The 117,808-nt window shown below is 38.6% G+C and overlaps 2 protein-coding genes across 5 annotated transcripts; one reads left to right on the forward strand and one right to left on the reverse strand.

The window, feature by feature from the left end:
• Positions 1-38,046: 38,046 nt before the first annotated feature.
• HMGCLL1 (3-hydroxymethyl-3-methylglutaryl-CoA lyase like 1) lies at positions 38,047-89,990 on the forward strand. Of its 4 annotated transcripts, none has more exons than XM_039320342.1 (10): positions 38,047-38,542; positions 54,667-54,744; positions 56,807-56,914; positions 61,508-61,603; positions 65,663-65,811; positions 71,942-72,005; positions 73,785-73,973; positions 74,965-75,015; positions 86,897-87,022; positions 89,773-89,990. In XM_039320342.1, the coding sequence occupies exons 1-10, from the start codon at positions 38,285-38,287 to the stop codon at positions 89,872-89,874; spliced, it is 1,221 nt and encodes a 406-aa protein (XP_039176276.1). In that variant the 5' UTR covers positions 38,047-38,284; the 3' UTR covers positions 89,875-89,990. The 4 variants fall into 4 exon arrangements, with proteins under 4 accessions (XP_039176276.1, XP_039176277.1, XP_039176278.1 ...); XM_039320344.1 differs by having other exon boundaries at positions 38,294-38,546; XM_039320343.1 differs by lacking the exon at positions 74,965-75,015 and having other exon boundaries at positions 38,054-38,542.
• An 8,879-nt stretch (positions 89,991-98,869) lies between these two features.
• On the reverse strand, positions 98,870-116,640 carry GFRAL (GDNF family receptor alpha like). The gene is made up of 10 exons (XM_039320347.1): positions 116,526-116,640; positions 110,675-110,815; positions 109,572-109,721; positions 106,523-106,936; positions 104,991-105,041; positions 103,838-104,168; positions 102,525-102,775; positions 100,536-100,631; positions 99,800-99,881; positions 98,870-99,089 (listed from the first exon to the last, which is right to left on the reverse strand). Exons 1-10 carry the CDS (start codon positions 116,548-116,550, stop codon positions 98,957-98,959), a joined length of 1,674 nt encoding a protein of 557 aa, XP_039176281.1. The 5' UTR covers positions 116,551-116,640; the 3' UTR covers positions 98,870-98,956.
• Positions 116,641-117,808: the final 1,168 nt, after the last annotated feature.

Here is a 117,808-nt window from a genome sequence, read left to right on the forward strand (position 1 = left end):
CAACCATTCCAATCATAAGGAAATAAAAAGAGAAAGGGAAAGGAAAGAAAGAAAAACACCAAAAAGCCTGCCGGTCAGCATTCTAACTTCCAGAAAAAAAAAACACCGAGGAGTTTGCCGATCGCCATTTTACTTTCCCTTTCAACAAAGAAAAAAAATAAAAAGAGAGAATAAAAATAGAAACAAATCTTAAAACTTAAAATCCAAATAAGTCAAAGAAAGCAAAAACTAAATCCTCTACTCAGCTCTGTCCATTTAAAAAAAAAAAAACTAACCAGTTCTCTTTAAGCACGGAGGTGTTTGCGGCGGCTCGTTTTGTCCCTGAGGACAAAAACAGCTGGGAAGCGGAGACAAGTCTGAACTCCGTGGGAGCACTCCTTTCACCCCCCCCAAAAAAAAAACTTGGGGGGTGCGAAAGAGGCTCTACCACTATTCAGACACTCTCTACCCCCCCCCCCTTTGCCCGGGAGGGGGATTTTGAACCGCTGAACAGCTGGTGTCTGCTGTTCATAGCGGTTCTTACACTTACCCAGGAGGACGGCTACAAAGTAGCCGCCATCACGCACGCAAAATCCACCGGAAGTTCCCCCACTGCCCCTTTTAACTGCTTGATCCATTAGGCCGATCCTTACTAAGTTTCTTTCTTTGACCATTAAGCCACTGGAGACTCCTGCCTCTCTTATCTCATTCCTAGGCAGCGTCTCTTCCCCCTTTTCCAGTGTCATTCACACATTCTATTACATGCTTTAGGAAATATTTAAAATTAATTTTGGGAAATGTTTAGAAAGAAAATGAATTTGTTTAGGACTTAAATAGGAGATAATGGTATTTGGAGCTGAATTTATGTTAAATAAAGGTTGAAGTGTATTTTGGGTACATTAAATAATATATTTTGGAATAAAGGTGTACCATTTTAAGTACATGAAATGAAAGATTATATTATGTTCTGTTGAAATATAAGTCTATATTTTATAACCTAATAAACCTGAAATACTAGCTGGTTTGTTATGCCTTTTCTCAAGGATTACATTATCTTGATTAGAAATATTGTGTTCACTTGAAACAACCCTTTATTAAAAATATGGAGTTGTAGCCTAAGATTTGCTTCCTGTCATAAAAGGAGCATTGCATTGAAGAAAGCTTGCTCAGAAAAAATACAGATATGCTATATACCTACATGCACTGAAATTTAGATTTAAACATAAAAAAATATTGACAATTGTTCTATTGCAAAGGAGAGAACATTGACACAGATATTTTTACATGCTCCACTGTGGAGAGTGGAGTTGCATGCTGCATGGGTCTAGGTATGCTTCTTACAGTAACTGATATAACATGCTTCATGGGTCTTTCCATTCTGAGAAAAAAAATACATCGTAAAAAAACTCTGTTGCGAGTCAATGCCTAAGATCAATGCACTGAGTCCAGTTTTAATCAGTTTAAACTTTCCAATTCCTCATTAACCACTGGAGCTACTTAATATACTCCCCAAAGAGCTAACTAAGCATGTAGCAAATTAAGGGAAAGCATGTAGCACTATTTCAAAGCTAATTGTTTTTAAGGAGTAACTTCCAATTGATTTGAGCCGTTTAGACTGCCAACTTATTTGGGGGAATGAGAGACCATTAGAAAAATATTGGATACAATGGAAGGGGAGGGGAGAGGAGACTATATAGTTGTACAGTTTTGGTCCCACCCATAATTATTGTGACATTGGACTTAGAAAATGGGGTATTTTTCCAGGATCTTAAGTGGAGGAAAAATCCAGTTCAGAATTTCCTGTCCCCAAAATCCTGGACTTTTTTTAGTATTCTCCTCAGTTCTTAGACTACATTTCTTAGTATATAAGGGATAAAAAGATTTCCTATTTTTTAATTCTTAGGTTTCTTGGATAAATTGCTAAATTAGGCAAGTACTAGTTAGTAAAATATTTTTCATAGATGAAAGAACACCTGAATGTACTATTTCATCTATAAACTCTATCCTATGAAGCAGAATGAAATGTCAGGAAAGTTTTAACTTTTTTCTTTTCTTGTTTTATCTCTCTCTCTGTTTCCGCAAAGTCATTATTTCTTGAAATTCACAGAATATATCATGCATTTACAGAGCAACATATGGAAGCTGATAAACTCACAACAAGGGTGATATAAATAACAGTACAAGTCTCTCTAGAGTTTAGCAATGGAGACATGAACATCTGTCTCCAGCTGTGCAGTTATTTCTGAATTACATAGATCAAGCCAGGTTGGACAGAAATGGTAATTATTTTTGTTACTGACTAGAAGATCAAAGATTAGTCTCAAAAAGTAAGGACAAGGGGACTGGTATCTAATGGAAAGATTTATACAATATGTAATTTAATGTACCATTTTCACATGAACCTCGTGCTAATGCATATAAATGACAGTGAAAACAAACACTTTGATACAAGATTAATTATCACTAGTGAAAAGTACATTTTGACTCTCTCAATAATCCTCAGCAGCTGTAATACTCCAATATTATCCTTGAAAAGAATCTAGTTGTAGAGAGACTAGATGTTCTGGTTGTATCATTGAACAAATTATTCCATTCTAAAAATAAAATTAATATATCTGTTTCATTGAAATTAGCAGTTGGGGCACACACAATTTTGTATGATGATCTGTGCATTTTAATGCAAAAGCTGGTATTCTGTAGGGATAATTAATCCCTTTTTCTAATAAACCTCAGCATCAGTAGAAAGGTAGAGTTTAGGTATTTTCTGAACCAACTGGGATTCGATCAAATGTTTCCTTTATATTGTCAGACTCTTGTTTTATTTAAAAAAATAGCATTAAATTTCTTTAATATGAGATTAAAGCATTTTGGGGAAACAGCAAAATAATATCATCATGAAAGAAGAATCGTAATACTAATGATTTAGGTGCTGAAATATAAGACAAAATAGTCAGGCCTCTCCTGCCCAAAAATTAGTGAGAATAAACTTGCTCTCATTTTAATCTTTAGCCGATGAAATGGCAAGCAAGGCTGACAATGTGTCCAGTGCTATCCACAGAAATAAAGGAAGAAGGATTTTCCTTGAGAATTCTGATTTTTGTGTACTCTGCTGTTTATTCATGCTTCTAAGGCATTTTTCCTTCATATGTGAAGAAGTCTATTAATGAATGTTGCCTACATAAATTAATGGATTGGCAGGCTAATGGAGAATCCAGGAAAAAACAAAGCAGTTCCATAGTGCTGAATAAATCTTGCATCCTCATCTTATTCAACAGGTGGCCAAGCAGCTTGGATAAACTGCCACTCACTTCCTTTGATTTTGTGACAACTGGTCGACATACCAACCTGCTGCTCTTTTGAGCTGGTATTCATTTCATATATACATGAAGTAGATCCCACTGAGACAATTTAACAGAATTGTCATATTGAAGAAGTGCACCCTTTCCAAACCAAACGGGTGGGGTGGGGGAAACATGGCTGTTATCACTCAGCTAAATGTGTTTCGGTTTTGGAGCATCCTTTGCTGGATATGAATTATTAAGTTATGTGGATGTACCAAGTGCAGAATCCAATTAATCTACCAACAAACTTTATTTTTCCGTTCCCTGTAACTATGCAAAAACTTCAAGTTTTGAAATATGTTTCCTCATGCAGCTGTCAAGGGGGGTTCTGTTAATGAAGACTATCATTATTTAGGAATGTTTATGGTCACTGGCCTTTAAGAAAGGTTCCTCAAAGGGCAGGATGTGAATGGTTTGGGGGGAAAGAAAACACAACTCACCCACCCGCACATGCAGATCCCCCCCCCAATTTACAGTTACGAATTTTCTGGGTTTTATCATTTAAACTTTAACCGGTAGTGTTAGCTAGTCATTGATTTCTATACTTATTAAATTCCATCGGATGGAAGCATTTGAAACTGAAATTTGTTTCCATTTATTTTAACAGGACTGAGATACAGTCTTTCCGTATTTTCTCTATTTATGACATGCTTAGCACATCAGACCTTTCCTAAGAGGTGAACTCAGGCATCCAGTTAAATTTAATAATAATAATAATGATGATGATGATGATGATGATGATGATGATGATTACCAAGGCAAATAGGTGGGCGTGGAATGCTACAAGCACATCAGATGGTTGAAGAAGAAAAAATGGCTTTGGAAGAATATCTGAAGAACAATGATGAAGACGCACTGAAATTAGTATATCAGGAAGGCTTACTGACTACTGGAGAGACCAAACTGGCCTACAAGAAAGACCAAATGAAGAACAGAATAGAGGCATGGGAAGACAAAGCACTACATGGCCAATACATGAAAAAAATAGCTGGGAAAGCAGATAATAATAAAACCTGGCAATGGATAAGAGCAGGAAAATTGAAGAAAGAGACCGAGGGACTAATTCTGGCTGCACAAGACCAAGCTTAAGGACAAATGCATACAAAGTCAAAATTGAGAAGACAGCAACAGACAGTAAGTGCCGCCTATGCAAAGAAGCTGAAGAAACAGTGGACCACTTGGTAAGCTGTTGCAAGAAGATTGCACAAACTGATTACAAGCAGCGGCATGACAAAGTAGCACCAATGGTGCATTGGAAGATCTGCAAAAAATATCATTTGCCTGTAAGCAAAAACTGGTGGGATCATAAATAGAGAAAGTCATAGAAAATGATAAAATTAAACTGCTCTGGGACTTCAGAATTCAAACAGACAAGCACCTGCAACATAACACCCCAGACTTAACAATTGTCGATAAGAAAGACAAAAAAGTCTGGATAGTGGACGTGGCAGTGCCTGGAGATAGCAGAATAAAAGAGAAAGAACTGGAGAAGATAACAAAATACAAAGACCTACAAATAGAAATAGAAAGACTGTGGCAAAAGCAAGCAAGGGTAGTACCAATAGTCATAGGCGCCTTGGGTGCAATCCCAAAACAACTGGAGCACCACTTGAACACCATTGGCATTGACAAATTCGCTATTAGTCAATTGCAAAAGGCGGCCTTATTAGGAACTGCTTCCATCCTGCGACGATATCTGTAATAACATCAAACATCCACATCTGCCTATCCCAGGTCCTGGGTAAGGACTCGATAGGTAGACAAAATGCCAAATCCAGTCTGAACATCTGGCTGACTGTGCGATGATCGATAATAATGATGATGATGATGATGATGATGATGATGTTTGTCATTTCGTATTGATCTTGTCTTATATGCTCCTTGATGCAGCAGGAGCACAATTGTTTGTCTTTTAACATTACTTCAAAATCATTTGAAATTTACACAGGAAAAACACATCTTCCTGCTTTGCCTAGTTGAAGCATTGGTCCAAAATGCATTGTGCCCAGGTTTTGATTTATTTCTAATGATGGTTGTGAATATTGAAGGTCTTTGTCTATTTCCCTTGTTCTGTAGACCTCAGCCTTACAGAAATCCTGTAATCTCTCTCTCCATCCCATTTCAGCTTTCTGTTTCATAATTTGAAGACTCCAAGGCAGCAAACAACATGTGAAAATAAACTTGAACTACATATTAGGGCAGGTGTAGGCAACCTAGGCTCTTTTATGACTCGTGGACTTCAACTCCCAGAATTCCTGAGCCAGCCATGCTGGCTCAGGAATTCTGGGAGTTGAAGTCCACGGATATAAAAGAGCCAAGGTTGCCTACCCCTGTATTAGGGGTTGAAAAAGATCTAATCATTCTTTGAACAGAACCTCTGAAATGAATAGGTATTTACTTACTATAAATGCCTATTGATTTCAATGACTCTATTTTAAACATGACTAAATTTTGTTCTCAATATAATAATATTATAGCATCAAAAAGGGCAGAGGGCGGGTATAATGAAATACAAGCAGATCGTTTTAATCTGAAGGCAGCAAGCAGTAACTTCGAATCAAAAGTCTACATGCAGCCTTGAGGTCGTATAAACCCTTTCATTGTTCAGTTAGCACTAATTTTTGATACGTTAATTCAGCTTAGGACTTTTTAAATCAACGGGTGAGGTGGGAGCAGAGGAAAGTATGGAAGAAGAAAAAGTTTTTTTTAAAAAAAATAAATAAATCCAAAAAATTTGGGAAAATATTTGCCATGTACTCCAGATGCATTCACTATTTGCTTTCGTTTCATTTACTTGTCTCACTTACATACAACCACCTTACACACCCAGCACAGTTGTGTGGCTAGATCTTTTCATAACACTGATCTTCCATCTGTTTCAAGTAACACTTTCCACTCACGCAACTGGAAGAAACCCAGTGTACATCTAGAATGCTGCATGTCTAGCAGAATCAGAAAGACTTTTTTCTTAAAAAAAAAAAAAAAATCTGCCATGTGCACTTATATATGTGGCTCTGTGATGCTGAGCTCAAATTGCCCTTCCTGGATCCAGATCAAACACAATTGGGTAACGTCTACTGGTATTTCTGTTTATTGCCACATGGCCACGTGATGATGTCATTTTATGTTTCTTCCTTCTATGAGAAACCAGTTCCAGGACTTTCTTTGAACCGAACAGACCCTTCCCCAACAGGGCCCAAGAAGCTCATTGCAGATCTTTACAATTAATAAAGTCATGGAACTTTATTAATCCCATTCTCACCCTGGTCTCATGTGTTTATCCTGGGTGGGTGGGCAAGCATTAAACATCATGGGATATTTTTCCCTGGCAGGAAAAGAACAATCCCATTTATGATGCTAGGATATAAGCACAGAGCCACCACACTTTGAAAGCATATATCCCAAAGTCTTCTCCCCATTTTAATCGGACTTCCTAATATGATTAAGTACCAGTGAATAGCAAGAATTATGGCTGCCATGTTGACTTTCGGTGTACATCCTTCCTTGTTTCCAAAATGATAAATGGACAAATGACATAAAGCAAGATTGGTGATGTAGATGATACACTGAAATGATTGAATCCCTGGAACCTAGGAGAGATTTGCAAAACTTACAGTTGTCTCTGTTTTCAGAGAAAACAACCCCCTTTTTTCCCCTTGTAACTCTCATGGCTGTGGGGAAAGATTTGACAAACAGAGCCCCCCGTTTATTTTTAATGCACGCTTAGAGTATCTTGTATTGCAAAGAAAACAAATGATGCGGTTTTATATGAGGCACAGCTAGATGGTTTATGAGTACGATAAGAAAGGGGCAATTGTAATTTGTCAGGCGCACAACCAGGGAAGGGAAACAGAAGGCCGGAGAGTTTGCAGAAGGTAAAAGGGAGCATGTTTAAACAATCATCTTTTGAAAGTTACGTTGATATACAAAGAGCTGGGGGTAAGCTAGGAACCAGTTCATGACTCCGAATGACAAATCAGACTCTCTTCCAGGCATAAAGAGTCTTGTACATCCAGGATCCAAAATTGTGTGGACTTTCAACCCCTTCTTTTAGTGGCTTCAGAACCACTCAGCATAAGTACTGTGGAGAAAGATGTACACACACACAAAAAAATACAGAATATAGAATAATGTTGGAAGGGATCTTGGAGGTCTTCTAGTCCAACCCCCTGCTCAAGCAGGAGACCCTATACCAGTTCAGACAAATAGCTGTCCAATCTCTTCTTAAAAACAGCTTCTGGAGGCAAACCATGCCACTGATTGTTTGTTCTCACTGACAGTTGCACTGATTAATTATCGAATTCAATTAAATGAAATCAATCATTCAATTAAGTGTTGTAAAGGAAGCAAAATAGAAAAAATGAAATACTAAAGTGAAAAAATGTCCCTAAACTTTCACTAAAAATGGAGGAAAAGAAGTCCCTGTCTGCTTCACATCATTATCATCACATCTGTGGCCTTTGTTTCTTTATTATTAAATGTGAGCCTGTCATGGAATTTAGAGAAGATTTAGGAATGACAGAGCTATTAAGGAAGAACTTGGAGAACTGCTTGGATAGACTAGTGGTGGAAGCAAATGTGAGAAAGAAACTCAAAAGAAACCCACCTTGACTTTGTTAATGCAGCAGGGGGAAGAGAGACACAGACTTACAAAAGTCTGTTATAAAGCAGCATTCCTGCAATCCCTGGAAAGTCTGTCTCTTGCCCACCCTGTAGTCATCAAAAGTTTCTGCATACTTTGTCTACTGTCTCAAAATAGATGTGATTTAGAGCACAATATGGATTCAACAGAGAGTTGTTTACAAAAGATGTACAAAAGAGCCCATCAGGTTACAGGTAGCCTTTGACATACGACCAATCACAGATTAAAATTTAGAAGGACTTCCCCAGGGGTTCCAAAGTCCTGATGGCCACCCTGCGGTCACATAACTGCCTTTCAAGCACTCAAACCTGCAGTTATGACCATTTTCACTATCCCACAGTCACAGGACCACGTGTTACAACAATCTTGCTGAAAACCAGAATTAATTTTCAGTTTTCAGCAAAATCAGCTCATGGTGAATCATTAGTTTGCTTAACAACCACAGTGTTCACTTAACAACCGCTGCAAAAAAAGGTCATAAAATCAGCTTGGTCATATAGGTGATCTAACTGAGACCATGAAAAGCAGGCTCCATTGCAGTTGTAAGTTGAGGATTACCTGTACAGCATTTTGAATGCTCTGCCCCATAGAACCCAGCCTCTGAAATGTCCAAAACTAGGAACAAAACAGGCCAACTGAGCAGGGTTATGTACAGAGTTGAGCAATTCTGGCCAAAATGGTTTTAAAATGGCCACTCAGTGTCTTGCCATTTGGAGGTGGGCAATATAGGGAACTGCAGTGTAAGCCCTAAATTTGGTTTCACATTAACTAAAGTGAAATCTCAAATTACAATCACAACTGAGCACAAACATCTGTTGCTAAGCAAGACAGTTGTTAAGTGAGTTTTGTCCCATTTATGATTTTCGTTGCCTCGGTTGTTAAGTGAACCACTGCAATTGTTAGGTTATCAACACGGTTGTTAAGTGAATCTGGCTTCCCCATTGACTTTGCTTGTCAGACGTTTGCAAAAGGTGGTCACATGACCCAGGGACATGGCAATCATCATAAATATGAGCCAATTGCCAAGTGTCCGCGTTTTGTTCAGGTGACCATGGGGATGCTGCAATGGTCATATGTGTGAAAAATGGTCATAAGTCACATTTTTCAGTGCTGTTGTAACTTTGGTCATTAAACAAATGCCTGTAAGTTGAGGACCACCTGTATTAAGATCATCCTCAAACTGTCTTCCAAGCCAGGAAATTCTGGCCTTGCCAGCAAATCTTCCCTTAGGATTTTCCACTAGGCATCCCTGCCTTTTGCTCTTGCCCTCCCTCCCAAATTCTGGCGGTTTCTCCAGCCTTCCAATGATTGTTCCTTCTTCTTTGTTCTGAGCTTGAGAAGTTTCCTTTAGCAAGGGGATGCAGAGAAAGGTGCCATTCATTCTGGAGGGCTGGTGGGCCATGTGCTCCTTCTCTCTGGAAAGTGAAGAGAGTTCAAAGGAAATCTGAAAGAGGTGGCACAAGGCCCTCCTGTTCAAAGAGAAGGAAAACAGCCCACATTCCCTAGACAAACACCACCCCTGTGAAAACCTACAAGTATTTGGACTTTGGCCAACATCTCTTTTGAACAGCGGCCCTGGTGGAGCGTTTCTGTGAGAAACAATCCCACCGAGTGATGCCTCCCAACCCTGCCTCTGGTGGCAACATGTCAGTGATGCCATTTCTAACACCACCTATTTCCCATGTGTGATCAATTCCTTCTGTTTGCTTACATGAATCTCAAAATGTTCCCTTCAGCTCTCGGGGGGTTTCTCACGGCAGAAGCAAGTTTAGTATCATGTTATGCATCTCCTAAAACCCAGAGTTAGATACTGGAAAGTAAAAACTAGAAAGCACTCTAGCTCAGTGATGGTGAACCTTTTAGAGTGCCCAAAAGCTGGCCCCGTCCCCACCCCCTGCCCCGCCCCCACCCCACCTGCCCACAGGGCCACTCACCACCTCCAGGGCCTGCTGCAGATTGCCCAGGCAGCCCAATAGTGCCATTGTGGCCACGCCCTCTGCCCGCGCCCTACAGCATCAACTGTGCGCGATGGGGCATGAGGGCAGAGTCTTGTCTATATGCTGCCTGGCTGCCTTGTCCTTGGCTGCGCTGCTCCACATGGGCCACACTTGGGGGCGACTCTCCTCCAGGGGGGGCTGCTGATGAGGACGGGGTCGCGGGGGAGGCAAGGCTGGGGCAACGGCATGTGTGCCCACAGAGAGGGCTCCGAGTGCCACCTCTGGCACGCGTGCCATATGTTTGCCACCACTGCTCTAGCTATTCATAAAAAAGGGGGTGGCAATGGAAACAAACAAAACATTACAATGCATGTCACACTGAAGCACTAGTAAAGATAAGATGAGAAATATAATATCAAGTCCAATTTCCTGGGATAAAGAGTTCCACAGCCTATGTGCCTCCACTGAAGTTTGGTAGCCTCATTTCTCCGTTCTCTTCACCAGCACCACAACAGCCCAGCAATTGATCTTCCAGTGACTATCAGAGTGGATTGGTAGATTTAGGCAGTCTGAATTCATAACTTTTCTTCAGTGGGGATTTTCCCTACAGAATTTGTGACACGTTCTAACCTCCTTCTAAGTCATCGTCTTCAATGTATTGAGGTTGAGAAATGCATCCTGCAATCTTCCATTCATACATACATTTGTACATTCACTCTTAGACCTAAGACAAGTTAACTGTAATTCATTTACATTTTAGATATTATTACTTTGTCGATACTAATAGTTTTAGATACTATTACTTTGTTGTAATTTTAGATGTTGTCATATTTAATATTATTTTACTGTGTACATTTTAATTTAATATAGGCTATATCCTGGAACTTACTTTTAGATTTTGGAGAGATTGTATTTTAATTCTCTCTTTTAATTCTCTTTATTTTGTTTCTCATCCATACTGGCCTATGATCACAATAAATTGACCCAGGACAGGTCTGTACAGGTAGTCCTTGATTTACAACCACAACTGAGCCCAAAATTTCTGTTGCTAAGCCGGACAGTTGTTAAGTGAGTTTTGCCCCATTTTGCAACTTTTCTTGCCACAGCTGTTAAGGGAATCACTGCAGTTGTTAGGTTAGTAACATGATTGTTAAGTGAACCTGGCTTCCCCATTGACTTTGCTTACCAGAAGGTCACAAGGGGTGATCACATGACTCCAGGACACTGCAAATGTCATAAATACAGGCCAGTTGCCAATCATGTGACCAGGGGGACGTTGCGACAGCTGGAAAATGGTCGTAAGTCGCTTTTTTTCAATGTCATTGTAACTTTGAATAATCACTAAACACATGGTTGTAAGTCGAGGACTACCTGTAGTTCACTGGCCAACTTTATTTTGACTTTGCTTCAATTGCTAGTTTGTGCACACTTTTTTTTTGCTGCTAAAATGATAGGATAGGCTTGGGGTTTTTGCTTTGTTTTGTTTTTTGCTTCTTTTTTCTTTGCTCCTACCAACCCCCTTGGATCAAATGTTGAGAATGGCACTTAATAAATGTGGCGATTGCCTCTGAAAAGAAGTCTTCCTGGAGGGCTGACCGTTGACAAGCTTTCTCAGCTTCTGCCTTTCAGCTCTTAAAAGGCAGCGCTGAGTGTTCCCTTAAAACCTACAAAGGCGGTGCTGACAGGCAGCAAAGAGGGCATTGCCAGGGAGCCAACTCTAATTTCATGGTATTAATTAGACCAAAAGGAAAATTAGTTCAAGTTCGCTGATTGCTTATTGCAATTTGTAAAAAAAGCTCCCTGCCGCAGAGATATGTAAAACAATGCCTCTGCCAGGCATTCAGTGGAACACAAAGGTTCCTCAGTGGGCTAATTTTACCTCAATTTCAGTCCATTCTTGCTAGCTGCCCTCCCACTTGCCTTTCCTTCACCACCTCTGATCGACAGATAGAGGGTTCCAGTTACAGCTTTTTGTTTCTGGCCCCTTAGATCTCGTTATCTTCTTGAAATTATGCACTTTCCTTCATTGTGTACCGTTCAAGGTTGGAGAGGCCTTCCTTTAAAGCAAGCTTTTGTGTTCCTCAAGTTGCTTCCTCTTTGTAGCAAATTTGATCAACTTTGGGCTGAAGGTTTGTCCTCAATGGCAAATCACCACATACCTGCAAAAGACATGGATAGGCACTTTATCTGTCTTCAAGGTCCAGAATCAGATGGACAGAAACTTTCTTCTGCTTTACCTCCACTAATATTTCTCACTTGGTTGATTCGAAGAATTTGGTTGAAGACGTTTTCAGAGGAGAAACTTCCAGGAAAAGTCTTGTGGGTGAACTTAACAGGAAAATGTGCAAAAACTGTATAGGGAGTCTTCGACCTATGACCACAATTGAGCCCAAACTTTTTGTTACTAAGCAAAACATTTGTTACATGAGTTTTGTCCCATTTTATGATGATTCTTGCTACATTCCTGAATCGCACAGTTGTTAAGTTAGTAACATGGTTGTTAAGTGAATCTGGCTTTCCCATTAACTTTGCTTGTCGGAAGGTCGCAAAAGGTGATCACATGACCTGGAACACCACAGTCATCATAAATACATGCCAGTTGCCAAGTATCTTAATTTTGATCTGCAATGGTCATAAATGTGAAAAATGGTCATGTCACTTTTTCAATGCCATTGTAACTTTGAACGGTCACTAAATGAATGGTCATAAGTTGAGGATTATCTGTATAGCTTAGATCTCCCTGGGCCCCCTCAGCATTCCTTTGATGGAGCCCCATCAGAGTAGGTGGGCCTAAAAATTGAGCCTTTTATATATTTTTGGGTGGTGGAGTTACCACCCAAAAGGCAAATGATTTTAAAGGCATGTTATTTATCTTTAAATCTTGCAGATATCCTTAATATGTCCTTTTCATGTCATAAAACATTGGACAACTCCTCTTAAAATGACTCTCAATCTTTTCATACCATTTAAACTTTGACTTTCATGCCATAATTAAACGACACCTCAGAATTATAAGGTGGCCCCAAAGTGGGTATATATCTTCATTTTTTTATTATGTAATAAAGGTCTACTGCTTTCCTGTTATCCACATTGCTGTCAAATCCTAGGCAAATATTATGAAGGAAGCCCTTTCACTGGACATTTTTAAGAACAGGGTGAATCGTTGTCCTTCATAAATGACTGAGGTTTTTTTCTCTTCAGAAGAAATTCAGAAAAAAATTATTTTATTTTACTCAAACACTTGCTAAAGAATATTTATAAAATTGGTTTGGCTTAGTTCAAAGATGAATCAAGGTTTTGACAAAACAATACACAAGAAAATGTAACATGACACAATCACACCAAAAGTACATACAATTGCTTCCAGGCATTCAGCACCCATATAGAAGTGGACTCGCCTTGTTCAGGTCCTTTCTCTTTAAAGAACATCTGTCAATAGTCTTGAATTCATTAGATTTAAATATAACTGAATGACCTAATACAAGAGTAATGCAAAAACTTTCACTTAGATATCAAATGCTAGGGGCTAGTCCTTGTGAAGGGGCTAGTCCTTGTGAAAACAGATTTTGAAATAATAACTGAAAATGTACCAATGGAAGAAAATAACTGTAGCTCAGGCTTGAACTTGGTGCTCTCTGAGTTTAGTAGTTTGCAGAAATTTCATTACCAAGCTGGATAATGTTTGCTCAGAGACCGTGGTGGGATTCAGCCAGTTTGCACCAGTTCAGTAGAACTGGTAGCTAATTTTTGTTGCCCAGGCCCAGAATGGACTTCTGGAAGCGGCATCCATGCAGAGAACCGGTTGTTCACATATTTGAATCCCACCACTGCTCAGAGAGCACCACGGTCCCGCAAACCAAATCTGATTCAATGGTATGAAATGATTTTGAAAAAGGGAAATGTGATATTAGTCTTCTTTAAAGAAGGGAAAATAATGATTCACTTTGTTCTGCATTCATCAGTTTTGGCACTACGTATTAAGAATGAAAACACATTCATCGGAGGCGAGCAAAAGTGATCTGGACTCTTGAAAGTTGAAAGCCACGGGACACCTCAGCCTTAGGGAGGAAAGACTGACGTGGGGAAAGAAACACAACATAATAGCATTCCTCACATATTGGAAAGAATCTCATATAGAAGACAGTCAAGCCTAATTATCATTCCACACTATAAGACACAGTACTGTATAGCAGATTTAAATTATAGGAAGGCAGGTGCTGATTGATTTTTTTTTTAAAGAAAAGGCCTAGGAAAAAAACAGTGGAAGCAGTTAGGTGGGTTATTTTTCACTCAAAGCATTTGGGAGGACGCTAGATGGCCCTCTATCTAGGACAGGGGAGTCCAACCTTGGAAACTTTAAGACTTGTGGACTTCATCTCCTATAATTCTGGGAGTTGGAGTCCACAGATCTTAAAGTTGCCGAAGTTGGACACACCTGTTCTAGGATGATTTGCTCTGGAGACTGGCATGGAGCAAGAGAATGGACTTAGTGGCTTAAATGACACCTTCCATCTCTAGTATTTTATCATTAAACAAAAGCCTCCCATTTCCTCCACCCCTCCTGTCACTGTAATGCATCCTGTCAAGCCATAAATACTGTGTTCCTCATTCTTGTGATGTCTCTGCTAGCAAGGTTTTATCAAAGGAATAACATGAAAACAATTCACAGCAGTGTTAGAGAAATAACCTATAAGACAGCCAGTTTGGTGTAGTGCTTGAGGCTGCAGGCTAAAAACCGGGACGTCATGAGTTCTAATCCTGCCTCAACCACAAAGTCAGCTGAGAGATGCTCTCTCTCAACCCTAGGAAGGAGTCAGTGGCAAACTACCTCCGAAAACCCTTTCAAGAAAAGGGCAAGGATTAGTCATTAGAATCAAAATCTGACTTTTAGCCACGTACACACACAAGCAGTATTTCACATTCCTCTTTCCTGCTCCTAGTTTGCCCCTAGATGTAGTATATTGCTGCAAGGGGGTGGGAGGCTGCATGCTTTTTAGCCCTGCCATATAATCAAAGTAAAGAGAGAGTGTTGATGCAAACAATAATTAAAAACATCATTAGGTTGGTATTCGCCTTGGGCTTAGTCTTAAAGAGCTGTGCAAAAGAGACTTGCCGGTTTTTAAGATGGCCACTTGTCCTAATATTCGAAGAGCTATTCCAGCCGAATTCATTTTTGAAAAGCACAAACAGAGCATGAGAAAAAAAAGGAAATTACTTACCAACAGTAAGAACCTGAACCGCAGACCATGCAAATGCACTAGTTAGTTGGTGGCACCTCTTCTTTGCCAGGGGGAGATTGTGTTACAGTCAGAGTCAGAAATGAAGGAGCTTCTTGAAGGAGAAGTGAAACATTTTCAAGGTAAAAACCAAGAAAAACCAAGTTGCCTTTTGATAAGCACCTTTGGGACAATCATGACCTGGACAACAGAGAACCTCCATAGACATTGTGTTACAATATTACAATTCAAATTATGAAATTTCTCAGTGTGCATCATTATCTATAAATTAGCACATGATCTTATGGAACACAGTAAAATTTAGGTTTCCCCCCCCCCCAGTAAGGTTAATTCCTTCCACTTAGGGGCCAGAAGCCAGATATGTGAGTGGAAGGTAGGCTACTATTTCTTCTTTTTTGAGTGAATATAGTGGCCCTTGAGAGGACCCCTTTCTTTCTTAGGGGGAAAGGAGGAGAGGCACAGCCAAGAGGGAAAATGAGCATGAGCTCTACAAAGTTTAAGAGATTGGGGAAAACAGTTTTTGGAGAGAAGAGGAACTAAAGCTAAGCTATAAACAGATATGTATATTTATAGTGGGCTTGTAACACTGCCCAGGTCACTATGATTTATTGAAATAGCACAATTCTGCTTCAGGCCTTGGTTAAAATAATTTTTCTCTGTGTGTCAATTCCTGTTGGTTTTCTGGTCAGAGTGGGTGTCTGGCCCAAGGTCACCCAACTGGTTTTGTGCCTAAGGTAGGACTAGAACTCACAGTCTCCCAGTTTCTAGCCTGATGCCTGAAGCACTACACCAAACTGGCTCTCTATGAGACAGAATAACAAATTTGAATTGTGTTTTGGGGCAGCTGGATATGATATGACTTTTGGGAGCTATGGGCCAGCAGACTTTGGATAGTATGCCAGATATGGCCTGTGGGCTGTAGGTTGCCAACCTTGACTTAAAAGCCACTTTGTTGGCTCTTCTCATCTCACATTCGAGGATGCTAGATTAGACTTTCTTAATTCTAGCCTCTTCCTCTAGAAAACCAAGAGGTTTTCTTGTTCTAGAATCTAGACCAGGAGTTCCCAACCAGGGGTGCTCGCACACCCTGGGGGTACGAGGTGATATACCAGGGGGTGCAAAAACTTGGGTTTTCAAAATTATAGTATATATGCATCATTCATTGCTATTATTTCAAACTTTTATAAGGGGTGCAAGAATATATCAGACGCGTTCTATGGGTGCGTATAGAAAAGGTTGGGAGCCACTGATCTAGACCATTCCTTAACCTCCAGCATATAGGGCATATAACTGTAGAATAATTTGTTGGGCTGTTCTATCTCCTTTTTAAAAAAATGGGCACTATAATTGCTAGCCTCCAGTTCCTTTATCTTTTTATAATTGTAAACAGGCCAATGGGATTTCACCAAAATGCCTTATATTTAATTAGCCGGGGGAATTAAATAACTGACAGGCCTTTGCTGATATTAACGGATTGATTAAATCTTTGCTCTCTACAATTGTTATTAGTGAATAGGCATATGAAGGGTCTTTGGCTGTGGACTGCAAACCCCTGTTTCATTTTTATTCCATTTCTTTCCTTAAGTGCTTTTCTCAAATCTTTGATGGCATACAACTATCCAGCCACATCCGCAGCTACCCATTAAAATACTCTACTGTAATAGAGTACAGCCAGAAGCAGCGGCGTTTTTAGTTCATATTCTTGACTAAGGCATAATGAAGATTCTTTCACGGTGATTTTTCTCTTGTGTTGAACAAATTACTTCTACAGTAATGCTTGTTTTGATCTATATATTAAGGGTTACATAGTAAAACTCCATGATTACAGTTTGAGTAGCTGTTTGACCTCAAGTTGTTTTTCTTTAAGTAAAAATTGGCTCTCTAATCTTAGTTCCATTCATTATGTGCTGCTATTGTGGTACAGACAAGTTTTGGGGCACTCTTGGTTTTTGACTGGCATGGCAGAAGAGATTATTCCAAGAAGTCAAGACAGGGTAATTAGTTTAAATATTGTTTAATGTTTTATTTTATTATTTATGTATTATTTATTAAATTAAATTCCATAAGGTGACTCTGGGCAGCTTACAAATTATAAAAAGATAAATAGAAAAGTAATTAAAATATTAAAACTATGCTGAAACCAGAACTAAGAGATGGACAACATGGGAATGAAATCTTCTTACCCCATCAGTCAGCTCCAGCAGTGAGCGCCCTCCTCGGGGCCCAAGCCAACTAGCAGAGCCAAGTTTTAATACCCTTCCGGAAGGCAAAACGGTGGGAGCAGTTGTCATCTCCAGTGGTAGAGAGCTTCACAGGGATGGGGCCACAGTGGAAAAAGCTCTTCACCTTGACCTCACCTATTGTTATTCCTTAGCAAACTGGATTCATAGCAGGCTTCTTCAGCTGGCATGAGTGGAGCTGGCTAGTCCCATTGGGGTGAGAAGGCTCCCTATATACTGTAGATATGATTAGTCTTCAGTCTTCTCCTTTTTATTACAATGCAGTAATTGTAACAGCTTCTTTGATACAGATCTCTGAAGGCAGCATCTAAAGATCTTCAAGACTTCGTGCAGTCTACTTTGCCAGTTGTACTGTTTTTTTTTGCTAAATGAGTTGTGTAGCTTCCTGGCTCTCTAAATAATATACTTACTATATTATATCACATTTGCCCATCTCAGTAGGGTGTTCTTTATAAAAATGTTACACACATTTTTATATAGAATGTTATGTGTGCTTTTTTGTGTGTGGCGATTTTCCCACAAAATGTCTCAGGGAAGGACAACCCATTTGGAAGTACCCATCAGTGTGATAAACATTCCTCACTGAATTGTTGTTTTCATCATGGTCTTCCCATGGTCTCTGAACAAGTCAATTTTCCCATTCCTTAAAGCTACTGCTGCAGTTATTGCACATGCTTCTGGCCAAAAAAGCTTAGCTTGGATTCAACGTGTCAGTCTAACAGTAATTAGTTTCTGAGTTAAATAGCATGAGCAATACGCTGCATTGTAATAACCCACCCGACTTCTTTGTGTAAATATTTATCATTAACTGTATGATGAATTCGCTTCTTGTCTTTGAGTGTTTTCATTAGAGCAGAGTCTGAAATGCCGACATTCGATGGCTTGGGTTTGTTTGCACAGCCTACCTGCACAGGAAATGTCTTACATGTAATGATTTCCCTCGTTCAGTGTATTTTAGTTAGCTGAAAATGTAGATGTTGTGATAAGGGGGCAGGAGTGTCTGTAGGAGGTTAATAATTAGTTTGGAAATGTTTATAATTATGTCACCCGTTGAACTCAAGCTTGGCTTGTTAATGACTTAAAGTTGATCCGAGAGCATGGCTGAGCTGCTCTATTAAAAACATGCTATTAGAACAGCATTCCCCCCCCCCCCCGGATTCGCACAGGCAGCCCATTTGGATGAAATGCTCTACAATAGACAACGGTTTATAGAAAAGCAGCCATATTGGTTCCTTGAAGTAAGATATCAGTAGCAAACCTAAATCGACAATTTATTTTTGTAAATAGAGTGGATCACAATGGTCAATAAGAGCCTGTCCTTAAGAGACATCCCATATGATGTATAGCAGAGGGGTCCAACTTTGGCAACTTTAAGATTTGTGGACGAACTCCCAGAATTCCTCAGATGGCCATTTATATCAACATTTCTACTGGGGTCTATTAGAATTTTGCTCAGCAAGTTGGCCCTGAGCAACAATCCTATTGCTCCTCTTCTTTAGCTTAGGAGCCATCCCAAAGCATCAGAGGGACGTCAACAGGGTAGTTTGGCATTTGAAATGATAAGATAGATAATTAGTTTTTGTTCAAAACCATAAAACTGATCAGTTAAAATATGATTCAAAATTTATTTCCTTCTTTGGCTTTTTCTAACCTAATTCTATTTATTGAATCTTTGATATAGGCTAGAATGATTCAAAAGTGGTAGGAGGGCTCAAATGGACAGACTTTCTCTCTTAAGAATACCTCTGCCTACATTAACAAAACTTTCTCTGCATAAGATTAAACTTGTTATTTACTAATACTTCAAATACTGAACAGGTAGTATTTTTTTTCTCTCTTTTTTATTTTTAACCAACAAAACAAAACAAAGCAAAACATAACACACATACACACACAGTATATACTCCTCCCCCCTTTTTTAACAGGGATTACATAACGGTAAACTTCTATTATTTACATTTCCCCCCTTATTCTTCTTTAGAATATTTGTCCTTATTGCCCCGTTGTTTCTGAACAGGTAGTATTGATTGTGGACTGTGTACCCTCTAAAAGCGTTATTCCTCTAGGCTGTTTGCCTGTTTCCCTTTATGGACTTCTGAGAGCTTGAATTAGTTCAGTTACTACAAGTATCTTATATGTCTGGGTTGATGCAATACTGTGTCAGAGTTAGATACTGGAGAGAAAGATTGTGCCATCTTTTCTACTCCTAGCTTACAGTTCATAGCTTATAAGGCTAAAATAAACCAAAACACGCAACTTTAAGTGCTGTCGATATATTATTTAAGGTAGGGATGGGGAGGAGAAAGAGTTACTAGGAATCTGAGGGACAAATGAAGGGATAAGGGACATTTCTGGTGGGAGTGCTGAGTAGAAGAGGGGGAGAGACAGAGAAGCCAAGAGGCCTGAATCAACATTTCCAGAAATGTAATAAAGGAGCCCTGTTGTAATAACATGTAGGGCTTTGTTTATTTCTCAGAGCTTTGTCCTCTCCTAACAGTCTCCATTTTGTTGCCACGTCAGCTTAGGAAAAAGTCTGAGGGGCACATTTGCCAAGGAATTAACATTTTCCCTTACTCTGAGTAAGCACCCCAAAGAAAGATGATTCGATGCATTCCAATTCTAGCTAACCCATGCAGAAATTTGACTTTGGTTATTTGTTTTACCAATGGCTTTTCGTTAAGACATAATGTTCCACATTTCTTGTGTAACTTTAGACTAACAAGAGGCCCAGGGCCACTGTTTTGGATTGTAAATGGCTCTTCAGTTTTTGCCTCAGGATATGTTAGAAATAAGGCTTGCAGCCCAAGCCAATGGACTTGTAATCCGAAGTTAATTTCATGTAGTTCATGAATGCAAAAAACCACAATGGAGGGAAACTAATCAAGGAGAGAAGCAATCTAGAATGAAGGAGAAATGTCCTGACTGTTAGAACCATTAATCAGTGGAACAACCTGCCTCCAGAAGCTGTAAATGCTCCAACACTAGAAGTTTTTAAGAAGAGATTGGACAGCCATTTATCTGAAATGGTATAGAGTTTCCTGCCTGAGCAGGGGGTTGGACTAGATGACCTCCAAGGTCCCTTCCAACATTATTATTATTATTATTTTGGATCATCGCACAGTCAGCCAAATGTTCCGACTGGATTTGGCATTTTGTCTACCTATCAAGTCCTTACCCAGGACCTGGGATAGGCACATGTGGATGTTTGATGGTATTACAGGTATCGTCGCAGGATGGAAGCAGTTCCTAGTAAGGCCACCTTTTGTAATTGACTAATAGCAAAGTTGTCAATGCCAATGGTGTTCAAGTGGTGCTCCAGTTGTTTTGAGATTGCACCCAAGGAGCCTATTACTATTGGTACTACCCTTGCTTGCTTTTGCCACAGTCTTTCTATTTCTGTTTGTAGGTCTTTGTATTTTGTTATCTTCTCCAGTTCTTTCTCGTCTGTTCTGCTGTCTCCAGGCACTGCCACGTCCACTATCCAGACTTTTTTGTTTTTCTTATCAACAATTGTTAAGTCTGGGGTATTATGTTGCAGGTGCTTGTTTGTTTGAATTCTGAAGTCCCAGAGCAGTTTAATTTTATCATTTTCTATGACTTTCTCTATTTTATGATCCCACCAGTTTTTGCTTACAGGCAAATGATATTTTTTGCAGATCTTCCAATGCACCATTGTTGCTACTTTGTCATGCCGCTGCTTGTAATCAGTCTGTGCAATCTTCTTGCAACAGCTTACCAAGTGGTCCACTGTTTCTTCAGCTTCTTTGCATAGGCGGCACTTACTGTCTGTTGCTGTCTTCTCAATTTTGACTTTGTATGCATTTGTCCTTAAGGCTTGGTCTTGTGCAGCCAGAATTAGTCCCTCGGTCTCTTTCTTCAATTTTCCTGCTCTTAGCCATTGCCAGGTCTTATTATTATCTGCTTTCCCAGCTATTTTTTTCATGTATTGACCATGTAGTGCTTTGTCTTCCCATGCCTCTATTCTGTTCTTCATTTGGTCTTTCTTGTAGGCCAGTTTGGTCTCTCCAGTAGTCAGTAAGCCTTCCTCATATACTTATTATTATTATTATTATTATTATTATTATTATTATTATTATTATTATCATCATCATCATCATCATTATCATCTCTTCCTCTCCCCTCCCCCTCCCTTCCCCTTCCCTTCCTCTCCCCCCTTCCTCCTCTTTCTTCTTTTTAAGAGAAACTATCACTGCACTATTCCCATCCCAGTACAACCTCAACTGTTAAGGCTCTTGAGATGTGTTGTTAAGGCTCTCCTTGCAAACAGCAACTTTCTTTAAGAACAATTGCAAGCCTTCTTTGCAAAGTTCACACATCAGATAAGAAATGGCTGGGATTCAAGGGAACCAGTAAGAATCATCTCCTTTTCTTTTCTCAGGGATAGGATAAAGCCATGCCACACTTGATATTCTCCCTATAGTTATAGAAGAGTTACATATCGAACTCTGTGGATTATTTCCCTGAGACATTATGTCTTTCTCATCTACACTATCACACAGTTCTGCCATCTTCCTCCCAGAATGATTTTTGAAAGGTCTACAACCTCGAATAATGAGAAAAAAAAATAGTAGGACTGTGCAAAACATTTAGAAGATATTTAGAAAAGTTACTTTGGCATGGTAGGATGAGCACAGCATTTCTTCTCAGGTTGCTGTAGCTTAGGGAAAATATTCAAAACTGAATTTCATATTTTTACTTCTGAATTTGATATACGTTCGACCTAGCACTACTATCAGCAACTGACATCCAGAAATGAAGCAGATAAGCATGGGTCAAGAGCTTTATTTATTCAAAAGCCTAGGAGATTCAAAATAAAAGATTACAGCAGTTTGTATGACATTTTCTAACATGAGTTCTTTTGCTCAATCCATTTCCCAAAGCTTAGTTTATTAGTTTATTATGAAGGCAAGTAAGGAGAGGTTATTGCCTAAGATCTCGAAAATTATTTTCAGTCCTGGTTTCTGGCTAAGATTATGAACGTCTTCAATATTTAAAAAAAGTTTCTGCGTTTGTTAAAACACATTTTCTCCCATCTGAGCTTGGCTGTTCTCTAGGAGTATTAGAGAAGGCCATCTTTCTCCTCTCCATCCCCATCTGGTTGGGATAAGGGAAAGATGCTTTTTTTCCAGGATTGGTCTTAAATTCCAGAACTAAGTGCCTGAGAAAATTTGCCTTTCTTTTCTCCTCTCTGGACAGCTTTCCATGGCTGTTCTTTTTTTTAATGAAAGGCATTTGGCCAGCAGGCATGTTGACTTTAATTTTCTCTGGCATGCTCAAGGCTTCAATTAGCTTGCATTAATTGATTGTATCTGCTTTTGTGTTTCTGCTGTTATCACTTGACTGAGTTCATTCTTTTAGTTCTGCTTGGATAAGCTGTGCTGAACTTTGCTGGGGAAAGGCAGAATATAATATTTTGTTGAAGTAACGGAGATAATGCCTGCCCTGGGTTGCAAACTGAAGGACATGACATCAAAGAAAAAAAGAAATAGGAGGGAGAATTCATTTCACAAGTTCTATTAGTTATACGAGACTCATGAAAGTTTTTTTTTCACCCTCAAAGATAAATTGAAGCCAGTATCTGGAGATGCTCCTTTATAGCTAATGCATGAGGTTGAGTTTATCGTGAAAGGAGCAGCCTCACCTCCCCCATTTCTCCTTGAATTCCAGTTGATAACAGAGACCATAATCTGACATCCTTTCGCTCAGCAATTGTAGGACAACTGATTGTTGAAATTATATATATATATTAGTTTTAGCAGGAACAGGGGTATCATTTGTGGACTCCAGAAATATGAAGGATCACTCGAAGGTAGTAAGGAAATATAGAACACCCTCTGTCTGCCCCATTGTAGCATTTTGAATACACATACAGTATTACAGTTAGCTGAGAATGGTTTAGCAAGCTTCTTCCAACTGTTCCAGCTGTCTAGCAGTTAATCTGTTTATAGCAAAGATGTATTCCTTGACCTTAGACAGGTAGACATTTTAAGGAAGTGAATTTTGGTTAAAAGGTCTGTTTGGCAATAGAATAGAGTGCATCGGGATGTGTGATGAGATCCCATCTCTTGAGGCACTCAAGCAAAGCTAGGAAATCATCCCTTAAGGATGCCGTAACAGGTCTTGCAGCACAATTTATTTATTTATTTATTTATTTATTTATTTATTTATTTATTTATTTATTTGCAGTTGGCTTTTAAGAGTTTTAGTCCTCTGTGAGCCATCCAGAATTGTTGGGTAGCCTTAAAAATGATGGAATAAACAAACAAACAAATACTGCATGGAATTGCACTATAAGACATCCTCAGTCCTTTCCAACTCTATGATTTAGTATTCTACAGTAATTTTGGATATTGGCCCAGGGACTGGGACTCAATCCATGGCCTATCTCAAAATAACTACTGCCCTGGGGTCCCTTACCACTGTTGGCACACTTCCTTTCTCCTGTCAGAGCAATAAAGTCAGAGTAGATCCAAATACAGATGTTTCCAAGCATTTGGAAGCATGTACACATGTTTGAATCTCCCCTTTGGAGGCAGATCGAATCCCTTTTTTGTAATATTCCTAAAGCCTTTGAATTCCTTCCAAGGGTTCACTGAATTTCAAACCAAGTATATTTAGAAATTCAGCCTTAGGATCGCTCTCATCAGATTTATGTGGCCGAAAGATAGACTACACATGATTTTTATGAGAGAGGGACATTGGATGCAGTGAACCCCAAATGGAGATGCCCATATAAAACATATGGTGGCACAGTGGTTAGAATGTAGCATTGCAGGCTACTTCTCCTGACTGCCAGTTGCCTGCAGTTTGGCATCTCGATTCCCACCGGTTCAAGGTTGATTCAGCCTTCCATCCTTCTGAAGTCAGCAAAATGAGGACCCAGATCATTGGGGGCAATATGTTGAATCTGTAAACTGCTTAGAGAGGGCTATAAAGCACTGTGAAGGGGTGTATAAGTCTAAGTGCTATTGCTATATAGATAGGGCCAGAAACTTTAATTTTTCTTCCAGATTTAGGAGGTTTGGATTTGGGTTCTTTTCTTTTGAAAAGTCTACTTGCCAGTTTTCAGAGAAATTTTTATGTGTTCAGCTTTAGAACATCAAGAACCTCACCACTGATTTTCAACAATTATATTGTTAAATTTCAGAGAGAGAATGGAAAATAAGGAAGGGAAAGGAGAGGAGAGGACACGCAGTCTTAATGCTGCAGATGGTTCAACCCTGATATAACATAAAATTAGAAATCTAGAGAAGTGTAACTTTTTACATTAAGAATATATAGGGATATGGTTGGTTCTGGATCATGGTCTTCATGATGTTTTTTTCCCCAACGGATATTGGACAACAGAGAGTTAGCTCACATTAAAAATGCAATAAGGTCTTTAAAAGCCTGTCTAAAAGTCGTTGCTTCTGATACTTACATTATTACTTTTTATTACTTATTATTACTGTATTATTATTATATTAAAAATATAGTTTCAGGACATATTTGAAAAATAAGTTTATTTTTTAACTTATCTGTTTGTCAAAAGGGTGGGTTAATAGATACATTGCTAGACAGATTCAATTATGAATATTTGAGCCATAATCTTACAACTGCAGATATTTATTGCTATTGATTGGAAAAAGAAAAAGAAAAAAATGGATGTAAAAAGAAAAAAAAATGGATACGATAATCATTTCAGTGACTTTTATAGATTGAACTCTGAGAAAAACTCCTCCAGGACAAATGCTTCTATTCAAACATAGTATGCTTTTCAGAAGCAATATTTCAAATGCATTAAAAATAATTTCAATCTCCTCCAAAGAAAATAAAACATTTTCCAGAGAAACAGAGTTGGTCACTGTAGTGCCAAGGAATTGTTCTACTGAATATAGAAACACACACACACACACACACACACACAACTTTTTTTTTTTTTTGGTGGGGATAACTCTACCTAACATGACTGATTACACATAGTTGCAAACACATGTTCTCCATGAACAGAAAAAAAAATCTTTAGTATAATAATATGGGCAACCTATAGAATGACTGTGTTTAGCTTTAATTAAAGGCCATGGTGGCCCACGCAAAGTCCAAAGGGCCTTGCTCTGAACTGTAAGTTGACATCCGATGAATCAGAGAGGCCACCTGCTAGCTCCACTCTTGGCATTTGGGATGATTTGCATTCCTGTGGTCTGTGGCTCAGTAGGATGACTCTCAGCACTTTGCTGTCCCTCGAACTGTTTAATATCATGGATTCCCCGGCAGTCATGTAGGCTATCTCTTGGAGGCTCTTCAGGCCAAATACTGTAAGAAAGGCTGGTCACATTTCGGTGAGTAAAGGACAGCATTTTCCCTTAGCTCCTTCTGCACTGGACAGAAGGAAATTCTTGAGTAAAATGCTAGGTTGGGATAAAGACAAATTCATTTTTGCCTAAGAGCATCAAAATGAGACTTTTCCTCTCTCTCTAACCTCTAAAACAGGGGTGTCAAACTGCCGGACCATGAGCCAGATGCATCCTAACAAAACCACGCCCACCCCATTGCTGGCAATGGCAAAAAAGTCACGATATGTTGCGACACGTCACGTGACGTTGTGAGTTTGACACCCCTGCCCTAAAAGGACTTACTACTGGAAGCCCTAGTTACGATAAGATCAAACTTAAACTGAAAATAGTCTTTGTGCACTGCTCCAAACCCAAAGCATCCAAGGTTGACATCCGTAATGAGATATCAAAAAATGCCCATAAATTCATTTCTGTGATTAAAAGGAGGTGAGCTTCATTTGAGTATAGCATGCAGGTGGAACAATGAAATCAGGTTCATAAGAAATGGCCTTGGATGATCGAATCATTTAGCTCATTACCTATCTATTACAGGTTTTTTTAAAAGTAGGCACATTCTAAATATGTGGGATTGTGGTTCCAGACTCAACCAGCAATCTGTTGCTCTCCAGAGGTGTTGGGACTGTAGAATTCCTAATGTGAATTTCCAAAGCTATGCTGGCTAGGAATTCTGGCAGTATATTCCCATCTAAGGGGTGGGATTGCAAAAGTGTAGTTCTTACTAACTGTCAAACACTCTAGAGGATTTCAGTGCAGGGTATTTCTTAGACCTACTAGAAATATTGGATTTGAGCCTGAGATGAATGCATGCTCTTGAACATAAATGCAGACTCTTCATTAAGTTTGGCACATTTGGCCTCAAGCACCTCCATTAATGCAGGTGCTGCTAATTTATTGCCTGAATGTTGATACCAGAATGAACAAACCTCCTCCCCCCCTTCTTTTGGGAAAAGTGCAAAAGTAAATCCATTGGACAAAATGGACGAAGTGTTAGCTGAACTTAATTCTGTTCAGAAAAGATGTACCCATAGAGATTAAAACTTGCACCAAAATGAAATACCCTCTGTGTGCAGAGTTGTGCAATTTTCCATTAGCAGACCACTTTCTGTCCATAGATTTCTAGTGTTAGATTGGGGCAATACTTACAGATTCTCTGAACTCTAGGGATGAGTTAAAATTTATAATTCTTGGTAGTTAAAAATAACTTTATGGGAAGGAGAGATAGCTATCAGGGTGCCACAAAGGTGTGGTGGCGATAGAGTGGATCTATAGTCAACCTATATTCTGGTTCTCTGTTCTTCTTTAATTAATTAGAAGAAATCCTCAGGATGGGCACAGCAGTGTAAATCTAGTTTATGTGAAAATCTATCTATCTATCTATCTATCTATCTATCTATCTATCTATCTATCTATCTATCTATCTATCTATCTAGGGACTGGAGGCTAAAACATATAAGGAACAGTTGCTGGAACAGGGTATGTCTAACTTAATGAAGAGAAGGACTAGGGGTAACATCATAGAAATGTTCCAATATCTCAGGGGTTGCCACAAAGAAGAGGGAGTCAAGCTATTCTCCAAAGCACCTGAAGGCAGGACAAGAAGTAATGGATAGAAATTAATCAAAGAGAGAAGCAACCTAGAACTAAGGACAAATTTCCTGACAGTTAGAACAATTAATCAGTGGAACAACCTGCCTCCAGAAGCTGTGAATGCTCCAACACTGGAAGTTTTTAAGAAGAAAGTGGAGAACCATTTGTCTGAAATGATATAGGGTTTCCTGCCTGAGCAGGGGGTTCGACTAGAAGACCTCTAAGGTCCCTTCCAACTTTTTTATTATTATTATTATTATTATTATTATTATTATTATTATTATTATTATTATTATTATTATTATTATTTTGGATCATTGCACAGTCAGCCAGATGTTCAGACTGGATTTGGCATTTTGTCTACCTATCGAGTCCTTACCCAGGACCTGGGATAGGCAGATGTGGATGTTTGATGGTATTACAGGTATCGTCGCAGGATGGAAGCAGTTCCTAATAAGGCCGCCTTTTGCAATTGACTAATAGCGAATTTGTCAATGCCAATGGTGTTCAAGTGGTGCTCCAGTTGTTTTGGGATTGCACCCAAGGAGCCTATGACTATTGGTACTACCCTTGCTTGCTTTTGCCACAGTCTTTCTATTTCTATTTGTAGGTCTTTGTATTTTGTTATCTTCTCCAGTTCTTTCTCTTCTATTCTGCTATCTCCAGGCACTGCCACGTCCACTATCCAGACTTTTTTGTCTTTCTTATCGACAATTGTTAAGTCTGGGGTGTTATGTTGCAGGTGCTTGTCTGTTTGAATTCTGAAGTCCCAGAGCAGTTTAATTTTATCATTTTCTATGACTTTCTCTATTTTATGATCCCACCAGTTTTTGCTTACAGGCAAATGATATTTTTTGCAGATCTTCCAATGCACCATTGTTGCTACTTTGTCATGCCGCTGCTTGTAATCAGTCTGTGCAATCTTCTTGCAACAGCTTACCAAGTGGTCCACTGTTTCTTCAGCTTCTTTGCATAGGCGGCACTTACTGTCTGTTGCTGTCTTCTCAATTTTGACTTTGTATGCATTTGTCCTTAAGGCTTGGTCTTGTGCAGCCAGAATTAGTCCCTCGGTCTCTTTCTTCAATTTTCCTGCTCTTAGCCATTGCCAGGTCTTGTTATTATCTGCTTTCCCAGCTATTTTTTTAATGTATTGGCCATGTAGTGCTTTGTCTTCCCATGCCTCTATTCTGTTCTTCATTTGGTCTTTCTTGTAGGCCAGTTTGGTCTCTCCAGTAGTTAGTAAGCCTTCCTGATATACTAATTTCAGTGCATCTTCATCATTGTTCTTCAGATATTCTTCCAAAGCCATTTTTTCTTCTTCAACCATCTGATGTACTTGTAGCATTCCACGCCCACCTATTTGCCTTGGTAGATAAAGTCTATCAATGTCACTGCGTGGATGAAGGGCATGATTCATTGTCATTATTTTTCTGGTCTGCCTATCCATTGCTTTTAGTTCTGCTTGAGTCCAGTCCACTATTCCAGCTGTGTACCTAATGACTGGGATTGCCCAGGTGTTGATTGCCTTTATGGTATTTCCTCCATTGAGTTTGGACTTTAAGATCTTCTTCACTCTCTTGATGTATTCACCTCTAATCTTTTTCTTGACTTCAGTGTGCTTGATGTTGTCAGCTTGAAGGATACCCAAGTATTTGTAGTACTCTTCCTCATCCAGACTCTTAATGTTATTTTCGTGGGGCATCTTGATTCCTTCAGTTTTCACTATTTTTCCTTGTTTGATAGTAAGTGTGGCACATTTGTCCAAGCCAAACTCCATTACAATATCTTGGCTATATATACGGACAGTGTTGAGCAGCGATTCTATTTCAGATGATGTTTTTCCATACAGCTTCAGATCATCCATGTAAAGGAGGTGGGATAGTCTGGCAGATGTTTTTGATGTTTGATAGCCATGTCCTGAGTTATTCAGTATTGTTGACAGAGGAAACAGTGCAATAACAAATAGTAATGGTGATAATGAATCTCCTTGAAATATTCCTCTCTTGATATTAACCTCTCCCAGCTTCTCACCATTGATCTGCAACTGTGTCTTCCATTGTGCCATCGATCTTTGCACAAATTTTCTGATGTTTCTACTGACTCCTGTTATTTCTAGGCACTTGATTATCCAATCATGTGGCAGAGAGTCAAATGCCTTTTTGTAGTCAATCCATGCCACATTCAGGTTGGTCTTCCTTCTCTTGCAGTTTTCCAAGATCATTTTGTCTATTAGGAGTTGATCTTTTGTTCCTCTGCTATTGGGCGGTTTCCTTTCTGCTCAGGTGGAAAGAGATTGTTTTCAACAATTATTATTATTATTATTTTATTATTATTATTATTATTATTATTATTATTATGGATCATTGCACAGTCAGCCAGATGTTCAGACTGGATTTGGCATTTTGTCTACCTATCGAGTCCTTACCCAGGACCTGGGATAGGCAGATGTGGATGTTTGATGGTATTACAGATATCGTCGCAGGATGGAAGCAGTTCCTAATAAGGCCGCCTTTTGCAATTGATTAATAGCGAATTTGTCAATGCCAATGGTGTTCAAGTGGTGCTCCAGTTGTTTTGGGATTGCACCCAAGAAGCCTATTACTATTGATACTACCCTTGCTTGCTTTTACCACAGTCTTTCTATTTCTATTTGTAGGTCTTTGTATTTTGTTATCTTATCCAGTTCTTTCTCATCTATTCTGCTGTCTCCAGGCACTGCCACGTCCACTATCCAGACTTTTTTGTCTTTCTTATCGACAATTGTTAAGTCTGGGGTGTTATGTTCCAGGTGCTTGTTTGTTTGAATTCTGAAGTCCCAGAGCAGTTTAATTTTATCATTTTCTATGACTTTCTCTATTTTATGATCCCACCAGTTTTTGCTTACAGGCAAATGATATTTTTTGCAGATCTTCCAATGCACCATTGTTGCTACTTTGTCATGCCGCTGCTTGTAGTCAGTCTGTGCAATCTTCTTGTAACAGCTTACCAGGTGGTCCACTGTTTCTTCAGCTTCTTTGCATAGGCGGCACTTACTGTCTGTTGCTGTCTTCTCAATTTTGACTTTGTATGCATTTGTCCTTAAGGCTTGGTCTTGTGCAGCCAGAATTAGTCCCTCGGTCTCTTTCTTCAATTTTCCTGCTCTTAGCCATTGCCAGGTTTTATTATTATCTGCTTTCCCAGCTATTTTTTTCATGTATTGGCCATGTAGTGCTTTGTCTTCCCATGCCTCTATTCTGTTCTTCATTTGGTCTTTCTTGTAGGCCAGTTTGGTCTCTCCAGTAGTCAGTAAGCCTTCCTGATATACTAATTTCAGTGCATCTTCATCATTGTTCTTCAGATATTCTTCCAAAGCCATTTTTTCTTCTTCATCCATCTGATGTACTTGTAGCATTCCACGCCCACCTGTTTGCCTTGGTAGATAAAGTCTGTCAATGTCACTGCGTGGATGAAGGGCATGATTCATTGTCATTATTTTTCTGGTCTTCCTATCCATTTATTATTATTATTATTATTGTTGTTGTTGTTGTTGTTGTTTTTGTTGTTGTTATCTATCATCTATCTTTACCATCTATTCTAGCCAAATGATATCATTTTTGTAAAAGGCCAGAAAATCTGCAGTTGCTGTTATATGGATTTTAACAAGTACTGTATTGACACAATCGGTCTCTTTTTCCATCAGCTTACAATTCCCAGTATATCCCTAATGCTTGATTACAATTCCCAGTATATCCCTTATGCCATTTCCATTTTCCTTATGCCATTTGTACTTAAACTGTACCTGGCCCTAAACACATTTTTAACACCCTTTCCCCATGCATATTCTGGGATTTATACAACTTTCCTTGATGCTGCTTAACCCTTGTGGTACTATGTATAATTGAGAGGTTCACTTGATGACTCCAGCATTGTAGAGAGTTAGCATGAGGGCATCATTATTACAATCGGGAGGGAAAAAAACTGAGTGAAGTTTCTATAAAAAGAAAACATGTTTTTGAAGAGCTGTCAATTCACCATGCTAAAGAAACATCACAGCTATGAGGCTGATTTCACGCCTCTGTGGGGTCAGGCTGCCTCATGATATTAGATTATTTTTTAGAGTAGTAACAAAAGGGCAGATTTCTCAGCTCCTCTCCTTTATTTGGCCTCAATAAAAGCAATAACTTTGGATGGAGTTACTTTGTGTTCTTTAAAGCCGTGGGGTTTTGAACGTGGATTTTCCCCTTCTCTCACTCTGTACATGAGAGATAGACTAGAATGAAAAAAATGGAGAGAAAAACGTCAGTCTGATTTTTGCCTCCTCTTTTGAGGAACGGAGCACCCTGATTAATAACAGGAGACACTGTGATCTACTGCTAAAATGCTTCCAGATGAAGTCATAACAGTGAGAAATGCTGGCTTGGAGTTGGGGGTGAGGAAGGACAACTGGAATGCAAATATGCCCGGGTTGCTCATCTAAGGGGTTGAAAAAGAGCCGGAATGGAGAGAGCCTCAAAGGAAGGAAATGGAGGTGTGAGAGAACTGAGGAAAATTTGGAGATTTTTTTCCCCCTACTTATAAAAATTCTACACACCAGCTGGGCTTTCAAGTTTGATGCCAACCTAAGAGGTGTTTTCCTGCCTCCAAGTCTCCCGCAATTTTCCTTCAATTTCAAAGGTATCCTGTTACATAGCGTAGAAGTCTATTAAGAGTCTGAGAACAGGGCATTCTTTTTTGATTCTGCAAATTTATCCAGGAGTGTGCAAAAAGAGAGGCATGTCCCGAGAGCAATGTTCTGTTTTTCTAATGCCTTCATCCTCCCCTCTGTATTGACCAAGGTGGTGAATATTCATGGAAATGAGGAACAGAAATAGAAATGTGAGGCTTTTATCATTCGATCAAACTAACACAAGCCTAAGCTGCCCATGTTATTTTAAATCATTTTCAGTAGCAGATTTTTGAACAATTTTAATACCTTCCCTATTTAATTTTGATAAGCAGGATTTTTAAATTGGATAAGCAAGTATTAGATCTAGCACAACACATTTGGTATAGCTTTAAAAATGAAAAAAAAACCCACATCCATCGAATGAAAGGCTACCAATGGCTGTTAGTTGTATATATAATTTGCGTGCATTTTTCTCTAAATGTGTACATGTCTAGATTCAAAAGGAGTGCATTAAATATCACTTCTTGCACAGTAATCTTTGCTTTTTATTCAGTCTTCTGGAGCAATCCATGAATGCATCCTTTCATCACTATGTGAAAATTATGCTAGCCTTGGGCATAGGCCAAACTCCTCCATCAACTTCCCAGTATGGCATCTATTTAATCCAGATCTTTGATTCTAACCCATTCAAGATAATAAATACCCAGGTTCCAGATGTGCCATAGCTATAGATTGGCAACTATTTCAGTACTACAATTCTACACTGAAGCAAATCCTATTGGACTTGATGGGTTTTATTCTTAGAATAGCTTCAAGATTTTACTCTTGTTTTCCTCTAGCCAACATGCTCTATTGTCCCTGGAATACCTTGGATATAAAATAAAGCCATTTTAAGCATAACTGAACGTTGACATTTAATCAACATTAAATAATTTATTAAATAAATGGGATTCCTATTCTAAATATATACATTTAGTTTACGTTATGTATTTATAATAGGTTTATCACTCTTTTCTTCATGATCCCCGAACGATGAGTGTAAAATAGCAAATAATCTGTGCATCGTGGCTGGTATTTTAACACAAGCAGCAGGATTTCGGTCCTGGGGGGCCAACGTTATTTCAACACAGGGAGATCCTGCTGGATGGGTCTTTCAAAGTTTACTTCTCTGCAGGGAAGTTCCTTTGTATCTTCTTTTCCAGTAGGTGGTTTCTTCCCTTGTAGCTGTATTTCTTCTTTTTTATTAAATTGACTAAACGGTTCATCAAGTTGCTTCCCAAGCTTTTCTTTGTTATTCATTGATTCCCACCCACCCCCTTTCTTAGGATTACTGTTATGTCTGCAAGAAGCATGAGAAAAATGCTTTGGGACCTAACAGGGATCCTTGGCTCCAGTTTAGCTTGCAGTCCCAGGAGATGGATTAGTCATGTGTTGTTTTAAAAACCATCCCTGCAGACAAGATCTTGTTGCTTCAGGCTTGCAAATATAAATTCTCATACCAGGCAATAACATACTTGGTTTCCAATTGAATTTAACAATTTCAGTCTGCAGATCTTTACTTTTACCATGAAATATATACTGCGGAGGTTACGCTAGGTGATATTAATGAAAGCTGAGACCTTTTTTAGTTTTTCCTATGACTTAACATGTAATGCTAACAATGAATTTATTACATGTTAATAAAAAAATTCAACTAAACGTAATTGAAATAACTTTTGTAAACAGCATTGAATCCCTGCTGTTTAGTGTGCAAAGGCACACTACACACCTGTAGAGTGGCTAACATTCACTCTCTGTTGTGTTTTGTGATTTTTTATATTTTAATAATAGTTGTTTCTATATAATTATTGTTTTTAATTAATTGTTGTCCAGAGTTACTTTTTTGGGATAGGCAGAAGAAAGAAGAAAGAAAGAAAGAAAGAAAGAAAGAAAGAAAGAAAGAAAGAAAGAAAGAAAGAAAGAAAGAAAGAAAGGGGGAGGGAAGGCAGGCAGGCAGGCAGCAAGGAATACACATGTATTTAGGATTGATTTGGGATGAATGATCTGTTACTTTTAAACAAAGACATTAAACATTGTGGCCACAGGGGTTTACTTGTGACAAGTTCAGTGGTGGGATTCAGCCAGTTTGTACCACTTTGGCAGAACCGGTAGCTAATTTTTTGTTGCCCAAACACAGAATGGACTTCCGGAAGCGGCATCCACACAGAGAACTGGTTGTTCACATATTTGAATCCCACCATTGGATAGATTAATCAGAAAAGGCTCTCATAAGTCATTCCCATGACTAAATTCCAAATGTTGGAAGGATTGATTTGCATGCCTCATCATGAGTCAGATATAGTTATGCCAAGAATTTGAGAATGATTCAGAATATTCACTAAATATGTATAAATCCTTCTCACATTATTTCTGCCATGGGAATAAACTGCATGACTATGGAACTCAAAACAAGTAAGCTTGAATCCAATGTAGGAGATAATGAGTATACTATACATGATCATATAGTATAGGAGATGTGAATGAACACTTAAGGAAAAGTTGTAGATAATGGGATCATGCTCAAATAAGAATTATTAGTAGCTTTGCTTGGGAAACAAAGTTGGAAACCAGAATGCTAAATGGAAGATACTAAGACTATGCAAATGTTGTTCAATCTGTGTAATGTGCACTGATGATATTATTTAGTTTGGTAATGAAAGGTCTGCAAGAATACAGCCATGCTCAGAGAGCACCAAGGACCCCTCATTGTTCAATCTGCTTGATTAAGCTCTTCAATGCAGCAAAGTATTGCATGAAAGTATTGCATTCTACCTCCATGAACTGTAGCCATGAAGCCCATCTGCACTTTGACCGCTGCAAAGAAGTGGCTTCTGTACATGTGCAGGTATAACTTATGATCAGTGAGGTACTGCAACTGCCCCTTTGAACTTAGAGGATGCACTTTGAAGGGATCTCTTTTGCATTTTCATCTGACTAATAAACTATTAGAAGAAGAAGTGCTGTCTAAAGCTTATGGAACAAAGCACTGTAGGAAAAGTTAGTTAACATAGCTATGACATCTAGTATCAAATCCTAAACTGTATAATAATAAGATGATAATAAGGTATATGAGTTTACAGTACAATCATGTGTAAATATACTGACATTTAAATCCTTCTAATTTTAGTAGGACTCCAGTATGTGTGTTTGTTTTAGACTGCAATCATTTGTATACACTTGCCTGGTGTTAAATGAACTTACTCAAACTTCCTTCTCCTGACATACATAGGAATGTACTATTTGTCAGTAAATAAAACAACTAACTGTTTATCTTCAACTCCAATAACCTAAACAAGCTAATTAAACTCCTGCCAGTAAAAACAATTTCCTTCATTATGTCTCATGGAACACAGAAAGATGTTTGAGGCCTTAAACAAGAATTCTAAAAATGAATTGAATTGATAAATATTCTTTAACATTTTAAAATAATCTTTAAATGTTAATTTTTAATTTTAATTTGTTCTATATCTCTGTGGTATTCAACACACATATGTAAATCAACCAATATTGCCTTTAGGCAAAATGAAATGATTTTCCATAGCATATTTCCCTTTCTAATCTCAGCTGGCCAGTGTATAGTTTATTTCATTAACTATGGACATTCACAGCCATTCTATTTATTTTAAATTCTATACAATATATCTCTGGATATATCCATATATAATAGATGGCTAGTCGCTCATTCCTACATTGCAATAATCATACAGACCTTCCTCCCTCTAACCATTTTCAGGTGAAACATCCACTGTGCATAACAAATTAAATTAAGTATACACACATACTGTAATTTGGACAGTATTTTCTTTTTAAAAACCACATACACATATTTTATGTATTTGTCATAACTCCATGTGTTAAGAATCAAAGGAATTATTTGCTTTGTTAACTGTATGGGAATATAATTTGCAGTTTGTTTTCAAAAGTGGAACCACTGTTTTCAGATATCATTCCTTAGGAAATGTGTTTTCAATTATCTCTCACCCTGTTAGTCTCAGATTAACCACACAACTTATTTTAACAAGTTACACTAATTTGCTCATGAAGATGCTGTCTCAACAGCCCCCCAGTTTCCATTTCCTGGACAATGGCTGGCCTGCAATATAATGGAGTATTCATTTCGGTATGAGTTCTATGTAAAAGTACTCCATTTATAAATTCAGTATTTTTAAATTTACAAATACATCTGTACTATTCCACAAGTGTTTCAAGGATTCTATACCTTTGAGTTCTTTCTTTCACTAGGTTTAATAAAATATATTGTGATTTAGGGATGATTTGTTGCAAACTGACTTCAACTAATCAGTTTAGCAATTCTCCCTGAATTTCAGAAACAAAGAAATATAAGATCACTGATAAGATCACTGGCCTATCCAGACCAGGACTATTGTCAGCAAGGGTTGGAAACAGAATCCATTCCAAGGTCCAACTCTCCTTCTGTCCAAATGTCATCCACACCAAGTGATACTGGAAAGAAATAAAAGTTTCTCTTATCTTCTAACAGATTTTTCTTCTGCTTAAATAGATTTCCATACATTGTATAAGCAGAGTGGACAGAATAAAGCTTTGACATGGAAAAGGTTTTGTTTGAGGTCCTTTATTAAGAACCTAGATGGACATTATTCACCACTAGGTTAGTTATTGCTGGCTTAGGATTCATAAAAGAATCTCGGTCCTATCTGGAGATGCCAGGGAATGCAGATCCATTTTCTTCTCTTGTAAACTCTTGAACAGAAAATTCTCCAGTCCTTCTAGATTATACCATGAACTTCTTATGAACAATAAAGCAATGAAGTGGCTTTTAAGAAGTTGAATGGAAAATTGCTTACTTGTACCAATAAATTCCATCTCTCTCACGTTCTCGGTAGGAAAAACCTTGATGTCCACATGAATAAGTTTTTATTAATTGCCAAAGTTGCCAAAATCCCATGCAAAGACAAGGAAGGAAACAGAACCTTCTTTTGGATAGAAAACTAAAATGGAAGGATAAAGATTCTTGATTAATGTGTAGAGATCCTTATGGCAGATGGAAGCAAGTCTTGCAGAAAGCAATTTTCCAATATAAGGGAACCATCTGGCAGATGCTTTAAAAAGTTTTAAAGTGAGTGCAAGAATTAATGTTAACATCTGGAAGGGTCACTTGTGATCTTTTGAAACAAAGTCAGATTTGAAAACCTGGTGTCTCTCTGGCAGAGTCAGAATTTGGCGGCTTCAGCCTTAGGTCACCAATACAAAAGACACCAATTTACTGATATGATTTGCTGATTCATACACTGAAGCACTGTCTTCTAGTTCCCATAAACATAGAGCAACTAGACACAGCATATGATAAATTATTTACATTTTTTCTCCAATTAAAGTTGATGTGATGATGATAGCTCTTATCCTGTTGATAAGACCCAATGTTTTCTCTAAATGACTAAAAATCCATCAGTTTTGATCATCTTGCTTATGATTATAAACAAGCATCCCGTTCCTCATTCAGCTGCCCTCTCAATCAAGGAACAGGGCCACTGGTTCCTTTGCACACAGAAGATCCCAAATGCATTGATACACTTCTGGGAAAAGACCCATCTGAAACTGTGCACCGGAGTAGTGCATAGACCTGGCCCAGCAATTTCCAACCTAAAAAATCAATGAAAGGAAGGAGCTTCGTCCAAGAGTGCCATTTGGACTGGCACATTTACAGACTTGTAATTGTATTTATATTACAACTATTTAAATTGGTTCTTCATTTGTCTTTTTGATGCTCTGTATTTTTTTCCAAGGGTGGTCCTTTGTACATCTATCATATCTCAAGGCCTCAAAGCCTGGAAATGTCTTGGATCCCTGAGTGTTTGCCTTCAACTCAGATGCATGGGAACTCTTGCCATGCTCTACGGGCGATTATGCCCAACTAATCACGTTATGTCTTAATGAACTTTTCTGAAATTCTTCCCGTCTGACTGTCCTCTTTGGGATCTTTTGCCATGATTTTTAATGGCGCAACAGCAGAGCCTGAAGACCGCCACCTGCTGGACAGAGAGCCCGTCGACTAATCCAGTTTCAATCCGCCAGCTTTCTGGAGCAGAAGCAGCTCTTCGAGCTGGGCAGAGGATCGAAATACTAATCTGGAAGAGGCCACCGCTCCGGGACCCCGTCCCCGAAAGGGCTTCAGCGCCGGAGCGGCAGAGCAACGCGCTGATCTGATCTCCTCCGGCGACCTAAGGATGCTGGCCTCGCGAACTCCCGGCATCCCTCTCAGCCAATCAGAATCGCCCGGGATTCCCTCGGCCGGGCGAGGCGGATGCTGCGCCCACGCTCAGCCAGGCATTGGGTTCCGGCGAGCGGCTTTGCAGATGGCTGGGCGCACAAGGCGCGGGTGGCGGTGACCTTGCTGTCGGGAGGTGGGGGGGGGGCGGTTTGCTGGCTCTTGAGGGGAGACGGGCGCCATGGGCAACATCCCGCCGGCGCTGAAGCACTGCCTCAGCTACCCCCACCTCCTCAAGGAGCAGCTGGGGATCGGCGAAGTCGCCCAGCAGTCGACTGTTCTGCAACAGCCTGGGCAGGTACCAGGGTGGCGTCCGGAAGGCCGTTCAAGGCCGCAGCTCCAGCCCACAAAGGGGAGGTGGGAGGACACTCGGAGCTTCTGGCTGACCAGCTGCCAGTCAGGCACGGAGGGCAGACAGAGGGTCCCTGAGAAAGTTGGGATGGCCTTCAAGTGGCCAGGATTTTTCTGGGCAGCCTTGCCTCAGAAGGAGAACGCATGGCTGCCAGAGTCAACTCTGCCAGTCCTCTGTTATTTTCTGCTAAGCCAGCCCTGGTATTCTTCAGGGGACTGGGGTGCTTAAAATTAGTTTTTATTTTATTTTATTGTATTATTTTATTTTGCAGCTAGACGTAGGGACATTTTTTCCTTCGTGCCATCATTCTGCTGAACACCTAATTCTTGCAATTCTGTCTAATGTGTATGTATATCAACCCATAGAGTATGGCTGTAGTATTATTATTTATTCCTTTTATTATCTTCTTTACTTCCCCCTTTTATTGTTGTTGTTATTATTATTATTTTTTTCTCTGTCGGCTTTCAAATACACTGCTTCCATACTGGAGACAACTTCCTTGTATGTCTAATCACACTTGGCCAATAAAATATTCAATTTTATTTTATTTTATTTATTTTATTATTATTTTATTTTATTTTATTTCTAGGCTGGCTATGAATTCTGGTATCCCCATGGATCTAGAGCAGGGGTGTCAAACTGCTGGCCTGAAGGCCGGTTTCATCATACCGAAGCCGCACCCATCACATTGTCGGCAATGCAAAAAGAGTCGCGATACGTCGTGACACGTCACGTGACATGGTGAGTTTGACACCCGTGATCTAGAGGGCATCCGAATGGAGCAGTTGTTCTAAGGAGCAGTGAGAAAGTACCTCCATATCCCTTCTAAACAGAAGTGGACAGACTGATGGAGCAGCTGTTCCGTCAACTGAACTGCAGCATTCAGAGAGGTACATGGGGGCAGGAAGAGGAAGTGTAGGAAGTACTGAACTCAACATCACTTTTTTCCTCTTGGTGTTGCAGGAAACCTCATTCACTAGAGCAGGGGAAGGCTTTGAGATGTCTTCAGCTACTGTCATTCTTCACCAGTGACCATGGTGGCAGGTTGCTGGGAATTGTAGTCCATCTGCTTTTGAAGTGTTACATGTTCCTCACTTGGACCTGCTATCCACAGTGTTTTTCTTCAGGAGATTATGAGCCAGCAAAAACACCTATCTATCTCTTTTTAATCAATCGTTTGTAGTACTTTGTGTCAATTTCTATCATGACTCAGTAGAGGCAAGTGGCCAAAAAGAAGAAACAGGAATTTAGAAGAATTTAATTTGAGCATCATTGTGGTTTCTTGCTGTTACATCCGGAGAGAAAGAAGAACTTCCAAGTGTCTTACTTCATTCCTGGTTATTTCTCATCTGTTCATTTAGCAACTTTTTACAGGATAAAGATATGATTTATGAAGATATGTAATATTTGGACATTATGAAGCTGAGTAAAATAGAATGTTACTTGAATATGAGCTGGTGGCCTCAAAATTGAAGTAAATAAGTAAATAAAATAAACTCAGTGGTATTCAAATATAAATAAGAAATAACCTCTAATATTCTAATATTAGGAATTCAGTTATTGATATCTCCTATGCTGGAGGAATCAAATATACCAGAGTGATGCTACTGCTTGAAACCAGTTCATAAAGCTCATTTAAATTCTTTAATATAGGAATTATTTTAATGCTCATACTCTTAACACAGTGTGTCATCTCAATCCTGAAGATACACAGAATAGAAACTCTGCTGAAGACATACTGTCATCTGTAAATCTAAGTTAATTTTTTTAAAAAAATAATCTGATTATTTTCAATGACTAAAATGTTTATCCTCATCATCATTTTAGCCATTGTCTATCCACTGCAGGATGAAGGCCTCTTCTGCATGTTTCCAACCAATACAGTTTTGAGCTTTCTTTTGCCAATTGAGCTTCAAAACTTGCTGACATCATTGATCCATCTTGTTTTAGGTCTCTTTTGTGGACACTTTTTATCAAGTGGGATCCATTCTATGACTGCCTTGGTCCACTTGCCATCAGTTCTTCTTGCTCTGTGACCAGCCCATTTCTATTTCAATTCTTTTACTCTCTTGATGGCATCATTTATTTTCATTTGTTCTCTAATCCATTGTGCAGGTCTTTCTGCCTTGTTTTGTTATGCCAAGCATGTATCTTTCCATGGCTCTTTGCGCCACTCGTAGCTTTTGTATTGATTGTGAGGTTAGTGTACATGTTTCACCGGCATAGATTAGAGCAGGTAGCACACCCTGATCGAAAACTTTTCTCTTTAGGCATAGAGGGAGGTTCTTGAAAATTATGCTTAGCTTGCTGAATGCCTGCCAACCACATTTAACAGGCCATTCAATTTTCTTTATTGTATCACTTTCACTGAGATTCATTGGCCAAGGGATATGTAGTGATCTACTATGTCTAGTTCTTCATCAGATATATATATATTTTTCTTTAGTGAATTTATTAAACATAAGTTGGCTCTTTTACAGGTTTGCTTTTAAGCCAAATGGTTCTCCTGCTTTGTGCAGCTCTTGTATGTGTCTTTGTAGATCTTCTGGGTCTTGCAAGAAGAAAACAACATCATCTGCAAATCTTAAGTGATTTAAATAGGCGCCATTGATTTTTACTCCATCTTTTGCCCAGTCTAATTTGCAAAATACTTCTTCAAGGCAGTCTGAAAAAAAGTTAGGTGATATTGTATTGCCTTGTTGTACACCTCATCCTACATTGATTTCCACTTTAAGATCATTAGGATAAATTGTCGCCATTGTTTTTTCATATATTGATTGTAGTAAGTTTATGTAAGTCTGGTGGTCACAGTTTACACAAGATACTAGCAAAATTATACTCCAGATGCCTCAGAGAAGAAAAAATACCTGATTCATGGAAAAATGCTGAAGTGATTCTTATACACAAGAAAGGGGCCCAAGATGACTTAAAGAACTATTGCCCAATAAGCCTTCTTTCAGCCAGCTACAAGTTTTTCACCAAGATAATAGCAAAAAGAATATTGAGAACATTAAATGATGCACTGCCAAAGGAGCAGGCAGGGTTCAGAAATGGCTACAGCACAATGGATCACATCCAGGTTGTTCAGCAAGTCATTGACAGGCATGAGTACACTATGCCTCTGTACATGGCTTTCATTGACTACGAAAAGCGTTTGTCTCAGTATTCCAAAAACACCAGCCTGAAGATGACGAATGGGACTTCGTCGAACGTCGCCAAGACACTTCCAATTTTACGCGGGAGAAAACCCGAATAACCAAAGACCTACATACAAATACCCGCGAAAACCTCAGAAAACAAATATATGTATACATACACACACACACACACACACACACACACACACACGGCTTTTTTTGTCATAGAACGCCCAGAACAGAGTTCTGGCATCTTTTATCCATGAAAAAAGCTAGAATAAGTGGGTAACCCTTACATACATTCATGCTTGGTTTCTACTTGTTTAAAGAATAGCATGGAAATAAATGCTATAAACTAGACCTGTATAATTATACTTAATGTATATGCCGGCGTATAAGGCGACTTCCGCAAGCGTTAAAATCGGCGCCAAAGACGGGGGTCGACTTATACGCTGAGTCATCTTATACGCCGGAAATACTGGTAGTTTCCGGCGTATAAGATGACGTTCTAGGAATGCGACTTGGCGCCAAAGACGGGGGTCGTCTTATATGCCGGGTCGCCTTGTACGCCGGCATATACGGTAGTATGATAGAGAACCGTGTAAATGGCATTGTTAAAATACTAAATTTGAAGGTTGACCACTTTGATAAACAGAACAAGGTTAAGCAAGTTATCCTGGTTATATGCTTCTTTCAGAATTAAAGATAGCGTGAATAAATTCCATAATGAATTTCCATAGGGTTAATTTGGTGAAAAGAAATGCTTGGGTGTTTGCTGGCTTCACCTAGCAAGATTCTAGGAACTAATTTCAAACCTCAGTTTCTCTTTATTTCCTGTGAAGAAAGAAAAAGGGAAAACAAAATGAAAGCCTTTGTTCATAACTACCATTCTGCCTTGCCACATGCATCTCATAGAAGTGGATTAGAATGGGGAAATATTTTTTTCCTCTTTTCAGAATGAAAAGCCCATCCTTGCTGCTTTCAGGTTGATTGTACAGATAGATGCATAGAGTTGAATATGTATAGTGTTGTTTTTTTTTTTTTTTAAAAAAAACAATTTAGGATTGCCACTAAATGTATAATGTACAATGGCCTGAAGCCAGTTCTGACTCTTACTGTCTGATCCATCAGCCCCACATAAAATACATCTCCATCATATTCACTTCTTAAATATTTAGACATGCACTTTTTAAATGTACCTAAAAATACAGTGTGTGAAAACACCCTTAAGACTTTGAAGTTTTTTCCTGGTACATGAGGAGGTGAAGAAGAGATAAATCCTGAACATCAGAGGAAAATCTGCTTCCTCTTATGTACACAGTCCTGATGAGTTTCAGTCTTGGAAGGTTTTATTATTTTAATTTTCCAAATTAAGTAGTATTTAGATTCGTAAATATCCCTTGGAGTGTTCTATTATTTCGGAAGTGTTTTGCTCTAATGGATTTTAGAAACCATTATTACTTCTGGCAATCTGTTCATTAGGATAAGATTTCCTGAAAAGTATGGTTTTAATTTTAGGTTACTAAGAGTCTTAGATCTTTTGAGCTATTTTGTTGCCATATATTTTCCATCATGTTCTTATTCACAGGCTCTCTATTTTGCTGTCTGTGCAGTTTGTTTTTACACTGTTTTAAACTTTGGACCATTTAATTTCACATGGAATTCACTCAATTTCTTTAGGGTATACATTTGCCTATTTTTCTGTTTAATCGTCTCTCGATGGATTGTTTCTCATTTTCTGTTTTCTGTCTAATCGTCTCTCGATGGATTGTTTCTCATAAGTTGTTTCTCTTTTTTTAGTTATCCACATATATATCTGGGAAGATTATACAGCTCTCACTTATCACTTTTTTAGTTTTTTTAGTGGTCACAGTATTCTTCTGATATGTCACAATCAGTTTTTTGGGCCAACCTAGGTCCACTTTGGGTTCACATTGACTAGACCTATGATTCTGAGCCAAGATAAACATAGTGGTGGTTAAATGTTGAGTAGTGTGGTAGAAAATTAAAGAAGAAAAATGTGGAGAAGAAAAAAAAGTATTTTTATTATGTATTTGAGGCAATTAGTTTGGTAATTCTAGGTTTGGTATTAACGTGTGCGAAGTTATACCTCTTAGGCTATGTATGTACTGTATATAAATTTTGCTCAGATAACATTTGATTTGATTTGATTTTACTTATCTAGGGAGAATTAATTACCAATGGATTACTCTTGAAGGGAAATCCTGTTAAGAAAAAGTATTTCTCCACACTATTATCCCCCCCCCCCAAATTGTCTTATGTCGAAAGCCACTAACCTTGACATCATTGTGGTTAGTAATCCATTTTGGGTAGGAATTGCATTGAAACTAGTCTATAAGGACTCTCCACTAAGGAAACCAAGCTTTTTTTAAAAAAGCTGTTGATAAACAAAAAAAAAGTTAAATTTGGGAATATGGATGTTCACTCAGGAGACGTTAACTACACAACTTTGTTTGCTGTTTTGCTTTATTGCAGAATATTGCCTCTTCATAAACAATCTCAGTTATGTATGGCAGTTCCTCTGAACTTGAAATATGAAGCTCTCTTGGAGTATTTATCTGATTTCTTATAATTTAGCCTAAACATCTTTTAAAGTCCAAACATGAGCTAAGGAGGAGAATATCTCTCTGTAATGCATCTTAAATTGAAAAAAGTAGGGAAAAGCACTAGGCCACTCAGGTATGAACTAAATCATATTCCTGATGAATATACAGTAGAGGTGACAAATAGATTTAAGGAACTGGATCTGATAGACAGAGTGCCTGAAGAACTATGGATGGAAGTTCGCAACATTGTACAAGAGGTAGCAACTAAAACCATCCCAAAGAAAAAGAAATGCAAGAAAGCAAAATGGCTGTCTGAGGAAGCTTTGCAAATAGCTGAGGAAAGAAGGGAAGTGAAAGGCAAAGGAGAAAGAGAAAGATACACCCCATTGAATGCAGAATTCCAGAGAGTAGCTAGAAGAGATAAGAATGCCTTCTTAAATGAACAGTGCAAAGAAATAGAACAAAACAACAGAATAGGGAGGACCAGAGATCTCTTCAAGAAAATTGGAGATATGAAGGGAACATTTCATGCAAAGATGGGCATGATAAAGGACCAAAATGACAGAGACCTAACAGAGGCAGAAGAGATTAAGAAGAGATGGCAAAACTACACAGAAGAACTATACAAGAATGAGCTTAACATCCCAGATAACCACAAGGAGATGGTCACTGACCTCGAACCAGACATTCTAGAATGTGAAGTGAAATGGTCGGCCCTTCCTTCCCCTCCCCCCCTTCCTTCCTCCTCTCCCCCTCCCTCCATCTTTCCTCCCCCCTCCCTCTCTACCTCCCTTCACCTCCCCTCCTCCCCTTACCCCCTCACCTACCCCTCCACCTCCCCTCCTCCCCACTTCCATCGCTTCTTCCCCCCCCTCACCTTCTCCCCTCCCCCCCCTCCCTCCTTCCTCCTCCCCATCCTTTCCCCCCCCCCCCTCCTAGAAAATCTGAGCAACAACAAAGCTAGTGGAGGTGACAGTATTCCAGCTGACCTATTCAAAATCTTAAAAGACGATGCAGTAAAAGTGCTACATTCAATTTGCCAGCAAATTTGGAAAACTCAACAGTGGCCACAGGATTGGAAAAGGTCAGTGTACATTCCAATTCCAAAGAAAGGCAATGCCAAAGAATGTTCAAACTATCGCACCATTGCACTCATTTCACATGCTAGTCAAGTTATGCTTAAAATCCTACAAGCTAGACTCCAGCAGTATGTGGATCGAGAACTACCAGAAGTACAGGCAGGATTTCGAAGAGGCAGAGGAACTAGAGATCAAATTGCCAACATACGCTGGATCATGAAGAAAGCTAGGGAGTTCCAGAAAAACATCTACTTCTGCTTCATTGACTATGCAAAAGCCTTTGATTGTGTGGATCACAACAAATTGTGGCAAGTTCTTAAAGAGATGGGAGTACCAGACCATCTCATTTGTCTCTTGAGAAACCTATATGCAGGTCAAGAAGCAACAGTGAGAACTGGACACGGAACCACTGATTGGTTCAAAATTGGAAAAGGAGTCCGGCAAGGTGTATACTGTCGCCCTGCCTATTTAACTTATATGCAGAGCACATCATGAGAAAGGTAGGGCTAGATGAATCAAAAGTTGGAATTAAGATTGCCGGGAGAAATATCAACAACCTAAGATATGCAGATGATACCACTCTAATGGCAGAAAGTGAAGAGGAACTAAAGAGCCTCTTGATGCGGGGGAAGAAGGAGAGTGCAAAAGTAGGCTTGAAACTCAACATTAAGAAAACCAAAATCATGGCATCCGGCCCTCTCAATTCCTGGCAAATAGATGGGGAAGAAATGGAGGTAGTGACAGATTTTATTTTTTTGGGCTCCAAGATCACCTCAGATGGGGACTGCAGCCAAGAAATTAAAAGACGCTTGCTCCGGGGGAGGAAAGCTATGGCAAATCTAGGCAGCATTCTAAAAAGCAGAGACATCACCCTGCCAACAAAAGTGCGTATAGTCCAGGCCATGGTTTTCCCAGTTGCAATGTATTGCTGTGAAAGTTGGACCATAAGAAAGGCTGAGCGCAAAAGAATTGAGGCCTTTGAACTATGGTGCTGGAGAAGACTCCTGCAAGTCCCTTGGACTGCAAGGCGTTCAAACCGGTCAGTCCTAGAAAAGATCAACCCCGACTACTCCTTAGAAGGCCAGATCCTGAAGTTGAAACTCAAGTACTTTGGCCACCTAATGAGAAGGAAGGATTCACTGGAGAAGAGCCTAATGCTGGGAAAGATTGAGGACAATAGAAGAAGGGGACGACAGAGAATGAGATGGCTGGATGGAGTCACTGAAGCAGTAGGTGTGAATTTAAATGGACTCCAGAAGATGGTAGAGGACAGGAAGACCTGGAGGAACGTTGTCCATGGGGTCGTGATGGGTCGGACACGACTTCGCAATTAACAACAACAATGCATCTTCAAGTATGCCTAAGAGAGACCACTACCTGGTACCCTAGAGACCCTGTGCAATGTGTCAAATAAATAAGCCAAGCGGAGTTTTGGCTTGGAATAGGGCAGTTTCTGAACTACCGCTCATGGTTGCGAATCCATTCTGTGAAGAATGTTGAAACATTAATTTATTCCTTGTGTGTCCAATCACACTTGGCCAATAAAGAACATTCTATCCTACATCCTATCCTATCCCTAACCCACCCTACCCTATAGTTCATTATAATGCTATTGTTGTGAACTGGTACACACTTTACTCAGTGTGGAGCTGAACCTACTAAGGACTGAGTCACATCTGCTGGATCAGAGGTGTCAAAACTTGCAACATCCCGTAATGTGTTGTGACGTATAGTGACTTTTTCCTCATTGCTGGAGCTAGGGAGGGTGTGGTTTCAGCATGATGCATTCAGCTCGTGGGCCGGCAATTTGACACCCCTGTGCTGGGTTATTTGTTGATTTACTGGTCAGCGTTGTGTTTAAAGAAGTGCCTCTTGGGGCTGAGTCATCTAGGGTGGCTTTTTCTCCTTAGGCAAATGAACTTAATGTTGCAGTCAATCGTGTATTTTCTAGGGGCAATCATACAAATGCAGCCTTTCCATAGCCATGTGCTGAGGTTGATTCAAGCCCAAGCTGAATTGCAATATTAGCTTGGGAATGGAAATCTCTATTGCTCTGTCTTATGTAATGCGATTATGATGAAACTAAGCTAAAAGAGACTCTTGTGATCTGTAATGCAATACAGCTTCAAACAGGTGGGGGTTCTGGTTACTTATGCAATGGATATATGCTCTCTGCAGGAATACTTGGCTTTCTCCTAATATTACAGTAGATTGTTGCATTGGCTTATGAGTTGAACAGCAAACAGGGTGGCATTTCCTTAACATAGAGAAAGCTAAGATGTCTGCTAATGTTTCTGAATTCTAGTTCCAGGAGAGGGGGAAGTTATTAGCAGTGTTTTCCCTCTCTCTTTCTTTGTATATGCGGCTGATTTGCTTATAGCCGATGTAAATTTAAGAAGGCTGTAATTCCATGATTAAAGGTTAGCAGCATTTTCTATTATAAACCCATGTTTTAATCACTTTATAAGTTTGAGGGAGAGGAGCAGAAATTAAATATTTTGATTAACATAATTGGCAGACAACATCTTAAGCTTTTTCCTCTCCTGTTCGAATTCTGTGACATCTGAGGAGGATGGGAATCCAGGGGTGCTTTTTGTTTGGAAAGGGGCATTTTTGAAGAGAGATTTTACATTCAGTTTTCTGGGATTTTTTTGCCAACACCTGATAAATGGAAAATGCTCCAGGCTTTTAGCTTTTTATGTAAACTCTTTCTTACTGATTATTCCACACAATTTTTCCATAGTACTTGCCACTTCACAGAGCTAATACCAGATTTAATAACCTTTCATTATTTTTAATAATGCATTTTTGTTGAATCAAATTTAGGAAGACATGTTAATATACTGAAAGAACAGTTAACCTTTGTAAGGTTTTTTTGCGAGTTTTTTTTTTAATACCATTACTTTTTTGTTTCCACTCTAAGGGACCTGGGTGCATAGAATAAATTTTACACTAGGGTTGACTTGTTGATGTTTTTATGTTTACTTTATGAATCTTGCTCCTTTGAATTTTTTTAAGGTAAATGCATGCTATAAATAAAATTTATAGTTTAAAAGGGAGGAAGATGGGTATGTTCGCTGCCTTGAGTTATTTGTAAAAATAACAAAGACAGGAAACAAATAAATAAATCCCTGCTATTCTAATGTTTCAGGCACTGTTACATATTTTTTTTAAGGTTTCAAGTCAGTGTTAACTCCTGATAACTGTGGACAAGGCCTTGAAGTTTTCTTGGCAAGATTTTTAAAAGTGGTTTGACCTTGCCTTCTTTTTAGGGCTGAGAATGACTGGCCCCAAATCAAAACAAAATTGTTTGTAAGGCAGGACTAGAATGTAAAGCTTTTGTTTTCTAATCTTGTGCCTTAACCGGTTGACCCTTCCTGTTCGATAGAATGAGCTCCATTTTTTTTTCTAAATGCTAAGAAATCCTGGAACGGTACAGCAGAAATTAGTTTCCTTTGGAGGACAGAGCCCTGGGGATTAATTGTATTTTTGTAATATTTGTTTATTTACAAATAGATAGACATAACAGTGGAAACAAGACTCTTTTTTGACTGTGAGAAGACTTTGGCAGAATGAGTTTTTGAATATCTCTCCCTCGCATGTTTTTTTCTCAGTGCTTTTTATGATAATAAATATTTCTCCATTGCTTTCTGACCCTTGAAGTTAATAGTCATATTAAATGGCCATGTCTGACCCCTTTTGCTTTCCATTTAATTCCACAATTAGCTATACTCTTTCTGCTGGCTGAAAAATTGTGCCTTTTTATAGATATTCTTTTTTAATGTTGTGCAAATATACCCAGCTTTTATTAATTAAATATCCCTTAGAGAACACTTCCAGTCTTATCTATGGTCTTCACTGACCTGTAACTCCAATTTAAAGCTTATCTTTTTGTTTTATATGATCTGTCATCTTTCTGTGACAGTTGACAGTCATTGTTGATCATTCCCTGTTACAGTATACATCAATATAATAAATCTTTTTCCACTTAAAATTTTATTATCCCATGTAACCAGTTCATGGAAGTTAAATTGCTGGGTTAAATTAAAATGGGAAGTCTGAATCAGTGTGAAACAGAGGTTGCAAATCCCCTGGAGTAGCATCAGGTTAAGCTGTTTATATTAAAGCCACTGATTGATAGGGACATTATTTGCTAAGATAAGTAACAAAAAGTTTCACATGCTAACCTCTCTGACATTCAGATCATCCCCAAATACCCTTTCCCATTTTTACTCTTCATCTTGTAATGTTACCATATCTCCCCTGAAGGCAAATAAATAAATAAATATCAAGCATGATCCCTTGCTGAAAAAAGTTGTCAACTCTAGTGTAAATGGTTTGTATATACCAATAAATAGAACTATAACATGTTAGTTAACTGAAATTTGATTTCTTTTCCTGAATTCCTTTCTTATTTCATGTTCTTCTGCTAAGCATTCCACTATCCCTTGCATTTTGTATTGTGATGAAACAATTTACAAAATGCATCTTAGGAGAAACAATGGTTGATGTTGTGGTGTGACAGACGCAGGAAGATGGGGCTCCGTCTTCTGCATTCAATTTCGCCCAACTGGGGACCCTAAAAAGGGTCGAAAGTCACCCCGAACAGGTGATGGAGGAGGGGACCCTCATTGATCGCGGGAGGGCGGTGGGGGAAAGACTAGCTACATTTGTGTGGCCAGTCTGAAGCTGCTGACAACCGAAGAAAATAAGCATTAACCAGCAACTTTCAAGCAACATGGATGGAACTGGGTGAGACCCTATCCTCTCTTTATGACTTTAAGACTTTTTCCTGGGGAAAAAACGCCCAAAGCAAAGAATCCTCCCCAATGAGAGAGGGAAGGGGAATTTCCACCCCATTCCCTCAGGAAAAGAAAAGTGGCAAATTAATTGCTTGGGGGGAAACAGAGAAAATTACAAGATTAATTTGAAATCAATACACATATATAACTATGAAATTTGGGGACTCAAAGTGCTTTTGAGATTTTAAAAAAAAAACACTTAAAAAGCTTGTAATATAAGGTTGGATGTAAAAAGCTGGAAGACGGCATCAACGACATCTAGTGGCGAACTAAAGCACTACAATTTATTATGCCTAAAGGAAACTTGGCTGCTTGGACTACAAATATAAATACTATCTGACTTTTAGAGCTGTGTCATGGAGCTATTTCCCTATAGAAGAAACATGCATTATTGATTGAGATGATGTAATACTTTGGATTATAAACCTTTGATTGATGAACAATTTTTAATTGCTCTTTTCTCTCTGGACAGAAAGGATATGTTTTTCATTGGACAGAAAAATTTGAATTTTACTTATACTTGCTGAGGGGAGACTTAAGGACAGACTGATAGGCCGGCTGGATAATTTGGACTTCAAATGACAATTGACTGAACTTTTTAAATCCCTAAATAGATTGGACTATAAAATACAAAAACAAAATCGATGTTTCATAGTTAGCTTCAAATGGTAAAAAACTAACCCTAACACCTGTCCCCAAAGTCCCCAGCTTGACATACCAACAAGAAAATGTTGATGAATTCAGAAAGAAATTCTTTCTATGTTAAAATCAATACAAGAGACAATTGCCTTAGCTCATGATGAGACTAAAAATGACACAAAGGAGATAAAAGAACAATTCTTTAATCTAAATCTACAAACTCAGAGAATGACTACAAAGAAGGAACTAGCAACCTAAAAAATAGAAGGAAAATCAGAGGAAGCAGATCCAAAGATGGAGGACCTAAAGAAAGGAACTAACAGACAGACTCAGACAAACAAAGAATTAGAAGATGTAGCGATATTATTGGAAATGGAAAAGATATCTTACCTGTCAAGATCTCAGAACACACTTGAGGATAAGAAAGAAGAGCTGATTGAATGGAAGATAGAGCTGTTAGGAGAATTGTGGGAAATTGGAGAAGGAGGGAGGCTGTTTAATGTATATCAGTGGGCTAAGTGTCCTTCCAAAAATACTTTAATCAAATTGTTTTTCTTATTCCAAACAATATACACAAAAACAGAGGAAGAATTACTTGATGATTCAAATGCATTGACTTGGAAAGTTAGTTGGCAAAGGAAGAAAGCTAGAGTAAGACTGAAGAAAATAGAGGGTTTGACCCATCAGATGGGATATTATACTATTAATCAGATGTTTGAACATGGCTGAGAATAGATATATGTTACAAATAGAAGTATTATTATAACTAGAAAGATAGGATTTGTAACTAGAATATTATATTTTGGTATGAGAAGGGAAATATGAAAATGCTAAGAGGGAAGCTTTTGGTTACCCAAATATAACTTATTATGAGAAATTATAAGTGATAAGAGACATTTTGAACACTGATGGAAAATTTAAAAAAATTAAAAAGCAGGAAAAACTATATTAATTGAACAAATAGATATTAAGCGCAAATGCAATTAAGATATATTTTGGTTAGAAAAAATATTTTAAACCAACATTATTGATATTATTAGGAAAATGTAACAAAGATGTTTGGTCAATTGTATATGTATTAACAACAATAAGAATTGTATTTGCCTAGTGTGGGAAAATGTGTACTACTGGAAGAAGAGAGGAAGCATTGGATGGTGTAATATTGGGCCTAGATTGAAGAAGTTAATATGTACCATTGAATTACTAATGGACCCAGCCAACACATTTTTTATTAAGTACTTATGATTGTAAAACTAGAAAATTAATACAATATTTATATTTAAAAAAACCAAAATGCATCTTAGGTTGCCTGGGAATTTTGCTGATTATAAATTGGAAATTTTCAACACATTTGGAAGATACTTCATTTGAGAAGGCCCTTTACCACAATTTCACCAGACCTATAGAACTTACTTTAAATGGCTGCTATTATAACCTTAGTGATTATGCTGAAATGGATAAAGAGCTCTTAAGGATCCACATAAGCCCATCTTTACCAAGTTGAACACCCAATATTTATCACAGCGTCAATGCAGACATTACATGGGCTCAGGAATTCTGGGAGTTGAAGTCTATAGATCATACAATTGTCATAATTTCCTACTCCTGCATTAAATTAAACATGTAGGATCAGGTCTTCTGCTTTTCTTTTATTCAAAAGTAGATGCAAGAGGCCCAATCAGTTTCATGATCACAGGATGTGGGAAGGTTTAATCTTTTGAATTCTAGTTTTTAGCTATCTTTTCTATACAACTGTTGTGGGGGTAGAAAAATAAGCTATTTTTACTACAATGAAGTTTGGTCTGATATGGGAGAAAAAAGAAATATTATTACTAAATGGAAATGAGAAACAACCAAGCCATCTGATAGCCATGTGTGGGCAATTGAAACAGCACATTAAGATTTTCCACAAAAGATAACTTTAAAACACTATACAGTAATATGGTAGTGATGTTTACTTCTCCAAGCACGCTGGTGTGGGTGGGTGTTGTCAAATAGCCTGTGATCATTCTCAGATTTGACTCATGATGGAAAATTATGAATACATTCTGACTAGGTCTGAGACAATTACCCATTTCTCACAGAGGCATTTGTACCACTCGTGCCATTTGTCTTGTAAGATCAAATATCTGATGGTCTTAAAAAAATCCGCAAAATACACTCTCTGCGAAGAGGTCTTGCATTAATAGTAATAAAGACTTTCTAAATTGGAGGAGATGGTACATGACCATGGAAATGTCTTTGGACATCGCTGGCTCCCTCGGCTAAGAAATGGAGATGAGCAATGCCCCCTAGAATTGGACATGACTAGACAGAGAAACCTTTACTATTTACCTTTATGTAGCAAAAGAGAGCTTTGCCTTTGCATTGAAAGGGGCTTATATATTCAGCAAGTGTATGTTCTATTTCTTTTTATGGTGTTAATGGAAATGAAGGGTAAATGAATTAGTTCCCTCCTCCTTCAAAATTCAGTTGCTTGGCAGCCAGCATGTATTTATGAGAGTTGCAGCATCTCGGGCTCATATGATCACCATTTGTGACCTTCCTGGGGGATTCTGACAAGCAAAGTCAATGGGGAAAGCCAGATTTGCTTAACAACTGAGTGATTTGCTTAATGACTGGCAAAAACATTGTAAAATCAAATGCAATTCATTTAATGACAGCATCACTTAATTATAAAAGTTCTGGTCCCAGCTGAATACTACCTGTAAAGTGTTTTAGATATTAAGGCAAAAACTTTGAACTAAACACTCATGTTGTTCACTACAGTCTGATTGTTCATCTTTATAGAACCATAGCAAGACAATAACTCTGTATTTAACTTACTGATTTTGTGTCCTGCAAGTTGTGACTAAACAACAGTCCTGTGATTCGGCAGATTTTCATTATATGTACTTATATATTGAATAGTTAGAAATCTTAAATTTGCCATAACTAGATTATGTCTACCAAAGGGGTGAGCAAGCATCCTTTGGGATATCTGAGCTTTTATTTATTTTGTTAGTAATTAAGATTCTTTTTTAATGCCAAGCCACTAATTAATGCCAGCACAATTTCATGCTGATTTTTGCTTGGATATGAAACAATGTAAGTGTATCAAACCACCCTCAGATTTTTTTATACCAATTAATGACAAAAATATTGTTCAGAAATACAAAAGCTGGCTCTAAAAGTCTACCTTTATCCCACTCAGTGGTATCAGTCATTACCATATCTCTGTGGCACATATATATGTATATGCACACACTTACATAAATGTATAAAACATGGATTTGATCTAGTGCCTTGATTGGTAACTAATTTGTTGGAGTTTTGTTTAGGAAAGAATGGCAAAAATTTTCTTTCCAAATTGCCTTCCAAGGAAGATTACATTTCCTTAACCATATTTCATCTTTACTCTCCTTTGATCACAGGATTAGCATCTGGAATACAGATTTTATGCAAAATGTTGCTAGTTGCTGATATAAATTATTCCCAAACTAGATGAAAATCAGTTTCTTGAAAATGTAAATGTTACGTTAGGAGCAACTGGCTGTGATCAAGTTGATCCTCTTCTTATTTTCTCATAAGAGCAGGGTTTGGCTTCACCATTTCTTGAAAAAGACTATCATGTTTTAGAATCCTGGCTATTTGATCCTAATCTGCAAGGAAACATTTCCATGATGATGAAAATACATTCTGCAAAGATTCTTTAAGATAATTTTCGTTGTTCCCCCTTTAACATTCCTGAACCTGTTTCTAGTATGAAAACAAACTGTATGCAAATCCCTAAGGAGGGAGCCTTAGCGTAGATCAAACTATAATCTTTCATGTGCTAACAAATCTTTCATATTATGTTTCAGGAATTGCTTACAAGTGGATTTCCTGAGTTTGTTAAAATAGTGGAAGTTGGTCCAAGAGATGGATTACAGAATGAAAAGGTATGTTAACAATGGGGAGAGTGAACCATTGAGGAAGACAATATTGTATTAATTAAGCCCAAATAATTGATCATGCCGTTAAAAGTTTACAACAATTTATAAAAGGCAGCAGAGTTTAGATTTCTATCCCCCTCTCTTGTGATGTTTTAAAATTTAAGATTAAGTAATTAATTAATCTCTTGTTGTAAGCATTTTTTTAGTTCTTACTGTGGTAATATTCTAGCTATTGCATTAATATTGTCTTCAAGATCTTTCCTCTTTAAAGTATCAACAAAATATGACTAACTGTAACAAAAAGAAAAGCAATGAGGGCGTTTCATCTCATTGAGATGGTTATGTTTTTTAATAGCATCAATATGAAATCAATTAGTAGTACAATATACAATAGCAACTTTATATTAAGAAAAGGACTCTGGCATATTATATTAATTGCGAGAACCTCACAAAATGTCTTTACAAGCCTCAATCCATATGGATGTTATTTCCCTTTGGTGACATTCCATATAGCTTCATGTTTGTCACTTAGCTGGTGCCCAGCCGATGGGTTTTCCCCATTTAATTATTAATTTGTAAGAAAAAAAGTTCCTCGCGAAATCAGAAAGACCTGTGCACTATCTTCTCCCATGTGATTTGATATCTCTCTCTCCCTGTCTTCTTCAACCTCCCGACCTATTATCTGGAATTTTGCCACGTAGAAACATGTGCCTTAAAGCTCATGCAACATTTAAATATGAAAAACATAGCCTTGAGATGGAAGCTACCCCAAGTGGTACTGATGTGACAAAAATCAAAGGGCAGTTGGTGAAGTACTTAGTCAGCCTGAGCTGATCTTAAAAACCTTAGTAGGGTTGGACCTGGTTGGTACTTGGATTGGAGATGATAGAGCTGTAGGTGGACTGAGAAGCAGAAAAACAAGCAGAAGAAGGCAATGCAAACTGCTTCCGTTTTGTTACAAGAACCTTGGAAGTTTGGTAACTGGAGAGCCAGTTCGGTATAATGATTAAGGTTCTAGCTTAGAAACCAGGAGACTATGAATTTTAGTTCTGCCTTAGGCATGAAAGCTGGCTGGGTGACTTGGGCCAGTCACGCTGTCTTAGCTCAAGCCACCTCACAGGATTGAGGTTGTCATGAAAATAGGAGGAGGAAAGACTACCTTGATTTGCTTATAAAGTAATACATTAAGGGAGATAATAATCTAATATAAACAAATAAGTAAATGAATTTTACATGTGCCCATGAAGTTCCCAGTAGTTGAATTTACGTATAAAAATGATGTCTTGGAGTGTTTTAGTGATACTGTACCACAAGTACAAGCAGATAAAACCAGTGCATATATTGGAATATCACAATATTATCATCAGTCTTTCTCCTCTATAAGTAGTTACATAAATTATATAAATTAAGGAAGTGGTGCCTTTTCCTCCATAGCCACTCCGTATAACATTCCTGGTGTTTATTTGAGTAGGCAGGAAGAGGGAAGTTACTTAAAGGTTGGGATGTTAAAAATCCATTTGTAGAAGGTGAGGTCCCTATTTTCATGACAATGGAAATAGTGACAGCAGCTTTCTGACTTTTGTCTTACTTTATGATTAAATGATTTTCTCATGTTTCTTCTATCATAAATGTATTACATTTCCATCCCTCTCTTTCTCTTAGTCTCAGAGGCTTTAAATTGTAAACTCTTGGGGACAGAGCCTTAAGTTCTGCTTTGAACTGGTTGGGGTAATGCCAGTTACTGTAATAGTCAGAAAAATATGTTTTGTATTCCCAAACATGTGCTATCCATAGTCTTTATTCCAGTTGACTGTGTCACTTGTATTAAACAGATATTGCAGACTCTGAGGAAGAGCCAACAGTAGTACGTATTACAACTTATTTCCTGGGGATGTGTGTTAGTTTCATTTTGACTAAGAAAAGAGCATCTGGGCCCAATAACCTAAAACATCATTGGTGATTTTTACATTTTGTTTTATGGCATTATAAATGTTTTGTGTTTGGATCTAAGATGTTCTTAACACATGGCATTGTGTTGTACAGAAATGATATTTCTTCTTATTTGCAGGCTATACTTCCTACAGATGTGAAAATTGAGCTCATCAATCAACTTTCCAAAACTGGCTTGTCTGTCATAGAAGTGACAAGTTTTGTTTCTTCAAAATGGGTACCTCAGGTAGGCAAAAGAACTGATAGTCTTAAGCATTACTCAGCATTGCCAGTGTTTCTTGTACGATGAAATTTCTCCACACTCTTTTTCTGGGCCATTAGTTCTCTATTTAGTTTTCCTTTATTGCTTCTCATTTCTGCCCTGTCTTGTTTTTCTATAGTTATTGGAATTGATATATGCTAAGTCCTGGTTGGTTTACTGATGACAATTTCTTTGCCCCTAGGCAAACTCTAATGGCTTGGGCACATTACTTGTTTATAATCCAGACAGATCTATTTATTAGAGAGGTCAAACTATAGTGGAGTCATAATTTCTATGAAGAGTTACTATTGTTTCTGAATATATATGGTAATGGAAAGGAATTTAAAAATAATCTTTGCAAAAGATACTTCCATTTGATTTTTCCATTTTTAATGCTAGATGATGCAGAGTTAATCCTGTAGCCAACATGTTGCCGTTATTTTTCTGTTGACTTCTGAAAGGTTAGAGAAAAATGCACAGCAATGCATTGCAATATTTTGCACTTCTTTTGTTGAGAACTCAAATATAAGATAACTGCACGTGGATATTCATTGCAACTATAGAAAACTACTTTGAAATCCTCTTTGTGCTGAGGTCAGAGTTAGTGTACAGTAGAATGTGACCAGGATATCCACATCACCACCACAATGTAATGACATTCAAACAGTTTCAGGTGGCATATCTCGTTGTAGGCTGGAAGTTAATCTAAAGGGGATTTTCGTGTGATCTTATAAATTGACCTTAAATATGAGGCATTACTTCATGGAATGAATCTCTTTAATTTAGGGCCAAATTATACATTATAACAGGGCAGCATAGTATGAATCAAAATGTCTCTCTAATGTTTTTTCCAGACAGTAACTAAAGAGAAAAAAAGGGGTATATGTGAGTTTTCTTTGCATGTTGTCATCCAGATCAAAATTATCCTTATCCAAGGGTGCTGTTTGATAAGAAACACATAAGTGCAGGCATTTTGTTGGATTGAGACTTGGGTCTTCAGAAATGGAATAAATACTTAAGTTTGTGAAAGATGTCTGTGGAGATTCTCAGACATCCAGGTCATGGTTATCCCAAAGATGGGCAAAAGGCAGAACTGAAGAGGCTTCTTGGATGAGAACCGAAATGGCTTCAAGCAAAAATTAGAAATCCAGTTGCCTTTTGAAAAGAGGGAAATCAGTGAACATACTTCTCCACAGAAACTTCCCACTAGTAAATGTCTATGGAGATTTTCTGTCATTCAGGTCACAGTTGTCCCAAAGATGCTTTTTCAAAAGGCAACTGGACTTCGTTTTTCCTTGAAGACATACTTCTCATCCAAGAAGCTTCTTCATTTCTGGAGAAGAACAAAACATATTCAAGGAAAAACAAAGTCCGGTTGCCTTTTGAAAAAGCACCTTTGGGACATCCCACTGATATTACATCTGTTGCAGGAAACTTAGATTTTTTAATAGGATTTTCCCATTTATAAGGCAAATAGCAGCCTCAGGAATGAAACATGAATTTCTCTGGGAGAATGGCATGAGGAAAAGTTAATGCTATTGATAGCCTGAATTCACAAAGCAGATCACTCAATCCTGCATGCAGCTTCTGCAATAAAAATAAGAGGTATTCACGTATCTCTATTGTAGTAAGAATATTGGATTATAAAGTTTATGTCTTCATTGTCTATCATAATGTTCCAAACATGGGAAATGAACAGAATGAGCTTGTACCAGCATACAGAAAAGTAAATATGATTTCATAGTTAAAATGGAAACTGGGATAACTGTTGTGGGATGATTTCTATAACTAGAATAGAGCAATTGTATGATACTATTTATTCAAACGGGACAGAAGCAATAGAAACAGAACAGTTGGTGCATTGTGGATTAAAACATTAAAACATCCTTGCCCACAAATCCAAATGAATGAATTTGGCAATACTGTGGAGAGAATGTGGGTTAACAATAAGAGCAATACTGTTGTTAATGCCTCCTATTGCTCTCCTCAATCAAGGGAAGATGTGGATAATACCTTCCAAAGGCAATTTTGCAGAGGCATGAAGTGGTAGTTATGGAAGATTAATAATACCTATACTTATCTGGGAACAAACTTTGCAGCATAGTCCTTCTAGCAAACTCATGACACCTCATACTGACAATCTTCTGTAGAGGGTAGAGGAAAGCTCAAGAGAATCAACTCTCACTAAAACTAGAACATTTGGGGTTCAAATGCATGCACCAATTCAGAAGATTTTAAAGATTGCTATACAACTGAAAAATTTTTTTTCCTCTTGGTACTGATGGATAAACAGTTGGAAAAAAGTCATGGCACTTTGTTTTTATATATGACAACCACAGGAAGATTATTGGACACACAAAGATGGAAAGATTTGGCAATATCTGCAACAATAGAGAAATGTTTGGTGAAGATGATAGATTTTGCTGAGGTGGCCAAATTGACCTGTTTGATTAGAGAAAAGACAATATCTATGTTTATCGCTGACTAGAAACCCCTTATGGACTTTTTGCATAAAGCAGAAAAATAAAACGTACTTATGCTGTATGATTTTGATGATTACATAGGCTAGACTATTAAAAGAAGAGCGTCACGATGTAATGTTGGAGAAAGAGGTATATCTACAATTGTATTTATAACTGCTGTTAAAAAAAGATCAGAAGCCACTTCTTTGTATCTTTTTTCTTTATTTTATATTTCTCTTCTACCTTTATTCTTCTTTTCTTTTTGCAGTTTTTCTCTTTTATTTCTTTTTCTGTTTTCCATCTGTATCTTAGTTTGTATTAATTTATATATATATATATATATATATATATATATATATATATATATATATATATATATATATATATATATATTGTTCATGTTAGCCTTAACAAAATCAATTTAAAAATAATTTTGGATTTTTCTTATTGTCATTTTATAGTGTAATATGGTATTCTGATATGTACTTTCCTTCAAGAAATATTTAAGGCAACCATAAGCTACTCTTTTCACTTCCTTAGTTTTTAAAAATGTTTTCTTAATTTCTTTTTTTTCCCCAGTGAGGCTGCTTCAGTAGCAAATTTGGTCTAGGTTGGCCATATACAAGGGGTGGAAAACAATCTCATTTTATTTCTATTTCAGTGCTGAATGTATAATATAACAGCTTGATGTTTGCATGAAATTTGTTTACATTCTGAGGCCACATTGCTTGCCAATGAAGCATGATCTTAATTGTATCCCCTTAGATCAGCCTTTTCTTAGATCATAAAATTATAGCTAGTTACTTTTCCATCTATTCTTTCTTAAAGGTATTTTGGAATTTTTACCATTTCTTTATAAATGTTTTCTTTGGCGATGATTTTTTTTAGTTAAAACAGCCAGAAGAAGTAAAGGGTTTGCAGTAGCAATGTGCCATGTAAAACAGAATCCCACACCTATAATTGAAATTGCCAAGAATGATAAACGGGTGCCACTGGAATGCTTATGGCTTAAGTATCCTATTGCATTTTGTACATGGATTGCAGAAACATTAATGTTAAAATAAGACTTTACTCTCAAGAAAAAATATCAAGAATAAAATTTATTGTATAAAATCTATTTGAAACTATTAAGTTTCATGGTGCTTGAATTGTACTTTCTATTTAGCCTTTTAATCATATTTCCAGGTGTCTCACAATATTCAAAAGCACAAATGTTGTCACATTGGTTTCGTATTTCATTAAGTAAAGTATACTTCATTTTAAAGATTTGCCTTTTCCTAGGTGGTACGAGGGACATTCTTTATTTAATTAAGAGTTTAAAGTTTTGTTATGATTGCACAAATAGCTTGCCTTTCCTCTGCAACCTCAAGATGGTAAACATAGTCTCACTTCCTTTTACCATCACAACAAAAATATGGTCATTTATTTGGGCTGAGAATAAGTCCAGTGTCAGCAAGCAGCTTCATGTTGAGCAAGGACTCAAACTGCCCATCCCAAATCTCAATTCAATATCTTACTCACAACCAGTGGTGGGATTCAAATGTGTGAACAACCGGTTCTCTGTATGGATGCTGCTTCCGGAAGTCCATTCTGGGCCTGGGCCACAAAAAATTACCGTAAATGCCGGAGTATAAGACGACTTCCGCGAGCGCTGAAATCGGCGCCAAAGACGGGGGTCGTCTTATACACCGAGTTGTCTTATACGCCGGAAATACTGGTAGTTTCCGGCGTATAAGACGACGTTCTAGGAATGTGGCCCAGCTATAAAGACGGGGGTCGTCTTATACGCCGGGTCGCCTTGTACGCCGGCATTTACGGTAGCTATCACTTTTGCTGAAGTGGTGCGAACCAGCTGAATTCCACCACTGCCCACAACACAATTACTTGAAAACTGAGAGATATTCCTACATGTAGTACCATGTAATAACCATGTGCTATAGAGAGAAAGAGAACAAATGTTAGTTATACTGACTATATTATTTGGCATACATTCTCAGTTTTATCTTGCTTATCCGGTTTGTGTATGTGGGTTGTGTTTTTTTGTGTTCTTTTATTAATGCCATGAGATAGGCATCAGATATTATAATATGACATTGTGAAATGATTTTTTTTTAAGATGGCAGATCACACAGACGTAATGAAAGGAATAAAACGATATCCTGGAGTCCATTATCCAGTCCTTACTCCTAATCTTCATGGTTTCCATTCTGCTGTATGTATTTATAAATGTATATGTATGTATAGAATGAAAATAGCGTGGTACAGATTGGGGAGATGCAAGTTTGAATCCACCTTTAGCCACAAATACCTATTGGGAGATTTTGGGCCAGTCATCTTTCAGCTCCGAGATAAAGTCAGGATAACTGTTAACAAATAAACAAAAGAACACTTTTTTTGATACAAATTAGAAAAAAATAAATCCTTCTAAAGCAGTGGTTCTCAACCTGTGGGTTGGGACCCCATTTGGGGTCGAACGACCATTTCACGGGGGTCGCCAAACAACGCAGTCCGCCATTTTTTTCCCCTTTTCCTTAGCTGTGCTACTCCCTTTTATTCTATTGGCTTTTGAAAGCCAATAGAATAGACTCTCTTGAATAGAGTCTAATTCTATTGGCTTTCAAAAGCCAATAGGAATTGTCCAGGCTGTCTCTGTCCTGCTGAGCCCGCCAAAAGTCCCATTGTGCAAACGATGCTGCACCAGTTGAGTAGTCCTCGACTTACGACTGGTTGAGTAATCCTCAACTTACGACCGGTTGGGGGTTGCGGCATTAAAAAGGTTGAGAACCACTGGTTTACAGCATTCCAAGAATTGTATATTTAGAAATACTAAATTACAGAATGCTTCCATTCTTGAAGTTAAATCCAAAATACATTAATCAAGATTTGGATTCCTTGAAATGTATGACTTGTGCCAAATTTTGGGGCGTATCCACATCTCCTGCTCACTGCTGTGTGAAGAGAGCACATGTACCAATTGTTAAGGAAATCTCTTCACAGTAGAATACATATCTCATCATGTGCCTCCTGAGGAGTCAGGCAGAAGTGGGCTGAAGTGTTCCATCATGGAACAACATGGTACCTCTGCTACCTTGCTTGTGGTGCTTGTCATGCTCTTGGGAAAATAGTTGAAATGTTCCCTCCTTTCCCAAACTGAGTCCCAAGAAATTGCAGTCAAGAGGATGATATTCCTATGACTGGACCAAATAATTATAATAAACTATAGTCCCCTTTAAATTCTATCACAGCCTATAGCATGGTTTATAAACTGTAATATATATTCAGTCAAACTATTGAGTCAAAACAAACAAACTATATTATGGCTTATCCTAAGAGTAGCAATTAGTAATAGTAATAGTAATAGTAGTAAAGTTGGAAGGGACCTTGGAGGTCATCTAGTCCAACCCCCTGCTCGGGCAGGAAACCCTACACCATTTCGGACAAATGGCTGTCCAGTCTCTTCTTAAAAACTTCCAGTGTTGGAGCATTTACTGCTTCTGGAGGCAAGCTGTTCCACTGATTAATTGTTCTCACTGTCAGGAAGTTTCTCCTTAGTTCTAGGTTGCTTCTCTCCTTGATTAGTTTCCACCCGTTGCTTCTTGTCCTGCCTTCAGGTGCTTTGGAAAATAGCTTAATTCCCTCTTCTTTATGGCAGCCCCTGAGATATTGGAATACTGCTATCATGTCTCCCCTTGTCCTTCTCTTCGTTAAACTAGACATACCCAATTCTAGCAACCGTTCCTTATATGTTTTAGCCTCCAGTCCCCTAATCATCTTTGTTGCTCTTCTCTGTACTCTTTCTAGAGTCTCAACATCTTTTTTACATCGTGGTGACCAAAACTGGATGCAGTATTCCAAGTGTGGCCTTACCAAGGCATTGTAAGTGGTATTAATACTTCACGTGATCTTGATTCTATCCCTCTGTTAATGCAGCCTAGCACTGTGTTGGCCTTTTTGGCAGCTGCAGCACACTGCTGGCTCATATTTAAGTGATTGTCTACTAGGACTCCGAGGTCCCTCTCACAGTTACTACTATTGAGCATGGTGCCACCTATGCTGTACTTGTGCATTTGGTTTTTCTTGCCTAAATGTAGAACCTTGCTTTTTTCACCATTGAATTTCATTTTGTTAGTTAGTGCCCAGTGTTCAAGTCTGTCCAATCCTTCTGTATCTGAAGCCTGTCTTCTGGAGTGTTGGCTATTCCTGCCAGCTTGGTGTCATCTGCAAATTTGATGAGTTCCCCATCTATCCCTTCATCCAAATCGTTGATGAAGATGTTGAAGAGTACTGGGCCCAGAACAGAGCCCTGGGGCACCCCACTACACACTTCCCTCCATATAGATGCAGTTCCATTGAGGACCACTCGCTGAGTACGGCCGGTCAGCCAGCTACGGATCCATCTGGTGGTGGTTCTGTCTACCCCACATTTTTCTATCTTGTCAAGTAGTAGGTTGTGATCTACTTTATCAAATGCCTTACTGAAGTCCAAGTAAATTATGTCCACAGCATTCCTCTGATCCACTAATTTTGTCACTTGGTCAAAGAATGCAATAAGATTTGTCTGGCATGATCTATTTTTGACAAACCCATGTTGGCTTTTAGTAATGACTTTGTTTGCCTCTAGGTGTTCGTTGATTCGTTGTTTGATTATCTTTTCCAGGATCTTCCCAGGTATTGAGGTCAGGCTGATAGGTCTGTAATTTCCTGGATCCATTTTTTTTCCTTTTTTGAGGATGGGAACTACATCAGCTCTTTTCCAGTCCTCTGGTAGTTCCCCTGTGTTCCAGGATCTTTGAAAAATATAGTTCAGTGGCTCCGATATCACATCTGCCAGTTCCTTGAGAACTCTGGGGTGTAATCCATCTGGTCCTGGCGATTTGAACTCATCTAGGCTGGACAGGTGCTCACTAACCATTTTCTTGCCTATCTTAACTTGTGTTTCTGTTTTGTTTTTTATGGCACTATTTTTGATAGGTTGGTCTGTTTTTTCCCTTTGTGTAAAGACAGATGCAAAAAATGAGTTAAATAGTTCTGCTTTCTCCCTGTTGCTTGTCACCTTCTTGCCACTTCCACCCACTAATGGACCAATCATTTCCTTCACTTTTTTCTTGTTTTTTACATGTTGAAAGAAGCTTTTTTTGTTATTTTTGACTTTGGTCGCAAGCCTTAGTTCATTTTGAGCCTTGGCTTTCTTCACTTCATCTTTGCAGGCTCGGGCTATTTGCTGATATTCTGACTTAGTTATGTTCCCCTCTTTCCACTTTCTATACTTGTCCTTTTTATCTTTCAATTTGTCAGAGAGTTCTTTATGCAGCCATGCTGGTTTCTTTTGAGAGCTGTTGTTTTTCCTCTTTGTTGGTATTGTGCTAGACTGTGCTTTTATTATCTCATTTTTCAAAATTTCCCAAGCTTCTTGAGTTGTTTTCCCCTTGAGGATTCTCATCCATGGAATCCTTCCCAAGCCCTCTCTAAGTTTATTGAAATTAGCTCTCTTGAAGTCCAAGACTCTAGTTTGACTGTGTTCTATTGGTTGTGCTTCTATAATGTTGAATTCTAATATTGCATGATCACTTCCTCCCAGGGTTCCTATGGCTTCAACACCGTCTATCATTTCATCTCTGTTAGTGAGAATTAGAGCCAAAATGGCTAATCCCCTAGTTCCATTCTCTACTTTTTGGGAGACAAAGTTGTCTGCTTTGCAGACTGCTTATGCAGTCTGCTGTCATTGATTTTAATGGGTGATGATCAGGATCCACATTTTACCTCTTAAACTCCCTGACGCCTCCCCCTTTTGACACACACATCAAGCTTGGTGACCTCTAATTGACAGAAATTGCATTACTCTGTCTTTTCCAAGTTTGTGAATGAGTTTCAGTTCACTCTGTATCTCCACTGACCTTTCAGAATAAAAGCCAATGAACTGGAACAAAGATTAAGAAATACTAGCATAACATAATGCCTCATCTTTTCTATTTTAGTCTTGAATTCTTGCTCCAATATGTGGGGTCTGATATTGGACACCACTGAGAAGATCTTAGTTAGCAGCAGTTCTTATAGCAGTAATGACTATCTAGATCTTAATTGGAAATAGTTTGCTCTTGGAATGACTTCATGTAAATTTGATTAATTATAGCTAGACTACTTTTTGGTTATTCTTGCTACAGTAGTCAGGAACTACTGTTAAAATAATGCATATACTACAATTGTATAGTTCCTATTTGCTTAAGAAAAATGATGGGTTTTTTTTCTCTTCTTGTTCTGTTTGCTTTTGTAGATAGCTGCTGGAGCAACTGAAGTGTCGGTGTTTGGTGCAGCATCCGAGACTTTCAGTAAAATAAATATCAATTGTACTATAGAAGAAAGCCTGGACAGATTTGAGGCCGTAGTTAAATCTGCAAGAAATATGGACATTCCAGTGCGAGGGTAATAATTATTAATTTTATTAATGTGATCATTTCTTTGCTAGATTTTCACACTGACTAAAGAAATGGAGATAGGTTTCTAATTTGCAGCACAATTTTTGGTTGTTTTCTCAGAAGTGAATCCTAGTCTATTCTGTTGGACATTCAGTATAAGACTTATTTTAAGATTGCAGTCTTAGTTATTCCATTTCTGCAATAAACCTGTGTTTCACTTCAGACTGAATAAATACCTCGAGTTCCTCTTACAGCAGTACTCAAGCCCTTGTTAATCCCAGTTTACATATCATATCCATGCATAGCTTGGATAGCTTCTCTTGTGCAGTTTTTCAATATATTCAGTGTATTTGAAGAACTCCAACATTTTCTTAGGATCCATTTCTGGAACCCTCTGAAGATCTGGATATCTCCAAAGGTTTCTTCATTCCCAGCAGTCTTTTATTAAATTTGCAGCAATTAAGGTGATTGGTAGTGAACTGTGGAGAAGCGTTCAGGGTGGATTGAATCAAATAATGAGTGCAGTTCAACTTAACTCCTATTTGAAATCCTTTGCTTTGCAATGAGTGCATTTCTGTTCTCTGTCTAAGGGGATTCTCAGTCATCCAGGTCATGGTTGTCCCGAAGGTGTTTTTTTCCAAAAAGCAACTGGACTTTGTTTTGCCTTGAAGATGTTGCCCTCCTCATTGAGAACTAAAGAAGCTTCTTGGATGAGAAGCGAAACATCTTCAAGGAAGAACAATGAAAGTCCAGTTGCTTTTTGGAAAAAGCACTTTGGGGGCATTTCTGTTCTATGTAGCGTTTTCTCTGTCTAGACATCACAGCAGGGACAGAGACTTGCTGTGAACAATTTTAATCATCATTTGCAGAAAAAGCTGGTGCAATTTGTCTTGATTTGGACGCCAATGTTATAGCAGGACAGAGAGTTTTAGCATGTAGTGTATGTGGAGATGAGGACCACCACTGTCTTGCCCAATACCTTGTCCTTACTAAAAGATTAGTTAAGCTTGGATGGGAGAGACTCCATGGCTAAGGAGGTGATTAATGCGTTTATCAGGTGGATTGTGTTCCTGCTAGTAGTAATAAGGTCCTTATTGGAAAAGCCTCTTGAGCTGGAAGATCATTGTAAGTGCAAGGCAGTCTCAAATTTTCTTGAGTAAAGGGTAAAGGCTCAAAAAAGATGTGACCCCAGTGGATTTGGGTGCAACTGCTTCTCTGTTTAAATTTCTCCTGGGTTTTTGGTTGGGATATAATCCTGAGACTATTTTGGCATGTTAATGGATGACCTAAACTGGAATATAGAAACTAGCTGTGGTGTAGGGACCTGATGGTTTTTCTAGGCTACTTAATGGCTTTTGATACCATCAACTTTGGTATAACTTTAGGCAATCTGGCAAGTTTGGACCTTTCAGAAATCACGTTAAGAATTTCAAGCTTTATATCCTGTTTTTCCTGGCAAATTAGAGTTTATATTGCAAGAATAGATCAACATCAGTGGGTAAATGTAATGGGAAAAAAAATCTCCTTGAAAGCTTTAGACAGGTTTCTTAAGTTCCATTGCTACAGCTGGACCGGCTTTGGTCCAAGGTCATGCAGCGTTGGTATATGTTCATGTAGATTTATTAGCTGACATATGGAAGCCTTGAACTGCTTATTGGCAAATATCATATGCTTACTATTTTTTTAAAAAAAAGATAGGTAAATATCATTATTATTCATACATCCATTCTCCATATTTATATATCCAGTCTAGTGTTAGCTGAATTAATTAGCTGAAGTTTCAAAATGAGGAAAAGAAGTGATTCGTCTGAACAACCTGTAATTATTAATGCTTTGAATTCCTGCTGTAAGGTACGGTGAAGCTAAGCCCTGGATGGAGGGGCTTTGCAAATCATTCTGAAAATATTTTGTTCAGAAACAAAATCCCATGTGGATTTGCAAAGTTGCCACTACCTTGTGAAGGCTCAACATGAAAGCTTTGAAGACTTTCTGGTGGAAGTGTCCTCTATGCATAAACATAGGGGAGAATATAGAGAACATATTTTCTCCCTTCTCAAGACTTGCGGCACAATCGACAACAGAACGCAACAGTGCATAAAATTATTAATCAAAGTTTGAATATAGTTGTCCCTTTACTATAATTTTCACTTCCAGCAGAACAGATTAGAAGTATACATGGCTGATCAACATGATTTTTGCAATTATCTTAATTAGTAAATTTTGAATTGTATCATAAAGCAAATTGCCTATCATGGATAACAAAGTGAATAAAATTCCTGAATAATATAATGTTAATACTCAAAGGCGCTGCCCTAGTGAATGGAGTTTTCAGATATTTATGTTACAGAGATAAAGGAAGACATATTTTCAGACAGGTTCATGAATTCTACAGTCAGCTATGGGTGTACAATTTAAGCAACTTTAGGTTTATTAACATTAAGATTTAAGAAACCTTGGGTAATATCGACGTACAATTTTCCCTTATCTTTAAATGTTTAAGTTACCTAAATCATCACGGTGTTTGTAAGCTGTTTGGTAACAACCATTGTACCCAAATAATACAATATACTGCTTCTATCTTATAATATTTTTTTTCAATAACATGTCATCCAAGTATTTTTCCAACAAGGCATTCTAAACAACCATGTCAGGACTGTAGACAACTGTTATAAACAAAGGGTCTGGAAAGTGCTTTCTTCATGAAACAATATGTGCCAGCAAACTCTAGTCATCAGTGGCATTTGGACACCAGCTGCTGAGGTCAATCAAAAATGAAGGCTGTTCCTTTATTGATAAAAGAAATCCCTAACAGCCCTCAGTCCAACAGCATTTTTCCTACCACTATAGAACATCCTATAAGACCACAGTTCAAAGAAATGTGCTAAAAATCCAGCTATCACATTTTTTAAAATATATTTTGTATGTTCAATTATACTAAAGTCTCCCTGGTGATTTGATAATACAAACTGCACAGAAACTTATTGTCTTTTAAAAGAATTCAAAGCTATATGAGCACCTTCCCGATGTAAAAGTGTATATAATTACAGACACTCTCCTGATAGGAAATGTGAATGTAATTCCATGAAAATAAAGAGCTTAAGTAAATATATTGTAATTAAACTAGGGGCAGTACAGCAGGTGAATAACATGTTACATTTAGACAACTTTAATTGCCTGTTAGCCAAGACACTGACTGGGTGGTCTTGGCAAATCATGCTATCTCTATGTATGATCTGACTCACTCAAAGTATGGTGAGATGAAAATGGAGTAAGGATTGTAAACCTTGTTTTACAAGACTATTAATATAGTCCCATAGTTCCTTGAATATGAACAGTGTTTGGTCAGACCCAGGTCCTATTCAACATTTTTCCTTGGGAGCTAAACAGATGCCAATGGGATATCCACAAGCAGATCGTGAGCAGAATAGAATCTTCCTGTTATTTTCACTGAAAATCTTTATTAAGATGTGAACTACCTTCATTATAAAACATTCATAACTTTATATGTCATAAATTAATTTGAACACTCTTTTAAGATATCCAAGGTAGCAGCCAACACTACATCATTTCATAGTAATCTAGCAAAATTTAATAGGGTGGGATAACTCTTTCTTTCAGTCTTCTGTTCGGTAGGTGACCCCAGGCTCTAGTTTTATGAGATACTCATAATACTTTGAGAGACTATGAACTTTACATAGTGAGGTTTTCCATGTCTTAATTTTGAGAAAGATGGGAGTTCATAACAGATCTGGAACTCACCCTTAACATCAATCTGCAACCTGAAACTATCTTTTACCTAAAAAAAACAAACTCCAAATCCTAAGCAAGCAAACTGTGATTCCACAAATGTGTCTCTATTTATAAGTAAAAGGGCAGTCCATTTGTGGATGGCACAAGTGATTGACTTTACTTCCATGCAGGAAAATTAAATGTTGTGCTTCATTTGTAAAGTTCAATATGACAGGAAAAGCATCCAATGTAATGGAAATATAAAGAGTCATTATCTGCCTAAAGGAAATGAAAATTATTTGTATTCATTCACCAGCAGCGGAATTTTTCATATTAAGTACTTTGTTGCTATAAATGGCCATTATATTGTCCATGTTTGTTGAAGTTTGAAATCAGAAAATAGATCTACAATTATTATTTTTTATTTTTTAATAATATTGAGAATGGGATTGAGGAATGGCAGCAATAGTTTTATTTAAGTTTGAACACTCCTATTATGGAAATTTGTTGAATAAATTACAAAATGCTACTCGAAATACACTAAGATTGCATCATCTAATACAGTACTTTGCAATGAGCAATTTTGGAATACAGTTGAAACTATCTAAAGTCCTGTTCTTTTTTAAAGCTTTGCTTTCATTAGGAGACATTAGGAGACGTTTTTAAGTTATTATTACAACCTCCCCTTATTTCCTAGAGTTCTGGCAGAAATTATTTGGTGGCTTTATAATATAATATCCGCTAAGGAAATATCAACTGCCATGTTAAGAATTTGCTTTTAGGATGCATATGTGTTCTTCAGACATGAATTTCCAATGAAAATAAATGCTTCTACAATGAATAGTGTAAATTATATTCAAATATACAATATAATAATAGGAAACACCAGCATCTGTGTCTCAGACTCGATTCTGGGGGATCTCTCTGCATTTGGATGTGCTAGCATATCTCCCCCTCTCTCTCTCTCTCTCTCTCTCTCTCTCTCTCTCTCTCTCTCTCTCCCTCCCTCCCTCCCTCCCTCCCTCTCCCCTCTCTCCTCTCCCCCACCCCTCTGTGGCTTTCTAACCATCAAGAGCCAGACTTCTGTGTAGGACTGTTTCTGTTTGGGTTTATTTTCATTAATTGGAAGCTGATAAATTACCCAGCTATATTTTGTAAATGTTCCTTCTAAAGATCAACGTTCATAATCACTTATAGTTTCAGTTCCCAGAGGTTTTCCAGGTGGAGTTGCTGGTATTCCATCCATGGTTTTCTGTTCTTTTTTTAGATGAGAAGAAGCAGTGATTTTTTATCGTTCTTCCCATTAAGGCATCCAAAATAGTCTTTGAAAATACAGAAGAATGCTATATATTTGCCCACAAAGGCTTAAAATTGACTTATATATATTTGGGTTGGGACTGCAAACTACCTGAAGGACAAGAATGTGACTGGAGAAAGGGCAAGTAGAATTGGAGACTATACAGTGTGTGTAGCTGCAACAAGTGTGGAGGAAAGACAGGTGTCAGACATGCCTTCGATAAGCGTAGCTAGTATTTTAACGGCAGCTGGAAAGATTGAGGTGGCTTGTAAAATTCGAACTATAGGTGTGAAAGCAGGAAAACACGCAGTGAGTCTCGGACTAGGGAGACAGAGAAGGTAGCTGCTGGTTAGCTGATGTAAGCTCCTAGAAGCAGGTTGTAGTTTACATTTGCTATAGTAAGGATGGACAGAAGGTTATGTAGAACCTACAGATAGATCAACAATGTTCTATTAGTCCTCCTCCCTCCCAGTATACTGGGAAAAAGGTAAAAGGAACAATTTTTTGCATGAAAGACAGTTCTGGAATTTGAAATAAATTCAGAGTTCTTTAGTTCTGTGACAATGAAATAGGTTATTGTCAGAATTCTGTTTAAGGATGGGGCAGATTACGGCAGGCCTGGAGTCATCAGCTGCATGTGATTCCCATTTATATAATACGTAAGTATTCTGAGTTGGGCGGCTGCTTTGGCAATATCCTGACTGAGGTCCACTGCATGAGCCTTACATCCTTGTATCGGCATATCACTTCTCGAATCATTCTTAACATTGCCAGATTTATTTTGTGATCTCAGTACAGATAATATGCTGGTTTGAACTAGTAGAAGTCAAATTGTAAATATAAATGCGTCTAGTTAAAAATAAATGTGATAAGAACATTGGATTTATTTTTTTGCAGTAGTTTGTATTTAGGCATATGGCATATTATTTGTGACCAGGTGGCTGATAGATTGCATTCGATTTTATCAGTATTATAGTATGACTTGCGGACTAAATTTGTCCACCCTTACATTTTTTTCTAATTGTACATACCACATTTAAAACATGATGGTTGCTTGTGAGAATTACTATATGGATGCCTATCAACAGTGTATCTCTTTTCCTTGGTTTAGGTATGTGTCTTGTGCATTGGGATGCCCTTATGAAGGACATATTCCTCCAGCTAAGGTTGCTGAAGTAAGATTATTTCTTCTAAATTAAAACCAAAGCAGAATGTGCGCGTATTAAATATCCCTCTACAAATCCTTATTCTTCAAAATTTGTAGGGATAGCTGCATGCATGATTGATTCCCTTGCGATAATTAAAACTGTGAATACAGGATTATGCTTGACATATTTATTTATATATAATGCACTTTGAAATGACACTGCCAAGAGAGGTACTTCTAATCTTTAAATCGGTGTCAGTTTTCCTCACTGAAGGAAAAAAAATTACATTTCAGCTATATAATTATTTGACTACATCCTGTCTATTAGCTGTATTAGACAATAAGTAGCCTCTATCTCCAGTCCAACTAGCATGAGCCATAGCTATTAGCTGCATCAAATATACTATGTGTGTATATTTTCAGAAGCAAGAATAACTGTCAGTTCAGATAATATTAGAAGCATCAGTTCCCACTGTGTCTTAGTAAGCCAAAAAGTAAAACATATGGTGGGGATTTTCTTCATTCGATGCAATAAATGCGCCTTCCTAAACATGTCATGAACACTTCTGCTCAAGCCAAGATTTAGTCTTAAAGCTGATAGAATTTATACAATCTTGCCTTTTCTATATTTGAGGAGTAGATGGACTGCAGAAGCAATGCAAATATGTTTTTAAGTCTAAGAACCACCCATATGAAAAAGAATGTGTGTGTATATGTTGATCTCTGGAATAGGAATGGTGAAACAGCAGAGCGCCCCCCCCCCCACTGATTCATAACTGTTTTGTTTCTTGGAGGACAACCTTTGACCTGCCACCCCAAACAAACAGATCCTCATGCTGAGAAAAGTAGTCCCTCATGCTCTACATTTTTTACATGAGTTTATTTCCCCTCCCCTCAAAAAGAGGAAAGAGATGTAAATTCTGAATGCTTTTTAAAATAGGAACAAAGACTAAAAATACAAATCAAAACTTACAACCTCTTTGAAGATATGATAGACTCAATAAAAGTTATCTACAATCCTGTCCTCAAAGTTAAGCTGTTGTACCACTTGTGTGGTCGTGAGATTACAGTTTGGGCTCTGCAGCTGATTCACATTTATGACCAGTTGCAGTATCCCATGGTCATGTGATTGTGTTTTGCAATGTTTTTGGTCACTCTTCAACAAAACCTGTCCATTGGGTAACCTGAATTTGGATTTTGCTTAACAGCCCTGGTGATTTAACCTAACAACTGTCATAAAATGGTTGTAAAATTGAGTTTCGTCTGGGGGTGACTCGACTTACGACTGCAATGACTTACAACCAAAATTTCAGGCTCAGTTGTGACTGTAATTCGAGGACTATCTGAATATGGAACAGGGATCTGCTTAGGCTTTCATTTGTTAAATACACTGTAATATCAGATAGGCCTTTTCCCTGTCTTGATTGGTTTAGTCAGACTAAAACCTAGCAGAATGTCCTATTGTTTGGTCAAATCTCGATTTAAAAGGCCTACAAGGTGACAAGGTGACATACACTTGTAAGTGCAAAGAATGATTTGGCAACTTAGATCTGCTTTCCTGACCCCGTGCCTTCCAGCCCCCTTGTGATTAAAATTCCCAAAATTCTAAGCCATCAGGTTTAGATGCTCCAGAAATCTTAGAAAGAAGATAGAAATGAGCCACGTGAAGAGAAAAATGAATGGGGTTCCTAATACCTCTGAAATTCTTCTTTGGCACATGTGAATTTGTAACCTTAAAGTAGACCGTTGATATTTCCCTTGCTACCTCTCACTTATATTTGAAAGAACTCTGTTTCTGTCTAATCAGGTCTCAAAAAGGCTATATAGTATGGGATGCTATGAGGTCTCTTTGGGAGATACCATTGGAGTGGGAACTCCTGGCAGTATGAAAAGAATGCTGGAATCTGTTATGATGGAAGTTCCATTGTCCGCTGTGGCAGTGCATTGCCATGACACCTACGGCCAGGCCTTAGCCAATATTCTTACAGCTATGCAGGTAACTTCCAGCCTCCGAGTTCATCTTCACGACCCTCATTCATTCATGTGCTTATGTAGGTTGGAGAAAAGAAGGGAAAAACAAACGCAGGTATGTGCTGAGCTGCTCAGTTCTGGGAAAGATTTGATGCTATTCCAAAGGCCTGGGATGGAGGCTGAAGAGGCAAGATTATCATGTGGCCTCCTAATTGCCTTTCACTTGCGACATAGCAGTTTAGAAATCTGTTTTCTGAATATACACTTCATCACCAGCAGAGAGAATTTATGCGCTCTACAAATTCAAGTATCCTTCAGACCCCATTATTGCAGGAGGGAATAAAACTGAGGTAAGCATTTTAAATAGTCTTTGAGAAAAAGTCACGGAACTTCGTTTTTATATATGATAACTGCAGTGAAAATATTTGGTACTATCTGCAGTGGAGATATGGTTGGTAAAGGTGATGGGACTTGCAAAGATAGCTAAATGGACTTTTTTGATTAGAGACAACATCTGTATTTATTGCTGACTGAAATCCTCTTATAGACTTTCTGCATGAAACAGAAAATGGACTTTTGATTTGTGGTTTTGATGACTAGAAAAAAATAGGTAATGGAAAAATAGAGCTTTCTTGTAATCATAGAGTAAGATAATTTTGTAATCCTACTTGTATTTTCTGCAGAGAAAATTGGAAGTTTCTTTTTATTTTTATCTTTTCATACGATTGTCTTTTTCTTTCTTTCTCTCCCCCCCCCCTTGGATTAGTTTTTGTTAGTGTTTATCTCCTTTATATATATATAATGTGTGTGTGTGTGTGTGTGTGTATGTCTATAGTAATACCCACATGTGTATGTATACATATACATAGATACATATACAGACAGATAGATAGACATACTCATATATTCATGAATATGAATATGAAGTAAGTAAGTCTGACAGCAAGATAAATGTTAAAAATAAGGGGCGGTGGAAGCTAGGGCTGCTGATACTATTTCATCATCCAAATCCACAGGAGAACATAAAACTGGAACCCAGATCTCCAAGAAGGAAGCAGCACTTAAAGGTGATATTTGTCACTCGTGTATAATTTTGTGTCTGTGTATATGTATTTATGCTATGAATATAAATCAGAAGTTCAAGAGTTTAAACAGAACAAAAATAAGATAAAGAACATTAGGCAGTCTTCCATGTTTTTCATAAATAAGCAGGAATTGTAGTGGCATGGGACACAATGAAATGATACTTGGATGATTGGAACTGAGAAACTATTCTGAAAAAAATCGATGAGGGCAGTTTTCTTTCCTTTTTTGAAACAACAGTAACAACAACAACAAAATATAGGACAGGAAAAGATTGAGTGGCTTTTCCCTTGCTATATTTCTTAAAGCCCCTTCATCACCATCATCAATCATCATCAGCTGCCTGTCTTCAAAATTACTTTCAGATCTCTGAAGACAATGTTTCTGCTTAATTTATCAGAAGAAACAAATTAGGAAGATATTTAGAAGTTTATACATGAAATTTCTGATTAACTTAATTATAAAAAATAGATATTGTTTCCTATTCAAATGGTGGAGCAGCTTTTTGTTGACATTTTAATTTTTTTTCTATAAATGTTGTGCCCTACAGCATAGCAGAGTAGCTGCATCTCCATTACATTTTCTTTTCTAATAGAAGCACTCAGTTGTCATTTATCTTCTTGGGTCAGGAAGCAAAGAAAATTTCAGCCCCCCAAAAGCAGTATGTGTAACAGGGCTTATTTTATAAATACATATGGGTTCTTGAGTCCAGCAAATGGAATTCATTCAAAGTAACATTTCTGAAAAAGATCTTGTTAATGTTCTTAACTTGATGCTCAGTCTAGAAGAAATAAACTGAGCTTTTTTTACTGATTCTAGCTTATGTTTCGTTAATGGCATTAACTATGGGGAAAAAGAACATGTGAAACAAAAACATGGCTCTTTAAAAAAGGTTTAAATATCTAATAATAATGTGAACGTATTTTCAGGCAAGGGTCAGTGATGTAGTGCTTACAGGTACCAAAACAGTTGCAACACCTTACAAGGTATACTGTAATTCTGCAATTAAAGGATTAAAGGGTTGAAATGTTTTGTAATTATTATATCTCATAAGATTTCAGTGTTCAGGCGTAGGAACTCATAAAAGTTCAGATGTTATTCATTCATGAAGTCCATACCTGAATTTGAACAGTTACATACTCCTGCTTTAAAAGTCTTGTAAGAAATGTTTAAGGGGCTTGTGATTGTACAGTCTGGTTTCTCTGTTAATTTCTGCCTCATATAAAATATCAGTGATTTGTTCTATTTTCTCTGAATAGACCTCAGTGAGGCAATCTGCATGGACTGTCTTTTTTGCTAGAAAATTATGTTTACATGATGTTCCTAACAAAAAAGGAATACCTGTGAAACTTGAATGGTGACCTGAAGCCTTAGTCTAATTGACATGTGAAAGCCAGAGCATAAAGAACTCTTACGGCAAATCAATGCTTTGCAACTAATTAAGTTCTTACAGCATTCTTTGTATAAATAGGCACCTAATAATGACAGGTCCTTGGTGCTCTGTTTGTTGAAATGATGGGGCCTTGGTGCTCTCTGAAATTGGTTGTTTTCTTGCAGACATTTCATTACTCAAACTAGGCAATGTAATCACTGTTAGTACTGATGATGTTATCTAGTTTGGGTAATGAAATGTCTGCAAGAAAACAACCAAGCTCGGAGAGCACCAAGGACCCCTCATTTCAACCCTGAGCTACAAATATTCTCTTTTATTAATAATAGTAGTATCTACAGGGACATTGGCACTCTCCCTGTTTCTCTCTCTCCCTCCCCTCCCCTCTCTCTCTCTCTCTCTGTGTGTGTGTGTGTGTGTGTGTGTGTGTGTGTGAGAGAGAGAGAGAGAGAGGGAGGGAGAATAAATTCCACTACACTATGACAGGATGAAATATATGATGCATCAAGAAATTGACAACCTGAAGCTTGAAGTAGTATGATTAACCAATCAGTGGGCAAAGATTAGTTTATTTAGCTTATTTAAATTGTTTTTAAGCCACTTCCTTGCTGCTGAACACGACCCATGGGCAATAGTAAGAAGTGCTGGGAGTTGTAGTTGAGCAGTATCTGGAGGGTCATAAGTTTGGTGTGAATTGGACTGACAAGTTGAGTAGGTTTTGTGGGCCTTGGCATTTGACAATAAATCTGGAGCTCAAAAGAGGGGTTTTTTTTGGAATGGATGTAGGGAGCTAAACCAAGTGTTGACAAGAAGCTTAAGTTTAGCACAATGCTTTGCAACTGCAGAAACTTGGCAGCAGTTATGGATCATTCTGTGTGTACAACCTGATTCCAAGTGCTCGGTTTGAGAATAAGAAGAGAGCTGGCACTGGTTCAAAACCTCAGTAATTTTTCCCTACCGTTTTCATGTTTTGGAATGTAACCTTCTACAAGCATCCGTCAAACAGGCAGGGGAGTTGCCATGTCAACTAGGTATAAGAACTATGTGCCATTTAGAGGTGGAAATCCAGAAGCCTCGCCTTCATTGATAAAAAAAGGGTGATGTTAGAGATGACTTTGGGCTCACCATTTTAGATAGCTCTTATACTCGGAGTTTCATTTGGGCTTCGGTAAATTGCTTTCTACTGGCAGTCATTTCCATTTCAGCTTCTCTAATTAAATATGTAACTCTGAATTTTTCAGCTCCTCTTAGTCAGCCAAAATCCATCTATCATTGCCTGCTTTCCATTAGCAGAAGGAATCGTTTGATTTTCCCATCGCGGAGGGGAGGCTGGTTTTGAAAAATCATTTTGCACTTCATAAAGAGTAAAGAAACTTGGACTTATGTACTGACATTCATTGGTAGTTCTCAGCACTCCATTGGCCAAATGGGTTTCAACTGAATTAATGGTTTGTAAAACTAAGACCCAATTATGAAACGTCTTCTAAGATTCTTCCTCCCTTAGGATAGTGTCTAAATCTCTGCATGTGTGGTTTGCAATCTGGCTTCTTAGTTCAGAAGTGGTGCCGTAGCATTTTTCCTAATAAGTATGTCCCACTGACTTTGAAAAATATATTATTAATGTTCCAATTTCAAACAGAGATGGAATGCCTCCATGGTGGAAGCACACTATATGTGTGATAATAAGCTCCATCATTTCTAGATGAGAGAAAAAACAAGGAGTTGACCAAGGATCAGTGCTCAATGTAATGAGAATCCTAAAATGAAACAGATGCAAGGAAGTTTTTTTTTCTCTCTCTCTCTTCATTTTCAAGCGACTTCCTTATTTATTATATTTAGTAAGGCATAGTTAGACTCTTATCAGCAAAAGTTACAACAGTGCAAGAGCAAGCTTGGCTACAGAATCTCTTTTCTGTCTGCTTCCTATTCTAAGAAAGTTATTCAAGTTCTTCTGAACAGAGCATTTAGCCACACATAATAAGAATAGGGTTGGGTACGTTACTTTTCCTCTAAATTCCTTGGGTAAGCCAGGGAATTTAGTTAAAGAGAAGAGTTGATACCAAATTCTGCTTGTTAGGTACTTAAAGGCAAGTAGCACTCTCTGTTTGGTGGTAAGTGTTCAGCAGAGTTGCAAATCCCATAGAGCAGTATTCCTCAACAGTGATTAATATTTATATGTTACTTATACATAAGGGTGTAGGTCTACACATAGCATGTTTAAATGTGTGTTATGTATGTTTATACTTTTGAGAGCAAGCAACTAAATTTCATTTTTAATGTGTGCCATTGTGCCCACAGTAAAAAAAAAATGACAATAAAAGTTATCTATCTATCAAGCTTGAGAGCTTTAAGAAGGATAGACTTCAACTCCCAAAATTCCCCAGCCCCAAATTCTGGGAGTTGGAGTCCACATTTCTTAAAACCCCCAAGCTTGAGAAACACTGCTATAGAGAATTCCCCCCCTCCCCCCAGCTTCCTCCTCCACATACCGGTAGTAAGGAGAGGAGGTATTGAGAGGTATGAATAACAACTTTTTTTTTTACAAATTTATAAATAGGACTAGACACGGTGATCATTTATTAAGTTTGATCAAGGATAAAACAGCCAGGGGAACTTGACATAGAAAGGAGCTCACTTTCACTTGTTGAAAATAGACAGTGTCTGAACAATGCAGTAGGAGGAGATAATACAGAAATGTTATTTGGGGGTGGGTTTATATTCAATAGAGAAGAAGGAGAGGATGGGAAAAATAAGCCCTTGAATAGTCTTCAAGAAATTCTTGAATGGCCTTGAAGAAAGAGGTTGAACTGAATGGAGAAGGCTTAGTTCAGTGGTGGGCCACCAAAACAGGCTTATATTCTTAGCGAATGAAATCTCCCAGTCATGCATTGCAGGTCTAAGCTTTGGCAATATTCTGCACTTGTTATAAAGTCTGAGTTTCTCATCCTTTCCATTTCTCTACAACCTCAAGTGGAAGAGATTCTCGTCTTCCCTGGGCTTAAGTAGCTTACTCTGTTGAACCATTGCTGCTATAATAAATGTTATTTTCTTGCAATCCAATTCAAGTTGACTGTATCCAGTTGCTTCAGTGTGAGCTTCTCTGGTATCATGCTAAACAGCAACATCCCGCTTCTCTTCATGAAAAGCTAATTTCATATTTTAAGAGATAAGTTTTAACATCTTTACTATTACACTCTTTCCCATTTAAAGTGTGACTTGAAACCAAGAGGGAGGTATGGCTGGATCAAACCAAATTGTACGAACCTAAAAACCCTCACATTTCTTATCATGCCAGTGCAAAGAACAAATTTCCAACTTTTTAAAAAACATTCTTTGGGGAGCCCAGTAAATATGAAACAACATTTTTATGAACTAGCTGTATTTTTAAATTGTAAAAAAGTATATTTTACATTCCCATTGAAATAATTGGGGTTTTGAAATGCATTCAAAAGCAAGAAAGCAGATGCTATAATTTGAAGAAAAAAAAACATTTTAACTTGTGGTTTCAGACACAATATTTGTGTACTGATGGAATAATAGTAAACTGTATTACAAACCATTGTACGAGAGCAAAAGAAAAATATTTAAAAGAGGGAATATAACAAAAACCCATCTCACTCTCATGTGTCAATAATTTAGTGTACCCCCCCCACCCAACCTAGAGTTCTCCAGATGTTTTGGGACTCTTCCCCTTCCAGAACTCCCAGCAACATGGCTGCTAGCCATCTTGGCTTGGGCATACTGTGACTGGTAATCCCAGCACATCTGGAAGCTGTCAGGTAAAGGGAGGCTGGTTTAAGTGCGTGCAGAAGAATAGGGAATCGCTGCAGACTATTGCCATCCCACCTCATTTATGCACTAGCATAAATGATCTGAAGTTAATCCAAAGACCGAATTCTGGTTTAAATGCATTTGGCAGGCTGAACTTGCTGAGAAAAAAGAGAGAAAAAAATCAGCGAAAGGAAAGCAATTGGTGGAGCCCTATAAAATATTTTTGAAATTGTCCATCTGAGGTCTTTGATAATTAGAGGTTAGCTGGTAGAGATTGACAAAGGAAATTATCGTCAAACGTTTATACAATGTAACATGTGCCCAGGACCATATCCGATGCTGATATTACTGAAACCAGAGTCCGGAAATGTACACTGGAAACAAAATTTGTACCTTTCTGGGGCCAACCCAAACAGCAATTACAGCTCAGTGTGAGAGGCATCCTAAAAAATACTACTGCCTATCAGTAGTTCAACCAAGTCAGCACTTTGGGGTAATTGCAGGGGAAAGGGCTGAAAAACATTACGCATCTCAGCAAGAAATGGTCCTTTATGCCTTTAAAGTGATCCTTGATAAAAACAATGCTGGGGTCAGAAGAAGGCTACTTTGCCAGTTTTGCTCTCGCCATGGGATCGGTGGACATCTGGTTGAACTACGGAAGCTGGAAAACGGCTTTAATACTCTCTTGACAGTAAAACAGACATGTGGAAAACATTCTAACCTGTTAATCTGTGGTGCTCCTGAAAAAGAAAAAAAAAAGGGGGGGGACATTTGGCTTTATATGTTATAATGATAAATAGCAGGTCTCTGAGTCCAGCTGGCATCAAAAAGAAAAATGATCCTAAATATAGGACCGGTCACTTGTGTTAACTCTTCTGATGGGCTAAATGACAGAAATAATAGGGAACTTCTATCCTCACAATGTTACAGATCTGTTTTACAAGGCTCAGTTAATACTGTTTGCAGAACAGTAGAGCTTCTTCCTCAGCCTGAAGTGATGGAGATTGCAGCTCTTCATCTGTTTACTGAGTCTAGTCCCGCTGAACTTAGTGGGACCTGGCTTTGGACAGATGTGCAAATCATTGCCTTGCAATTACAGATAATCCTGAACTGATGCCCACAAGTTGAGTCAGAACTTCTATTGCTAAGCAAGATGGTTATGAAGCGAGTCAGGCCTGATTTTACAACTTTTTTAAAATGAATCACTGCATTTGTTAAGTGACTTGTGCAGTTGTTAAGCAAAACTGGCTTCTCCCCCTTGACTTTGCTTGTCAAAACCTGGTTGGGAAGGTTGGAGACAGTGGATCACATGATCCCGGGATGCTGCAACCTCGTAAATACATGCCAGTTGCCAGATGCTTGAATATTGATCACATGACCATGGGGATGCTGCGATGGTCATAAGTGTAAAGACCAGTTGTAAATCAGTACTATTGTAACTTCAAACAGTCATTAAATAAATAACTGTTAAGGGCACTACCTGTAAATATAAATAGTAACTTATCCTGCCTTTCTGTAGTTCTAGACCAGGGGTAGGCAACCTTGGCTCTTTTATGACTCGTGGACTTCAATTCCCAGAATTCCTGAGCTAGCATGGCTCAGCTTGGAAACCTCACCCTTTCCCCTCAGCATGGCTGGCTCAGGAATTCTGGGAGTCGAAGTCCACGAGTCATAAAAGGGCCAAGGTAGGCAATCTACCTTGCCTACCCCTGTTCTAGACGGATCTAGATGGTTCATATGTAGCTTGATAAACTATTTCATTTATTTAATCTTAGTTTTTTTCCCCTCATTCTCCATCCTCCTTCCCCAAAACTATTCTGAAGGATTGATAACTCTCTAGAACAGAGTGAGATGGGCTGCAGAAGCTGGGGAGCTTCGAAAAAGGAATTGCCTGATTTAAGTAAGATTTTCTTCCAGTAGAACTTCATGATAACAGTTCAGAAGTGACAACAATGCCTATTTTTCTTCTCTTACTTAGTTCTTAGCCCTGCCTATGGTCTGGGGATTTCCTGCTAGTTCACCATCCGAAGACCAATTGGATTTGGCCCTGCTTAGTTTTTTTCTAGATCAACTAATCGTTTTCATGAGTAGAAAATTGCTAAACTAATCACAGGTGTCTCTCCTCCCAAATGTATGCAGAGCATATTGTATGTGCAGATCAATTACACAGTTTGCTGAATGAATGGTATTGTGTCCTAATGCGCAAAATAACAGTTTGAACATTACCATGGGGAAAAAAAATGATGAAAGTTACCTAGCCTTATGTTCTATGCAGCAATGTAAAGCAGGAAAAAAAGATCAAACCTATGACCTAATTGAATATTTTGAAGCTAAACTATTGGTTATATTATCAAAAACATAGTCCAAAATGGAGTGATCAGCAGTCTTTGCTAGAATGTTTTTCTTTTTCTTTTTTTTTTACAAATTTTATTTATAATACAGTTAAAAACAAACAAACATTGGATCTAACGTGACATTCCAGTATATACATTCTTATCAGATTATTCCACTTTTTACAATCAATTCTTCATCTCTACATATACATCTAAGTTTTATATACAATACTTATTCTAAAATAACATATCTTTCTATCTTAACATTCATCTTTAATCCCAAACGTCCTCTTCGAATTCCTCCAGCGGTAAAATTTATCCCAGGTTTCATAATAAACTGATCCACATTTGTCTTTTAATATCATTGTGAGCCTGTCCATTTCCGCACATGCTAATATTTTATGTATTAACTCTTCCTCTGTGGGAATTTCCTTGTTCTTCCATTTTTGCGCAAAAGCAAGCCTAGCTGCAGTCAGGATGTGTAGCAGCAGGTAGATTGTTCCCTTGTCGTATTTTTCTGTCGTTATTCCCAACAAGAAGAACGTTTTTCTATGGTCAAGATTTCATTATTAGACAAAATAATCCTGGAAACAGCAGAACTTTTACTACAGGGGTGGCCAACCTTGGCAACATTAAGACTTGTGGATGTCAACTCCCAGAATTCCCTAGTTGGCAAAGATTGGACAGCCTTGATCCAGTACATACTGCAAATCTGTGAGTTTCAAAGGCAATTTGCCCAAATGCCTGTGAGTCAGGACCTTCAAAGAAAACCTAATAAAGAGCAAAAAAACCTGTCCTTAAAATTGTAATCTTGGAGCTCACAGTTTTTGGCCTTCAGCAGTAGAGATAAAATATGTTGGCTGCAAAAATTAAGAGGGCCAGAAGATGACAACAATAAAATACTAATAATTCTAGCTCTTGGCCACCCTCTGGTCTAGGGGTGTCAAACTGCCAGCCCGCGGGCCGGATGCGTCATGCCGAAACCATGCCCGTCCCATTGCCAGCAATGGGAAAAAGTCGTGATACGTTGCAACATGTCATGTGACATTGCAAGTTTGACACCCCTGCTCTAATCATTCATTATTAAGGATTTTTTCAGAACACAGATATGATCACTTTTACTGGCAAAAACATTTTGTGGCTTTAAGAAAAGAAAGTTACTTGCTGTTATGAGCTGGAGTATAGCTGCCATATTGGGTTCTTGATGTGAGAATGCTGGGCCTTTAAAACCTGTATGCATGATCCAGCTAAAGATTAATAAAGCCATATCAGGATCCTGAGAAAACTGCTTTGCCCATTGTGTGCTCACCATGGGATCAGTAAGGTAGATTCCATCCGGTAATGCTGTATTTTTTAAAGATGTATTTATTAAGCTTGTAATAAATTATCCTTTCATTGCCCCAGTAGGTTTGTGCAGATAAAAATATATACTGCAATTTGATATTTTAAAAATTTTGAAAAAAAACCCCACCTTTTATTGTGACTTAACTTTCAGTTTAAAAATAAGTAAACTCAAAATCTTAAATATAATCTTCCTGTTATCAGAATTTATCAAGCAAAAAAAATAATAATAGCCCAGCTTAAGGCAACAGTGCCACCAAGTGTTTAGCAAAAGAATACTTTTCACTTTAAAAAGTAATTATACTCTCATTTCATGTACATCTTGCATGTATGAAATTAACACTAAATTACAAAGAGGATACAAATATAGCCCCCTTAAGGGTAATTTATTTATTAAGGTAATTTATTTGGGTGGTGTTTGATTCAGAATTTTAAGCACATTTTTATATCTGGGTTTAAGCTGTATCAAACCTAATTTTTCTTCGTGAGCTCTGGGCAAAGCATTCAGTAGGGTTACTTCGCAAAGTTGGTTTAATGCTCCTTGAACCATCAGCACAACTATGTCCTCTGGCAGGTTGTCAACAAGTTAATATGTATGCACAGAAATTCCATCCACTGGAATCACCACCAATAGCCCCCAAAAATGGGACTATGCCTAGAGACCACAGGGGGGGAAAAAATCTTCAAAATAGTTGCACTCAACATTGTGGAGAATGTGGCTGCTTCAGTGCTTTAAGGAGAGATGCCCGACTTGTCCCAGTGCATTTTGACAAACATCCTGTCAAACCTTTTACACTAAACTTTTTTATATTAAAACTTGTCAAGTACACAATTTGTTTCTCATTCTATAAATAAAAACAATTAAAGGCAAGTGTTTATTCTGCTGGCTACTGCTTTTATTCCAGTGGGCTCAAAGTTGTTTATCTAAAGCCCTTGATCAGCCAAAGTCCTGTGCGCTGAGCTTGCAGCACCAGTATACACTAGTTCCTTCTGTAGATAAGCAGTGCCTAATGTCAGCATTGCCTATCTGTATTTCCAGACTGAATGAGTAATTTATTTTAACCCTTGTTGGCATCTTTCTATTTACTCTGTGGAATTTGTGTTTAGCAGAGCATGTCTGTGGGAGTAGAATCTAACTTTGGAGACAGTGCTCTTAGAATATTTAGAGAAAGAGATGCTTATGGTTCAAAAGTATAAGTAAAGTTTATTAAGGAAATTGTGCTCTGGGTATACATGGCTCCATTTCAGAGCTTTCTGTCCTCATGATGGTAAAACTGAGAAGGAAGCAGACAATACTTGATTCTTCCTGAAGAAAATAGATTGAAGGGGAGAACCTCAGTCCACCAAGGGACAAAAACCCAGACAATCAATGGTCAATGATAAATGGTCCGTGACAAAGGTCGATAAAATGTGCAAAGAATTTAAGCTTCTGAAGCAGAGGATTTCCAATGTTTGTCTAGCTGATAAGACACATCATTGAATGCAAAAGAGCTGAAAGTATTACAAAACAATATTATTCAGCAGTCAGGTTTTCATGGTTAGCTTGGTGTCAATAGATCCGTGGAACTTACTCAATGCAATGATAGATGTTCTAGGCTTATATATTTCAAACAGTAGCTCCTTAGATCTCATGGGAAAACACATTTGAAATATGGATTTTAAAGGAGAAGCAGTTAATGTCACCTGGATTCTGTTTATTTTGTGACAAATTGAAGTCACTTTTAAATGGGTACTTATTGTGGAACTGGTTCTATAATATGTAATTTAATTTTGTGCATTTTAATAACTTTTCTTCTTGCTGCTATTAATTTTTTATTGTTTGCTTTTTCAGTTTTATGCATTTTTTTCTTATTGCTTTTTATCATGTGCTTCTGTTGATTATATTGCCTGATTTTATGATTAGAATTTATATTAATCTACCTACATTTAAAAAGAACATGGGGTATTATTTTAATGCTTCATCGTATAAACTTCTAAATCTATTTTCCATGCCCACTTTAGCTTCAAAAAAATGCTTCTCAAAATAGCTTTTTTTTTCTTTTTGATAATTCAGTATTTGGGGGCTTGTGTAAAGTTTTTATTTTGCCTTTTGCATCAATGTGATGTATGCCTTGAGTTATATTAATGTAAGACTGCTCTACAGGCATAAAATGATTTTAGCCTATATGAGTTCTATAATGTATTACTATCCAAACATGAGCCGCATTCATAAAAACGTTGGCTATGTTATATTTGAACATGAGGAAATTAATTGTAATCTCAGAGACATCCATTTTAGTACTTTAGGTTCCTAGTTGTAAATAGTCCTATGTCAAATTAATTTTTATGGGCTTCCTTGATTATACTGATTGAGTTCCCAATGAAAAGTGTCCAGATGCTATAACTGTATTTTATAGATGGCAGAACTGGAGTGTGCAGCAGTTTAAACACAAGGAATACATTCACCATTATGTGTGCCAAGAAATCAATTCCCCTTAACTGAAATAGAGGAGACATGCCAAAGGTTGCAACTGATTGGGGGTGACCTGTTTCACAGATACCTGAAAAATGCCTCTTAATGGAAGATTAAACCTGCAACACCTATCTTTTGTTTGTGTCTTGTATTCAGGCTACAGTTATGAATCCTTAGATTGTGGAAAGATGAGCAATGTCACGTTTTCCTCTTGTGAGACTTCAAATTCCTCTTTTGCAGTAGAGGATCTCGAGCTGTTATCTGATCAGTCCATGCCGATTGGTAGAATCAGTTTGTAAAAGATATAGCATGTTTTATTTTGAAAGAGGTATTGGCACAGCGTGGCAGCTGTGTTGAATGTTTATCTAAAATGAGCCAGGTATGGTCAAGGTTAAAGTACAATAGTACAATAAGAGTAAAATGGCACCTGGAGTATTGAAGGCAGGCATGCTCAGATAGAGATTACAGAAAGTGCTGTTAACCATTTTTGTAGGCAGGGTGCCCTAGCTAGCGTGCATTTTGAATTGGGGACTAGCTTTCCGATGGAATATCTTTCATTAACTGTCATTGTGTTCTAGATGGGAGTTCATGTTGTGGATTCCTCTGTTTCGGGCTTAGGAGGCTGCCCGTACGCGAAAGGGGCCACTGGAAATGTGGCCACAGAAGATGTGATATACATGCTTAATGGCATGGGGATCAATACAGTAAGCTAATTTCCACATATCTATTCAATGCTGTGTAATTGCTGAAATTGCGGGTCATTGAAATAGCATAATGTGTCATGCCTGTTATATTGATTTCAAATAATATAATGCAAGGGTAGGCAACCTTGGCTCTTTTATGACTCGTGGACTTCAGCTCCCAGAATTCCTGAGCCAGCATGGCTCGGCTTGGAAACCTCTCCCTTTCCCCTCAGCCTGGCTGGCTCAGGAATTCTGGGAGTTGAAGTCCACGAGTCATAAAACAGCCAAGGTTGCCTACCCCTGATATAATACATTACGCTCTTTTACACCATGTATAAAAAGGCTGTACAGGTAGTCCTCGACTTAACAACATTTCATTTAGTGACCAAAGTTACAACAGCACTGAAAAAAGTGACTTATGACCATTTTTCACACTTACACCTGTTGCAGCATCACCCTGGTCATATGATCAAAATTCAGACACTTGACAACTGGCTCATATTTATGACGGTTGCAGTGTCCCGGGGTCATGTGATGACCTATCTGACAAGCAAAGACAATGGGGAAGGCAGATTTGCTTAACAATCTTGTTATTAACATAACATCTGCAGTGATTCACTTAACAACTGGCAAGAAAGCTTATGAAATGGGGCAAAAGTCACTTAACAACTGTCTTGCTTAATAACTGAAATTATGGTCAGTTATGGTCAGTTATAATCATAAGTCAAGGTCCATCTCTATAGATTTGATAAATGAATAAATCAGTGTACACTAATGTATTCTAGGACAAGAATCTGTCAGGGGATATTGACTTTTCCACAGAATAGGTATATCTGTGTTGCAAAGGAATTGCATAATTATTCTCCTGATCTTATGTATACATATGTGAATTTATATGTAAATCTAGCTAGTTTTCATCTCAGGCAATTCTAAAACTCTTTTTAAAACAGTTTTAATCCTTACTATTACTTGAATTCTACACTTTAGAATTTATTTTCTCACCAAATTATTTATTGATAGCACATACCGTACCATTTACTAAAATTAAACATTGCCCAGTGTTTATATTATTTTCATTTACATGTTCTTTCTTGGGTTGCTGCTAAAGAACACAATGGATCTTTTTCCTGTTTTAAAAACAGTTGTACTTTCAGATGAGCTGAGTGTTGAAGTCACAGTTAATTCCTCGTTTAGAACAAGGTTCACAATGATTAGATCAAATTATCAGTTTACTTTGGGAAAGCTCAGACCCAGCATCTACTCATGGTTGTGTGTAATTTTGCAAAGGTCAGCTCAATGAACATCTGGCAAGTGAACATTGGATTTAAGGTGCTGAAACATTTTTTTAAGGGTAACATGTATGAGTCAAAAGAATATTAGAATCCCAAAACAGTACTGTTTTTTCAGAAGTCTCTGCTCATCAGATTTCTTGCCAGTTTACTTTGTGCCTAGATGTACATTCAGTAAATTTACTTCCAAGTAGAAGTGTGTAAGGGATCTCAGTTTGAATCTGAAGTAAAAAGATGCTACTTTTAGATTCCCTAAGTAGTTCATTTCTTTTGTAGCAGGATTCTTTCAATTTCCTCCATCTCAAGCTAAAATAGAAATGGCCTTTTGCCAAATGACTTTAGACAAAACTAGACTTTTGGTCTAGTGGTGAAGGTGCCAGGCTAGAGACCAGGAGACTATGAGTTTGAATCCTGCCTTAGTCGACTGGATGACTTTGGGGCAGTCACTCTCTCTCTGCCCAATCCACCTCACAACAATAGCCACATTTAGGGTGCCACCACCAAGTGGTCCTGTTGCATTTCAAATCAAGCACCAGGAACTTCAGATGTTCTGGTTGTGTGCAATGAGTAAGGGTCTGAGCCAAATTTTTTAATTAAACTGAGGCCCAAACAGTATTAACACTGTTGTTTCAAGAGCACATGTGTAATATGATTGTATTTCTCTTCTCCTAGTTATCAGACTGGAGAGCCAGTTTGGTGTAGTGATCAATGCACCAGGCTAGTAACTGGGAGTCTGGGAGCTCTAGTCTCACCTGAGACAAAAAGCCAGCTGGGTAACTTTGGACCAGTGACTCTTTCAACCCTAGGAAAAAGACAAGAGCAAACTACTTCCAAAATCTTGTCAAGGAAACTGCAGGGAATAATCCAGACAGTCTCCAGGAGTCAACACTAGCTTGAAGGCACAAAAGTAATAATAATTTTAAAAGATTATCACTCTGAAGTTTGAATAATTCAGGTCCATTCAGACAGCATAACTGCAAGTTTTGAACCGACTTCAGAGACAGGCCCATATTAAATTCTCTGAAATATTATAATTTGAAGGTATGTGAGGTAGTTGTTAAAAAGCTTTGGGGACATACCGTATATTCCGGCGTATAAAACGACTTCCGCAAGCGTTAAAATCAGTGCCGAAGTCGGGGGTCGTCTTATACGCCGAGTCATCTTATACACTGGAAATATTGGTAGTTTCTGGCGTATAAGATGACGTTCTAGGCATGTGACTCGGCGCCAAAGACGGGGGTCGTCTTATACGCCGGGTCGCCTTATACGCCAGCATATATGGTAATGTATTAGAATGCTGCAAGACACTAAAATATAGAAGGTAAGGCAGACAAGCATTCAGATAATGTTTTCACGATATGGAGAATTTGATGAAGAATTTATGATCAACACAAAGCGTGCTATTTTCCTCTCCTGCTGAATATCTTGAATAAACATATATTTTTAAATGGTTTCTTTCTCTTCTCTCTTCCTCAATTTTAGGGTGTGGATCTTTACCAAGTTATGGAAGCTGGCAACTTCATCTGTGGAGCTTTGAACAAGAAAACCAGTTCTAAAGTTGCTCAAGCTTCCTTCAGTGCTTGAGCTGGAAAAGAAATGGTGGCATTCTTAAAAAGTTAAATATTTATCCATCAGTGGGCTTTTCCTGTTTATAGTTGCAGAAAACAAACATATTGTAAAAAAAAAATTTTTAAATCATCTGAAGGGAACAGTAGCACTACGATTAATATGAGACCAGTGGCAGTAATGAATTAAAAGACCAAAGTAGAAAGCCTTCACTTGAATTGCTAAATGATTTTTTTTCTCCGTGGGGTCCTTGGATGGTGCCTATTGCAACTTACCTTGGCCTCTCTATATCAGATCATGGTCAACTTCTGATGTGATGCTCTTAGAATATATATGTTTCCCTATCATGGCACTCTGTACCAACAAAAGTGCATATTTATTTGTTCACAAATGAAGTAGGCTTGCTACATGAATTAAAAAGGTAAGTTTGAGATAAACTGAACTGAGCAGGCATACTGTTACGTAATGTAGAGCTACTGAATTTGAACTTGCGATGAGTTCTCCACATCAATAGTAAAGGAACAAGCAATCAGGAAATATGCCACAATCTAGCACTTGGTAGAGCAGCCATAAATGCCTTGGGGAAAAAAATATTCATATGCTGTAATGTGTCTATACCAGGGGTAGGCAACCCAAAACATTCAAAGAGCCACTTGGACCCGTTTCCCACCAAAAACAAAACACCGGGAGCCGCAAAACCCTTTTGATATCTAAAAAGAAGATAACACTGCATATATCCTTTTTTACCTTTATTATAGGTGTGTGTGTGCTTGTGTGCGCGCGCGCACACACACACACACACACACATTAAAAATAAAAGTAAAAATATCACTCTTGGGAATATCCATACTATTAAAACAATGATCACCAAGAGAATGCTTTAAGAGAATAAAGTTACATACACACAAAGGTAAAAAAAGGATATATGCAGTGTTATCTTCATTTTAGATGTCAAAAGGGTCTCTCTCTGTCTCTCTCCCTCCCTCCCTCTCTATCTGCCCTTGGTCTGCCACTCCCCTTCCCCCACTCTCTTTCTTTCTCTCTTTCCTCTCTCTCTCCCCCTCCCTCTCTCTCTCTCTTTCTCTCTCTCTCTTTCTCCCCCCCCCCCTCCTATCTGCTACTCACCTGGCAAGCTTCAAGCTGTTGTCCAACAAGCTCAGGGGTAAGCAACCTCGTCTCTTTTATGATTCATGGACTGCAACTCCCAGAATTCCTGAGTCAGCCTAGCTGGGCTAGCTAGCTCTCTCCTGCCCTTCCTGCTTCCTGCAGAGACGCAGCAAAGGGAGGAGCTCCGCCCAGTAAGCTTTTCAGCTCCTCGGAGAACACTGTGAGTGCACTCTTTTACACACACACACACACACACAGAGAGAGAGAGAGAGAGAGAGAGAGAGAGAGAGAGAAGCAGGGAAGCGCAATTGCCTCTCTCTGTCTCTCTCTCTCTCTCTGCAAAGGCAGAGGAGGCTGGGAGCCACAGGGGAAGGCTCAAAGAGCCACATGTGGCTCCGGAGCTGCAGGTTGCCGACCTGTGGTCTATACTATCAAGATCAGAGGGGTGCAGACAGTAGTTTTCCGTGTGACACTGTATGGAAGTTGGACTTTGAAGAAGCAGGATAGAAAGAGTAGGGATGCTTTTGATGTTAGAGGTGAATCATCAGACAAATCAATCTCTTGAGTTATCATTTAAAGCATAAATGACCAGGCTCAAATTATGTTTGGACTAGCTCTCTAGAGAAGGCTCTGATGCTGGAAAAGATGGGAAAAAAAGAAAAGAGGATCACTAGCAGTAAGAGGCATGGACTTGTGATGGAGGCACCTCTTCTGAAAGCTGGAGATAATCACTAAGAATCCACACTGATTTGATGGCACATAATAGTATGCAGATTGGACTCCAAACTGTTTTAGCAATATGGGACTGTCCAAATGTGTTGAACATTATCAGCCTCAAAGCAGTTTAGGCTAGTGGTAGTGAGAAATGATAGGAGGTAGCCATCCCTGTCTAATTCAGGAAATATATGTCATAATATAATGGTGATTCTTTTAAAATGCCTTAGGATTTTATTCAATTTCCTTCCATTTTTATTTTTATATATTTGCTTAAAATGTACTGTATATGTGTACGCTTCTGGAAATATTTGTCCATGTACTAGATGATATATTTATAAAACTCTGAAAAAATATATGCAAAATATAAAATCAATAAAATAATCTGTCTCTGTTCAAAGCTCTTTTATTGAACATGGTAAATCGTCTTTGACTGACATCTCAGTCCATGTTGTACATTAATTACATATAATATATCTATATACAAACTATACATTTCTGGTCTCTATCTTAACTTATCTCTTTATTTGTGACCTCCATGTTTTTCCCCTCCATTTATAAAATTTATTCCATATTTGATAAAATTCTGTTTCTTCCTGATTTTTTAATCTTTTAGTTATCCTATCTAGTTCTGCGCAATATATAATTTTCTTTATTAGTATTTCCTCACTCGGTACTTCCATTGCTTTCCACTTTTGAGCAAATAGTATCCTTGCCGCCATAACCATGTGAAAAATTAAATATGTGTTCTCTTTATTTACATTTTTCTCTAGTATTCCTAATCATAATGCTTCAGGTTTGTATAGAACATTTTGCCTAGTCATTTCTATTGCCCATTCCCAGACCATACGCCAATACACCTGTGCTGTGCTTCTCTACATGTCCACCATACATGAAAAAAGATGCCCTTTTCTTTTTTACATTTCCAACACATAGATGAATATCCGTTATACATTTTGGCCAATCTGGCTGGAGGGAGATGCTATCTGTAAACCATCTTATACAGGTTTTCTTTATATGATGTCGCCAATGTGATTTTGTTATTTCGCTCCCATACTTGCTGCCATTGATCCATATTTATATTATATCCTAGATCTATTGCCCACGTCACCATTGTTTCTTTAACCTGCTCCTCATATAGCTTATGTTCCAACAGGTGTTTATAAATATTCTTTATTTGTTTTTTCTCTGGGCCTAGCAGTATTTTATCTAACCCCGTATCTTGTCTGTTAATACCCCATTCTTGCTTATCCTTCATGTATCTTGCTTGTATCTGGAGATAAGACCACCACTCCATGTCTATTCCTGGTTGTTTTAGCTCTTGTTTTTGTTTTAAATAACCTTCTTCTGTCAAGATGTCTTTATATACAATAGCCTTGTCTTTCCTATACAAATTGGGATATGTGACTGCCTCCAATGGCGATAGCCAAGCCGGAATCTTTGTGTAATATTGGCGTTTAACTATATTCCAGCTTTTTATTAATTCTTGCCGAACCTTATGTCTTACAAAATATTGGTGGCTTCTGCTTCTGTTCAAAGCTCTTTTAACCACTTATGTGATCAACTGCCACTCTTGGTCTCAAAGAAAACCTCACTATGCTAAAATGCCATGAAAAGGGGCACAATACAGTCAGTCTCCTATTTTGAAAATATGTATTAGAATTAGACTTGAGAAACACCAAAGCACAGCCACTGAGATAAAGATTAACCCTCAGTGCAAGAAAAGGTAACCTAAAATCATACATTGCTGCCTATTTTGGATTGCAAAAAGAGAATAATGGACAAATTGCATTTAGTTTGATGGGTAATAAGATGGATTAAGGGACTTAATTGCTTTACTTACAGCTGATCCTTTTAACTGTCTTGGATACAATAGGTTGCAGAATTTTAAAGACAGTAAGTACATTGTTAGCTCTTAATCAAGCTTTTAGTGTCTCATAAATATTTGCAGCAATTTATGAGGTCCATCGTTGTGTGTGGCCTGTTGTACAGTTTATTTCTGCAGATTATTCTTTCTGTTTCCCAAGTCATTATACTCCGAACCGAGAGCCAAAACTAGATTTGCTATGAGTAGCATTTTTACAGTGTTTTACTATGCATGACATCTGTTAAGAATATGAAGGACTTTATCTTGTTCCAAGAGTTTGTGGGAAATGGCAGCCTGCCATATTTTGCAAATTTGTGGCGTCCTCCTATAGTGACATGCATTACAGTCATTGTAATCAACTTTAATCTCTCATTTTGAGCAAATGATATTTAATACTGCTGCTGTGTTGTTAGGGTTTTTTTTAGTGAGGATGTTTAGGGCAGCAAATTTTGCTTTACTGTGCAAACTTCCTGAAAAGTTGTGGTTGTAGAGTGGCAGTGTTAATCACTCTCTCCCACAGCTCCATTCAAAAGAGAGTAGTGATATTCATGCAGATTCATCTGTGTATATACCCCTCACTCAAATAAATGAATGGCCAAATTTGGATTAGAATCATGGACTGGGAATGAAAGTAAAAAATCACTGTATAAATTGTGCCCCCTCTTCTGACAAGTAACTACTTCTGTTACAGCAGAAAAAATGGTCTTGCAGTGTTTATTTTTAAAATTAAATTCCCATTTTAAGATTTATGATTATATACTATATCCATTATATCTATTTTGCCTAGTGGCGAATCAAGAAAATGTCCATTAAAAGCCAAAAAATGGAAATGTTCAGATCATGTTCCTTATACTGGATTTTCTTAGGTGATGGCATCACAAATGAATGCAATAAGCATGCTAATTGCTATATATCAGGGGTCCCCAACTTGTGGGTCGCAGCCCATTACTGGGCTGTGGCCTCTTGGCCACCAGGCCACGTGAAGGGATGGCCAGTTTATCCTTGTGTGTGCTAGTACCAGCCTCGAGAGTCCCGCTGGTACTAGCGCTGTCTCAAGCATCCCGCCGGCGTTAGCACTGCCCTCCCCTGAGTGTCCCGCTGGCACTAGCACCATCCTGCACCAAGCGTCCCACTAGTACTAGTGCTACCCTGAGCGTCCCGCCAGTGCTAGTGGTGCCCTGAACATCCCACCAGCTAGTGCTGACCCATGCCAAGCATCCAACAAGTACTAGTACTGCCCCAAGTATCCCACTAGTGCTAGCACCACACTGCATTTCTCTCCAGCACTAGCACCAAGCATCCACCGGTGCTAGTGTTACCTCACCTCAAGCATCCCGCCGGCATTAGTACCACCCCATTTGTGGCACTCGCACTCACATGGCCCCATATGTGTATGTGCCTGCACTTGCACGTGGCCCATTTGTGCATGCGCACATGCATGTAACGGTGCCTACCTTCCTTTCCAGCTCGCCAAACCAAAAAGGTTGGTGCCTTCAATGGGGAAGCCAGAATCACTTAACAACCGTGTTGCTAACCTATGATCTGCAATGATTCACTTAACAACTATGGCAAGAAAGGTCATAAAATGGGGCAAAACTCACTTAACAAATACTTCACTTAGTGATATAAGTTTTGGGCTCAGTTGTGATCATAAGTTGAAGACTTCCTGTACATCTATTCATTATTTTCATCAATATATGGTTTCTGCTTGAGATATGAAGAAAGTACAAGATGTGCTCCAAAATACATCATCAATTACAAGTAACTAATCTGGGCAGAAAAATCAATAATTATTGACTGCACTTTCCATTCAGAGTTGACATTATTGGTCTATAATAATCTAACTGAAGAGAACATATTTACCACTAATTACTTTTTTGTTAATCAGCATTTCCAATCAGCTATTATGAGCAACAACTCATCGAAAATGAGTTTATGCTGGGAGAAAGATTTCTCTTCTGCATGAGTCTTGTTCAGAAATTACAACAAATTGTATAGTCAGCATGCATGTAGCTAGTTGTACTGGGGGTGAAAGGGAGGATAGTGAGGATCTGATGTTCACACTTGCAGAGCAAGTTCCATAAAGGGCTTAGGCCGACTCACTTCCACTTATGAATGGCCCATGGAAGCAATTACATGTAGTGCTCAAGCTCCTCATTACGATCAGTTCCATACTGATGGAGATTGGCTCTTCACTTGCTTTACCAGTGAGTAGGAGCTGGCCACCATTCCTCTTTGTTGGATTAAGCATTTGAGGAGCTTGGCTAAACAGAGTTACTGACGTGATCAGGTTTTACAGACATCCAACAGGTTTTAAGAGAGTTTGGATTGTTACAATGCCTGTTAGCTTCATCATCTTGCCAAAGAAAATGGGTGAGGGAATGGAATGGAATAGAATGCCAAGAAGCCGTTCACAGACCATGAAAGCCTGCACCATATCAAAGACACTGCCGCAGGTGCTCAATGGAGAACTGAACTGTTCCCATAAAAAAAAGAAATATTAATATTGGACAATGTGGACACCCAGTGGGTGGGGAGCAGGAATCCAATGTTTAACGAAGCAAGTTTTTGCATGGGAAACCTCAGAGTTGGTTTCGCTTCTTCAGTTCTGAGATGCTGTACCCAATAAAGTTGTGCCTGCTGGGGACTTAATTGCCTTGAGGATTCCTTTTGTTGAGTTCACTAGTCGACCGTTGACAGAGACATTATCTTCCAGCTGGCAAGAACCGACCACTACAACAATCACGTAATGCCTTGAAATGGTTCTCCATGGTTATCATTGCTGGTATGATAGGTTCTACCACAGGGGAATTTTGTGTAGAGCCTCTTTGGATTTGGAGCCAAATCTAAGTCTCAAACTGTGTAAGTTCAGAAAACCTCTGGTAAAATTAAAGGGAAAAGCCATCTTTAGAACTGTATAGGTTTTGTCTTACCCCAGGCGCTGACACTGACAGTGAAGGTAGCAAATGGCATTCATGTGACCGCAGATGCTATGTCATTGTAATTGCGAGCTGGTTGCCAAGCACGCAAATCACAATTTGGGAGGACCTTTGCACAAGTTCGTCTGTTGCACCAGTTGCGACCCTACCTGGACCAGGAGGCTCTCCTTACAGTCACTCATGCCCTTGTCACCTCATGTCTGGACTACTGCAATGCGCTCTACATGGGGCTACCCTTGAAAAGTATTCAGAGACTACAGTTGGTCCAGAATGCAGCCACGCGAGTGATAGTGGGTGCTCCTCGGTACACCCACGTTACACCTATCCTCCGTGAGCTGCACTGGTTGCCTATTGGTCTCCGGGTCCAATTCAAGGTGTTGGTTATTATCTTTAAAGCTCTATATGGCTCAGGGCCAGGCTATTTGCGAGACCGCCTACTACCTCATAGTTCCCTTTGTCCGGTTAGATCCCACAGGCTGGGCCTCCTTCAGGTCCTGTTGGCCAAGCAGTGCCATTTGGCGGGGCCGCGGGGGAGGGCTTTCTTTATGATGGCGCCCATGTCTTGGAACCAGCTCTTCCCGGAGATTAGGACCGCTCCCACCCTATTGGTTTTCCGTAAGCTGCTTAAGACCTGGCTTTTCTGGCAGGCCTGGGGTTTATAAAATCTGACCCCTGGATGACTGTTATTGTACTGTTTGTTTTGTTATGTTTTATGATGTTTTTATTGTTAGCCGCCCGGAGTCCTGCGGGAGTGGGGCGGTTTATAAATTTTATAAATAAATAAATAAATCATGATTGTGGTGATGCTGTTACGGCCAAAACAATGAGGAGTTGTAAGTACATCTTGTTCCACACTGTTGCAACTTCAAAGAGTCAGTAAGTGGATGTTACATGAGGACTACCTGTATATAGTAATCTGATCCTTCAAACCTTTGATGGTACTAGTACTTCATACACAACTGTCTATAAAGTTTTGACCATTTGTTTTAGTGAAAGCAACTGAAAATACCTGAAGAATAATCAATTACATGTCTTGGTTCAAAGTAATGGTTCATTTTGCTATGATTTCTACAAATCAATCAAATGAACTAGGATGCAAGCAGAAAATGTGCATTTTTACCACCTTTAGATATATTTTTCAGATTTCAGTTTGGTTCCTGGGTTATTTAGCTTATAAGCTCTTCAGGGTAATGTTTGCATTATATCCACAGAAAATAAAACATCTTTCATATAAGACCTTATCAGTGAATAACTACAGGTAGTCCTTGACTTATAACCAGTTGTTTTACAACCATTCAAAGTTACAATGGTCTCGGAAAGGGGGTTTACCCTTTGTAAACCATTGTACCAAGCTGTCTGTCTGTAAGCCCACCACTGCTCTTAGATTCATGCTATCTTAGCAAACAAAAATTCAGGAACATGTATTTCTAGCTAACATCCTGTTCTATACTCAGTATAATTTTGTGTCCCTGTGGTTTAATTCTAAAACAAATACCCTAGGCCAGGGTAGGCAACCTTGGCTCTTTTATGACTCGTGGACTTCAACTCCCAGAATTCCAGGAATTCTGGGAGTTGAAGTCCACGAGTCATAAAAGAGCCAAGGTTGCCTACCCCTGGCCTAGGCAGTCAAGTACTACAAGGAAAAAAAAGAACTCCAGATATATGTGTTATAGCAGTGGTTCTCAACCTTTTTAATGCCACGACCCCCAACCGGTCATAAGTCGAGGACTACCCAACTGGTTGTAAGTTGAGGACTACCCAACCAGTCGTAAGTCGAGGACTTTCCCTGCCTGGGAACACCACACATGTGTGGTGCTGCCCCCTGTGCCGGCCGAGGCGTAGCTGGCAAGCGGCAGAGATGGCGCAGGCTGACCACCGGCTAGGCCACCAGCTGGCCCAGCCCAAGGGAAGTAAGGCACCTGCCGGGCCCCACACGCGCCAGCAACCCTCCCTGCGCCCACCAGCCTCCCACCTCCCACCCCTGGCCCTCTTTTACTTAACATTTTTAGTAATTGCTCAGCAGGGAGGGGTTGAAACTTCCAGACAGCTCGCTTTCACTGCAGACAACTTGCAGCACCATTTGCAGAATGGGACTTTTGGCAGGCTCAGCAGGGCAGAGACAGCCTGGACAATTCCTATTGGCTTTTGAAATCCAATGGAATTAGACTCTATTCAAGAGAGTCTATTCTATTGGCTTTCAAAAGCCAATAGAATAAAAGGGTGTAGCACAGCTAAGGAAAACGGGCAAAAAATGGCGGACTGCATTGTTTGGTGACCCCCGTGAAATGGTTGTTCGACCCCAAATGGGGTCCTGACCCACAGGTTGAGAACCGCTGTGTTATAGATTGGCCAATATTTGTCAAAGTGGTCAAACATGGCTATGGGCTTTGCCTTTCCCTGTTTATTTTTTGTTTGTTTCGTTTTGTTTCTCAAAGAGATTTCACACAATAAAATGGCTGGTTTACTACAGCAGTCAGGATGAGCATTTTTGGCCCTTCGGATGATCCAGAGTTGTCGAGTTGTTTCTGATAAAAGGGCCTGGGAGCTTCTCTGATAAATGGACTTGGGAGGAAACTCTCTTTGGCAGATAAGCAGCTGTGCAGGCCCTGAAAACAAACAAGCAAGTGTTGCATTAACAAACCAGGTAGGCTGAGCACTTCAATTTGCTTGGCTAAAATCAATAGCTGGGTAAACCTTTAGCAGTATCTAGCCCTTTTAAGTCTCATTGATACTTAAAAAAGGAATTAAGCCTATCTTCTTTGATTGAAATAAGTAGGATTAAGCACTGCTTAACATTAGCTCAAATGTGCCTCTGTTCCTGGGAAAGTGGAGTTGTAAATGTTCCTATATACTATTATTTATGGTCTATTAGCATAAATAGTAGCTATAAATGCATTTTATCTGATATGTCAGGATGATAATGTACTGTATCGAGGCCATTCTGCAGAATGGCCCATATTCTGTGAATATTGCCACTGGATGCCCTGCAGAATACCCATATTCTATGAGACATTGCTATTCATTTAAAAATTAAAATTAAATTTAAAATAACAAAGTTAGGCAGGCTAGAAATAGACCTGTGAGTGCCATGTATGGAATACCAGTGGTTTATGTTGTTTATTCAACTTTACATACACTTATCCCAATTAGTTTTCTGTTTCTTTCACTGGCTCCCATCAAGATGTCACCATCTTCTTGGAAACAATAGATAAAAATGACTAGAAATCAGGAACGTATGTTGAGAGAAACAAGCAGCTGAGTTTCTTCCCTAACCTGGAGAATGCAGTACATGGAGACTGCCTTTTGCAGAAATTACCTGGTCTTTAACAAAGCCAAAAGGATTATTCCCAGGATAAGAATGATGCAAGAGACGAACAGAATAGTAATGATGGTGTCATCTAGAATTAAAGTGGGAAAACAGTTAAAAAGTTAAAGTGTATCCAATCTAATAACAATATTTAAATTGCAAATTTAATTGTACGAATCAGCCAGGATTGTATGCTGTTTCTTTGCAAATTTCAGAAACAGATGAGCTGGTGCTTCAGCTGTGTTTCTCCCTAGCCCACTGACTTTCTGTCTTTTTCTGTCTCTGTTTCTTTGTCTCTCTCTCTCTCACACACACCCATATGGATGAGGCTATAAAGTACTGTGGCTGTCTGCCATCCTCCCTGAATTGCTGGGAATCAGGCAGCGTATAAATTTAATGAAATAATCACAACAACATCACAAATACAGTAATGCATGGGGCTATATCAGCACATGTTAGAGTCCCAGACTTCCCACCAGCATTTGGAGAAGGATATCTGTAAGGAAAGATAAGGCAAACGATCCCACTCTCCATTTAAATTGAAGACATTTACATGCCCTTGAACAGTAGCTTAACCCTCCTCTCCTTCCAGACAGAAACAAAGACCAGAACACGGCTGGTTTCAGCAGCCTCCTGCCCTCCCCCCCCCACCTCCAACATCCTCTGTGCTCTTTTCTCTGCAGGCACCATGCATTGTGACCCTCCAGCAGTGGACATTTCCTTTCTTTTTGAAAGTCCAGCTTACCATAAAACAAAGACTGTTCTCCAGTTACAGGAAGTATTTTTCCAGGGAGTTCTATCTGCGATGAGTAAAGGTCAGCGTCTCCACCTGATATCTGGCCTTTAAACAGGAGAGGATATAAAAACAAGACGGTGTGAAAGCAAGTAAAAAGGGCATCCTATTATGGCCTCATGGAGTGCTTTCCTGTTGGATGCTTGCCAGCCAGTCAGCCTGATCGCCGGCTGTGCTGTTCCAGGATTCTCCATCACCCCATTCCCTCTCGCCTCCCTCTTCCCCCTCCGCTCTGTCCCACATCCCAACCTTGTTCCTCAAAACACAAAAAAAGAATTTTTTTTATTTTTGCAAACCTTACATTTGCTTCTGCCCCCCCAAACATGCTGTCATTTCCTTTGTTTATACAGATGCTTTGGCCAAAAATACCACTCAGTTAAATATTCTGTCTCAAGAAAATGAAAGAGATAGAAAGAGATTCTATGCTGTAATTATTTTAGATAGAAGATAAAAGATAGATAAAAGAAATCTAGCTAGAGTACACAGATAAAATAAGAATATTCAGTCTGAATTAGTAATACAATCATACCCCTACTTTATTAGATGGGAGAAAGGTATTTACAATCCCATTAGAATGGTTTTAGCCTAACTTCTCAGTTATAACTTCTAAAGCATGTCTAAATTTCCCTGGAAGTTATTAGGGTTTATTACAATAATGAGTACATATTGTTTTAAAAAATTAATAAAGGCTAAAAATAATAGAGATGACATTACATAATACATCAAAGTAACACACACACACACACACAGAACTGTAAAAAAGAGCTCTAGAATAGATGTTGCTGTCTATCAATTGGCTATTTACACTTCCAAGCAAGAAATGATTTGTGCAGATCTTATGCTGTACTAAAGGAAATAAAAATTGTTAATAACATGTTACTTGATGGTTATTGTAAATGTCATCCCTTAGTGGTACATTTACTTGTGTCAATAGCGCTCCTGCTAAATCCTTCCTTTTTGAACCTTACCCACCTGACTATAAGATTCTGATTTTACAAATAGATCACATCTGTAGGTTTCTCCTGCACTGATCTTAAATGCTGAAACTGAAATCTGTTAGCTGGAGCCCAGATTCTGTATAGAACAAGTGTTTGTGTGTTTCAAGCATGGCTGGGGGGCATCTTTGTTTGTGTTGAGGGATATTCCCCCAGATGTCATGTTTGAGCGGCGATATGGCTTTAGGCAACAGAGCTGAAACCACTAACTTTTGCTTTGGTGCCCATTCATTCTATTTCTCCATCTAATACAGTGGTTCTCAACCTTTTTAATGCCGCGACTCCCAACCGGTCATAAGTCGAGGACTACTCAACCGGTCGTAAGTTGAGGACTACTCAACTGGTACAGCACCGTTTACAGAATGGGACTTTTGGTGGGCTCAGCAGGGTAGAGACAGCCTGGACAATTCCTATTGGCTTTTGAAAGCTAATAGAATTAGACTCTATTCAAGAGAGTCTATTCTACTGGCTTTCAAAAGCCAATAGAATAAAAGGGAGTAGCACAGCTAAGGAAAAGGGGAAAAAAATGGTGGACTGCGTTGTTTGGCGACCCCCGTGAAATGGTCGTTCGACCCCAAATGGGGTCCCGACCCACAGGTTGAGAACCACTGATCTAATATCCCCTACAAGGAAGACCCTGCCAAGAAATTGCTGATTGATTGCACCAAGTTAAAAGCAAAAGAAGAATTGTCTGCAGTTTTAGTTCAGCTCTGGTGACTTCATGAGCAGCTACATGCAATGTACTGAGCAATAGTAGAGAAATAATTTTCTGTTGCTTTCTTTGGGAAATGCTTTCCACTTCCTGGTGTAACAAACAGCTTGCTATTTCTTAGGAATCTCCCACCCACGGTCTAACCTGACCTGGCCCAGCTTGATATCTGAAGCAGATGATGCTACCTTCTGAGCTTAAAGGAGACAATATCCAGGCTTGACTAGATTGACTTACGTAAGCAAATCTTGCCATGGAGTATACGATGGAACCCCTGGCATACCAACTGTTCAGCTTGTGGTGCGGCCTCACAGGTACACTTGACTCGAAGGATAGATCCCCACAAGTCCACATAAGCAGCTCTGCAGTCGGCGCTCTCTGAACAAATTGGGTCAATGGAGTTCCAAGTCTTGAGGCAGGAGTTTTCTTCAAGGCAGTCTTGGCTGAAGTGTTTTAAACACTTTGACGTAAATGCCTCATATCTGCTCCTTTGGAAACATAAGGCAGAGTAAGGGGAGCATAAATATAGAGATCAATAGATCCCCATGGTTCCTTTTGATTGTGATATACAACATTCAAGCATGGGACAAATGAGAGAGGATGGTAGGAAAGCAGATCGGGAATCTCTTATGAGAACTAAAATGAGGAATGTGAAGGAGGACATATTCAAAATACTGCATTTTACTTATAATTCACAAATTGATTGTAGATCTCTTATTCCAAGCAATGGGTTATCAATGTACTGAATATGGGCTGGAACGGATTACAGTAGATCCCAACTTACAGTCACAACTGAGTCCAGAATTTTGGTTGCTAAGCAAGATGGCTGTTAAGTGAGTTCCACCTGATTTTATGACCTGGTTGCTATGATTTTTTTAAGCAAATCAATGCAATTGTGGAGTGGATCGTGTGGCCCTTAAGCAAATCCGGTTTCCCCAATTGGCTTTGCTCATTGAAAACTGGCTGGAAAAACCAATCATGTCACTATAAGATGTTGCAACTATCATAAGTACCTACCAATTGCCAAGCCCCTCCCACTCCCAAAGTTTTGATCATATAACTCTGGGGATGCTGCAAGAGTTGTGTGAGAACTGGTTGTAAATTAATTTTATTATTGCCATTGTAATTTTGAACAGTCGCTAAACAAATGGCTGTAAATTGAGGAGTACTTGTTGTAAATGGCCTGGAAGAATATTTGTGTGTGTGGGGGGGGGAGAAGCAACATCTTTTATTAAAAGAATGCATAGGATGGAGAAAAGGTATCCTGGACCACCACTTAAGACTATATGTACATGATTCATATTGATGAACAATTAAAATTTGCTTATCTAATATGTCCTGCCAAAGCTCATCAATTACAGAAGATTAAAAGCAAGACTTAAACCACAGGGAAATAATAATGTTAGCCTTGGCTTATTCTGTAGCATGGAATACTTTTGTTTTTGAAAGCTTATGAACCATTAGGCACTGTCATCTAAATAGAATTAGAATTAATCCATTTATGTATTTTCATATTAAGCACACTTCTGCCTGCAAGCAAAAATGCATACCAGCAAATCTTGCTTTCTCGACACAATTGCATTACATGTACACAGCTAGGTGTTGGGACCATTCTGGTGGCACACGGGTGGCCATGAAGGAATCGTCTGGCTTGATGGCAATTGTCGTCTGATTGCGTACAGTCACAAAAGGTCAGCATCTGAGCCACCTGAAAAGGCATATTGGTATAGAAGGCATTTAAGGCTGCCCGGCATCGATTTATATCACAGGAGCTCCCGTTTATTTGGCACACTTGGAGATATAAAGACAACTGCTTGTTGCAGACTTCATCATTCACACATTCCATGTTTGCTTGGAAGCAGGTTGGTGGCCGCTTGTACTCTAAAGAAAGAGCAAAGCAAAATACAGTTACAAGATCTGAGTGTCAAGAATGACCTAATAAGCCCTTGGGTGGGTCTAATAATCCCCAACTGTCTCTTGAAGTGGTCATGTCAGTGATAGGCAACTAAAGACTCTCTTGGGATTCTTTTTCCCCCCATCTCCCAAAGCCATTTTGACCAGCCATGCCCTAAATTGTAGGGATCTCCAAACTTGGCAACTTTAAGATTTGTGGACTTCAACTCAATGCTGGCTGGGGAATTCTGGGAGTTGAACTCCACAAGTCTTATAGTTGCCAAGTTTGGAGAGCCCTGCCCTAAATACATGGGGTCCATTAGTGCTGGGGGCAACATGGCGTGGATATTGCATTTGTACGACTGCTTGAGATCTTTCCACAGGCAGGCAGTTTGCATAGATAGAAGCAGAATACCAAAGCAGGAGGGCTTTTGATTCAGCACAGCTTCTTCTTACAGCTGTCTGTTGTTAGTCATCAGTGTGATCATGATCAGTGACATGATACAATAAGTTAGTCTTTCGGTAGAGTTAAGTAGGATATTACAACTGAGACATCCCGTTTCTCTGTTTCTCATCTGGTGAGATAATGCAAGGAGGACTTATCAATGCCAAGGAAGAGACCTATGGAGGAAAGCCTGATATGATGCGTTTAACCTCTGGCTACATTAGCGCACAAAAATATTAACCGTCTAAATGAGAATGCGAACTGATGTGTGTATTTTTCCTAGCACTGTGATGTGCAAAACTACATAGATTTAGGCCAGTTCAACCTATGTGGATCCGAGATGAGATAGTGGTATTGATTTTTACCATAGTTTGAAAGTGCTGATAACTTCCACTGTGATTTTGCTTTCACGTGATCTGCAAGAAAAGAGATACATACTTGTTCAAAATCAATGGATTTCATGATGCGGGTTCCAAAGCGAGGTAAAGTGGATGGCAGGGGAGCTCCCCTTGACTTAGGACTTAGAATTAAAACCAGAATTTCTATCTTGAGGAGATTGTAAGTTGAGCTGTGCCCAAATTTATGAGCATTTTTACAATGATCGTTAACTGAATCACTGGGGTCATTAAGTGAATTGCCCAAATTGTGATCACATGACCCTGGGGTGCTACGATATCACAAGGGCAGAATTGGTCATAAGTGCGAGGACTGAACTTTTTTCAGCAGCATCTTAACTTTGAATGGTCCCTCCCTAAATGAATGGTCATGTCAAGGACTATAAGTTCAACCAAATAAAGCTAATGAAACATACTGAAACAATTCTTTTCTTGACTTCTCCTTTACACTAATAAAATGCATTGATTATGCAAACAGCCTTTTCAGCATTGGACCCAAGTTTTTAGAAACCCTTTCCAATAGATCTTTGTCTAGCCCAGTGTTTCTCAACCTTGACAATGTTAAGGCATGTGGACTTCAACTCCAGAATTCCACAGCCAGCATTTCTGGCTGTGGAATTCTGGGAGTTGAAGTCCACATGCCTTAAAATTGTCAAGGTTGAGAAACACTGGTCTAGCCCCTTCTGTTCCAATATCTAGATTTTTCCATGAAGAGGCTTCACTTCTAAATTACCTTTGATCGTATACAATGCATAGGCATCCACTGAGGGGAAGGATGAGTAAAGACAAAGCAAGCATCACAACCGATATAAACTCCACCCTTTTTGTGCACACATCTTGAAGATGCACACGTACATGTAAGGAGCTGAGTTTGCATTGTGACATCAGAGTGCTTATCACTCATTCTGACAAAACAATCATATTCCCTAAATAGTTTTAATACAATAGCCCATATTGCAGAGAGATTTCTCGAGGAATGCTGGATGTGGCTTTTCACTTAATTGCATTTAAATGGCAAGGGACAGCCCCTGCCGCATTGGCCCCGCCCCCTGGGTGCATGCTGGGGAGGTGTCACCCTTTGTAAGAAATGAAGAAATGCACCATCGCCTGGAAGTGGCCAGCAAGTGGCCCTCACCTACTTCACATATCCGGCTTGATGGATTCCGGGGGAGGGGCTTCAGCAGGCTCTTCCAGTGGACTATGCCTTGGCGCTTGCCCTGGTCCCATCCCCTTCTGCCAGAGACCCTCAGATCTGTCCCACTCCTACCCAGGCCCCCATAGGCACCCTTGATGTGAATAATGTAGAGCTGGCCATGCCCACCCAGTAGGCCACACCTAGTAGGTCACACCTACTCGCCCCCCGAGGACAACCGCAATACTGATGCGGCCCTCAATGAAATTGAGTTTGACACCCCTGGTGTAGTGAGTAGAGAAAAGACAATGAAAGATTCAAGGCTGCGGCTTCGTAATAAGTGGCTGTTATTTAAAAGTAAAGCCTTTACCTGGATTGTGGCTTTGAGTTTCCTCAACTGCATAGGTTTCCTTCCCAGTGGCTGAGTCTTGATATGCCTGGGTGGACTGCAGACATGTGTTATTAAAGATATTTTTCCATATTTTAAGGCATCTTTTATTCACGGGTTCTGGACATGTGCAGTTGCCCATCACTGTTTTCTTGAGCAACTTCCATGCTGCAAAGCATTGCTCTACCACCATTTCTAGGCTGCATTTTGCTATCTCTGCTCTGCACACTCTCTGGAATGTCTTGTATTGTGTGAAACAGGTGTGGTCTCTTCGACAGAGGACCTTGGCAACTGAGCAGTCATTTCCAAGTTGGTCTGTGTGGACCATCCCTGAAGGTTTTATCTGACCCAGAGGTCTGAATTGAATATCTGTGCTGGAGTAAGACTCTGAGTTCCCTGTAAAGAGATAGAATTGTTTTCGTTTTCATTTAATTAAATCTCAATACACTTTATACTCATGATTACTCATCTTTGATGCAACTGTTGTCTTGTCTTCCAGATGGCTTAACTTTAATGTGCATATTCCTTAAAGCAGTGATATTTTTTTCATGCGCACACTGTCTACGAATAATAATAATAAAAAAATTGTATCCTTTAATGAATGGCAGAGAAGTGATGTGCTCTGAACACCAAGCCATTCTTTGGAATCATTCATGAAGAATGTCCAGCTCTATCATCTAGCAACATTTTTGAAAGTCTCTGGAGTCAGTTCCATTCAAGAATTGTCATGGCCACATGAGGCTCTTGGGATGTCAGGATGAGTGTATATCAGCCTTAGTTGATTTCTTTTCTTTGTTACCCGTGCCTACACAAAAAGAAATTGTCCCTGATCATCAGGGATGATTGGACCGACTGGGTGGTTTAGAAAGAAAGAGCTCTCAACTGCACTTGTAGTGAAAGGAATAACTTTACTAAAGCCAAGTGATTACAGGTTAGAAAAAAAACAGATCTGAGGTTTGAGCACAAAAGCTGCCTAGTTACTTTCCGCTTTCTCAGGTCTTCCCTTCCCAGTTATCTCCCAGATGTCTAGTTAGATTCAAACAAATTGTTTCGCTAAGAGTACGGAGGTTTTGGCAGGCTCAGTGATGGTCTGCATTCCATTTCCTTGGTTGTGACCTTGGCAGGCACTTAAAGTGGTTTCAGTTTCTTGTCTTCCTGATTCTTGTCTTCCCCCCCCCTTGCTAGCTCCCTCCCCCCCTTGGGGTGCATGGCAGTTCTGGCATCTGCATATCGATGGGGCGAAGCAGGATGGCAGCACATTGACAGAGCACATCCTGGGATGCTGCATCAGGGGAGCTGAGGGAAGAAGAGGAGGAGGAGGAGGAGGAGGAGATTCCCTTATTGAATGTTCTTAAATGAATTACCTTAAGACAGGAGGAGGAAATCTTTTAATAATGAGGGTTGAATTTGTTTGGGTGACAGGAGATTACAGCAGGTGGCAGAATGATGGAAGGAAGATGAAAGTGTGTCATGTAGGTAGGCTGGGCCAGAAGACTTTTAAATATTTCCTCCAGATTTAGGAAGACATGTGAAGATGCCCTGTGCCACCATTTGGAGTGTTTCCTGCTCAAAAACGAAGACAATGGCACAAAGTGTTGCCGTCAGATTTAGTAACAGGAGCTAGGTAAGGATTCAGGAGATTGCAAAAATAGGACTTTCATTGTGGTGGTACTCTGGAGCCAAAAGTTGTCTGCGTGTTTGTTTTGCAGTTTGTATGACTATTCCACTTGCAAAGTGGAAGTCTGGCTAGTTAACGTAGGATTCAAAGAGGAAACAAAATAAAAAAAGAGAAGGACAGTTCCATAACATAATTAAGGCCAAATGCCAGACTATTCCCATCCTAAAACCATTTCCTAAACAGGTCATCCAATCATTCAATGCCTAGGGCAGGGCTAGGCAACCTTGGCTCTTTTATGACTCGTGGACTTCAACTCCCAGAATTCCTGAGCCAGCCATGACTGGGAGTTGAAGTCCACGAGTCATAAAAGAGCCAAGGTTGCCTACCCCTGGCCTAGGGGAATGGCCAGTTTTTAAGGCTTTCTATAAGGCTAACGGGGGAGGGGCCATTCGAATCTCAGGAGAAGCACTGCTCTCTCTCTTTCTCTCTCTTTTTAAATATAATAGTTATTGAAGAAATTTTTAACAAGATCAAACCAATACAGCTACCCGAAAAATAAAATAAGGAACAATGGTGAATAAGTAAGAAATAAAATAGAAAAATAGAGGAAAGAAAAGATTATAAAGAAGATCATAAATCTAATTGTTTTATAATCTTCTTTGCAATCTTTACAGGGTAATGCTTTTCTAAAGAATGGGCACCAGGACAGAGAAGGCACAACTCCCGGCTCCCACTAGGCGACGTTATTTCATCGACACAGCAGCTGTCTATTACCTGTCCTTTATTCCTCACAAGGGACTCACACAGCCTGAAAACCTTTTTTATTGTCATAATAGCATTAAAAGAGATGAAAATGTGAAAAAAAATTTCTATGGATTTTCTCCCACCAAATTAGTGTCTAAGTGGCTGTTTTCCTTTTTCAGACCGCTGTTTAATCATAACTTGGTCAGTATAATTGCCTCTCTCCAACGTTTCTTCTTCACTTCTGTTGAACAATTTCTAGACATTCAAACGTTTTCTCACTCTCTTGCTGTATGTACCCTGTATAAAAATGGCTGATTTAGAAGCTATTGCTGCAATTAATGGGCTACTGTTTGGGATGGTTTGCGATTGTGATTGCAGAAGTTAGAACATGAATCCGGCATGTCTACTGTTCTAACGTAGAAATGACTTCGTTCAAAATATTCATTTGTTGTGAATGATGAATGTGACCATATTTTTGAATCTGAAATCCAGTACACACGCTTATAAAAACCGTGGGATTTCTAACTAGACGTTGGTTGATATTATCATACAGTATGATTGCTTGAATTGAGGAACTTCTTAAAGTGAGAAATGTTTTTTTTTGTCTTAGCACAAAACCATTATACAATGCTATTATTTTATATCTGATAACAAAAAGCCAACGGTTACCTTTATCACTGGAATATTTTTTCCCCAACAATATTCTGATGCTGCAGTTATCTTTTATGCAGATGTTGTCTTTAAATTCTGGGAACTGGTCAACTAAAAACTGAATTATTTTATTACAGTTGGTTGAATCTTTTATTGCACAGCTGTTGCCTGGATTTCCAAAATAGAATACCATTAATATTTTCTTATGAAAAATAAGCAGTGACACAATCACTTCATTTTTCTAAGATGAACTTGTCACATGATCAAGACTCGACATTTTACTTCTAAATTTTCAAGATTCTTTTACTATTTAAAATTTTGGATGAAGATTAAAGGGGTGGGCGTGTGCCCTGCCATTAAAAATCTTCTCATGACATGAACTACCCCTGAAAGATGTAAACAATTACCTACCACAGTTTATCAAGTTTTATTAACCAGGGCAAAAGTCTGTAAAAGTCATCCAGCCAATAGGGGGGCATTTTTAGTGTTGTGCAACATTTCTCAATTGCTCAGAGACAAAGAGGTCACAGTTCAGAGGCAGATTGGATGGTGTTCAACACTTAATTAGCAAAACAACAAGACTTCAATCTATTCTTCAGCTGGCTAGGAGTTGTGTTATATGGTGTACCTTTCTTTTACAGGTATCATGAGGCTCGCTCATCAAACTGATTCAGCTGCTCAGCTAAAATGCCACAGATATAATCTTGCCCAAGTCTGACTTTTTCCTCTTTGTTTCCATTATTATGGAATGGTGGGAGTATTGTGTGTGAGTGTATATATATCTATATCTATCTATCTATCTATCTATCTATCTCTATCTATCTATCTATCTATCTATCTATCTATCTATCTATCTATCTATCTATCTATTCAATAACACAACCTTTGATCGTTATCAGATTAAGCTCAGTTCATCGAGAACCCAACAAGTGAATGAGTATGCAAGAATTTTGATGTGATGATGGAATATGAGGATATGTGATGTGGTACTTATACCCCAACATTGTGGAGAAATGGAAAAAAAATGAAAAAAAATCCAATGGAAAGTTAATATACTTATAAATGTTTACAGAAGTGGTATGAAACTCTCTTTCTGCAATATAGGGCTTTATACAAGTTACCTGAAATGTAACAAACTTCCTCGAGTAAATTCCAGACACTTTCACATCTATTTCCTGCAGCCACACATCTCTCTTTCAGATGTTGACACTTTGATGTCTGTGCCTGGTAGGTAGATGCATTCAGGGAATTTAGAACCAGCCCTGCAAATCAGGCAATATAAATGTTATTGAAGTGTGATTCATTTGCACTTATTCAGTATGTTAGCTATTTATTCTGATGTATTCATTTATTTATCAACAAAATGTACATGGCCTCTTATCTTCCCTAGATAAATTTGGGTGACTTACAAAACATAGGAATAAAAAAAACTTGTAAAAGGCACAAGACAATACCAAATTAAAAGATATCAGAGGCTCTTGATATAATTGTTAGCAATAGAAAACAGAGACACGATACGGAGGTCCACTGACCTCTTGGGCCCAGTGTCTTTCCCAAATGAATAAATAATTTATAATTCTCACCATCCCTAACAGAAACAGTGACATGTTGATTGGGAATAGGAGGAATGTAGTAAAATTGATATGCACGGGATGGAATAGATGAAAGGGAGAACAAATTATCTTTATCCCTCTCTCCTGTCTGTCTGTCTGTCTGTGTGTCTCTCTCTCTCTTGCGCTCACTTTCTCGCTCTCTCACTCTCTTGCTCTTTCTCTCTCTTTCCATCTGTCCATCTACAGTATCTCTATCTGTGTCTCATCTAACTTCTCTATTTCAAATATCCCCATGGTTTGGAGACTAAATATTCATTATTGTCTTAGAGATACCAAACTCATTCCTACATTTAGCAACTTGTTTTCCATCCTGCTTTTGTTTTCAGTTAATGTCTGTTGTGCTTGGTTTCTGGCACAGTTATCAGGACTTTCCCAGATTGATGCTGTCCTGATGGATTATTATCGAAGATGCATTAAACTGATGGGAATCCCAATAAAAAAGCAATTATGGGAAAAAGAAAACAATGATGGGAAATTTTCCTAGGACACATTTTCATTTAAAGTTCAGAACTGTGCATATCTGATCTGAAGAAAATTCCATTTTCAAAGAGATTCTCAAGTAACAATGCAGATGCCCATTTGCAAATCATTAAGCAAGGACCATCATCTACCTTTGATGAAGCTGCAGCTGCAGCAGTAAACTATCTGCATTAGGAAACTCCCTGTCCCATTAGGTCTGGGTTCAGGGTTAGAAATACAGTAGCAGGAAATGCTAAAATCAGTGAGCTCCTTCAAGAGGTTCATCCTTGGACTGCTGAATTGCCTACAGGGGTAATATATTGACATTTCCTATGGTTGCCAGTATGACAAATGTGATTTTCTAACTGAATCTTGGTCCAACTTATAGAACAAGATTATATGGTAACACTGATATATCCAATTTGTCTAATCTGAATAGATTTTGCTAATATTTATTTGGTATATTTTTTTAAGCATACAGTTGTTTGAAGGGCTTCCCAAAATACATAATGAAATTGGGATATGATATTGTATTAGCCTCTTCCAACTAGGTACCAATCCCTGGGCATTGCCATACTGTCCATAAATAAATATTTATTTATTTATTTATTAAGTGTGTTTACCTCCCATCTTACCATGAAGGATTGTATTGTTGGAATGAATTTCCAAGACATCTGGGAGATAACTGGTTGGAAAAACTGTTTTATTTTTACTTTTTTAAAATCAGGGATTGGTAAAATTCACCAGCAGGTTACAGTGAGCTGAATGACATGGCTTAAATGGTTTTTCAGGAATAATAATAATAATAATAATAATAATAATAATAATAATAATCATCATCATCATCATCATCATCATCATTATCATCATCATCTAGAGTCTACTGACTCCTAGAAATAACAGGAGTCAGTAGAAACATCAGAAAATTTGTGCAAAGATCGATGACACAATGGAAGACACAGTTGCAGATCAATGGTGAGAGACTGGGAGAGGTTAATATCAAAAGAGGAATATTTCAAGGAGACTCATTGTCACCATTACTATTTGTTATTGCACTGTTTCCTCTGTCAACAATACTGAATAACTCAGGACATGGCTATCAAACATCAAAAACAACTACCAGACTATCCCATCTCCTTTACATGGATGGTCTGAAGCTGTATGGAAAAACATCATCTGAAATAGAATCACTGCTCAACACTGTCTGTATATATAGCCAAGATATTGTTATGGAGTTTGGCCTAGACAAATGTGCCACACTTACTATCAAACAAGGAAAAGTAATGAAAACTGAAGGAATCAAGATGCCCCACGAAAATAACATTAAGAGTCTGGATGAGGAAGATTACTACAAATACTTGGGTATCCTTCAAGCTGACAACATCAAGCACACTGAAGTCAAGAAAAATATTAGAGGTGAATACATCAAGAGAGTGAAGAAGATCTTAAAATCCAAACTCAATGGAGGAAATACCATAAAGGCAATCAACACCTGGGCAATCCCAGTCATTAGATACACAGCTGGAATAGTGGACTGGACTAAAGCAGAACTAAAAGCAATGGATAGGCAGACCAGAAAAATAATGACAATGAATCACGCCCTTCATCCACGCAGTGACATTGATAGACTTTATCTACCAAGGCAAATAGGTGGGCGTGGAATGCTACAAGTACATCAGATGGTTGAAGAAGAAAAAATGGCTTTGGAATAATATCTGAAGAACAATGATGAAGATGCACTGAAATTAGTATATCAGGAAGGCTTACTGACTACTGGAGAGACCAAACTGGCCTACAAGAAAGACCAAATGAAGAACAGAATAGAGGCATGGGAAGACAAAGCACTACATGTCCAATACATTAAAAAAATAGCTGGGAAAGCAGATAATAATAAAACCTGGCAATGGCTAAGAGCAGGAAAATTGAAGAAAGAGACCGAGGGACTATTCTGGCTGCACAAGACCAAGCCTTAAGGACAAATGCATACAAAGTCAAAATTGAGAAGACAGCAACAGACAGTAAGTGCCGCCTATGCAAAGAAGCTGAAGAAACAGTGGACCACTTGGTAAGCTGTTGCAAGAAGATTGCACAGACTGACTACAAGCATCGGCATGACAAAGTAGCAACAATGGTGCATTGGAAGATCTGCAAAAAATATCATTTGCCTGTAAGCAAAAACTGGTGGGATCATAAAATAGAAAAAGTCATAGAAAATGATAAAATTAAACTGCTCTGGGACTTCAGAATTCAAACAGACAAGCATCTGGAACATAACACCCCAGACTGATAAGAAAGACAAAAAAGTCTGGATAGTGGACGTGGCAGTGCCTGGAGACAGCAGAATAGAAGAGAAAGAACTGGAGAAGATAACAAAATACAAAGACCTACAAATAGAAATAGAAAGACTGTGGCAAAAGCAAGCAAGGGTAGTACCAATAGTAATAGGCTCCTTGGGTGCAATCCCAAAACAACTGGAGACCACTTGAACACCATTGGCATTGACAAATTCGCTATTAGTCAATTGCAAAAGGCGGCCTTACTAGGAACTGCTCCCATCCTGCGACGATATCTGTAATACCATCAAACATCCACATCTGCCTATCCCAGGTCCTGGGTAAGGACTCGATAGGTAGACAAAATGCCAAATCCAGTCTGAACATCTGGCTGACTGTGTGATGATTGATAACAATAATAAAGTTGGAAAGGACCTTGGAGGTCATCAAGTCCAACCCCCTGCTCAGGCAGGAAACCCTATAACATTTCAGGCAAATGCTGTTTTAAAACTGTAACTGACCAAGAGTGAAAAGGAAGCTAAGACAAAAATATCCTTTCAAGTCTTATATTAATGTGTTCTAGATGCCTAAATTCACTGTTCTTCCTTCCTTTTTTTCATGCCTGGTCAAAAAGAAATGTTACTAATAGTAGCAATCATTCTTCTTGTAGCCTTACATGCTCTTAGGCTTTTTACTCAGCAAACAACAACTATTTGTTTAAACGAGGCTTCCACTTCCATGCCTGCTGGATATTTATAGATTTGAGTAGGTCAGCACACTCAATGAAATATATTGACCAAATACAGATGACATCTCTAGCAAAAAGAAGTCTTCCGAAAGGAAAATATCATAACCAACCAAACATTATTCTGGAGATGGTATTGAAGTGTGAAGTTAGCATTTGTTCATCAACCACTTGTTTCTAACCTTACCAATGATAGATGAAAGCTGTTCCAAGAAGAACAAATGACTCCGGAAGTGTGTAGAGCCAGAAAGCATTTAAAGGATTAGCCAGACTTTATACAACACCTGTAGCTCTGGGCATAAGGAAGCTACTCATGCAGGCAGAACACATTTACACTGACATTTTTGTTGGCCTGTGCATTGCACGGCTTCCAGTTGAAATGGGTGTGCTGGTCTGAATAGCAAGTAGAACACAACACACTAAATGTTGACTATGACTGTGGAGCCCTTCCTTCATTGAATTTCCCTCAGGAGCTCTCTGCTGCTTTTCACCTCCGTGCAGATGATATTAACTGGAGACAAACATCTGGGGAGCTGAACCTAGCCAATAAAAAGATTCCTAAAAGAACAGGGGGAGGAAGTAAAACAAACACAAACATCCAATCTTTGCACATAGCTTTTCTTTCTCATCTTGACTATATTTCCATGACCCCCTTGAAATGTAAGCAACTCATGGGTTTTTCTCCAAAAAACAAAACAAACAAACAAAAACATAGTAAGTCTGAATATGGTAAATTTTAGAACCTTAGGTGAAATGAGTCCTTGACTCCTATGGGTTTTATTGTTAGTTTGTTTGTGTGAATAAGGCTTAAGCCAATTATTTATTTTCTTATACAGATCATAAATGAAAACTATAGGTAGACAGGAAATAATTGCAACTATATGAAAAGTGTAATTGAGGCCTGGAGGGGGGAAAGAACCAATAGAATAACTTGGATATTTATATTTTAAATCCTGTTCTATCCTAAGGGTCACAAAATCTTATACATTAGCCTTTAAAAAGTTATTTTGGGTGTCTCCAAGTTGGTGTTGACTCCTGGCAATTGCCTGGACTAATCCCTGCAGTTTTCTTGGCAGGTTTGCCCTTGCCTGCTTCCCAGAGCTGAGGGAGAGTGTCTGGCCCAAGTTCACCCAGCTGGCTTTCATACCTAAGGCTGGTGCCTTAACCACTAGACCAAACTGGCTCTTTTTAAAACTAATTAAGGCCATTGTTTCTTTTTATCATGTTAAAATGGGATGGGGAAGAAGATAGAAAAGAAATGATCTTAGACCTAATAGATAGATCACCCTTTATTATTTTCAGTGTAATTGATAAAATGATAGAGACACATGTTGGGCACACATGTTGATGCTGCCAAGTATTTTGTTCATTTTTTATGTTTTTGTTAAATTTGTTTGCTGCCCATCTCGTCACAAGGCGACTCTTTTTACCCCTTTAGTGAGAAAGCAAGTCTGCAATCTTAGCAAATATAATTGGGAGTCACCCCAATTGTAGATAGATAGAGATAGATAAATAGGTGAGATAGATGATATCTAGATGAGATAGATGATAGATAGATAGTTAGATAGATAGATAGATAGATAGATAGATAGAAGGTAGATGGATGTATAGATGGATGATAGATAGATTGATAGATAGATTAATAGAGAGATAGATAGAGAGAGATAGAGAGATAGATAGATAGGTTAGATAGATAGGTTAGATGGATGTATAGATAGATGACAGATAGATTGATATATATATATATATATATATATATATATATATATATATATAGAGAGAGAGAGAGAGAGAGAGAGAGAGAGAGAGAGAGAGAGAGAGAGAGAGAGAGAAATGATAAGAGAGAGAGAGAGAGAATCCTGTTGAACTAGAGCAAACTTACCAGTGACGAACAGAATGGAGTTCATGGCTGAGGAGGTTCCAAGTAGTCTGAGCAAAGTAAATTACCCGTTGCCTCTTAATCCTCCCTGAAGTCTCCTTTTAAACACGAGTCATTTCAGTACCACGCTCCGTCGGACAGCGCTCCGCTCTCAGGAAACGCTTGCGATTGGTCCAATCAGAGTCGGCGGGACACCCGCCCTCCCACCCGCTCGCTTTCCCACCTCCCGGCTCTGCGTTTGCTGGAGAGCTAGCACAGCCTCTCTCTCTCTGTTTCACACCTGTCGGAGAGGTCCAGGCTACGGTACAGCTAACTGCTGATCAAATATGTTTGCTGAATAACGATCTACTCTTTCAGTAAAGCTAGGAAAATAACCAATTCGCGTTTGGCTTGATTCCTGTATTTCTTGCTATGCCTGAATTTCATAGTAATTCATCAACACACTGTTCACATAACACACGAACACACTGCATGCGGTTAAATAAAACTGAAGCTCATTTTCTGGGTTCAAACAGCACACTGATCCATAAGCTAATCGCCTGGATTGGACTTGCACATCACGCTAAGCCAAAATTGTAGTCCAGTTGACCGAAATTTAGTGAGGCATGAAACTAAGCTTAAGCTTCATGCTCCTGAAGGAAAACTAACTTTATTCTGATTATTAAAAGAGAATTAGATCTTCTCTAGGGTGAAAGCAGGCACCCTTTTGGCTCTGTTGAAAAAGTCCGAGGGAATAATAAACAAATGTGAAATTTGCTGCATTGTGTACTGTGCTGCCAGGCTGATAAACATAGGGGGAAAAAAAATCTATAAATGTGAGAGGAAGGCACATATAAACATCAATCCACAACAGCAGAGGAGCAACAGCCCTCTCGATTTTATTAGTCAGTGATTCTCAAAATCCTAAATCAGCAGGAAAAGATGAGGGGCACTGAAAGTTGCCATGGTCCAAAATCTGGAGAAGGTGAGCTGGGAAGGACAGAAATACTTATAAAACTGTAGGAAATGTGAAATGGGGAGGAAAGCAAGGCATTCAAGTTCAGTTCAGTGCAATAGTTTTTTTAGTGTTGGAATTCTGGAAAGAACAAAAGAAGTTTTGATTGAATTGTTATTGTATAAATTGAGTGGAAGTGAAAGAAACAAAGTCTGGGCAGCAGGTCAAAAGTTTCATATACTGTACTTATTATAATTGCTAGTGTTTGGGTAATATGTGAGATAGATGTCTAAATATGTTTAATCTATTAGTGCAGTGTTTCCCAAACTTGACAATTTTAAGGCATGTGGAC

Source organism: Crotalus tigris, unplaced genomic scaffold (genome assembly GCF_016545835.1).
Source record: "Crotalus tigris isolate CLP2741 ecotype Arizona unplaced genomic scaffold, ASM1654583v1 scf7180000023636.1099087, whole genome shotgun sequence".
Classification (NCBI taxonomy): domain Eukaryota; kingdom Metazoa; phylum Chordata; class Lepidosauria; order Squamata; family Viperidae; genus Crotalus; species Crotalus tigris.

What these genes read in the sequence shown, in the direction of transcription:
- HMGCLL1 (XM_039320342.1), top strand. Translation starts at nt 38,285, where the DNA reads ATGCTGCGCCCACGCTCAGCCAGGCATTGGGTTCCGGCGAGCGGCTTT. An exon ending in ACTGTTCTGCAACAGCCTGG is followed by an intron (nt 38,543 to 54,666) that starts GCAGGTACCAGG and finishes ATTATGTTTCAG; the next exon opens with GAATTGCTTACAAGTGGATT. An exon ending in ATGGATTACAGAATGAAAAG is followed by an intron (nt 54,745 to 56,806) that starts GTATGTTAACAA and finishes TCTTATTTGCAG; the next exon opens with GCTATACTTCCTACAGATGT.
- GFRAL (XM_039320347.1), bottom strand. Translation starts at nt 116,550, where the DNA reads ATGAACTCCATTCTGTTCGTCACTG. An exon ending in CGAGAAAGCAAGATTTGCTG is followed by an intron (nt 102,776 to 103,837) that starts GTATGCATTTTT and finishes ATGTTTCCAAAG; the next exon opens with GAGCAGATATGAGGCATTTA. An exon ending in AGAACAGTCTTTGTTTTATG is followed by an intron (nt 99,882 to 100,535) that starts GTAAGCTGGACT and finishes CTTTAATTCTAG; the next exon opens with ATGACACCATCATTACTATT.